The following is a 141,912-nucleotide window of genomic DNA, read 5'->3' as shown; positions in this document are numbered from 1 at the left end:
GGCTTAGGAGTAAGACAAAGTCGCCCTTTGCTCAACAAGGACATGGGAGTGATGGAAGGCTATAATTAGGCATCTCAGAAACCAGCTAATTATATGTCAAAACTTGCTAAGTGCCCCTCACACCGAAATTCTCCCATTGCTGCTGAGCGAATCCAGCTTCCAGGGGGTTCTTCCCCTAATGTGTGGAGCAGCAGATGTTTGGGTGGTGACTCTGGGTAAAGGTCCAGGGGGGTCCTTTAGAGCTTCTCTCTATGTCTTCATCCCCATTAAGGTCCACATGGAAATCTTCCACCTTCATTAGCTAGAGGTGGCCTTTCCCTTTGCCTGGGGTCCTACAGAACTAGAAGCTCTGTCACTCAGAGTTTGTAACGGGAGCATTCATCTCTACCAAGGGGTCATGCACAGAGAAAACATCCCCACGGATAAAGATATCCCCATTTCAGTCTCCAGCCAGGGTTCTGGCCTAGTTGAGCTCCAACTCGGACTTAGAGTCCTGAATTACCAACTCTATTCAACAAGATTTTTATTAAAATTTTTTTTCTCAATTACATATAAAAGCAACTTTTGACCCTCATTTGTTTTTATAATTTCTGAGTTTCAAATTCCCTCTCTTCCTCCCCCCCGCCATTGAGAAGCCAAGCACTTTGATATAGGTTATATATGTCCAGTCATGCAAAATATATTTCTATATTAGTCATGTTGTGAGGGAAAACACAGACAAAAAAACACGCAAGAAGCTTTTTTAAAAAGCATGCCTTGATCTGCATTCAGATTCCGTCAGTTCTTTCTCTGGTGATGTATAGCATCCTTCCTCACGAGTCTTTCAGAACTGCCTTAGATCTTTGTATTGCTGAGAATAGCTAAATCATCGCTGATCGTGCACAATGTTGCTGTTACTGCGTACAACATCCTCCTAGCTCTTCTCACTTTATTTTGCATCAGTTCGTGTGAGTCTTTCCAGTAACAAATATTTTATAAGTGTGTATTTTGAGCACAGATTTAGGGTTAGGGAGAGACACAAAGTTTAGCTGGGATCCGATCACTACCTCCACTGAGTTAGTAATCACGTAGGGGCTGATGAAATACCAAATGTACAAGAGCGCAAAGATTCTGGGTTCAAATCTTGGCACCAACACTATGTCTGTGACATTAGATAAATTGTTTTTCCCTCCTAGACTTCGGATTCTTTATCTGGAAAATGGGAGGATAGGAATAAGTGGGCTTTTCTGCCCTAATCAAGTGCTCTCATGAACCTTTGCTTGGGGCCAGGTCACCTATCCCTACATATGCCCTTCTTTTCCTCCCCCTGCTCCATGGTAGCTTTCCCTCTACCCAGGGAAATGCTCAGAAATGGGAGGATTTCCCCTCTCTGGAAAACAAGAAAAGATGATTAGTAATTTCTTCTTTGTGGAAGTATTTGGGAAACACGGGCAACTAGGTGGCACAGTGGGAAGAGCTCCAGGCCTGGAGTCAGGAAGACTCAAGTTCAAATCTTGTCTGACACTAGCTGTGTGACCCTGGTCAAGTCACCTGGTCAAGTTGGCCTCAGTTTCCTCATCTGTTAGATGAGCTAGAGAAGACATAGCAAATCACTTCAATACCTTTGCCAAGAAAACCCCAAATGGGATCACGAAGACTCAGACCTGACTGAACTTGACTCAACAACATGGTATGGTAGAAAGAACGCTGGCCCAGGAGCAGAAGACTTGGTTCAAATCCCCCACTTATTAATTATTTTATTATTATGTTTGTTATTAATTATATATTATTATGTAATACATAAGTACACATATTAATACATAATTATGTATTATTATGTAACACATAAGCATATGTAGTATATACATGTGTTATTATTATGCTTATTATTCTATGACTTTGGAGTTATCAGTTCATATCAATTCACTTTCCCAGGCCTCAGTTTTCTCATATGTAAAATGGTTTCTGAGGCCCTAAAGCTATGATCCATTAGTTCCTCTCTCTTCCCATTTTATCCTGCTTCCACCAGGAGAGAGTGTAAATGAAGTTCTCCTGGCTTACGGGGCCACAACTAACAGATGAGGAATGTGCTTATTTCTGAGTGTCTAAGGGTTAATTGTCCTGATCCTGGTGCCTCCTCAGCCAGTTCCTTCTCAGGGAACACAATCACTAAAGAATTGAATGGGGCCAGCAGAAGGGAGAGAGAAGCAGAAACTCACCTGTTTTATTTGACCATTTCCTGAAAACATTTCAGTACACACCTACCACGCTCAGAGCTTTGCCCTGGGGAGATGCACAGCTTAGATAAAACAAGTTTAGTAGGAGGAAGATACATACATGCTGTTTTAACATGTAATCCCATGCTGTACTAATGACTCGCATTTATCTAGCACTTTAAGACCTACAAACCCTGTGAGGAGAGAAACAGACATAGATTAAGTTTCTTTCCTAGGGTCACATAGTTGGCCTGTAGCAGAACTCGGTCTGACTCTAAGGTATTTTGACTCCTGGGTTCCCTTCCATCCAGGTGGTTCTTGTTCATAAAAGTGTAAAGTGTTATGTGAAGTCTGAGGAGGAAAAAGTCATTACTGAGTAGGGAAATCTAGGAAAGTCTCCTGGAGAAGATGACATTTGAACCCCAAAGAATAGGTGAAAAGCACAGAATCCAGAAATTGAAAGGGACCCCAGTGATCATCTAGTCTAACCCATAAGTGACAAAGAATCCCCTCTACAACATACAAGTGGTCCTTGGGCTTCCTCATCAGGGCCTCCAATGAGAAGCAATTCATGGCTTCCCAAGGCATTCCATTCCTCTTTTGGACCATGCTAATTGATAGGAAGTTGGTTCTTATATCAAGCCTCCACAAATTCCATCCATTGCTTCTCATTCTAACCTTTGGTGGACAAGGCAGTGCCCATAACCAGGGACTTACTGCCATCGACCTCTCTCCTTAGCAGCCATGTTTCTTCCTGAGTTAGGCCTGCAGTTCTCTTCTCAGCACAAATCTGTCTTTCTTTCACAAGCCCTTCAAATACATGAAGACAGCTCTCCTCCTCTCCTCTGCACCCCTCACCCTCCACCCAAGTCTTCTCTAGGAGGAATATCCCCAGTTCTTTCAGCCAATCCTTGTATGGTATGTTCTCCAGTCCTTTTACCATCCTGGTTGTCTTCTTTTGCCATTTGCTTATCTTGATCCTTCCTAAAATGCAACATTCAGATCTGAACACAATATCCCAGGTGTGGTGGGACCAAGGCAGAATACAATGAAGCTATCTCCTCACTTTCTCTGGACCATATACATCTTTTTGATGCAGCCTGTGATAATGGGACTTTTTTTTCTTTTGACTGCTATATCACTTTTTAACTCATGCTCAGTTTGTGATGCACTGATACTTCTGCATCTTTTCCACAGGTACCATTACCTAGCCATACCTCCCCCATTGTGTATTTGTGAAATTGATTTTTTTAAGTGACATGTAGAATTTTATGTTTCTTCCCATTAAAATTCATCATTTTGGCCTTGTTGAGATCTTTCTGGATCCTAACTCAACCATGCAAAGTTTCAGCTAGCCTTCCCAGGTATGTATCACCTGAAAATTTAGCAGGTACATTCCCTAAGGCCCCATACAAATCAACAATAAAAATCTTGAACATCACACTACCAAAGACAGATCCCCAGGGATCTCCACTAGAGACTTTTTCCCAAGTTGATATTGACACATTAATGACTCCTCTTTGGATTCAGCCATTCAACCAATTCTGAACCTACCTAACTGTACCACCATGCAGCTCAGAACTCGATATATTGTCCAAAAGATAGCATGAGAGGCTTTGTCACATTTTTTTTGACTGACATTTAGGTAGCACACCGCCAGACAGACATACAGTCTGTTTGTTGCTGGGCCCCACCAACCACCTCCAGACTTTCCAGCTTGGTAGGACCTGCTCATGCTAACTGCTGACTTAGCCTTTGAGTGTTCAGGGTCAGCTCCATATCATACTGGGGCATCAGAGGAGTTCAGTGGAGGTGCTAGTAAGTGAAATGTGTTTCTAATCTCAGAAGTGCTAAGATCCACAATTGTCTAATCTCAAAAGTGTCAGGATCCAGCTTCAATCTATCCTGACACCTGAAATCAAGCATCTTATTTAAACTTACAAATGTTTGTTATTTACTATGGAATAGTCCACAGAATTCTCTTGAGTTTGAGATGTCATGACTGCACTACACAGACCTACTCCTTGTCTGCCATCTGTGAGCCTTAACTAAAGCTTGACCCCATCACATACACATTTTCTTTTAACCAACCCAAAACTCTCATTTTGCCAAATTAAATTCAGCACAAGGAAAGGTTTATGTAGGCCTTCCCGAGGAGAGGACACAGCTTGTTAAATTCACCTTTATTTTTACTTCTCTCTGGTTGAATGACCTTTGATAATTTCTATGCAAATAATTGCTCAGCTCTAATAGGATTTTTTCCCCATCGATTTCCAGCAAGTTATAAAAGGCCGGGGACTTACTGCTAGCTGGGTGTCTTTCCTTGACAGCCATAACTTACGTCCCTTAGCTGAGTTGGGCCTATGTTTTCTTCTCAGCCCAAGACAAAATAGCTCAAAAGCAGAGAGGGAGCAGACAAATTCCTGGGGGAAGACAAGTTGAGGTCTAGAAGCTGTCTGGAAGGGAGGTGTGCTGTTTGGGTTGAGAAGTTTCAAATGTTCAACCTCTGCGTCAAAGAGTACCCCATCAGGTAACATCCCAGAAGGACCTTTGTCCAAATAGTGATTATACATCTCTATGGAGGCACCAGTGACTTAGCTTATAGATTTCTGGCTATGGCCTCATTTCAACAGTTGTCCCAGACTTCTATGACTATGTATGAATGGAAATCTACTGATTTAAGAGAGAATCTCACTTTCCTCTACCCCCTCTACATTACTCCCCATCTTTCCCTGCCCTTCTCCCACCTCCATACCTTGATATTCCCTTCTCTCTACCCTGTTGAGATTATCCTCTTTCTTCAAGGCCCAGCCCAGGTTCCCTTCCTCCATGAAGCCTTCCCTGTTCTCTCCCACCCCAGCTGAAAATATTCTCTGTCCTCATATTTTCCTAGAACACTTTTTTCTGGAACTCTCCCTTGCTCCTCTCACATTCTAATTTTTATTATACTTACATGCTGAGATCAGGGACTAAGTAATTTGTCCTCTTTATATCCCCAGTGCCTAGCCCAGGGCCCTGCAGATAGTATATCCTTAATGTGTGTCAAGTGGAACGGAATGGAATAAATTAGAATAGAATTGGAAGTTTGAGGAAAATGTTTTGAGTAAGACCAAGGGTTAAAAGAAAGATATCCAAGCTTGGTTAGTGTTCCTGAAGGGGCTATTCCTAACCCCTTACCTGGCAGCACAGCCCTTGTCATGTAAGAGAAGTTCCAAATTTTTAATCTCTGACACCCTCTTCATAGGATTTCTGAGTTGGAAGGACCCTTATAGTGACATGAGATCCAACCTCTCCATTTCACAGATAGGCAAACTGAGGCCAGATAAAATCTGGGAACTTGTCCGGGGCCCCAGGTAAGATTGTGTTAATGTGGGGAATAGGATCCCGATCTTACTTTATCCACAAAGAAAACATAAGAGGCTCCATCAAATGCTTTGCTGAAATCTAGGAAAATAAGTAAGCATTTTCCTGACCTATCAGACAGATAATGGTCTTGCAGGCATAAGGGTTGCCCCTTTTAGACTTCATTGTAGTTGAATGTGTAAGGACCAAGGACAGAGACAATGAGATATAAAATATAATACTTTTCATTAAGATATAAGGCTCTGAGCAAATTATTTGCATATGAAAAATCCAGGAAAACAGATGAGTGGCCAGCAGAGACAATGAACTTGCTACCAGAGAATAGAAAGCCTTTGTGCCTTATACTCAGCTACTTATTTGCAGAGACCAACAGGCTGAGCAATTTGAGAAATTGAGAATCCCTGAATCCCAGAACTGTTTGATGATTACTGGGCAAATGACCACCGTTTGCTTAGTGCTGAGCCTGCAAAGATGAAGTATTGGGAAGTGTGCTGGATGGTCACCATAAGTTAGGAAAAGATCCCTCACCAAAGGAACTCATCCCTCAACCAAGAAGAGCTGTCAAAAAGAGAGGCCGTATATCTTTTACCCTACCTCTTGTCTGGGAGGTGACATACTTCAGAGTTGAGGCCCTGAAGGAGCAAAGCAAGAGAATTAGAGAGATTTGGGCCAATCCTAGGCTAAGGATATCCACATTTTCTGAATGAGAATAACAATACCACTACAGAGGCTTGTGTTTGAGCTTGAAGTTCAAAATAGTGGAGACTACAGCTGCCCATCAAGGAGCATGCTCTGGGCATCCAGTGGATTGACCCATACGCCCAATGAGGAGCAAGGTCAGCTGAGCCACCCATGTGGCAAGAATGAGGAGTCAGCCCATCCAAGAAACAGAGTAATCAGTCTTTCACCAATCCCATGGAGTTAACTCCATGATGACTGTTAGGAGATAGAAAGGACATGAAGGCCCTACAATTTGGGGTTATGAGTTACCTTGGTCATATATGTTCAAGTTTCTGTCCATTCTCTGCCCAGAGAATCTGTGTGATTTTTGGGAAAGTGTGCTCCAGTTTTTATGCCAACTGTTACTTGCTATGTCACATGAGCAAATGAGCTCCTGACTGATGGATAATGGGAAGTATACCAGTGACAGAGAAAGGATTTGAACCCAGGACTTCTGGGTCCTACCCCCACTCCTCTTTCCACTCTAAAAACAAACCTTCTACTAAGGCATGGAAAGCATCAGTGGAAGACAGACTCAAATTGTTGAAACATGGTTCTCATGAAGTGTTGAAATAATCTTCCTTACTCTGCCCACCTTTCCCTATTACCCTTTCCCTGGCTTCTCTTGTTTTTGCTGTTAAGAATGCTAAATGTCACCCATTTAAAGTTCTCCACACAGCACTTAGATTCTGGTCCCACCTTCCTCTCAAAGGACCCAGGGGATAAATAAATATCAGAAACCTCTTTAACTCCAGGTCGGAGTTTTGATGAGAACATTAAATGGCAAATGATCATTAGCAAGCAAATGAGAATGACTATATTCAGTGTTCATAGCCCTGGGAGAACAAATTGTGAAATGAGGAACAGGGTGGAGGGAGTAGAAGGGAAGTATGGGCTCTAGGCAGAAGAACAGTTTTTCTTCAGGGTCACCCGGATGGGGGAGCTGTGGGGATATCTGCCTGGAAGTTCCTTCCCCAGCTTTATTTCCTATGCAAAGAGTGGATCTGAGAGTGGGGCTGGGATTGGGACTGGCCAGAGAGCTGCAGCTCAATTGTACATTTATTTACTATTGAGCCTTCTGGGCCCATGACGCTCCTTTGGGGAGCCCCTTAAGTCTGCAGCACAGATTTTTTTTTACTTAATGTATTTTTTTTCCAACTACATGCAAAGATAATTTTCTACATTCATCTTCGTAAGATTCTGAGTTTCAAATTTTTCTCCCTACCCACTCGCCAAGACAGCAAGCAATCTGATATAGGTTATACATGTACAATCGTGTTAAACATATTTCCACATTGATCAAGTTGTGAAGGAAGACTCAGAAAAAAGGAGGAGAAACCATGAGAAAGAAAGAAAGTGAAAATAGTATACTCTGATCTGCGTTCAGACTCTTTCTCTAGATGTGGTCAGCATTTTCCATCACAAGTCCCTTGGAATTGTCTTGGATCATTGCGTTGCTGGGAAGAGCTAAATCTATTATAGTTGATCGTTGCACAATTTTTCTGTTACTGTGTACAGTGTTCTCCTGGTTCTGCTCACTCCACTCAGCATCAGTTCATGTAAGTCTTTCCAGGTTTTTCTGAAATCTGCCTACACATCGTTTCCTAGAAAACAGTAGTATTTCATTACATTCATATAACACAATTTGTTCAGCCATTCCCCAGTTGATGAGCATCCCCTCATTTTCCAATTCTTTGCTGCCACAGAAAGAGCTGCTAGAAATATTTTTGTACATGCGGGTCCTTTTCCCTTTTTATGATCTCTTTAGGATATAGATCTAGTAGTGATATTGCTGGATCAAAGGGTATGTGCAGTTTTATAGCCCTTTGGGCATAGTTCCAAATTGCAGCACAGATACTAAATTGGGGCTTTTGTAGCTGGCAGCTTGTGGCTCAATATGAGGGGGAGTTTGTGAGGAGACTGGGAACATGGTGCTGTAGCACTTGACAAAAGTTCAGGCATTGTGAGAAGAGAGCCCCCATTCAATTCAGTTCAACAAATCTTTATTAGCACTGTGTTTGGGACTGGGTGAGATCAAGAGTTTAGATAGACAGACCCTGTCTTGGTCAGATTTTTGGTTAAATATGGAGCAAATAATTCTAATTGACATATAATACTCTAATGCTTACAAAACATCTCCCTCACAATAGTCCTTTGAGTTAGGTAGTGCAAGTATTATGCTCACTTCCATTTTTAGATAAGGAGACTGGGGCTCAGAGAGATTAAGAGATTTGCCCAAGGTCACAGAGTTAGTAAGTGTCTGAAGTTGTAGTTTAACCCAGTTGTTTTAACTCCGACTTAACTCGAACCTCTGCATCATATGATACTTACCCCCTTAAGGGTATCACACCCACATAGGTGCACAAGCATGTGTGGTAACCCCTTTGGCGGCCTACTTTCTCCTAACTTGCACTCATAGGCTTCCCTAAAGGGGAGCTTCTACTTCCAGTTCCTATGGCGTAGTCTGTGTGTCAATACTCCAAAAACTACAGGTACTCACAAGTTCCTACCATAGTTTCTTCCTTATCATTCAGCCAGTAGACACAATTAGCTAAAAGCAAAGGCATTTATTGAGAAGGCATAGCAAGACCCAGAGCTGTAAAATATCATTGCAACCACCTGGAACACACCCACAAATCTATGCAACAGCCATGGCAAGAGTGGGCACAAATTAAGCCTATAATGATAATGAAGCACATATGTAGGGAACACATGAGACAAAGGCAACCCATCCAGGGTCCCAATGTCCTTTCCTCATGAAGCACTCACAAAGCTCCCCCTTGGGTATACTGTCTCTGCCAGGCAGGGTGCTTAAATGGGCTTAATAGGTTCTCTTCCTCTTCCCATATTCTCATTTAGCAGAGCTAGCGCTCCCTTGAATCCATGATCAGCTCTCTTCTCCACTGCCAGGATCAAGCTCCTTGAAGCTTCCTTGTTGCCTCTGTGTCTGTGTTCATTTGACTCTCTGCTTTAACTCATTGCCTCTATGTGTACATGTCTAACCGCAGAGTATGTTTTTCTTCTACCTGCTGTATGAGTTCTTTTTTTTTTTTTACATTTTGTGCAAGGCCCTGTAGCAATATTCCACCCCCCCCCCCCCCATTTACTACTACCAACTCTCAGAACTCTCACTGTTTCCAGGTTTGGGGATATTGGTTTGAGTCAACAGGTATTCACATTTCTGCTTGAGACCCCATCCAGTGTATTCCCTCATACACCAAGCCAGTAAGAGGCATTGAATAAAAACAGAGGACACTAAATTAAATGGCCCCACTTTCTCCCAAGTCCACAATTTTTGAGTCCCTACGTCTGTACTCTGGGCCTAGCAGACGGAGATCTAGTAGTGCCTGCCTGACCGATTTAAGTGCTAAATTCAAGGGTTAAGTAGAGCGCTCCACTTTGGAAGAAGCAAATACTTGTTCTTAAGCTGTTGGGGCTAGTCTTCTCAACAGACAGAAGTTGGAACTTTGGGCCCTTCTACACATGTCAGCTAGTTGGTTGAGGGACACACACATTCTCCTAACAGACATCAACACATAGGGGAAGTGAGTCAAAGCAAAGAGCCAAGACACATGCTCCTTAGAGAGATGTGGGGGCTTCTGCATTGGCTGTCTCCTATTCCGGCAATGAATTCCTTCTTTACCTCTGAGAGTCTCTACTTCTTTAAAATACATCTCAGGCATTACCTTCTGTATGAAGCGTTTCTTTCCAGATCCTCACCCCAATTGTCACCCACTGTCCCAAAATATTTAACTGTTTTGTGTATATGTTCATAGGTGTGTATACATGCGTGTATGTGTCTATACACATAAATGTATGTGTTTACTAACTCATGCTATATATTTGTATTAATTTGTTGTTTCGCCATTAAAATGTAAGCTCATTAAGATATATGTTTTGCATGACTTCACCTGTATAATAGGTATCACATTTTTGTTGCTGCTTGTCCTTCGTTCTCAGAGCAGATGATGACAGCAGGAAAGTGACGCCATGACTAGCAAGTGAATCAGATTTAAGTGAGGGTATCATATGTCTTGCCTTCTCCATGGCTAGAAGGAGGGGCTGGAGGGATGGAGAGAATTTGGCACTCAAAAAATTTTTTAAATGAATTTTAAAAATAGATGAGTTAATCAATTTTAAGAAAGAAAGAGTAGGATTTGTTTCATTCCTTGTATTTATATCCCCAGTATCTAGCATAGTACCTGTCACATAGTAGGTATTGAAGAAATACTTGTCAATTGATTGACCAGTGACTTGACCTATGGTACAGTGGTCCTCTTTAAAAAAAAAAAAAAGGTAAATAGGCCCAGAGAGGTAGAGGGACTCCCCCAAAACCAGACATTACTTAGTAACAGATCTAGGACCTGACACAAGGTCTCCTGACATTGGTGGTTTTTTCTACCCTGCCCCACCCCCACAGACACATTCTCCCTCCCTGCCCCCAGCTAATCAAGAAAAATCCTGTTGGGGTCTTGGTTCAATGTTCCTTTCCATCTTATTTGGCATAATTTTACCATATGAATTCATGAGCTCGTAACTCTGAGTACATAAAATTCATTCGTTTGCATGCTCTATTGCAACTGTATCCCAGTCAATGATGAAGACTTTATATACGTGAAATTCATAACTGATGTTCAAAGGCCACAGCCGTTGTAGATATCTGAACTGTGCAGAGTCAGAAAGGTAGGAATCTAGGACATAGGATCTGCCACTCATGCAGGGGCATTTGGAGGGCCCCGAAGCAATATAATGGGCCCGGTCCTGCATTCTGTACAGAAATTCTGTAGAGAAATTGGAAGAGGAGCCAACCAAAGGTCTTCACATTTAGCAGAGCATTTCTCTGTAGGCATGTAGTAAACAAAACCATACTGCCACCTACAGGAAGGTTTCTACATGCCACCCACCTTACCTTACCAGCTCCTAATCCATCAAGAAGGGAGGCATGGCATCCCTGCTCTCCTTTCCAGGAACCTCTACACCCCTGCCCTCACCACCCTCCTCCTCCTCCTTCCCCTTCTCCTCCTCCCCCTTCTCTTCTTCCTCCTCTTCTTCCCATCACCCACATCTAACACTTCCCTGTCACCTCCACCTCCACATTGGTTCTTCTCTCCTCTCTCTCTCTCCCTCTGTGTGTGTGTGTGTGTCTGTCGGTCTCTGTCTCTGTCTCTGTCTCTGTCTGTCTCTCCTCCTCCTCTTCCTCATCTTTCTCTTCCTCCTCCTCCTCCTCCTGCTCCTCCTCCTCTCCACCCTCACCATGACCTGTTACCTGACATTTGTGATAGCCTACAGGTAACTAATTTCTCATTCAGGAAAATCAGAGAATAGAAAAGAAATCTCATGTCCAACAAGCCAGGTGGAAGGAAGAATTATTCATTTAAAGATGCTCTTCAGTTTCGGTTTGTTCGATAAATAGAAGTACCCAGATTCTTTTAGTGCAATTAAATCTTTTGTAATAGTATTTAAAAAACATTGCCCTTTTGCTTTAACTTCTTGGCTCGCAGTTTGGTGTGGTTTGTTTAATCTGAATGATTGTTGTCCAGGATGATATATGGGGGGGTGGGGCAGGAGGTGGAGGGATTCTTTGAAGACTTTAAAATGACATTAGTCACAAGAAGCAGTTAGGCGGCACAGTGGTTAGATCTCAGTTCAAAACCTGTCTCAGATACTTACTAGCTATGTGACCCTGGATTCTTGTTTGTTTCTGTGTACCCTTCTGATCTTTTTCTTCCATTGTACATTCTCACATTTTGTTTCTTTGTGATGCTAGGAACATTTAATTTTATCGTTTAAAAAGAGATGTTTTCCCCAATTGATAAATGGTCAAAGATATGAACAGGCAGTTTTCAGACAAAGAAATCAAAGTTATCTACAGTCATGTGAAAAAATGCTCTAAATCACTATTGATTAAAGAAATACAAATTAAAACAACTCTGAGGTACCACCTCACACCTATCAGGTTGGCTAGTATGATAGAAAAAAATGATAAATGTTGGAGGAGATGTAGGAAAATTGGAACATTATATTAGGAAGGCAGAATTTATGATTTCAAAGAGAATCTCATATGCGCCTAAAAGGTCCGGAACCGCAGGATATAAGGAATTCTCTAGGCAGAAGGCAGGAGAACTAAAGCATGTATTTACACTCCACAGTAACAGGCCCACAAACCAGCGTTCCCATTTTGATATTTTGATCAAAAGCGTCCAGGCCCAATAAGTCCGCCTCACAAGAGTAACCAGGAGGCCACAGAGAAGTGAGATGGTATAAGGCAAAATTGTATACATGCTTCCCCTCTACGGTAAGATTACCCACTGGCCTCCAGTCCTTGCTCAGCACTCCTTGTTCCACGTGGGTCAGCTCTGCTACCGGCAGCTCAGCTTCGGCTATGGGCATCTCTGGCTCTGGCTCCAACTGGAAAAGGAAAAAAAGGATCTTCAAGCTGTCCTCTCCCCTCTTATAGAATTTCCGTTATCCTCAAATGCAGCCTGAATGACCAGGGCCATTGGTTCTTGAGTTGGCCCCTCCCCCTATCGTAGACCAGGTAAACACCCAATAGGGCGTGGCTCTGGAGTTAACACCTCCCCTCAGCCAGCCCCATGACTCATCACACAGGAAGTTCTCTGCTTCCCGAAGAGAAGCAGCAGCAACCAGCAAGGCTCAGTGAGGTAAGCTGAGTCACTCAAGGAAAACAAAGGCCACTCTGGCCACAGACATTAATGGATTGTTGGTGGAGTTGTAAACTTATTTTAATTGAGGTGAAAGGCTAATAGTCTTAAGTCTCTCTGTGTTCTCTGAACACATTTCTTTAACTGCTGCAATCAAACCCAATTTATGTAACTCTCCATTATAAATTTTCTTTTTTTGATTAAAAAATTGTTATATATTTATTTTTAACATTCTTTTCTTTTTAAATTTTGAGTTCCAAATCTTCTCCCTCCTTCCCACATCCTTTACCTCCCTCTGAGAAGGCAAATAATATGATATCAATTATGCATGTGAAATCATGCAAAACATATTTCCATATTTGCCATATTTCAAAATAGCAAGAAAAAGCAAGAATACTTCAATTTGCACTCAGAATTCATCGGTTCTGTCTCTGGAGGTGGATAGTATTTTTCATCATGAGTCCTTTGGAATTGTCTTAGATCATTATATTGACCAGAGTAGTCAAGTCTTTCACATTTGATCATCATTACAACACAATGTGTACAATGATCTCCTGGTTCTTCTCACTTCACTTTGCATCAGTTCGTATAGGTCTCGCCATGTTTTTCTGAAGCCACTCCCCCCTTATCATTTCCCACAGCACAATAGTCCTCCATCACAATCATATGCTGCAGCTTGTTCAGCCATTCCTCAATTAATGACTATTCCCTCGATTTCCAATTCTTTGCCACCACAAAAAGAGCTACTATAAATATTTTTGTAATATAGGTCCTTTTCCTTTTATCTCTTTGAGACACAGACCTAGTAGTGGTATTGCTGGGACAAAGAGTATGCACAATTGTATGGCCCTTTGAGCCTAGTTCTAAATCATTCTCCAGAATGGTTGGACCCCTTCATCCCTCTACCAGCAGATCATCAGTGTAACTGTTTTCCCTCATCTCTGTTGCAACAATCTTGCTAGCAGCTATTGTGACTGTGTAAAAGCAACAACAAAACAACAACCAGCACACAGAAGGCTGCTAACACAGGTTCTTTGATCTGCTTTACTAAGGAAAGTAACTTTAAGAGGTTAACAATCTTGCTTTAATCAAACATACAAATATCATTCACTTAGTTCAGGCAGAAAAGCCAGCAACCTGAGCTTCAGAGCAAATGCAAACAAATTACAAACATACACAATATAAATCACAATTCATAGTTACCAGGAAAGCATCAACATCTGGGTTTACAAGCCAGGGGCTGTTAAAATGACTGTCCAGAGTCCCAAGCCACTTTTCCAGTGACTGAGAGCCCCAAAAGTCAAAGGCCAACCTTGGATCTTATATACTCTTGTCAGGGCCCGAAGGATTCACACCTAATCAGCAAAAGGATGTGAGCCTGGCATTTAGCACCTAGTTAGCAAAAGGGTGTGGGCCTGGGGCTTTGCACCTAGTAAGGCTTAATCAAAGGCATTTGATTACTTTAGCATTTCTAAAAGGGAAAACAGTAAAAAAAGTCCCACCTTAATTGCCAATACAATCTCCTACAGCATTTGTCATTTCTGGTAGGTATGAAGTGGTACCTCAAAGTTGTTTTAATTTACATTTCTCATATCAAGAGTGGTTTAGAGCATTTTTTTCATATAACTATAGATAGCTTTGATTTCTTCTCCTGAAAATTGCCTGTTTCTATCCTTTGACCATTTATCAATTGGGGAATGGGGCTTATTTTTATAAATTTTACTCAGTTCTATCTTCAGTATATATTTGAGAAATAATATCAGAGAAACATGCTATAATTTTTTTGATATTATTTCATTGTCTATTGTAGCGTAATATCTCTTTTAATTAGGTCTATTTAGCTTTTGCTTTGTTTGAGATTATGACTGCTACTCCTACCTTTTTTCATTCAGCTGAAGCATATTAGATTCTGCTCAGCCCTTTATTGTAACTCTGTGTGTGTCTTTCTGTTTCAAGAGTATCTCTTGTAAACAACATATTGTTATATTCTGGTTTCCAATTCATTCTGCTCTCCATTTCTGTTTTATAGGTGAGCTCTTCCCATTCACATTCACAGTTATGATTACTAACTGTGTATTTCCCTACATCCCATTTTCTTCTGTTTATTCTGTTCTCTCTTTGCTCTCTGCGTCTGTCTCATCCCTCCTCAAAACTCCATTTTGCTTCTAACCACTGCCTCCCTTAATCTGTCTTCTCTTTTATCATCGCCCACCTTTCCCTTCTCCACTTCTGTTTCCCTATTGAGTAAGTTATGTTTCTATAGACAACTGAATATGTGTTTCTAAGTGTGTGTGGGTGTGGGTGTATGTGTATACATATATGCATACATACATATATACATACATATGTATATATTCTTCCTTCTTTGAGCCAATTCTGATAAGACTGATGTTCAAGCATTGCCCACCACCCCACCCCCATTTTCCCATTCATTGGTAAAGGCTCTTCCTTGCAGCCTCTTTTTTATGAGAAAATTTCCCCCATTCTACCTCTCTCTTCCCCATTCTCCCAGTATATCCCTCTTTCTCCCACTTTCATGTTTTTTGAGATCATTCCAACATGTTCAACTCACACCTCTATGTAACTATGTAAACTTTTGTAAGCTCTAGGTAAACTCAACTCTATGTAAACTTTTTAAAATCACCCCTAATAATGATAAAGTTCTTACAAGTTACATTTATCATCTTTCCCTATCAGGATGTGAAAGGTTTAACTTTATTGAGTCTCATGATTACTCTTTCATTTTTACCTTTCTATGCATCTCTTAAGTCTTGTGCCTGAATGTCAATTTTCTATTCAGCTCTGGTCTTTTCATCAGGAATGCTTGAAAGTCCTCTTTGTTCATTAAATATCCATTTTCTCCCTGAAGGATTGCAATCAGTTTTGCTGGGTAGGTTATTCTTGGTTATAATGATAGTTCCTTTGCCTTCTAGCATATCACATTACAAAACGTCCATTCCTATAATATGGAAGCCATGAATGATCCTGACTGTGTCTCCACAATATTTTATTTTTTTCTTTTTATTTTCTCTTTGATACAGGACTTTTGGAAATTGGCTATAATATTCCTGGGAGTTTTCATTTTGGAATCTCTTGGGAGGTTATCAGTGGATTCTTTCCATTTCTATTTTACCTTCTGGTTCTAGAATATCAGGGCAGTTTTCCTTGATAATTTCTTGAAAGGTGATGTCTAGGCTCTTTCTTTGATTATGGCTTTCAGGTAGTCCAATAACTCTTAAATTAGCCCTCCTCAATCTATTTTCCAGATCAGCTGTTTTTCCAATGAAATATTTCACATTTTCTTCTATTTTTTCATTCTTTTGATTTTGTTTTATTATTTCTCGATGTCTCATGGAGTTATTAGCTTCTGCTTGCCCAATTCTAATTTTTAAGGAATTATATTCTTCAGTGAGATTTTGTACCTCTTTTTCCATTTGACCAATTTTGCTTTTTTAGGAGTTCTTCTCTTCAGTGGATTTTTGTGCCTCTTTTACCATTTGATCAATTCTGTGTTGTTTTTTTTTAATATTTTATTTTTTCCCCAATTACATGTTAAAACAATTTTTTAAAATATTTTTTGTTTTGAGTTCCAAATTCTATTTTTCCCTCCCTCCCTTTCCCCTTCCCTGAGATGATATGTCAGATATAGGTTATACATGTACAGTCATGTAAAACATTTCCATATTAGTCATTTTGTGCAAGAAAACTCAAATAAAAGAAAAAGAATGAAAGAAAGTGAAAAATAGCATGCTTCAGTCTGTATTCAATCAATATCAGTTCTTTCTCAAGAGGTGGATTGTATGCTTCATCATCAGTCCTTTGGAATCGTCTTGGATCATTGTACTCATGATGAGAATTGCTATGTCATTCACAATTCTTCATGGTGTAATGTTGCTGTTGCTGTGTAGACATTCTCTTGGTTCTGTTCACTTCACTTTGCATGAGTTCATGTAAGTCTTTCAAGGTTTTTCTAAAACCATCCTGCTTGTCATTTCTTACAGCACAGTAATATTTCATTACACTCATATACCACAGCTTGTTTAGCCATTTCCCAACTGAAGGACATCCCTTCAATGTCCAATTCTTAGCCACCACAAAAAGAGCTAGGAAGGCACAAAGATCAAGGAAGACTGAGAAAGGCTTCTTTTTAAAAAAAATCATTATTTATTTAATATTTCTAGCCTTCAGCATTAATTTTCACAAAAGTCTGAACCACAAATTTTCTCCCCATTTCCACCCTCCCCCCACTCCAAGATGGCACATATTCTGATTGCCCTGTTCCCCAGTCAACCCTACCCTCCATCAAACCCTCTGTCACCCCACTCCCCCTATTCCCTCCCCCCCACTTTCTTGCAGGGCAAGACAGACCTTTATGCCCCATTGCCTGTACATCTCACCTCCTAGTTGCATGCAAAAACTTTTTCTTTTGAATGTCTGCTCTCAAAACTCTGACCTCCAAATTCTCTCCCCTCCTCCCTCCCCACCCACCCTCCCCAAGAAGCCAAGCAACCCAACATAGGCCACATGTGTATCACCATGCAAAACTCTTCCACAACACTCATGCCATGAAAGACTAACTATACCCTACTCCTTCCTATCCTATCCCACCCATCCAATTTTCTCCCTTGACCCTGTCCCCCTTCAAAAGTGTCTGCTTTTGATTACCTCTTCCCCCAATCCGCTCCCCCCATCATCCCCCACCTTTCATCTCCTTCCTCCTTCCCTGCTGCAGGGCAAGACGCCCAACTGAGTGTGCATGCCACTGCCTCCTCAGGTCAAATCTGACGAGAGCAAGATTCACCCATTCCCCCCGACCTGCCCCCCCCACTCCCAACAGAACTGCTCCCTCTTGCCACTTCCATGCAAGACAATCTACCCCATTCTATCTCTCCCCCTCTCCCTCTCTCAATACATTCCCCTCTCATCCCTTAATTTGATTCCATTTTTTTTAGATATCATCCCTTCATACTCAACTCACCCTGTGCCCATATATATATATATATATATAATATATTATATATATATTTTTTATATATATAATATATATTATATATATATTTTATATATATATATATTATATATATACATATAAATGTATGTATATTCCCTTCAGCTACCCTAATACTGAGGGTACTGAATTATGCACATCATCTTTTCATGTAGGAATGTAAACAAAACAGTTCACCTTTAGTAAGTCCCTTATGATTTCTCTTTCTTGTTTACCTTTTCATGCTTCTCTTGATTCTTGTGTTGGAAAGTCAAATTTTCTACTCAGCTCTGGCCTTTTCACTGAGAAAGCTTGAAAGTCCTCTATTTTATTGAAAATCCATATTTTGCCTTGGAGCATGATGCTCAGTTTTGCTGGGTAGATGATTCTTGGTTTTAATCCTAGCTCCATTGACCTCCAGAATACTGTATTCCAAGCCCTTCAATCCCTTAATGTAGAAGCTGCTAGATCTTGTGTCATTCTGATTGTGTTTCCACAATACTTAAATGATTTCTTTCTGGCTGCTTGCAGGATTTTCTCCTTGATCTGGGAGCTCTGGAATTTGGTGACAATATTCCTAGGAGTTTTCTTTTTGGGATCTTTTTGAAGGGGCAATCTGTGGATTCTTTCAATTTCTATTTTACCCTTGGGCTCTAGAATATCAGGACAGTTCTCCTTGATAATTTCTTGAAAGATGATATCTAGGCTCTTTTTTTGATCATGGCCTTCAGGTAGTCCAATAATCTTTAAATTCTCTCTCCTGGATCTATTTTCCTGGTCAGTGGTTTTCCCAAGGAGATATTTCACATTGTCTTCCACATTTTCATTCCTTTGATTCTGTTTTATAATATCTTGATTTCTCATAAAGTCACTAGCTTCCACTTGCTCCAATCTAATTTTTAAGGTAGTATTTTCTTCAGTGGTCTTTTGGACCTCCTTTTCCATTTGCCTAATTCTGCCTTTCAAGGAATTCTTCTCCTCATTGGCTTTTTGGAGCTCTTTTGCCATTTGAGTTAGTCTATTTTTAAGGTGTTGTTTTCTTCAGTATTTTTTGGGGTCTCCTTTAGCAAGTCATTGACTTGTTTTTCATGGTTTTCTTGCATCATTCTCATTTCTCTTCCCAATTTTTCCTCTACTTCTCTAACTTGATTTTCCAAATCCTTTTTGAGCTCTTCTATGGCCTGAGACCAGTTCATGTTTTTCTTGGAGGCGTTTGGTGTAGGCTCTTTGACTTTGTTGACTTCTTATGGCTGTATGTTTTGGTCTTCTTTGTCACCAAAGAAAGATTCCAAAGTCTGGGTCTGAATCTGAGACCGTTTTCGCTGCCTGGCCATGTTCCCAGCCAACTACTTGACCCTTGAGTTTTTCGTGGGGGTATGACTGCTTGTAGAGTATAGAGTACTTTGTCTCAAGTTTGAGGGGTTGCGCTGTTGCTTTCAGAGCTATTTCTACACAGCAAGCACTGCCATTTCAGTGCTCCTCCTCCCCTAAGAACTGCCAACCTGGACTGGACTCAGATCTAAGCAGGCTCTGCACTCCTGCTCTGATCCCCCAATTAATTCCTCCCACCAGGTGGGCCTGGGGCCAGAAGCAACTGCAGCTGTAGTTCTGTCCTCAGAGCTGCTCCACTGACCCCAGGGCAGTCGCCAAACTGTGAACTCCTTTCACTCTGTCCCCTGCAGCTTTTCCCACTAACCTTCTCTGTTGTCTTTGATGTTTATGGGTTGAGAAGTCTGGTAACTGCCACAGCTCACTGATTCAGGGTGCTAGGGCCTGTTCTGCCTGGCTCCAGGTCTGGTTGGGCCGGCGCAGCACACACTGGGCTCTACTCCACTCCACTCCCAGCTCCATGCGGGATAGACCTTACCCAGTGACAATCTAGGCTGTCCTGGGCTGGAGCCCTGCTTCCCTCTACTATTTTGTGGGTTCTGCAGCTCTAGAATTTGTTCAGAGCCATTTTTAATAGGTTTTTGGAGGGACCTGGGGGAGAGCCCTGGGCAAGTCCCTGCTTTCCAGCTTCCATCTTGGCTCCACCCCCAATTCTGTTTTTTAAGGTGTCATTTTCTTCAGTAATTTTTTGTACCTCTTTTACCAAGTTGTTAACTCTCTTTTCATAATTTTCTTGTACCACTCTCATTTCTTTCCCCAGTTTCCTCTACCACTCTTATTTCTTTCTTTTGCTCTTCTAGGAATTCTTGTTAGGTTTAGGTCCAATTAGCATTTTTCTTTGAGGTTTTAGTTGTAGCTCTTTTCACGTTGTTGTCTTCTCCTGGGTTTGTCTTGGTCTTCACTGCCACCACCATGATCATACTCTTTTACTGTTGTTTGCTCATTTTCCCAATCTACTTCTTGACTTTGAATTTTGTGTTCAAGGTGGGCTCTGCTCATCTGGGGGTGGGGAGGCATTGTCCTAAGCTTCAGACTTTTTTGTGCTATTATTTTCAGAGCTAGTTCTGGGGATATGCAAGGTTTTGGTGCTTCCAAAGTGGTGTGATCCTGGGAGCAGTATGGTCACTGCTGTCTTGTTCCATAGTCTGGTCTTTACTGAGGAAGGATCCCTGCTTCCCTGCAGCTGCAAGTGGTAGTGTTTTTCTATGCTTTGAAACTGTGACCAGGGCCCTTGCTCCCTTGTGACTGATTACAAATGTTCCTTTCTGTCCCAGAACTGTATATTGGCAACAGAGTTGCCAATCAGCATCAGCTTTAGCACCTAGTGCCAGCAAAGAGTGCCCTGTAATCTCTTTCTGACCAGTTGTCTCACCCATTTACTGTAGTCTCTGGGCTGAGAGCTTCTGAAGTTGCTGCTGCTGTTGAGACTGCTTTTGCTACCATGTGTAGGCTCTAGACAGGCCTCCTCCCTGGTGCCAGAGACTTTTTCTGCAGCAGAATGGCATGTTAGATGTGGAAACATAGATGGGTCACATTTTTACTACCTACCGCATATGTTTATTGTGAAGAAATCATTTTGCAAACCTTAAGGTGGCATAGTGGATAGAGCTCTGGACCTAGAGTCAGGAAGACCTAAGTTCAAATCTGCCCTCAGACACTTACTAGCGGAGTGACTCTGGGCAAGTTCCTTAACCTCTGTTTGCCTCAGTTTCTTCAACTGTAAGACTGTAAAATTTTCTCAACTCAAAATGTAAAATAAACCCCTACTTTGCAGTGTTGTTGTTGAGATAACATATGTAAAAAGTGTTTAGTATAGTGCCTAGAACACAGTAGGCAGTATATAAATGCTTAATCCCTTTCCTTTTCTTCTAATTAGAGAAAATTGGAATGGTATTATTAACCTATAGCTTCTCCTTGTGTTAAAAGAGCAATGGTTCTCTTGTACCATGCTGGGGAAAAAAAAATTGCAAATGCTGGAGGCCATTGCTAGGATTTCATTTGCTTTCTTCTGTATAGCCTAGAGTATTAGCTTTAAACTTTAGATGACATGATTTTTTGTTGGGAATTCAAAGCCAGAAAAACTAAGCAGCTACACAATCTTCTCCTTAAAAATTTCCCAAATTTTGGAAGCCATGGGAATTTGTCCTTCTCTAGCTAGGTCTTCCACATGATGCCCTGTAAACTTTGAAAAATTAGACTCTCCCCTGTAGTCTTTGACAAATCCAATCAAAAATATGTTCTCAAAAGTTTGTTGCTATCATGTGTGATAAAATTGTGACATTCCAGCGTGGTTTCATCAGGGAGGCAGAATTTATCTCTGCCACTTCGGGTTGACATCGGGAGATTGGGACAAGGCATCTCCTAATGAGGGCTGGTGACGGTCTTGATGAATGTTCTTTCTGAGACAGGCTTCTTCCCTCTGCTGCTGGCCTCATGCTGTTAGAAATTGAAGCAGCAGCTGTGACTTGAAACACAGCACTTAAAGAAGAATGAGAAGACACATGGTGGGTGTACAGAAGCTGTCATTTATGTGTGAGAAGTGGCTTTAAAAAAAAACCTAACATCAGAGAGTTAGAGCTGGAAGGAATCTTACGAGTTGTCTACTCTAAAACCCTTCATTTTACAGATGAGAGGTTAAGAGACTTGTCCAAGGTCTCATAGATAATAAGTGGCAGAACCAGGCTTTGAACCCAGGTTCCTCTGAATCAAAAGCCAGTACTCTTTTTATGTACCAGGTTGTCTTCCTATATCTTTGAGAATATGTTTGAATCGGTTCATTAATCAACTAGCATAGATAAAGCCCCTACTATATGCCATGCTATGTGCATGTCTGAGTAGGAATGGAGATGGTCATGTAGACAGAGTAAGGAAAACCAGGTGGATTGCCTGAATGCTGCACTGGTGTTAGTAAGCTAATAAAAGAACTAGGGGCTCTTGATCTACACAGTGTGCAGTAGGTAAACAAATTGTGGTCCACGAATTGTAACAAAATATTACCCCAGGTATACTATAGGGAAAGATAAATGAGAAGAATTCAGAGAATTCTTTAGAGAAGAATGGAAGACTTATATGAACTGATACAGAGAGTAAGCAGAACCAAATATGATATGCAACAACCGTAATCATGTAAATGAGAAAAGCACAAAGAAATTAAATTGAGCATTGTGTAATTATGATGACCAAGTATGGCCCTGGAGAAGAGTTGGAAAAATGAATTCCCTTCCCTTCTTTGCAGAGTTGAGGACCATGAGTGTGTAATACTACACATGTTGTCAAACATTTTTGATATGTTGGAAGGTTTTGCTGAAGTGCTTTTTTTCTTTAATTTTTTTTTTTTTTGGTTAACAAAGGATGACATGCTGGCTAGGAGAGGGGTAAGATATATTTAGAAATGAAGGCACTCAGGGGCCAGAGCCAAGATGGCGGCTGGAAAACAGGGACTTGCATGAGCTCCCTGCCAGGTCCCTCCAAAAACCTATAAAAATGGCTCTGAACAAATTCTAGAACTGCAGAACCCACAAAATAGCATAGGGAAGCAGGGATATAGCCCAGGACAGCTTGGATTGTTGCTGGGTAAGTTCTATGGAGCTGGGAGCGGAGTGGAGCAGAGCCCAGCATGAGCCGCACCTGGACCAACCAGACCGGGAGCTGGGCAGAACAGGCCCTAGCATCCTGAATCAGTGAGCTGTGGCAGTTACCAGACTTCTCAATCCACAAACACCAAAGACTACAGAGAAGGTTAGTGGGAAAAGCTGCAGGGGACAGAATGAAGGAGTTCACGGTTCTACTACTGCCCAGGGGGCAGCAGGGGAGGTGCAGCTACAGAACTACAGCTGCAGTTGCTTCTGGCCCCAGGCCCACCTGGTGGGAGGAATTAAGTGGGGAATCAGAGCAGTAGTGCAGAGCCTGTTTAAGATCTGAGTCCAGTCCGGCTTGGCAGTTCTTGGGGGAGGAGGAGTGATGGTGTGGCAGAGCTGGCTGTACAGTAATAGCTCTGAAAGCAACAGAGCTTGGAACAAAGTACTCTATACTCTACAAGCAGTCATACCCCCACGAAAAACTCAAGGGTCAAGTAGTTGGCTGGGAACATGGCCAGGCAGCGAAAACGGTCTCAGATTCAGACCCAGACTTTGGAATCTTTCTTTGGTGACAAAGAAGACCAAAACATACAGCCATAAGAAGTCAACAAAGTCAAAGAGCCTACACCAAACGCCTCCAAGAAAAACATGAACTGGTCTCAGGCCATAGAAGAGCTCAAAAAGGATTTGGAAAATCAAGTTAGAGAAGTAGAGGAAAAATTGGGAAGAGAAATGAGAATGATGCAAGAAAACCATGAAAAACAAGTCAATGACTTGCTAAAGGAGACCCCAAAAAATACTGAAGAAAACAACACCTTAAAAATAGACTAACTCAAATGGCAAAAGAGCTCCAAAAAGCCAATGAGGAGAAGAATTCCTTGAAAGGCAGAATTAGGCAAATGGAAAAGGAGGTCCAAAAGACCACTGAAGAAAATACTACCTTAAAAATTAGATTGGAGCAAGTGGAAGCTAGTGACTTTATGAGAAATCAAGATATTATAAAACAGAATCAAAGGAATGAAAATGTGGAAGACAATGTGAAATATCTCCTTGGGAAAACCACTGACCAGGAAAATAGATCCAGGAGAGAGAATTTAAAGATTATTGGACTACCTGAAGGCCATGATCAAAAAAAGAGCCTAGATATCATCTTTCAAGAAATTATCAAGGAGAACTGTCCTGATATTCTAGAGCCCAAGGGTAAAATAGAAATTGAAAGAATCCACAGATTGCCCCTTCAAAAAGATCCCAAAAAGAAAACTCCTAGGAATATTGTCACCAAATTCCAGAGCTCCCAGATCAAGGAGAAAATCCTGCAAGCAGCCAGAAAGAAATCATTTAAGTATTGTGGAAACACAATCAGAATGACACAAGATCTAGCAGCTTCTACATTAAGGGATTGAAGGGCTTGGAATACAGTATTCTGGAGGTCAATGGAGCTAGGATTAAAACTAAGAATCATCTACCCAGCAGAACTGAGCATCATGCTCCAAGGCAAAATATGGATTTTCAATAAAATAGAGGACTTTCAAGCTTTCTCAGTGAAAAGGCCAGAGCTGAGTAGAAAATTTGACTTTCCAACACAAGAATCAAGAGAAGCATGAAAAGGTAAACAAGAAAGAGAAATCATAAGGGACTTACTAAAGGTGAACTGTTTTGTTTACATTCCTACATGGAAAGATGATATGTATGATTCATGAGACATCAGTATTAGGGTAGCTGAAGGGAATATACATATATGTGTATGTATGTATGTGTGTATATATATATATATACATATATATACATATATAGACAGAGGGCACAGGATGAGTTGAATATGAGGGGATGATATCTAAAAAAATAAAATCAAATTAAGGAATGAGAGAGGAATATATTGAGAGAGGGAGAAAGGGAGAGATAGAATGGGGTAAATTATCTCGCATAAAAGTGGCAAGAAAAAGCAGTTCTGTAGGAAGGGAAGAGGGGGCAGGTGAGGGGGAGTTGAGTGAATCTTGCTCTCATCGGATTTGACCTGAGGAAGGAATACCATACACACTCAATTGTGTATCTTACCCCACAGGAAAGAAGGAGGAAGAAGATAAAAAAGGGGGGACGATAGAAGGGAGGGCAGACAGGGGGAGGAGGTAATCAAAAACAGACGCTTTCAAAAAGGGACAGCGTCAAGGGAGAATAAGTTAGGAAGGAGCAAAATATAGTTAGTCTTTCACAACATGAGTATCGTGGAAGGGTTTTAAATAATGATACATGTGTGATTTATGTTGAATTGCTTGCCTTCTTAGGGAGGGTGGGTGGGGAGGGAAGAGGGGAAAGAATTTGGAGCACAAAGTTTTAAAAACAGGTGGTCAAAAAAAAAGTTTTTGTGCGCAACTAGGAAATAAGATACACAGGAAATGGGGCATAGAAATTTATCTTGCCCTACAAGAAAGTAAGCGAAAAGGGGATGGGAAGGGAGTAGCGTGACAGAAGGGAGGACTGACTGGGGAATGGGGCAACCAGAATATATGCCATCTTGGAGTGGGCACGAGGGTAGAAATGGGGAGAAAAATTCATAATTCAAACTCTTGTGAAAATCAATGCTGAAAACTTAATATGTTAAATAAATTTTTAAAAAAAGTACAAAAGACAGAAGCAAAAGCAAATAACAAATGATGAATATAAAAGCATGGCACAGTTTAGCAAAAGTCAGGAGAGCTAAAGCTCATGATAAGCTAGTACGGAATGAGAAAGAGGAAGAGGAGAAAAAGGAGAAAGAGGAAAAGGAGAAGGAGGAGGAAGAGAAAAAGGAGAAGAAGAAATCTAATTGTTCATGATTAACTGAAGTCACCTAGCCTGGATGGACTACATCCTTGAGTATGAAAAGAATTTATAATATCTTAGAGACCTTAGACAACGGGAGAGTTTATCACAGGACTAGAGAAAATCAAATTTTCCACTTTTTTTTAATGAGGGCAGGGGAAAAGAACAGATTCTGCAAACCCTAGGCCTTCATTTCTCTGTGTTTATATTGTACCATATACTATAAAATATAAGCCTTGCAAAAAAAGAAAAAAGAAAGAAATGAAGGCACTCACTTTGTTTCCAGTTCTTTGATACTACATAGAACTGCTGTGAATATCTTAGTATGCAAAGTGTCCTCAAAATCACTTTTTAAAATTCTCTCTCTCTATCTCTCTCTCTCTCTCTCTCTCTCTCTCTCTCTCTCTGTCTGTCTCTCTCTCTCTCTCTGCCCCCCTCTCTCTCTCCTCTTTCTTTCTTTCTCCCTCCCTCCCTTTCTCTTTCTTTCTTTCTCTATTAAAACTCAAAACTTCATTAAGACTTTTGGGACATTCTGTTTCTTGTTCAGCTAATGCTCAGTATTAGGATCACTGTATCGAATGGCATGTATAATCACTTCTCTTACACAAATACAAATTGTTTTATAGAATGGTTAGAACATTTCAAAGACCCACCAATGGTGTATTATTGTGTCTATTTTCCTACACCCCTTTCAACATTAACTTCCTATTTCCTGACATCTCTATTGACTCTGAGGTTTAATTTCATTTGTATTTCTCTTTGATTTGGAGCATAATTTTAGGCAGTCATTTATATTTTGTAATTCTTTTGAAAACTGCTCATAATATCATACCTATCAGATTCGCTAAGATAATAGAAAGGGAAAATGACAGATGTTGGCAGGGATGTGGAAAAATTTATAGCAGCTCTCTTTGTGGTGGCAAAGATCTGGAAATTGAGGGGATATCCATCAATTGGGGAATGGCTAAAGAAGTTGTGGTATATAATTGTTATGGAATTGTTGCTGTTTGTCCTTTTCTCTTGAAGAGGACCATGACATCAGGAAGGTGATGCCATGACTCGTAAGTGAATTGGATTTAAGTGAGGGAAGGCTGTGCAAAGTCACCAGCCTCACTTTTTCCTCCAGAGCCATCTGGGTCCAGTGGCCAGATATAGATCAAGATGACTGGGTCCCCTATGATGGAATGCTACTGTGCTATAAGAAATGATGAGCTGATTGATTTTAGAAAAACATGGAAAGACTTACATGAGATAATGAAGAGTGAAATGAGCAGAACCAAGAGAACACTGTATACAGTAACAGCAACATTGTTTGAAGAATAAATGTCAATGACTAGGCTATTCTGAGTAATATGAATATTTAAATCACCTACAAAGGACTATGGAGGAAGGTGCAATTCATCTCCAAAGAAAGAACTGAAAAATAGAAGTATTCGTTGTATGGTTATACAAATGTGTGTGTGTGTGCGTGTGCATGTGTGTGTGTGTGTGTGTGTGTGTGTCTGTGTTTGTGTGTGTGTGTATGTGTATGTGAGTGCATATGTGAATGTGTTTGTGTCAAAGGGCAGCCTTTTCTAGAGTGGGTTGGGGAGTGAAACAGTTCAGAACTTACCATGTAACAAAAAATAAATAAATTCAATTTAAAAACTCAAAGCTCTCCCAGCAACTTAACAAAATAAAAAAAAAACTGTTTATATCCTTTTTCAACTCATTTATCAGGCAAAGGCTGACTAGCAGGCAGGTAACAAGCATTTATTAAGCATTTAGGTGTTAGGTACTCTTGGTCTTATATATTTGTATCAGTCCCAATATATTTTGTATGTTAGACTTTTATAAGTGACATTTGATACAAGTATTTTTTGCTCTTATCAATCTTTTCATATTAAATCTAAATTTCATTTGTGGAAAAGATTTTTAAAATTTAATGCAATGAAAATTATTTATTCTGCTTTTTATGATTGCCTCTATTCCTTGTTTGGTTAAGAATTCTCCCATTAGATTGTTGTGAAAAGTACATAACCTAATACTTGTCCATTTTTTTAAACATGATTTAAAAAAAATAAAATTGCTCTTTTTTGTTTTTACAGTACTTCATCCTTCTTGACCTCTCTGCAGTCTTTAACACTGTCAGTCACTTTCTTCTTGATACTCTCTTCTCTCTGAGTTCTTATGACAAGGTTTCTTTTTGTTCTCCTTTTACCATCTTTACGTATCTCCTTTGTTCGATCTTCGTATGGGTCCAATCTCTGCCATAGGCCCTCTTCCCTCTTTATACTGTCTTGCTTGGTGATCTCATCAGCTCCCATGGATTCAATTATTATTTTTGCTGATGACTCTCAGATCTACTTGTTCGGTTCAAACTTCTCTCCTAACCTCTAGTCTTGCATCTCCAACTGCCAACTAGGTATCTTGAACTAGATGTCAGTCAGTCAATTAGCTGTTATTAAGATGTAATTAAGATTTATTGAGACTTAAAATGTCCCACAGACATCTTAAATTCCACATATCCAAAACTAAACTCAATATCTTTCCCCCAAGACTCCCCCCTGCCATTTCTGTATTACTATTAAGAATACTATCATTCTCATCTAAGACAATTCCAAAAGACTCGAGATGGAAAATGCTAACCACATCCAGAGAAAGCACGTGGAGTTTGATTGTGGATCGAAGCATACTATTTTCACTCTTTCTTGGTTTTTTTCTTTTTTGTGCTTTCCCCCTTTTGTTCTGATCCTTCTTTCACAACGTGACTAATGTGGAAACATGTTTAACATAATTGTATGTGTATAACCTATATCAGACTGCTTTCTGTCTTGGGGAGTGGAAAGGGGAGAGGGGAGGGAGGGAGAAAATTTGGAACTCAAAATTTTACAAAAATGAAAGTTGAAAACTATATTTACATGTAATTGGAAAAAATAAAATACTATTAAGAGAGACAAAAAAAAAAAAAGAACACTATCATTCTCCCAGGCCCCCAGGCTCACAACCTAGGTGTTATCCTCAACACCTCACTTTCATCCTCCATATCCATTCTGTTGTTAAGTCCTATTATTTGTATCTCTGTAACATTTCTCATATGTTCCTTCCCCCCTTCCCCACCCCTAGCTTTTCTGCTCTGACATTATCTTATGTTTGATCAATTTCAACAGCTTGCTGGTTGGTCTTCCTGCCTCAAGTCTTTCCCTACTTCATCTACCTCTCAGCTGTCAAACTGATTTTCCTAAAGTACGGACCAGACAATCAGACAATCATCCTCTCATTCAGTGGGGCTCCTTGTTACCTTCAGGATAAAACAGAAAATCTTTTGGCATTCAAAATCCTTTATAACCTTTTCCCTTCCTATTTTTCCAATCTTCTTACACTTTACTCCCCTCCTTTATATAAAATTAGTTGGGGGGGTGGTGGTGAGGTGGGGAAGGGAGGGAAGAGCTTCAGTAAAGCTAACCAATATAACAAACAGTCTGGTATTATATGGAGTGTTCCGCATCCATCTCTACAAAGAAGCAGGAGAGAAGTGCCTTCTCATATTTTTTCCTTGGGTCTAAGACTATTCATTATAATTTCACAGCGGCCAGTTTCAACTTTTTTGTTGCTGTTATTTAAATTTATGTTGTGTAGTCATTGGGAACATTGTTTTCTGGTTCTGCTTATTTGTCATTGGATCAGGTCTTAAGGCCTTCAATGTTTCTCTGTATTCATCATTTTCTTCAGCTCAGTAATATTCCATTCCATTTCATTGGTTGTTTTTTTTAAGCTATTTCCCAGTTGATGGGAAGCTAGTTTGTTTCCACTTTATTCTTTGCAACCACAAAAATGATATAAATATTTTGATGCATATAAGGTCCTTCATCTTTTTTGTAGTATATACATGGCAATGGAATTTCTGGGTCAAAGGGTATTGGCCTTTTAACCACTTTCTTCATGTAATTCCAAATTGCTTTCCAGAATGGCTGGATCAATTTACAGCTCCACCAACAATACATTAGCATGCCTATATTTCTACAATGTCTCCAACATAAAGTATTCTCATCTTTTGCCATCTTTTCCAATTTGCTGGGTGTGAGGTTGAAATTGCAGAGTTATTTTGATCTGTATTTCTCTTATTTTTAGTAACTACAGTATTCTTTCACAAGATTGTTAATAGTTTGAAATTTTTCTTTTGTGAACTGTTTGTCTTATCCTTTGTCCCCTTAGGTATTAGGGAGAATAGCTTTTAGTCATATATTTCTCTTGTCTATATCAGGCTCTTATTAGAGATATTTATTTGATACAAAGTTTTTTTCCCCCAATTACTGCTTCCCTTCTTATTGTATTAATTTTGTTCATGAAAAAGCTTTTCAATTTCATGAACAAAGGTAATGCTATAAGAAAGGAAGCAGGAACTAGGATAAAAAATCTTTGTATCAAATAAATTACAAAAGATTAAAAATATAATTTCATTTAATCAAAATTACCTTAAAAATCTTTCATAATAATGTCTATCCCTTGTTTAGTTAAGAATTCACCTCTTAGGCATAGCTATAACGTGTATATGATCTGTTTTTCTTCTAATTTTTATGATATGATCTTTAATCAAATTTAAATTTATTTTGAAATATTATGTAATACCTTGGTATAATCTCTATCAACCTGCTTTTTAGTTTTTTTTTCCCAGCAGTTTTTGTCAAATAGAGACCATACCCACCCTCCCCCAAGAAATTTCCCTAAGAATATTTGGTTCATCAAATACTGGGCTACTCTTTTGGATTCCTTTTTGTTCTTACTTAGTAGGCTATTCGACTAATCTGTTTCGACAATGAGTGCTTTACGACATAGTCTGGGGTCTGATGCTGTTTCCAGGGCAAAATTATTTTTACCTTCCCTAAGTTAGCTGCTTTCCAGCCCTGGCTAGGAGTCTGTCATTTCTACATTTTAAATTAAGGTACAGAAATTCATGTTCTTTTCTCATATACCAAATTCTTCATCAGCAATTCACTTTTCCAAATTTACACTTTTTTCTTTTCCCAAAGCCCATAATTTCAGTCAGCAAGAATGATAAAGACTCTACCTATGCTTCTAAGATCTGGATAAGTGAAACAAAAATAATTCTTTCTTAATTACCTAGTTAGTTCAGGAAAATCTATTTTGCCCCACTTAATCTGAATAAATGAATTTTTAGTACATTGGTTGTGTGGCCAGAAGACATGGGCCTGGCACAAGTTCCCTATTGCCTCTTGAGTACCGTTTCATCTCCTTGGCCTAGTATTCAAAGCCCCCTGCAGTCATGTGGCACATTACCTGTCCATCCTTACTCTGTATCACTCTCCATCACTTACTCAGCTAAACAAATGGCTTTGCCCTTTGAACACACTCTCCCCTTCCCTTGCTCACACTGTTCCTGTCTGGAATCACTTTTTTTTTCACCCATCCTTTAAAGCTCAACTCAAACATCACCTCCTACAGAAAACCTGCCCCTTTGCTTCCCATCATTCGCAACTGGCTTTTCTCTTTTCTCTTAGTGATATTAGATACAGCAGCTATCGGTTGGCACCAATGGTAATAATAAATGATATTAAATAGCTATTTAACATTTGCAAAACTATATGTGTGTGCGTACAAACATGCACACACACACACACACACACACACACACAGATATCCTTCCAGCCCTCTCTCTCTTTCTCTCTGTATCTCTTTGTTTCTTTTTAAGTATATGTATCTGTGTCTTTATATGTATCTCTTTCTGTATCACTTTATTTCTCCTCCTGAGTTTGAGTCCCCAACTATTTGACACTATTTGTGTGATCACAGACTAGCCCCCCTCTCTAGATCTCAGTTTCCTCGTCGGTAAAGTGGGGATACAGAGGCAGCTTGGCACAGTAAATAGAAAGCTGGTCTTGGAATCGGGAAGACCTAGGTTCGAGTCCTGATTCTGTGACATCTCCTGGTTGGGTGACCCTGACAAGTCACAGAAAACTCTCAGTTTTCCCCAAGAAGCTCTTAAGGCTCTATGATAACTCTTCTCTTTGGGGAAAATCCCTAGAATAAGGTCCTGCTAAATGTAATTTTGTTCCCAGCGCTTAGCACAACGCTTGACACGTTGAATAAACGTTTGTTGGCTTGACTTGACTCCAGGGAACCCTACGGGGAAATAAGCAGAGGCGGTGTACTGCAGGGTTTGTAGTACTATTCCTTTAAGATCTTGGTGGGTTCTCCCGTCCAGTTTTTTTTTTTTTACTGTCCATACATTCTAGTGGTTCGTCTCGCGTCTCCTCCCACGCAACACGCAAAGAGCGTGCCTACGTCACTGCGCAGCTCTCTGGCCTCCTCCTTCCTGCCCTCTTCCATCCAGGACAGCTAGGTCCCCTCCTACACCTTGACTCCACCCCTTCTGCCCGTGCTCAGCCAATGGTTAGGCCTGAAGGGAACCATGACGTAAGGGTTGGCCGGGCTCTGGGTCGCGCCCTCTTGGAGGTGGGGCTGGCTGGAGAGATGAGACTTCCGGGGGGCGTGGCCAAGCAGGGGGCGCGGCGGCGGCGGCGGCAATAGCGGAGGCTGTAGTTCTGAGGCGGGTCTCGCGGCTCTTCTCGCGGCCGGTAGGTGCTGCCGTTGCTGGGGTGATGGGCCTGGGCTCACCCTGGGGAGGAGGGGCGGGGGCGCCACTGGCCTTGACCTTCGACGGGGGTAGAGTAGGTAGAGGGGTGGGGCGGGGAAGGAGGCGGGTGGCCCGAGGGTATCGAGCTCCTGCATCTCCGGGGGGCCGACTTTGCTCAGCCTCAGACTAGCTCTCTGACCTCGGCCCAGCCCCCTCCAGGCTCCTGGCCTTAGTTTCCTCCTCTGTACGATGGGGTAGGGCTGGACTCTAAGGGATCCATCAGCCCCGAAGCGTTTGAGACCCCAGCCTGGGGGTCTGCAGGAGACCTTGGAGAAATCCTCTTCTGGAGATCCAGGTGGCCCACCCTGGGGACCCCAGGGGAGCAACTCGCCACTTTTTGAGTATCTCTCCCGGGGAGCTCGTTATCACGGGACTCCTCTTTGCTCCAGCCTCAGGGGGCTCAGCCCAGGGACCCCCAGAATTCACTCTGTCCATAGAGCATTCTCTGTGGCGGCTGCCCTGAATAAGTATAATAAAAGGAAATAGAAGGAGGGAGAATGCTCTCTGTGTGCCTCCAGAGAACTTCTCTAGCTGCTTTTCTAATTAGGCTTCATGTAACGTTATGTGACCTCCTTTGGAGCAGAGACTGTTTGCTATTTATCTTTCTGTCTTTGTACACGGAAACACTGTTGAATAGGGAGCCAGGCCGACAGAGTTTGAATCTCATCACTGACAAATCACACACTCATAAAGTTTTAAAGCTGGAAAGGACTTTTAACCTTGTTTTTTTTTTTTTATCATTTTATTGGTCAGACTCTTCATCCTTGAAGTGGGCAACCTTGTCTGCTGGTCCTGAACCTCCTTGTGTCTGAGAATATTGCACATCAGTCTAGTGCCCAGCAACCATCTAGTCTAGACATTTAGAATGAACATCTACTATAACTTACTTGGGGAATGATCACATCCAGTCTCTGCTCGAAGCCCTTTAAAGAAAGGGAAACCATCCCCCTTTTATGACAGCTCAGTTCCATTTCTGGGCAGCTTTGATTGTTAGGAGGTTTATATACCAAAGGGTATATTTGCCTCTTTGCAACTTCTATCCATTTGTTGCTCTTGGTTCTTCCCTGTGGCCTAATTATTGTAGGCCTCTCTTTTTAAAGCTAAATATCCCTAACTCCAATCCTCATATGACATGGAACCAAATCCCCTCACCATCCTGTTTGCCCTCCTCTGGACACTTTCTAGCACCCTTCATGCCTTCTCTTTCCAACTCCAACTGTGGATGACTGTGTATACGTATCCTTATTCTTTGCTACACAAGTAGCCATTTCTTCTTCAAACTCTCCAGCTCCCTCTTGATTTAGAAAAGCTTCATGTTTTCTTTTTAGTTCTAATGGTCCCTCCCACCCCCCAATTTCTCCTTTGTGTGACATTCTTATATATTACAACCTTTTGAAATATATTGCACTCTTCTTTTAAGGTCCTGGGATTCCAAACTCTGGATAATATGGGTTACAAGAAGGAGGTAGGGGTAAGGATAGAGGTTAGACCTGTATTTTAATTGCTATAGAGAATTGCCAGTGAGGAAACTCCTTCTACCAATGAAAGCTAGGCACCTTCTCTGCAACTTAGAGCCTTATGTTTGTACACACTTGTTTGCTTGTTGTCTCCCCCATTGGATTGTGAGTTCCTTGAGGGCAGGGACTGTCTTTCCTCTCTTTTTCGTATCCCTAGTTCTTGGCATAGTGTCTGGCACATAGTAGATAGTTAAAAAATACTTATTGACTGACTGACTTCCTTGAGGGAAGGGACTGCCTTTTTGCAACTCTTGGATCCTAGTGTTTTGCTTAAAGGCACAGTGCTTGGCATAGTTGTTGTTCAGTCATTTCAGATGTATCCAACTCTTCGTGACCCCAGTTGGGGTTTTCTTGGCAAAGATACTGGAGTGGTTTTTGATTTCCTTCTCCCACTCATTTTATAGATGAAGAAACTGAGGCAAACAGGATGAAGTGATTTGCTCAGGGTCACACAGCTAGTAAATGTCTGAAGCCAAATTTGGACTCAAGAAAATAAGCCTTCTTGACTGCAAGCTCCGTACTCTATCAAGTTGCCCCCACCTGACATATAGGAGGAGCTTACTTAATACTAACTTAGAGGGTTGCCTAGAAATTAGATGACTTGCCTGGGATTACAAAGCCAACATATGTCAGAGCCAGTACATGTATATATACACGCATGCTTTTTACATATATACACATGTATATATGTATATACATATACACACAAATATAGCAGTGATCCTATTGCAAACATAGAATATAACTACCGAACTTAAGTAACTACCACATGTAATATTGTTTCTTTGTAAGCTTGTGTTTTGAGTTGCAAAAGGAGACTCTGAGAATATATCACCTTACTATAATGACAAGGGATTTCTTGTCTTGACAGCCTTTCTTATGTATGGGAGTGTTTTATCTCATCAAATCATAGATTGTCAGAGTCAGGAGGGACCAGATAATTTCATTTCCTTTCCAGTTGGTGATACTTGCACCTAGGGAAGGGAAAGGATTTGCCTAATTTCATTGAACCGTAGATTCAAAGAACTTTAGAGCTAGACATGACCTCAGAGATCATCTAGTCCAATCTCATTTTTCAGGTGAAAAAGTTGAGACTTTTAAGATACGGTATTTTGTTGATACTCAAAGCCATACTACATGACTAGTGAGGTGAAAAAAAATATTGTTTGATTGCTAAGAATGTGCCTAAGAATTTGAGTATTGACATGACTTTTTAATTAATTAATTTTTAGTTTACAACATTCAGTTCCATAAGCTTTTGAGTTTTAAATTTTCTCTCCCTATCTCTCTTCTCCCTCCCCAAGACGGCATGCAATCTGATATAGGCTCTACATATATATTCATATTAAACATATTTTCACAATGACTTTTTAATTTTTAGGATAAACTTAACAATTGCAACAAAACAAGCAAAATAAGGCATAAATGCACAGATATACAAATGCCAGATTATTTACAGTTTATATGTGTGTGTGTGTGTGTGTGTGTGTGTATGCACAAACATATATAAACTTTAACAAAGGATCTGGGCAAAGCTAGTGGAGCAGGGATTAATTTTTTTTTCTTCTTATGACCTAGGGCAGCCCCCATCTCCATTTCCTGATGTCAGGTGGCCTTCAATTTCTGGATGATCACAGCCAGATTTTCCTCGTGAGAGCTCCCGCCTTTCCTGTGCCCATCTTGTTCAAGGCTGTAGCAAAATAGATCATTGTTCAGACTCTTTAGGTGCCATCCCTGACGTGGGTAGCCTTGTCTGCTCTTCCTGAACCTCCTCATCTCTGAGAAGATTGCCCATCCATCCAGTTTCCAGCAGAACTGGCCAAAGCATCTTGGTGAGACCTATCTCTAATCTCGGTGACCTGCCCCTGATTGAGTAGTTTTGTTTCATATAAGACCTGTTTTCGTCACTGTGGAGTACTTTTCCTTATGCTCTGCCTCTGCTTGCCTCATCAACTGGATAATTCCTTAGCAGCTGAAAGCACTCATGCAACTATGGGTGCACCAATGATAGTTTATTTACAGTATCCCCTCCCTTCAAGAGCCTCCTGTTAATGTTTTAAGCAAGTCAAGATATGTATTGACACCACTCAGTTCCCCAGATACAAAAATCTGATAGTTCCATACGTTTATGATCATTTTATATTAGAGGTAATTACATTTAATCCACCAGATGCATTATAGGGCAAATGCTGCATTTGCCACGTATACATGGATCAAAGTTGTGAGAGCCTGAAAAACACAAACAACAAGATGATATTTCAATTGATTTGGAACACATTAATAATTCCATTTTGCATACTGCTTTATTTCATAGTACGAGTAAATGTCTAAAAGTTATCACGGGAAATCCATATATTCTGTTGTCAAGTACCCCACTTTACAACCAGCCTGATGTTTCATTTTCTGCATAACCTAAGGTAAAGCCAATTAATGATGCTCACAAGCAGAAGTGGTTGAACCTGAACTTTTCAGAACTTTGCGTTTTTTTCCCCCATTGTTTCTGATTTTGTAAACAGTGTATCTCTGTCTACCCATCCTATCCATGTCTCTTGGAAACCTCACTATATAGTAGGGCTTCGGTGGAGTTCAAACATTTTTTGATAAGGTCTGATATGTCATGACTGGCTGCAAGGAAAGACTGCACACAGGAGCCTGGGCAGCAGGGAACAAGTCAGATCTAATGTTTATTTTTTAGTTTTGATGCCCCTTGGGCACTTGAGTTAGTCATTTTGTAGCTCACCTACTTTCCGGGGATCACTGCACTTTGTGATCATGGGTTCTGTGATAATTTTCCAAACTTATGACAAAGCTGGACAGTTTTGATCCCTCCTTTTGCAAGGAGGTTAATAATGTCACATTTGAGTTGTGTGTACTCTCAGTGCCACAAAATTGGCTAAACAGAATTAGCCAATACTTAAGCACCTGTATCTTCAGAGTGTATGTAAGGCTGTTCTTAGCTACAGTCTCTCACTACTACTGTAGCACCTGTTCTAACCAGGTATCAAAAGACACCACGTGGCCATGTCCTTCTGAAAATAATCATGATTATCCAGCGGCCTCCTTAGCACGTTTGAAGGACAGCTTGAATTCCTGCCTCTCTGGCATTGGGACACTGTCCAGCATTTTCCACATATGATCTACTCTTCACTCTGCTTTCTCTATGAACGGCATTATGTTAGTCTACAAATCCTGCTTTGGAAATGTTTAATTGCTAATTCCCGAGGAGCCCCCTTTCCAGGTATCTCTTTGAGGATGTGGGAAGACTACATGATTTCAGGCAGTTTACATAAGACATCAGTGACATCATCTTCCTTTCTGAATACCTTAATCCTGTTGCTTCACAAGCCATGTAACTCCCAAGAATCTGTAGCATTGTTTGAAATCTTTTCAGTGGTACCCTCATAACAATTCTCAGGTACTTCCCAAAACAGCAGCCTTGGGTGAGAATCTATGTGCAAAATTGGATACCAGTTCTTTCAGTAAATCAAACTCAATATACAAATATAAATAGCTCCTTTGGTTCAAATCTGCTTTGTTGTAGGGAAAAAGTCATAAATATATGCCTCTAATACTGGCAGCTCAGGATTGTGCTTTCTGTCCCTCCACATCCCCAGTGACATATTGTGAGCTTCCATTGGAGCCTCCTAACCCCTTTTATTCTAGGCAGACTGGATTCTTCTTCTTTTTTGGCGGGGGGTGGGGGTGGGTGCTGACTCATAATTATAACTTGTATTGGCTCTTGTTCCCATTAAGAATCTCGTCTGGGAAAAATGATCACAATAACAATTCCCTTCATCTTGTTTGCTTCTAGTCTCTTTAGTGTGTGTCTGCTTTTCAGATTTTGTTGCTGTTACTTTTTATATAGGCATTATATTTGTTCTGAATGCTTTCTTCACTCTGTATCACTTCAGATGTCTTTCCATATTCATTTATAGTCTTCATATTTGTCCTTTCATGGTGCAATAATAATCCATTGCATTGATATGCCACAGTTCATTTAATCATTTCCCAGTCATTAGCCATATAAGCTGTTTCCATTTTTTTTTTTGGTTAACATGACTTTCTTTGCTCTAACCCAACAGCTCAAAGTCATTGTTAAATTCAGTGTTACTAGTTCATAATAGAACTGGCACAAGGCAGAAACTAGAAGGCAATGGAATATCACTATTTATCAGAAATGGTCTGCCATCTGCTAAGGGGTATCTGGAGAGATGTACAGTGTTGTATATTCCTTTCTAAAATTGCTTCTCCAGATGTATGTGGACCATCTTGTACTATGCCTTGGGGGATATATGATATCACTAGCAGCTAATAAAAACCTGTTTGTTAGGGGTTTTTTATTATTTTTTTCCTTTATAGGTTTTTCCAGTACGTACTTGTTTTCAGAACAGATAAAATGGGTGTTCTGAGAACAGGATAATAGTTAAGTACTTTGTACCTTCAGAATTCTTTGCAAGCATTAATCTTTATAGCACCCTCGGGATTTGGGTACAGCTTTGTTTCACAGTTGGAGGGATTTAAGAGTCACATATAGAACTGGGCAAATAGCTTAAATCAGAGGCAGTCTCCATGTCACAATTGAAAGCTAGCTCTTCCTGTTCTTGGGCTTCCATCAGTTGTTGTGAAAAGGATAGATGCTTCAGGTGAGTCTCTAACCACTAAAAACCTTGGACTTTTATACTTTCCCACAGAACGGACTCCAGAAGAATTTTAAGTGATTTTTAAGAGAACCATGTCACGATTTAGTGTCTCTCTGTTGCAGCTTTCAAGATATGGATCAAAAGCTTTCTCAGTTGGTAGAGGACCTCACCACTTCAGGAGAACCACAACTGGATCCTGAAAAAATGAAGGAAGTGAAGAAAATCTGCAAGTATGTCCTGTGGTTAGGGAGTCATGGGATGGATTGGATGGCCAGGCACTGTGCTAAGCACTAAGGAGACAGAGAGATAAAAGACAGTCCCTGCTCTCAAGGAACTCACAGTCTAATGGGGAGACAACATGAAAATAGCTATGTACATATAAGACGTAGACAGTGTCGATTGGGAACAATCAACAACATTAAGGGAGATCAAGAAAGACTTCTTATAGGAGGTTGTATTTTAGCTGAAATGTGAATGAAGTTAGGGAATCCAGGAGGTAGAGATAAGGAAGGAGAGTGTTCTAGGCATGGGAGACAGTCATTGAAAATGCCTGGAGTAGGGAGTAGAGTCTTTTGTGCAAGGAACAGCAAGGAGGCCAATGCTGCTGGATCTCACAGTATGTGGGAAGATTGGAAAGGCAGAAGGGGGCCAGGTCACGAAGATGTTTGAATACCAAACAGAGTTTTTTAGATTTTGTCCTGGAGGTAGTGGGGAACCCCTGGAGCGGGGGCATGAAAGAGAGACATTACAAAGGTAAAATCAACAGGCTTGGTAACACACTGATATGGGGGTGGTGGTGGTGAGAGACTGGGATAATGGTGGTGCCCTCAATAGTAATAGACAAGTTTGGGAGAAGGGGGGCTTGGGAGCAAAGATAATGACATGTCGAGTCCGAGATCTCTACAGAACATCTAGATCAGCATAGGTGGCAGGCAATTGGAGATATTAGTCTGAGGATTAGGAAAAAGGTTAGGGTTAAATAGGTCTGAGAATCATTAGCATAGAGATGATCATTGAATCCATGGGAATCAATGAGATGAAAAAACCAAGATAATATAGAAGAAGAAGAGAAGAGGGCCTAGCACAGAATCCTGGAGACTCCCCACCATTAGCGGGCGTGCCCTGGAGAAAGATCCAGCCAGAAGACTGAAGGGTGGTCAGACAGGTAGGAGGAGAACCAGGAGAGGGCAGTATGCCAAGAACCTAGGGACAAGAGAATGATCAACAGTGTCAGAGGCTGCAGAGAGGTCAGGAAGAATGGGGACTGAGAAAAGCCCATTGGATTCGACAAGAAGAGAGCACTAGTAACTTTAGAAAGTGAAGTTTCAGCGGAATGACGAGGTGGGAAGCCAGACTGCAAAGAGTTAAGAAGGTGAGAGGAAAAGAAGTGGAAGCCTTTGCAAGGAGTTTAGCCTCAAAGAGGAGGAGAGATGTGAGATGATAGTTAGCAGGGAGGGATGGATCAAATGAGGGATTTTTGAGGATGGGGGAGACATGGGCATGTTTGTAGTCAGTAGTAAATAAAACAATAGACAGGGAGAGACTGAAGATAAGTGAAAGAGTAGGGATGATAGAGGGGCAATCTGCTGGAGAAGACAGGAAGGAATGGGATCATTTGTGCAGCAAAGGGAAAATCTGTCATCCTGTGGCTGCCCCCTTAGACAGCCATCTCCCATTCCATTTATGCCCTACTTCCAAGCACACTTATCTCCACCTGTCTTCTCTTCTTTTTTCCACATAGCGCCTTCCGGTCTTCATCTCACTGCTGGGCCAAAAATTAGGAAGAAAGAAAGAAGGTGGGGGTGGGAAGTGAAACCAAATTCTTTTTGCAAGGTATCAGTGTTCTAATGTTGTTAATAAATGCTGGGTTTCTTCTGGACTTTTCTTTTTATAGGAAACTTCTTTACTTAGTTTTCCTTCCACAGATCACAGATTTTCCAATCCTTTGCATATTGGGTGATTCTCAACCATGTATTTCTGTAAATCTTTCACAGAAGAATCACCCAGGATGCTGACAGCATTCCTCTGGTTCTTTTATCATGTGGAGGGTACCCAGTGTCCCCTGTCTATCTGTTGCTTCTTATTCATAATGCACGATTAATTCCTTTCCCCCCGACATACATGTCCTTGTTTTCTTTGACTTCATTTCTCACATGCATGTTCTTGGTAATATGCCGTGGCCTACTTATACCCTCTGTTCATATTTCCATTAGTGTTTGGGATACTTGAAATTTTGTTTCTTCTGAGATTTTTTTCTTTATGATCTTTATTTCCAGATGAATTTAAGTACCTGTTGGATGACTCTTTAAAAGGATTGGTTACCCTACTTTCTCTGGCATTGTGGTTAAGATTTCTAGTATGTAACTGTAGAGTCCCTGCTCCATACCTGAGGTTTCAAAGAATGATAATTTTCTCATAATTTAAAGAAAATTACTTTCTTTAGAAATATTAGGAATGTGTGAAGAAAACACAGCTTTCAGCCTAGGAATCCAGTTAAAAACATCTAAGAGCTAAAAGCTTATTGCTTGATGTGGGGATTTATCTTGAGTTTATTTAGCTTGAAGTTATATACTATTTATATATAAAGAGGGCTTACTTAAAATTAGGAGAAAATGCTAAACCAATTTGTATTTCAGGCCTTGTGTTGTTGGCTAAGGATTGTTCATATTTCAACAGATCTTCAGAGGAGCATATCAGTCATGCTTACCATTTACTCATGACTCAGTTGAATCAAGAACATGCTGAGATACGTTTCTCAGCTTTTCAGATTGTGGATGAGCTCTTTACCAGGTCACATCACTTTCGGACACTAATTATTTCCAACTTCCAAGAATTCCTGGAACTCACAGTGGAAACAGACTATGAACAGCCTCTTCCACCCCCAAAAGAAGTAGCCCAGAAACTGAAGAAAGCTGCTCTCAAATCTGTTACAGAATGGAATGAGAAATATGGAGATGCCTACAAAAAGCTTTCTCTTGGATATCATTTCTTAAAACATAACAAAAAGGTATTTTGCATCATCTTTATTGTCATATCATTTTGTGTTTCTTTAATGTTTTATGATTTACAAAGTACTTTGCCTCACAACTCTGTGAGCTAGAACTCCTTCAAGCTTTTCCCTTTATTTGTGATGGGAATTTTCAATAATGGATTCATTATTTGCAGGTATTCATTGCACTTTCTCATGCCTGAGGAGATCATTCTCTAGTCTATGGAATTACTGTTTATTTTCAACACATGCTTTTTGCCATCCTTTGTAAACATCAGTGTATCCCAAAGAGGTTTCTGCACAGGAGCAGTCAGTTCCTGAATTCTGCAGGGTTTACTTTAGTGCTGGGGCAGTGGTACCCCACTTCTGGACCTATTTCTTAGTTGGAAAGGCTGTGGAGTGCAGGAGAAAGTAGCAGTCATGTATGTTTTATTAACTTTTTGGTTAGCTTATTTTAAACCCATGTGTAGATCATTATAATATCAGTAGGCTGAAAATGTGATCTACTATTTATCATTTATAGCTCATAATTATTAGACTATAAATCTAAAGTAATTTTCAAAAAAATCTTAGAGATAACATTGTCAATTGTGTATTCTGTTGCTGTAATGATTCCTACCATGGAGATATGCAAAACATAGGGGAGGTTCATGACTTCTCTTAAATTTCCTCAGTTCTAAAATAGGAACAATATTTTCTGCTTTTTCTTCACTGAGGTGTTATCAGAATTAATCATGTATCGCAGCCAAAAAAACTGTTCAAATATCAGTGAGACAGAGAAGGAGATGTGCCTCCTTCCTTCTCCCCTCCAGGTTTGATTCTGCAGCTTCTGGAAGCCACACAGCAGCCTCCAGGGCAGGTCTCTGGTGAGATGGCAGGGCTTGCTTGCAGATATATCCACTGTAGAAATGTTTTATACATGATGGAGCTGCCTGCGAATATAGTAGAAAAATAGAGTCAACTAGTCTTTCCACATGATCGTGGGATTTTTAAATTTTGGGTAGGAACTCTGGCTATTTGATTTACTTTGAAGGATTCAGAGCCAATATGGTCTTCCGCCACAGTTGAACCTCCTCTAACTGACTGTCAGGCAGTGACTCAGGGAGGTAGCTGGAGAGAGGCAGAGGGAACAGAAAAGCTCCAAGCTTGGGAGCCCTGTGGTCCCCTTGGCCTTCAACTCCTCCCCAGTCTCATGCTTCCCTTTTGTTGCTTTGCCCCTTCAAGGCTACCTGGGCTGTTACTCTGAACATTATTTCACATGTATAAAACACAGGGGTTTGGGATGGAACACATAGTACGATTTTTCTTGCCTGGAAACTCTAGGGATGGTCCTTAGCCTGTGTCCACAAGGGAGAGATCTGTTGATAGCAAACTATGCGGTAGGTGATTATCTGAGGTTGTACTTAGGGATATGTCTAATGGAGTAAGATGATTACCTCGGTGCTTCCTGTTTATCATTTCCCCTCTTCAAGTTGATTACTTTAGAATGTTTTTCAGGTTGTGCATCTTACAGTAAAAGATGGTCATTTAACTTTTATCCACCTGGCATTCTCTCTTCCAATCAGGCATAAAAGTCCTAAAGAGGGAAGAGAAAGATGAGTAAAGTGGGTTTATTTTGTCCTTCATTTCCTAGGGAGTATTTTTTATCTAAAGGACAAAATAGAGTGGAAAGTTACTTCAATTCAACAAATACTTAAGAGTCTTCTGTGTACTTTGTGCAAAGCATGGCACTTGGTTTGGGGATGCCAAGATGAAAAATGACATAGTGCCTGCCCTCCTAGAGCTTACAGTCTAATAGAGGAATTACAATATGGCCACAAAGTTGGTGCAAAGTAGAGATGTATACAAGGCTGTAAGAAAATTTAAAGAAAATTGGCTGAGGGGAGAGAAGGTGGCACCTAAAATTAAATGGAGAGATGGATTTAAGTAGATGGTGACCAAATACGTTCAAGAACTATGAGAGTAAATAGAGGCAGAAAAGTGTAACCTCCTCCATTAAGGAGTTTGGCTGGAACTGTAGAACAGCTAGACATTTGAAAGTCTGGAAGATTTTGTTTATGTCAATGAGTCAAAATATATATGGTATTGTAATCCATACAAACAGTACTCAGAATTTAAATAATAAGCAAACCAGTGATTTGCTCTCATCACATTGTCTCTAACAAGATCCTGTATCTAGCTTGAGATCAGAGTATCAGAGCAGAGGTGGAAATGAAATAGAATGAAATAGAAAATTACAAAGACCACAGGGGAAATGAGGGTGCATATAGCGCTTGTGGCTATTCAATATTTCCAGTACTTATGATTTCATCACTGTTGATGCCCTTTCTCAATCATAGCCCCTTCATGCCTTAGGGTGGGTGTTTAATCATTTCCTGGACCCTCAGAATCTATCCCTTTGTGGCCAGCTGTCCAATGAAGAGCCTTTCTACACTTAGCAAGGCTAGCCCTTGCAGGAGATTCTATGTTTCCAGGTCCGCTTGGGAGCCATGCTCCATTGATACAGTCTTCTCTAATCCCAGATTACTTTCATGCAACGATGAGGCATCGGAGAAGGATGTTAGTGGATACTTCTTTTTTTGTGCTGGGAAATATGATTTGTAATCAAGAAATAAGAAGCCAAGCACTCAAAAAACATTCATAAGCATCACTCCTGTAAAATATATTCTTTTCTTTCTTTCTTTTTTAGGTTATACATGTGCAGTCATGCAAAACATATTTCCTTATTAGTCATGTTGTGAAAGAAAACACAGACCAAAACAAAAACCCCAAGAAAAATAAAGAAAGTAAAAAAAAAGTATGCTTCGATCTGCATTCAGACTCCATCAATCCTTTCTCTGGAGGTGGATAGCATTTTTCATCATAAGTCCTTTGGAATTGTCTTAGATCATTGTGTTGCTGAGAATAGCTAAGTCATTCACAGTTCATCATCGTACAATATTGCTGTTACAGTGTACAGTGTTCTCCTGGTTCTGCTCACTTCACTTTGCATCAGTTCATGTAAGTCTTTCCAGGTTTTTCTGAAAGCATCTTGCTTGTCATTTCTTATAGCACAATAGTATTCCATCACAATCATGTACCACAACTTGTTTAGCCATTCCCCAGTTGGTGGACATCTCTTCAATGTCCAATTCTTTGCCATTCAGTGGATTTTTATACTGTTACTTATTGCCATGCTAGAGTGTGGCATAATAGAATATTTTTTTTAAACCATGGAATTTATTCCCTTGATATGGTTTATAGCAAAGATAGTTACTCGGTATACTTTTTTGGAACCTCCCAGAATTTCAGGTAGGAGAATTATGCTTATGAAATTGTTTTCATGCTGGAAAAAGCACTGAATTTGGAGGCCTAAGACATGAACTCTTGCCCTAGCTCAGAACCTTTGTGACTGTGTATCTCTGGACCTGTTTACTCATCTGTAAAATGGAGAGATTGGATTAGATGATCTCTGGGTTCTCTTCCAAGTCTAAATCCCAGGATCTGGTAGCTTCATATGATTCTCCATTAGACTAGGCATGAGCAAGGATAACAAGAAATGAAATGATTATCATGGCAACAGTATGGGATAGCTTGAATAAATGAATCTTTTTACTTGTCCCTTATGGCACCTGGGGGCCATATGTACCTTATAAATATTTTATAATGAACCTAAGGTCACACATCCTAATGAGCACTTCTCTTCCTACTGTCTTTTGAGTGAACATTTAAAAGATCTCCATTTAATTTTCTTTGTTGTTATTTAACTTCAGACTTCTCATCAGTCTCTTTTAAAGCCTGTAGTGAAGCACTTAAACGATGACAGAGTCCGCTGTCTAGATGATAAATGAAACAGTTTTCAGTTTGGCGTTTGTAAGAATTTGGAATAAAATTTTTACCCAAACACACCTTGAGTGAGTCTCGAAGAGACACCTTCTACTGGCTTAAATGACGCATATGTTATTAAGCAAAGAAGTGTGATTTTGAAATTGAGGACTTGGCCTTTCCCATTTGATTTTCTTCCGATAAAGCAGCAAGTATTTTTATCACCTGATGATTTAAGAGAGGTGACATTTTTTCAGTTCTGTACTACCTTTCACCAGGAGAATCTCATACTTCATCATCACATACTTTACAAGGCTCAATTACTCAAGTTTTACTATACTTCCAGATGGTAGGGAAACATTATTAGCCCATTTTACAGGTGAATAGAGATGAATAATCTGAACTGAAAACATTATAAGAGGCACTTGTTCAATAGTATGCAATAACACCTTGTGCCTGTGCTCTTGGAATTATTTGAACCTTGGAACCTTCATGGCTGGGTCAGTACTTGACTTGTGGCTGGATTCTTCTATGTACTACCAGGGCAGTTATTCATTCGCAAGTGTTATGAAGGAGAAAATGTTACTCTTTGATTTACTAAGAGAACTTGGAATGTAGGCAAGAGTGGGGGAGGTGGAGGCATTTGACTTGCTTCCAGATAAACTAAATTGAATCAATGCTGTTTTCTCCTAGCACATGCTACCTTGAATTTTGTAGACTGCTTATTGGCTGGAAATATCTTTGTTTGATGTAATTTAACAAATACTTGTTAATGGGCAAAGCCCTGGAGAGACAAAGATGGAAAATTAAATATTCCCTACCCTTATGCATCATGAAACCTGGTTGGCACATGTACATAAAAACTGGGCTTAATAATAGTAATATTTGACATTTACGTAGTGCTTTATAATAGCTCAGTGACCCTCACTTCTGTCCTGTGAGATAGGATAAAGAAGAAGGCCAGACATAATAATCTTAGGAGAATTTCAGGAGGAAACAATCACTTTCAGGTCTCCTAGAGGCAGGGAGACCAATTAGGGGTTCCAGTCAGATGAAGTGGTCTATCCCTTGGTCACCTGGGCTGTTAGGTGACAGAGTCAAGATTGGGACCCAGGTCTCCTGACTGCCAAGTTCTTTCTACTGGAGCAAGCTGCTTGTCATAGGCATAGAATCTTAGAGTTGGAAAGGACCCCAGAAGGCAATCAAATATAGGCTGTAATTAAATGGGAATCGCCTTACAAAACCCCTGGAGAGTGGTTGTCCATCTTGCTCTTGAACACCTTGAGTGACAGGAAACTCATTACCTATTGAGGCAGTCCATACCCCTTTGGGCAACTCTAATCCATAGGAATTTTTCTTTATAGCTAGCCTGTCAAGATCTTTTTGGATCCTGATTCTGCTATCTGATGGGTTTGCTATCCCACCCAGCTTTGTGGCATGCGCAGATTTGATGTACGTGTGACACCTATCCTTTCATCCAAGTTATTGTGAAAAACGTAATGGAATCATTAAACATTTATCAGCTTTTAAGTCAGTCATCCTCAGCCTTCAGAAGTAGTTAAAGACCTCACTCTTCTATGTTAGATCCCATTAAGGTAAGGGAAAAGAGGATAATAGGTTAGGTGGATTTGTTGAATTTATAACACCAAAAGACCAGGAACATTCCATGTTAGGGAGGAGTGGAAGATTCTTATTGTAGCTTAAGCAATGTAATTATAATGTTCAAAGCATTGGAGCTTAACAAAAACCCTAGTTGTCCTAAAATACCATTTTTCTTCTAGCATGCTACTTGACAGCATCTCAGAAACAAAGCTCAAATTTCACCTAAACTGAGACTGGACCCAGGAAATCCTGAGTTCAAATCCAGCTTTAGATACTTAGTAGCTGTGTGACCCTGGGCAAGTCACTTAACTTTTTTATTTTGGCCTCAGTTTTCTCATCTGTAAAATGGTGATAATAATATCACACATATCTCAGGGTTGTTGTGAGGATCATATGGAATAATATTTGTGCATGACATATAATCGGCACTGTATAAATGCTAATTATTATTATTATTAATCTGGATTCATGAAAAATAATCATGCTTTCCTTACTCCAAGTCTTCCATTTGGTCCACTGTACCATGAAGTCACCATGATGTTAGTAGATATTTTCACTGTTTGATCGACTGTTCTTGGCACTTACTGCTGAGGGATTGTGCTTTGGATCATGTGCTCTCTTTGCCATTCTCACTGTGACTTTGGCCTCTTTAAGGTTAAGGGTTTAACTAGCTTATTGTGTAAGCTGAAATCACTTGTGTGGCCTGAGGGAACCACAAGCTTATTGGGGGGAGACTTGTCTGAGAGGGGACCTCAGAAAACAGTTTATGGCATCCTAGATCAGGGGCAGCTCCCTACCACCCACCTGGAACTTCCTGTGTTTGTTAGTCAAATTAAGTTAAATGGCTCCTTCTGGTCAAAACTTGGATTTAAAAAAAGCCTTAATCATTGACTGAATGAAAAAGCATTTGTTAAGTGGTAACTATGTATAAAACATTGGGCTAAGCTTTGGGTTAAAACTAGAAACTCAAGACAGGCCCTGACCTCAGGGAGCTCCCATTCTGGTAGTGGGAGACACTGGGGGAGAGGAGGTTTCAGCTGCAGGGGAGCTGGAAAGGCCCATGGTTTTTAGGGTGCAGCAGATAGCTAACTCTTTGGGATCTGTGAGAAGACATGGGGAGCCCCTAGGCTTGCATACTGTGTGAAGATAATTCTAAGACAAAATAATGAGAAGGCTGACATTCTGTAGAAGTCTCTTCCTTAGTCTCAGTCACAAATGCTTTGATCTATTTTAAATCATGCTATGGCATGTATTACTACCATGTGAGGGAGGAAAAAGTAGATTTGTGTGAGTAGGAAGACAGCAGGTGCTGCCAGTAACCCCAGAGAGGGTACCAGCTGTTCTCTCACCTCTGTCCACCATATAAGAGCATGGAGAGCCTGTACCTCTGGCCTGGTGTTCCTGAAGCTGGTCCTGACATTGTGGCTATAGAAGTGACTGTGCTGGAAGGAGGGTAGGTAGGTGAGCCACGTAAAGCCTCAGCTGGGCTAAGCCATGAAGCTTAGGGAAGGGACTTTCCCCCCAAACTAGGTGCCTTTTTTGTCTGCTTCTCTTAGTTTTGTGTGTCTGTGGGGAAAATCTCATGTTTCAGGCCTTGGTGTTTGAAGTCTCAACCACAGAGCTGAGTGATGTGACTCAGGCATAAACTTGAACTGGGGTCTCCTGAGTCCAGATCTGGTGCTCTTCCCATCATAAGGTGCTTGCCTCCTTTAAGAGCGGTATCTTTGATTCTTCTTGGTGTGGGGTGGAGGGGGTGAGGGAAGGTGAGGGGGGTTGTTGGCGGGGTGGGGAAGGTTAGAGCCTCTGACCTGAGCCATGTCAGCCTACATTCTTCAGTCCTGTCCGTCTTCCTAGACAGGCAACTGACCAACCTCTGATTTCCTAAATCATTGTCAAGGATACGATCCCTATCCCAGTGCTGTTAGCTCTCATGTTTTGGTGCTTGAAGCCTTTTAATTTCTTCTTTTTTAAAGTAGCTACATACTTTGTTATCAGTAGTAAAACCCCATAATTAATGTATATTTCTAATAGATTTATAATGTATTGACCTTAAATTTGAAGCTACAAATATTCCAGACAGTTTGGGAAAGGGGAAAGAATTCTGAGTTTAATGGCTATCTCTGCTACTTATTGGGCAAGTCTGAGCTTCAATTTTTCCATCTGTGTAATGGGTTGGGTAGTACTGTTCATTGGCTCCACCTCCCAGGGCTGTTCTAATGATTGGAAGGTAAAGTGAGTGTGGAAGTGCTACTAGCCAGCTAGCATAAAGGGCCATATCTAAATGCACATTCTTGTTTTTGATATCCAAACTTCATTTTAGCAGATAACCTGTTTTTTTTTTTTCCTACGTTTGAAACTTCGATGTTTCTCACAGACAGGCCTAATACTTATTTTTAATTTCTCAGGTGGATTTTCAAGATGTTAGCGCCAGGACTTTGGCTGAAAGAAAAAGGGATGAGGAGAAGCAAAAACGGTTAGACAACATCTATAAAGAAAGGGCGAAAAGAATGGAAAAAGAAATGCAAGGCAAGTTGCTGAAAGTCATGTTCATTAGGAGAATAGTGTCAAAAAAGTGTCTGTTTCTAAAATGCTCATGATATTATAGCATGGAATGAAGTCCCTCACTGGCTGTGTGACCTTGGGCTTGTCTCTGGTCATCTCTGACCCTCTGCTTCCTTGCCTGTAGAATGAAGGGAGCAGTTCTGAAGCTCTGCTTCTCTTGTGAGGTTGTTGAGTAAAGCATTGAATGTGCCTTAGCTGGGTGAGCTAGTAGCTGGCTTCTTCAAGTGTAAGTGAAGTTACTGATGATATTACAATAATCAGCACAGAGTGTGGTCTTACCCCCCATGCCCGCTCTTTACCCTGGTGGAGCTTGGCTTTTTTTCTCTGAGGACTCCAGGCTGGTTCCTGACATAAGAAGCACTAATTTCAACCAAAGGCAGGATGTAGGACCTGGCCTAGGACAGGTGAGGCAAAGTGTGGCTCTGGGGGTTCTGAGAGGGAGGGGTTGCTCCTGATAGAGGCAGCTAGGTGGCTCAGTTGACGGAGTGCTGATCCTGGGGGCAGGAAGACCTGAGTTCAAGTTTGGCCTCAGATACTTACTAGCTGTGTGAACTCGGGCAAGTCACTTAATGCTGTTTGCCTCAGTTTCCTCAACTGTAAAAGGGGAATAATAACAGGCACTTCCTCTCAGGCTTGTTATGAGGATCAAATGAAATAATATTTGTAAAGGGCTTAGCACAGTGCCTGGCACGTAGTAGATGCTAGAGTAATGCTTATTCCCTTCCCTTCTGATCATCACATCTGCATTGCTTTTTAGAACAAATCTTTGAAAGATGCCTATGTAAATTATTTAATGATAATAAATACATTATTGTGTATATATTTACTATTCTGTAATGAAGTCTGAAAGAAAGCCAGATTGTATGCTGATGGTTCAGCAAATCTGTAAAGCCATGCTAACAGGATATTTTAATACCTCTCCTCTGCCATCTAGTGGCCTTGCTCAAACTTGGCCAGATTAGCATGTCCTTGTCCTTTCCTTGCTGTTAAGGAAAGATGTCCTAGGATAGGGGTTCTTGACCACTTTGTGTGTCATGGACACTTCTGGTAGACTAGTGAAGCCTATGGACCCCTTCTCAGAAGAATTTTTTAAACAATAATTGAAATAGGTGCTAAATTTCAGTTAGAGGTTAGTGAAAATAAAGATATAATTTTTCCCCAATCAAGTTCTTAGACCTCTTGAAATCTATCCATGGACCCTGGGGTGGGGTGGGGGTGGATGGGGCTGTGGTCCCAAGGTTAAGAAGCCCTGCTCTAGGAGGTAGTTAGACCCTTTTAAGCTCCTTGGCTTGTGATCTTTGGAGCACCAATGGCCAGAATTTCTGAGCTATCTATCCCATCTACTCTTATTTGCCAAAGAATTTCTTCTAGGTCAATATCCTTTGGTTTGCTTTATTTTTGGCCAGTAAAGAGTTTATATTTCATGCGAAACTGTCAGGAAGGTATCTAGAGAGGTTGGAGAATGGAGTCTGGAGGAGAAGAGGCAGAGGGAACAAGACTGAGATTATCACAGTTGTCTCCTTTAAGAAGGTTTTCTGTAATGCTGTAATGCGTAGAATCGGGTTTAGGGATTGTAGCCCTGTTGTTCCTTTATCTTGATCAGACCACACCTGGACTCTTGTGTTTGGAGGAAGATGACCAAGATAGCGAAGGGACTGGAGATCATGGGGTGAGGGGAAAAGTTGGAAGAATTGGGGATGAAGGAACTGGGGAAGAGAAAACTTGAATGTAGGAAGTTAACTGTTAACTCTTATTAGGTACTTGAATGAGGACTAGACTTGGTATGCTTTATTTCAAAAGACAGAGTGGCAGATTTAGGCTCAGTCTAACGAACTTTCTAATAATTAGAAGTGATCTGCCTTAGGAGATTGTGAATTCTGTGTCATTAGGGGCCTCCAAGTGAAGGCTGAGTGATGACTCATTTCTAGAGGGGATACCTACGCGGGTAGAGTTTGGACTTAGATGCCCCCTAAAGACCTTTGTAATTCTGAGGTTCTGTGAGACCTCCCTTTTTATACTGTCCCCTTCCTTTTTTGACTTGGGTTCAGAATTAAGACCTGGAGATAGCATTTTATTTGAGTTGTCCATGGCCTTGGTTGGTGAGTTTCCTAAATAAAGCTATTTGCTCTGTACCCTTTGAGATCCTCACCTAGATCATTGTATGATCTGCCTTTGCATTTTGATTGTCTGAAAATTACCAGAGACCCCACTTTGAGAAGCAGTGACCAAGGGATCATTTAGCCAATTAGAAATCAGTATAGTAGATAAGAGTTCTAATAACCCCAAAGCATTAGAGAGCATCCCTCCCTCCCAGGGAGCAATTTCTTCACTTGGAGTAACTGGCCAATTACAGAAAGAAAAGTGGCAGGAAGGAGAACTAGTAACAAAGCAGATGAGTGTGTTGAATAATTCATGGGACCTTTATTCTTTTCTCAGGTAAGTAAAAAGTTGGCTTGGGATTGGGAATTCAGTGTCCCTTAATAATTCTAAGCCGACAGCAAACTTTACCAAAGCTATTTCTGCAGTAACATCTCACTTGGTATTCATAGATCGACCAATGGCCTGCCAGAACAACATACGTTTTAGGAACTGCAGCATCATTACCCAGTGTCATCTCTGAGAATAACCTTGCAGATCCATCTGTTGTTCTTTATGGTTTATTAAGCAATTAAAAAGCCATCATTGATAAACACACAGAGGGTTTGAGTAGAATACACTGTGGGAGAGGAGGGGTGGGTGTGTGTGTGTGTGTGTGTGTGTAAGGGAGAGGGAGAGAGACAGAGACAGAGAGAAGGGAATATGTGAATATGATTGTGAACATAGAACACTTTTACAACCCATCACAGCCCATCTTATTTGATGCTGAAAAGTAAACCTCTCCTCTGGCAGATATAGGATAGTTTGCTGTCTCCCCCTTATGGGAGGAGGCTGAGGCTGTATGTATGGATTTGCTTTTGAGATTTTGGTGTTTATCCATCCAGCAGCACTAAAATATCTCCCCTTTCTTTTGGCAGAAATGTCTGAAGAAATTGAAATGTGCCTAACAGAGATGGAGAATTGCTTCAGACTGTTAATGCCCTTTGATTTTACCATGAGAGACGTGGAGGTAGGAGCGGCGGCAGCTGGAGCTCCTCAGGCAGACAGAGAAACCTCGGTAGCAGTTTTAAACGGCGCAATCATGTGCCCAGCATCTGGTTTGAGGCCTGATGACCAGGAGCAGCCTTGTTGCAGCAAAGACTTACTTCCTCCATCTCTCTGCCTGAAAGAGGGTGGAAACAGAGATTGGCCAATGAGGTCGAGACCTCCAGAGCCAAAGGAGGTGGATCACAGGGAATGTGCAGAAGAAGATGATTCTGATGATGATGATGAGGAGGAGGAGGATGATGACGATGACTACAATGATGATGACGATGACGATGATGACTACGACGACGACGATGATGATGATGATGGGGTTGGGGATGGGGAAGACTTTATAAGAAGCCATGGTCTTGGCTCACATAAGTACTCCCTGAACTTGGAAGTCCCTACAGGTAAAAATAACCCTCATTTCTGTACCTTTATGGCGTATAGTGCGCGTTCCTCACCACAGTCTTGCAAAGTAGCTAGTGTGAATATTCATTATTCATTCTGTGATACTTGACATCCCAGCCAAACTGGACTGTTGTTAGCTTTTCCACAGATTTGGCATTGCATCCCTGCCTCTCTGTATTTGTACAAGCCGTCCCCCATGCTGAAGTGCCCCTCCTCATCTCTGCCTCTCACAATCCTTACCTACCTGCAAAGTGAAACTCAGCTACCATCTTGTCCATGAATCCTCCTCAAGCCCCTCCTTCCCCCCACTTGTTAGTGTTCTCCTCCCCCTCGGATCACTTTGTGTTTCCTTCTCTGTGTCTATGTTTTATTGTCTTAGAAGAAATTAAGAGCCAGAAGGCTGCAGCTGTTGATTTTTACTTTGTCTCTTCAAGTTCTAGCATAACGCCTTGCACATAGTAGGCACTTGATAAATGTTAGTTGATAATTTTATTGAAATAAGGCTCAGGGAGGCTAAATGATTTGCCTGTGATCCTGTGGCTAGGTTAGTGTTGGAGGGAGAAACAGGGTTTCCTGATTTCAAATTTAGTCTTCTTTCCACCATTCCACTAGGCATTTATTATACTTTGAAGTCTACCTCTTTATTGGAGAGACCACTTGAGAATTTTTTAATTAAACAAAACTTTTTTGGTCTAGAATAGTATGATCTTTATTGAAAATGGATATTCCTATCTCACAGTGGCTATAAGCTTGCTAGCCCAGGCTTCTCCTTGAATTCCTGTCCTCTGGTTTCCTATTATCTCCTTTACATTTTTTGCTAACCATGAATCAAAGTCAGGCTTCAAGGCCTTCGCTATTGAAGGCCTACCTCCCTTTAATATTTATGTTGTGGGTAAGATTTGTAGGATGTAATCAAGTTTTCCTTTAAACTTTTTATTTGTCCTCTGGACTGCTTGTCAGCCATGTCAGTTGTTCTCTTGTCATGCACCTACCGTACTACAGAGGGTGTAAGGACTCACTCTACCTAATATTTCATCATGCTCTCTGGAGTCTTAGTAACATGTCAGCACTACTGAAAGCAGAGCCACCTTGCATAGCTTCTGCCAGTGTTGTGTGGCATGAGGGACAATGGCAAACATAGATAAACAGGAAACCCTCCTAGCCATCCCTGTACCCCACAATCACAGTGACGTCCCACAGAGTGAGAGAAAGGGCCCTGGCCTAGAAGCCAAGGTATCTGGGTTCAACGCAGGCAGGGCCTTTTAATGACCTGTATCACCTTGAACAAGTCACTCCATCAGTTAAGTCCTTCCCATCTACCAAGTTGATATACTTCCTGATCTCATACTCGTCTCACAATAAGACTGCATAGTCATCCAGAAAACATTTACAAAGCCTTTGACGTCCTGGAACAGCAAGGCCAAAGAGAGAGTTCAAGGTTTATCTGTTCTGATAAGCCCCAAAGAGAGGAGAACTTTTATGGATGCATGGAAGGTGGAAAGCATCTTTGCTTTAAATTTCCCCCCAGCTCAGGTGGCACAATGCCCAGAAATCTGTCATTAAAGATCCTCCCTGGAAGACGTGTTCTTATTTCACTCTGCATCGGTTTATGCAAGCCTTCCCATGTTTCTCTGAATTCCTGAGAGTTTTTGTTTCTTACTGCAAAATCATCCATTATAGTCATATGCTACAGTTTCCTAGGATCCTAGATCTGGAACTGGAAGGGACCTCAGGCCATTAAGTCCAACCCATGTATTTCACAAAAGAGGAAACTGAGGCCCAGGGTCACACAGATAGTAAATTTCAGAAGTGGGATTTGAACCAAGATCTCACTTGTTCTGGGCACCCATTTTGTTTCCAGTTCTTTTGAGCCTCTAATTTTCAGAGGAGGGAACTGAGGCCCCAGGAAAGCAAATGATTCCTCCAGTGTCACACAGTTGGTGAATAGCAGAGTGCAGTTATCAAAGGATTGGAATACCCTGAAATTCACTTTGCCCTAAGATTGTACTGAATGTAACTTTCTTTCTTTGACCAGGATCTTGTAGTACCTAGCAATCATCATCGTGGGTATCAATTAGTAAGCATTGTTTAGCCTCAAAGAAAAGTTTCCATTTATGGAGCCTCTTTCTGCTTGTTGGGATTCTAGATAAACTGGAGTTTGTCTTGGTCAATGTTATTCATTTCTGTAAATTAAACCACAACAGTCATGAGCAAAACAAGTGTTTAAATGAATGGTGTGTGAGGGGCAGCTAGGTGGCACAGTAAGTAGAGCACCGGCCTTGGAGTTAGGAGGACCTGAGTTTAAATCCAGCCTCAAACACTTGACACACTTACTAGCTGTGTGACCTTGGGCAAGTCACTTAACCCCAATTGCCCTACCTTCCCCCCTGAGAAAACAGACAAACAAACAAACAAATGAATAGTGTGTGGAGAGGATTTTTCAAAGGTCAACACAGCTTTTTGCTGTTCCTAGGGAGTTATGACTAAAATGACCAGGAGTTTTATTTTGGGAACTGACCTTTGTGCACATCCATTGTTGTGCTTTAACTTACGTGGAGAAATGCCTGGAACCATGGAGTTCCAGTGCATTTTGTTTATCAAAGGACTTTAGGAGAGTTCCAGCTTAATTCTGAGTTCCCTAGTACCTCTCAGGTGAGCCAGCCTTACTCTGAGTAAAACTGACTCCCATAACTATCTCTAGTGCAAATAATCATGCATCCAGCCATCTTTCATTTCAGTATTTTAAAGAGCCAGCCAGGTGCTCTTGCTTACTGCTCTGGCTGTGTTTTGTTTTTGGCAGATTTGCAAGTACACGAGAACGAAGATAACAGGGCTGTGGTCAACAGTGCCATGGATGGCCTTAAGCTCATTAAAAACAAGTTCCTGCCCTCTGTTCAGTCATGGATTCAGGTAGGGATAATGCTTAGCACAGTGCCTGGCACAGAGTAAGGCTCTTAAATGTTTACTGACTGGCTATAAGGGCTAGCTGACACCACATCCTGGTACGTTACCCTTGCACCTTGTATTTTAAATTACTTTGAGCCTTGGTTGCCATAAAATCTTAAAACCTTCATCAAACAGCACTATGGATTGTCAGTTGCTACATAGCCACGGCCTTAGGGCAAGTCTGAACACTGGCAGTGACAAAGGTTTTTTGAGCTTCAGATGAAGCTATAAAATTACTGAATGGAAAATATGATGAAACTTGAAGGATGATATGGAAATTTGGAATGAGTGTTATAAGAAAATATGGCTCCATGATCAGAGCACTGGCCTTGAAGTCGAAAGACCTGAATTTGAATTCTGCCTCACTCTGTGACTGTGGGCAAGTCACCAGACCTTTCAGAGCCTCAATTTCCAGTGTCTGTAAAATGGGGTTATTAAAACTTGTTCTGCTTACTTTACAGGGTCATTGGAGAAAGGGCTTGGTAAACCTTAATTCACTACATAAATGTAAATATTATTCCTTCTTCCTTATCCTTGAACACCTACTGGGACAGAAAAAAACTGATGGAAGCTTGCGCAGTCCTAAAGCTGCCATCTATAACAGTTTCTATCAGGACTTTTCTTTGTGGCAAACCAAATGAAACAAAAATGTAGAATAGAAAAGAAAAATATACAATAAGGAAGAAGCTACAAAAAGAAGCGCAAGTGCATTTTGAAATGATTTATCCGAGTGCCGATTTAAAACCACAGTAATTGTCATTTCTTGACTTGCAGCTGTTTACTCGAGCAGGGATTCATGATGAACGTTTGAAACATGCTGTTGATCTTAAGAAGAAATTAGAAATTGCTGTTGGAAAATATAAGGAAATGAACATTGAACCTGAAGGAAGAAAAAGGAAAATGGTGAGTATTAGAGGTCTTAGTAGATAAAGTGGGAAGTGTTTTGAGACCTGCGCAGAATATCTGTTTTATTAATTCGAGGTACGATTGTTTTAGAATTACAGTCCTGGAAGAGGTCTGGAAAAACCTTCCGCGTCCTTCTCCCATGTTTCACCAGGATTTCACATCTTTTCTTGCTTTTTGGATAACACAAGGAGACATTTAGACCGACAAATAAATAATGTTCTGCTGAATCAAGGCACTTCCCTTTCTTCTTTACCTGATGCCTTTAGAATGATGACTTTACGTGTAACCCATTTGGCCAGTCCAAGGGCAAAGAGGCGCTTGTTGCTTTAGTGTTGAGCCCAGGCCTGCTTGGGGTCTTGTCAAATGAAAGGCTACATTTAGAGAAGGCTGTACGGTTGGAGGCACCATGGGGTAGCCAAAGGAGTTCTGCTTCCTGTACTCACTGGAGGACCCTGGGCGGTCCTTTCCTTTCCTCTCCCTGCTTTCCTTACTGAGCAGGTTGGTCTAGATGGTCTTTAAAGTTCTTTCTATCTCCGGCATCCTTTCATTCTATGACTCTCAGATTGCTTCACTGAGGTGTCCTTTCATCATACTGTCTTTATCATGGGATCATAGGTGGAGAACTTGAAGATGACTTAACAGGCATGGATCCCAGCCCCCTTGTTTGACAAATGAGGAAACTGAAGTGATCCCCACAAGGTCACCCAGGACTTGCACTCCAAATCCTCTTTCCCTTGTTTCCATTGGGGGTGGAGTCACCCGATTTCAGAAGCTCCAAGATCTTTTGTGCTTGGATGGGAGGAGCCGGTGAATAAGGGTTCAGTTTAGTTTAAGGAACGTTTACGAAAGACCTACTACGTTCATTGTACCAAGTGTGTATTTGTTGTTTATATTGCTCAGATCCATTTATATAATATCAGGTATGATCGATATTTTTATCTGTTTGTGTATTCCTCTCGTAGGCTGGCATCATGTTTTATGTAAACTTGGTAACCCACCAGGCACAGGCCCCCACTCTCAGTGGGCACTCTGGATATATTTACTGAATTGAAAGGAAAGACTCTTCCATGAGACCTGTGAGCAGGGTGACAATCATTAGAGTGTTGGGGCTTTAATTTAGTCTCAAGCACAGGCCAAGCATTTTTAAGGCACCTTTCAAAATTGTTTCTGGCCTCTCTCCATTGAATTCCTTCTCCAGTGCCTTCTTGTGGCATAGAGAGCACCCTGGACTTTTGAGAACAGTGCTTAGGAAATACAAACCCTGGTACCTCCTGCCAAGCCCCTGTAGCTTTGAGGATGGGTCCATTGATCTCTTGGCCAACAGTCCTTCTAGCTTGCTGAGAGTGCATAGATAGATATAGAAGATCTGCTCTTAGAAACTTTTGTCAGGCAATAATAGGAACTTAGGAAATTTCATTTCACTGCTCAAGGCTGAGTCTAAACAGTGATCCAATTTTAAGGGCTGGGGGATGGCTCATACAGAATCTAAGGATGGTGGGAAATGTGAATGCTAGGGAGCATGTTATCTGTTCTAGTCACATATATCTGACTACCAGGTGGTTGTGGATTATGCTCTGCCCTATCATTACCTGTGTATTCATTTAGCAGTCACAGGATATACAAGAGATTTTTTTTGTATTGACACTTGTGACAAATACATGAGATCTGACTTCATCTAATGAGGGAACATGCTGCCCTGCTGATGTCTGGATTCCCTACTTCTGCTCTGGGCTTTAGTTTAAGTTTGACACATATACGTGAATTCTTTTTGTGTGTGCTCATTCATCACATTCCTAGAGAACCGTCGCACTGAAAGGGACCTGAATTGATCATCTGATCTTGCCTCTTCATTTTCTAGAAGGAGAATCTGAAGCCCAGACTGGGGAAGGGATGTCTCCAACAAAGGGGATCCTTGCAGACTGTAGGCCAGTGAGCTCAACTTGTATTCCTGGCAGATAGAGTGCAATACCAAAGGGTTGGGTGGTGAATATCTAGAAAAGGAGTCAGTGACCACAAAGAACCAGCATAGCTTTGTCAATAAGTCCTGGCAGACTAATTTCATTTAATTTGTTGACAGAGTTACTAGGCTTCAGGAGATCAGGGAAATGTTGTGACTATTTTAATTAGGTTCCTTAAGCAGTTGTTGGGTACAAACTGGGAGATATGGGCCAGATGGTCATCCACCTGCATAGGTTTGGAACTGGTTGAGAGACTGGACCAAAGAGCAGTGCTGACCTGGACGAGAGTCTCTAGCTGTGTGCCCTAGGAATCTGTGGATGGCCCTGTGCTATTTGACGTTTTTAACAATAATTGTGGTAAAGGCCTGGATGGCATGCTTATCAGATTTCAAGATGACACAAAGCTGGGAGGGCTAGCCACCATACTGAATAACAGTAGTGATTAAAAAAGATCTGGACAGGACAGAACATTGAGCCCAAACTGCTAAGACGCAATTGAAGAGGCAGAGAAGTATAAAAATAATAAAAGCTAACACTTTTAGAGTGCTTTAAGGTTCTCAGAGCACTTTATATGTGTTATCTGGTTTGATCCACGCAACAGCCTTATGATGTTGATGCTGTTAACATCCCTATTTTACAGATGAGGAAACTGAGGCTGAGTGAGGCTAAGTAATTCGTGCAGGGTCACACAACTAAATTAATGTCTGAGACAGGATTTCAACTCAGGTCTTCCTCATTCCAGGTCCAGCATTCTATCTACCATGCTATCTAGCCTCAAAAAAATTAATTTTACTTGCATAAGATGGGGGAGGCATAGCTAGACATCAGTTCATCGAAAAGGTTCTCAGTGTGTCAGTGGACTACAAGATCAACATGAGTCATCAGTGTGATAGGGCAGCCAGGAAGGCTAATGCTATAATGGGCTGTGTTAGAGAGGCAGTGTCTAAGACTAAGGAATTGGTCATCCTGCCATTTATGAAGTATTGTGATCAGATCTTCCTCCCCTATGCCCCTTCCTCTATTTTGGGAAAGATAATGATAAGTTGGAAAGTATTCAGAGCAGGGGTAACGCTGATGATGAAGGCTCTTAAATCTATGCCATGTAAGGACTGGTTGGTGTAACTGAGGATAGTTAGCCCAGAAAAGAGAAGGGTGAACATGAGAACTGTCTTCACATATTTGGAAGACTGTCATGAAGAAGAGGGAATGCGTTTGTCCTGCTTGGCTCAGGACAGCAAAACCAGAAACAGGGAGTAGAAGGTGCATAGATACAAATTCAGGTTTGATGTCAGAAAAAAATCTTCCTGACACTTAGAGCCATGAGTATGGTGGATGTCTCAGAAGGTCTCAGGTTCCTTCCACTGGAGGTCTTCAGACAAAGGCATGTAAGGGATGTTGTAGAGGGGCTTGTGGGGAATTGCAAGTGGGATCTGGATCACTATGGGTGCAGAGGTAAGGAAGTCTGAGACAGAGGAGATTATATAAGAGGGGAGTAGTGGGAGATAAGGCTAAAAGGATAGTTAGATTGTGAGCTCCTTGAGGGCAGGGACTGTCTTTTGCCTCCTTTTGAATCCCCAGCTTGTTCAGGCAAAGATGGGACAAGATGGCCTCTGAAATTCTGTGATTGCCGTTGTTTAGGTCTTTTCAGCATACAAGGCCCTGTTCCAGGTTCAAAGATGAATAAAACACAGTCCCTGCCTTCAGATGTAAATATTCGTGTATTCAAAGCTAACAGCATGGTGTAGTGGTGTGATTTTGATGGTTGTGTCAAATCTCTTCAATAAAGTACTTCTCAGATGTTGGTTCATGCCATGGGGATAAGCATGGGCCCTCTATGCCAGGAAGAGTGCAGGTCATATCAGGCTCCCTCCCCACCAAGATGGAAGGGCTTTGACCAGGCAAGTGTGCAGAGGCTCATCCCCAGAGGGTTGGCTCAGCCATAGCAACTCATAACAACCAGCTGCTCCAGTGTGGTATAAGACTCGTGTTAATGAAGTCATGGATTCTTGAAGTGCATCGAATACTCACTCGGCTTTAGTAGATGCAGGAAATCTTAATTATTCGTTCTACCCTTGCTGGGCCTTGCTGGCAAAATGTGCATACTTGTTAAAAAACCCATTGTGGGGGTAAAGTCAACCCCAACTGTAAATAGCACTGTACTTGGAGCCAAATAACCTGGGCGTGCATCATAGCTGCCAATAATTGGCTGTATGAACTTGGGAAAGTTACTTTCTATCTCTTAGCCTTGGGATTTCAGTAGACTAGAGGTGCTGGGGAGTTGCAAGTGGGATCTGGCATCACCATAGGTGCACAGGCAAGAAAGTCTGAGACAGAGTAGATTATATAAGAAGGGAGTAGTGTGAGGGAAGACTAGAAGGATAGTTGGATTGTGAGCTCCTTGAAGGCAGGTACTGTCTTTTGCCTCCTTTTGTATCTCTGGCACTTTGTACAATGTCTGGCACATAGTAGGTGCTTAATAAATGCTGAATGATTGATTGAAAGTGTTGCTTAATTATAGACGGCCTTCAATGTTAATCTATGATATTTGGCCCTTTTTGGTGGGCAGGGAGAGTTTTTTGAAGAGTTTGGACAGGGTAGCGTTGTGATCTGAGAAATGTGTTAGATTAATTTGGTAGCATATGGAGGAGGAATTTGAGAAGAGAAAGTCTAGAGGCAGGCAGACCAGTTAGAGGCTGTTAAAGTAAGAGATGTTGAGTGGCTGAATTAGGGTAGTGGAGGTGTGAGTAGAGAGGAGGAAGGGAAAATGGATATAATAACGTTGTGGAGGGTAGAATCAATAGGACCTGATGACTGATTGTTCATACAGGCATGGGAGAAGTCAAAGAGATCTCTGAGGTCACAGGTAGGTTGGTTGGTGGGAAGGTAATGCCTGTCATTAAGAGAAGTAGAGAAGGTGAGAGGAGAGGCACATTTCTGAGGAAAGCTGATGAGTTCAGCTCTGGTTCACCATATTATTTTTAAAAAATTGTCTTGTTAGGATGTTAGACATAATCATTTCTCTGTCATTTCTTAGTTTAGTCTGCAGCTCTGTTGGTACCACATTCCATCTTTTGTCTTCCCAAGTGGCATACTGGGTTACACGATCTGGTTTTCTGTTTCTTTTCTAATCACTTGGTCCTTGACACATCCCCCATCTTCCCCTTGGAAGAAAAGTTCCACTGTGCTCTCTATCTTCTACTTAATTTTCAGAAATGTGAAGTAAGACTGATATTAACACTGATCCTGTTTGGGAAAGGGAACCCCACAGTTTAGTTTTCCACCCATTTATCCCCATAGTTTGTTTCTTGTCTCTAAGCTAGTTCTTTAACCAGTATGGACTCATTTCCCAGGATCCTGGAGGCTCACTTTTTAAGTCAGAATGTTATTGTAGGTTTGATTCCTAAATGGGATGTTTAGCTTCACATAGAGAAAGGCTATTCCTTAGACACTGCAGCTGATCTAGCCAGCTTTCCTGAGCATGCTAGCCAGCAGTCAGAAGGAGGGATAGGAGCGAAGGTGGGGAGCATCCATTGAAAGGGGAAAGACTTAGTCCAAGTCATTGAGCAGCATTGAGCCTACAGGCTTCACGGGGAACACTCTCAGCACATAACATTTCATCTCAATGCAGTGGAAAGAGCATTTTGGAGTGAGAAGACTGGCTTCAAGTCTCAGCTCTTCCACTTAACTAACCTCGTAGTAATTATTTACCCATTCTGGGCCCAAGTTTCCACAGTGGTCAAGTGAAAGGGTTCGACTACTTAGGGACCTCTAATGCCCTCCCAACTCTGAATGCTGATTCTGTGAAATGTGTGTGTGTGTGTGTGTGTGTGTGTGTGTGTGTGTGTATCATCCAAATTCAGAGCCAGTATGAAATGCTCCTAAATCTGGACTAGAAAATGACCACACTTGAGATGACATTAATGCACACACTGACTTTGAACATTAGATTTTGGGGTTTCTATGGCCATAGGCATACCAATAACTCTAAGGCTAGATTTCTCAGTGTTTAATATCAGCAAGTCCACTGCACTTGTCTCAGAATGACCCTGATACGTACGAAGGACAAAGATTATTCACATTTTATAAATGAGAAAACTGAGGTTCTGAGAAGTCATGTGACCAGGATCACACTGTTGGGTCTCAAGGCTCATAGACCTCAAGCCAGAAGGGATGCTCAGAGGCTGCGTAGACCATCCACCCCATCCACCCCCCCCCCTTTTTTACAGATGAGGAAATTGAGGTCCTAAGGGAAGTGTGACTTGCCCAAGATTACACACATAATAAGCATCAGAGATAGGATTTGAACCCAGGACCTCTGTCTACAGAGCCAGTACTCTTCCCACTGTACTATGTTGCGTCCTTTTGATCCAGGCTTTTGGAGAAGACTTAGTGTGTAAGGGCCTCAGCCTGCTTACTGCATTCCTCTACACTCAGCTCATTCTGAACAATCTGCCCTTGTTTTCCTGCCTCTTTAAAGGTAACAGGAAGATGATGAAATAAAGGAAGGAAGGATCCCATCAAAGCCAAGGCATTTAACCTTCTAAGCTTCTTAGGTAGGAAGTCTGAGGGAAACTTCCAAATGTTGTACTCACCACAAGCTTGATTTTGCTGTTTTTCAGTCCTAGACTTAGACAAAAAGGTCATCTGTCAATGAGGAAAATAATTTCTAAAATACAGGTTTGTTATTTCTGAGGATCAGAATGCTGCTGTCTGAAAAATGACAGCTCACGTTGCTATAACACTTCTGAAGTTGTTGCTGTAAGTTATTATTATCCCAATGTTTACAGATGAGGAAACTGAGGCTTGGAGAGGCTAAGTAATTTGGCCAGGGTCATGGGGTTAGTAAGTGCCAGAGCTGGGATTCAAACCCCACACCCCTGACTGCAGGCAGCACACTTACTAGTATGCCATACTGCTTTTCAAGATAAGCAAAGCAATCAACCCAATACTCTAGCCCATGGATTCCAGCCCAGAGGCCTGGAGGCCCTGGGGATTTTCTCAGGAATAGGAGAATTAATTGGGCTCCCTTTATTTAAGACAGCCAAAACAGCTTTAGCAGCAACAGCAGAAATAGGCATCGAGTGTTTTGAGATCAAACTAATACCTAAGTCATAGGAGAGAGAAGCAGCTGTGGGTGCTGTTTGTTATCAGCTCTTAATGCCAAACAACTTCTTCCTTTTTGTTCTTGAGCATAGTGGTCCCAGGGGAAACAGAGAATCTTGAACCCAGCTCTCCTTATTAAAAGTTTGTGCTGCTGAAATGTTCGATTCAACCTCTCATTGTAACTTGAGCTTTTTTATGCTTGATAAGGGGAAAAAATGTACACATACACATGTATTGATAGGATAAAAACAATGAAGTCAAGATTTCCCATTTGATTCTGGAAAGTCATTCATTCAGATCTGGGACAGTATTTCTCCACTTTTTCCAAATGTCCTTGATAGACAAAAGTTCCGTTGTGACGCATATGTTCAAAGTCAGATAAATTTTTCATTTGTTTTCCTCGTAACCTGTTCCATCATTTTCCCTTGTGTGTGTAAAATGACCGAACAGGGCCAGCAGAGGGAGTACTTACTGCATTCTCCCTTTTCTCCATGGCTTTCTCCAAATGTTGGGAATCTACACCTTTTGTGAGTGTTTCCATGGAAATTTATAGCCTAATGTTGAGAATCAACTGCTATAATAAAAATTAGTCTGGTTAAAGACTCTGTTTAATGATTATGATTTTAAAATATTACAAGCATATTTCTGTTAGAGTTTATTAAAATTTCATAAGACTTCATTTCCTAGGGGAATGCGAGTTCAGCATTTTCAATGAAGAAATTTTTTTGTGATGTTTGACAGAGATGCATTTTCACACCTAAAGATTGGGAGGTTAAATGTTATTCTAGACACATGTGGAATATTTTTCTTTTACCTATCTCAGACATTAGCCATGTGACCCTGTGCAAGTCACTTAGACTGAGTTCCTTCAGCTATAAAATAGGGGTCATAGTAGCACCTGCCTCTCATGGTTGTTGTGAGGATTAAATGAGATAATATTTGTAAAGTATTTAGCACAGTGCCTAGCACATAGTAGTGCTACGCTTATTACCTTCTTTGCTTTCGTTTTTTGCTCTTTTGTAATAGAGGCTGTACATTTATTTTTACAACTTAGTAAATTTCATAAAAAATATAAACTAACATAGATGCTTAGATAGCCTAGAAGAAAGCTTTGAAATAAAAAAAAAAATTAAAAAAAAAACAACAAATTTTGCACATTCTTCTAAGAATTTGAAACAAGTTAAAACACTTCCAAGTCAAGTCAAGTTAAGAAGCATTTGTTAAGTGATCACTGTGCTAAGTGCAGACAATACAAATACAGGGAAGAAGGAAGATAGTGCCTGCCCTCCAGGAGCTTATGTTCTAATGGGGGAAGATAACACCAAAAAGGGAGGTGAAAGGTGGAGGGGAGAAGGAGAATTTACTCACAGTGGACCCTGGTAGTGAACTCCAGAGAGTCTGAAGCAAAAAGGAGTGAAAGATGGCTAGCTTGGGCCCTTCTTTGAAATAGAGGTTCTGAGAGAAGGGAACTTCGGGGTTAGAAAGACCTTCCAGGCTGAGAAGGCAGTTCCATCCAAAGGGCCCTTGATTTTGGAGGCAGCCACATGTCCCTACTGATTCCTACTGTGAACCCCATTATACCCTTGGTGCTGAGCTGGGAAAGACCTTAGAGATCATCCAGTCCTGCCTTTTCGTTTTGTTCGATAACTCAGGAGAGTGAGGCCCGGAGAGGCTGCGGTTGCCAATTACACGTCGCGAGCTCACAGAGGTAGGAAGTAGCAGAAATTCCATTCAGAGGAAGGTTCTTTGACTCTGAATCCAGTATTCTTTCTACTAGATAGCTCAGTGGCATAGTGGATGGAGTGCTGGCCTTGTGACAGGAAGGCCTGGGTTCAGATTCTGCCTCAGACACTAGCAGTGTAACCTTCAGCAAGACACTTACTTCTTTCAGTTTGTTTCCTCATCTGTAAGAAGGGGACAGTAATCAAACTTAGCTCACAGGCTTGTTGAGAGGATCAAATGAGCCAACCCGTGTTATGTGCTTTGCAACCCTTCAAAACACAGTATAAATGCTAGTTATTATAGTGTACATTTCAGTGTTGGAAAGGGTATGCTTCTAGGTCCATTTAAAAATTGAAAGTGTTCCCCTACAAACTCATTAATGGCACTATGAAGAAACCATAGAAAGGAATTCAGGAGACCTGAATTCTAGCCTCAGCTCTGCTGCTAATGAACTTTGTAACCGTGATCAAATCACTTACCTCCTCTTTGCCTCAGTTTCTCTATATGTGAAATATATAATGAGGCTAGGCAAAGTTAACTCTAAGGTTACTTCCAGCTTTACCATGTTATGAATGGTTCTGTCATTCTAATGAGGCAGAGAAGTAATGATAAGTAGTGATAATAATTAGTAATTCGAATAAGAATAATAAACTCAGATTTTTATCTGGTTTTTAGAAGCGAGGCTATATTGGAAGCCATTTCATGATGCTGCAGACAACCCCAGAGGACCAGCTTCATCAGTCCTCTGAGAAAGTTAAGATTGAGGCTAGTCTGAAAGAAGCTTCTGCCACCAACAATGATAAATTCCCGGTTGATATGCCTTTAGAGGTCACTCAAATAGAAAATATTTTGTTCCTGCCTCTGGAAAGTTTTCAAAATGGCACAAGTTTTGGGGGAATAAATGTACATCTCTGATAAGAATGGACCTCTTCTCTGGAAGGTCCTAGCAGTCAGCAGAGCAATCATTTTGATTTCTCAGCTAGGGTACTTTATTGGTGATGACTTGCTTTCTCTGGCAGAGCTGGAGAAATGTGGATGAAGCTCATGTCAGTCAGAAGATGCTTTGAGCTGAGATACTTCACAGTGCAATCCTCTAGGAAGACCAGCCTGGCATTTAGCACCAGCTGTGTGTAAGGCCCTGTGCTAAGCACAATGAAGGATACCAAAATGATGAAGCCTTCGAGAAGCTCTTGGGGGATAAAATATAAACTGCTCCCCCCCCATTTGACATTTAAAGTCCTTTATAGTCTCACTCTAGCTTAATACACACTATTCCTTTTCACACCTTCTATGCTCCACTCAAATTGACCTACTTGTGTTCCCCATTACTGTAAGACATCTCATCACGCATCACTATGATGCCTTCTGTGCAGGCCGTCCTGTCTGCCCATACCTGGAATGTACTTCTTCTTCACCATGGTCTTCTAGAAAAATAACCAGCTTGCTACCAGGCTTAGCTCCAGGCTGGTATCATGCATGAGGCCTCTCCTGATCCCCCACATGCGAGTACCCTGCCTTTTCCAAATCATTTGGTATTTTCTTCGTATAGTGTATGGTTTGTATTTATTTATCTGTGTTGTGTTTCTTACCAATCAAATGTAAGTAACTGTGTCTGTGTTCCCAGACCTAGCACAGGTCCTGGCACATAGTAAATGCTTCATAAATGCTTGAATGAATGAATGTGCCCCAAGCTTGGACTCAGAGGACCTGACTTAGAACCCTAGCTGTGCCATTATGGTTAAATGGATTAACTTCTCTGAACTTCATTTAAATCATTTTTTGAAGGTTTTAATTACATTTATTTATTCTGAATAAATGGGTACATCCCCTGAATGGAGTACAGAAGAGTACAAGGACTCAGACAAATGCCAGTCCTTTTATTGACTCCCAGTTCGAATCTCCCCAGCTATGACACAGGGCTGTTCTGAGGACCAAATGAATTAATGGATTGTAAGTTACTTTATCTACTGGAAAGTGCTATACGAAGAGCAGCTGTTACTACTAAGCTGATTTCAGCTCAGTATAAGGAAAAGCACAGTTGTCCGAAGAAGGATGCTCTGCCTCCTGAGGTGGTGAACGCCCCATTATTGGAGATCCCATGTGGTGAAGCGGGTATTCACCCTTAGCACTTTCCCCACTGCCCAACAATGGGATGCCACTTTTATTGACCCTGAGCCTCAACTCTGGCAGCATTGCATCTGCTGCTCTCTTCTTTCAGGGATGGCATGCCCGCTCATCAAAGGGCAGCTGTGTAGGCATCCCATCAGCCCTTCTACAGATACAGCCTACCTACCTACGAGTTCACCTCTATCCATGGAGGCAGCTGATGGTGCTGTGGAAGACTCGGGTTCAAATCCAACCTCAGACACTTCCTAGCTGAATGATACTGGGCAAGTCACTTAACTGCTGTTTGCCTCAGTTTCCTCAACTGTAAGATGGGAATAATAGTAGCACCTGCCTCTCAAGGTTATTGTGAAGATCAATTGAGATAATGTTTGTAAAGTGCTTGGTGCCTGGCACATAGTAGGTACTTAATAAATGCTTGTTCCCTTCCCATCCTCTGTTTCCCCCTTTTATAATTAAATTTTATAATATATTAATGACAAAAAATTTCCATTGTCATTTGACTTAAAGTCTTATAACGTCTCTCCTAACTTGCTTATAACATATAGGTTTAGCTGCTTTTTTGAATTGATTTTAACACATATCTGTGTCATCATTTATCTTAAACTGTATCTGCCTGGGCCTGCCAGATCAACGCCAAAGCCAAAACTCTAACTTGACCTTGGTGGCACAGCCAAAGGTCATTTGGACACAGATCTCCACTTGTGCTGACATCTTCCAGTTGTCACTCTTTGGAGGCTGGCAAAAATTGCAGCTTGGAGCAGAACCTTCCCATCTCTGATGCTGACCAGACTGATCAGAGCAGATTATACTTTGCATGTAAATAGCTGCGCAGTAGGTGTTTCTTTCATTGCTGCTAATGCTTCTAAATGCCTTGTGAGCAGTGTAGTGCAGGCAGCCCTCCCAGACTGACTGTCTTCCACAAATTCACTGGACTTAGTTGAGAGGTGAAAACCCTTCTTTCCATGGGAAGTGTTAAAAATGCCCCAAACTAAATGCGATATGGCGGAAGAGGTGCCGGATTGATTAGGAGGCCTGGATTCAAATCCTCAGTTTTCCATATAGTAGCTCTGTGAGTAGGAGAGGGCCACTTAACCTTTCTGATCCCCATTTCCTGTTCTTATACTTCTTGCTTCACAGTGTTATTGGGAGCAAAGCACTTTGCAGACTTTAATGTGGCACACATGTGACTATTAGTATTCTTCAGTACTGTAGTGGGTCCATGCTCTCCCCAGGGTGAGTTATTTCTTCTGCCAGTGCAAATCACCAATCTTCTGTTCCTTTTTAAACTTGGTAATTTTTATCTATGTCTTTGCAGAAATCCTTCACAAATTCTCCTGAAAATCAAACTAGAAGGTCAATCAGCAAGCATTTATTAAGAACCTACTATGTGCCAGACAGTGAGCTAAGCACTGGGGATACAAAGAAAGGCAAAAGACAGTCCCTGACCTCAAGGAGCTCACAGTCTAGGGAAGATAAGATGCAAACAACTGTACAAGTAGAAATGAGAGATGACCCACAAAAGGAAGGCAAGAAAGAACCTAGATCTACCCAGTTCAGTGGAGGCTTTCCCATTGTTCTTGTTTGTTTGTTTGTTTTTGGAGGGGGGAAGGCAAGGCAATTGGGGTTAAGTGACTTGCCCAAGGTTACACAGCTAGTAAGTGTCAAGTGTCTGAGTTCACATTTGAACTCAGGTCCTCCTGACTCCAAGCCCGGTGCTCTACTCACTGCGCCACCTAGCTGCCACCTTTCCCACTGTTCTTGAAAATAATTGTGTATACAAATTCAAGGCTTGGTCTCTCCACCTGTTATCCTTCAGTTCCTCTAGAGGATTTGCCCCACTCCTTTTCTGGTCATAAACATCCCAGGTGATTTCATTTCTGCTTTTCCTTAAGCTCTTAATATGCTTCAGCCTACTTATATCTCCACCATACTTCCTTCTGTTGACCTTTGAGTCATTTGCAAACTGTATGTTTGCAATGGATAAATACAATATTTGAAGTACTAATAATTAAACAAAACAAGGAAACAATAGAAATGAATAAGAAAGTATTTATATTGAATGATAGAATTTGAGGATTAGCAGGTTTAATTAGAGAAAGAGGAGGGAGAAGGAGATTTCTATAGGATTCCTAATTCTGGGGCACTTTCAAGGGCCTTAGAGATCGATGGAACTTAGTTTTAGATTTTGTTTTATTTACCTTTAAAACTTAGTGGTGTCTTTTTCCTTGTGTCACTAGCATTATTCTTATGCATATCAGCAATAATTAAGTTGGTGTTTTGGTTCACAAATGGAATACAGAAAGAGATTTTCCTGAAGGCAGGATATCAGTGTGGGGTTGTGGGAAAGAAAAGGGAGTTCACCAAGGGGTGTGTATTCTGAAGGAAAAAAGTTGCACAAGGGATAATTTAATTCTGCTCTGAGCAGTAAAAGATAGCCACCAAGAGAGAAGAAAGGTGGTGGTAGGGAAGAAATATTAGTTATACAGTTTCATACGTCATTTACCAAGTGCCAGAATGGCTTAGTTATTTTTCAGGATGCATAGGAGAAGGGAGAGGCAACATATGATCAGTTGGGTCCTGTATACAGCATTACCAGGTCAGATGTGCACAGCTCAGAGAATGCCTGTATATGTTTTCCAGGTTAGGAATATTCTGATGTGACTTTAAAGTTCATGAATTATGTTAGATTATTACTAGCAATCCCTCAGATTTTCTTTAGAAAATGCCTTCTTTGATTATCCTAATGAAATATACAGGATAGTAGTCTTTGCAGGAATGGCCTATTAGACTGTGGAGGCTACAGCTTCTCTCCTCAATTAATTTTCACTTCCAAAAAGAGGCTTTCCCCTGTTCTTTTAGTTATGCCACATCCTGCGACCTCTGGGAAACCAATAGCTTTAGAACAAGCCAACGAAGACAAGACTGGGCTGTCAATAAATTATTTATAAATTTAGGTTTAAACACATGTCAGTTACCTTATTCCCTTTTTTGAAGCAATATAATCCATTTCTTTCTGGCTTAGGCCCTTAATACATTAAAATTATATATAATCATACATAATTCAGTTATAAATTAATTGGTAATGGACATGAATAAAATCTTGGTCAATGTGCAGGTAAAGAATAATCTGAAATTCTAATATTTTTTCCTAGTCTATATCTAAATCATTTTTGTCTTTTTAATACTACCTACACTGTTAGTAAAAGACAAACCCCCACCTCTTGTGAGGAGTGATGGGGGGGAAGTTGGATTCATATTCAGGGAGGGATTAGATTAGTGGGCTTTGGAAGTCTCTTTCAGTTTTGAGAGTAAACTTTTGCATTTTCTCACAAACACAAAATCTGCCCAAACTCTAACAAAAGGTAAAAGAAAGAACACATTATTTCTTTCCCACCTGCTTGCCTGCTGCCTCATATCTCTGGATGGATTGGCCATTGGATATCACATGACTCATCTTTATTTTAAGCCAATCCTTGGGGCATGCTAACTTGCCTCTCTGGTTAAAAGAATTGCATTAGCACAGTTTTCTGAGTGGAGCGCACTGAGATTGAGGATACTTATGCAAGATGGAATTGGTGTGACTGCAAGGTGTGATCCACAGCTTATCGAGATGTCTCTTTGAGTGAGGAGAAGGGCGCCTTTAGTACTCCTGTGACCCTGTAGATGGCTCGTGGTAAATTGGAACAGCCCAATCTGCTAGTTCAGTGAACAGTTAGATCTGGTGTGCGTAGTTCCCTCTTCCCCTTTAAACCCAGTGACTTGCATAGATTAACACAGCGAGTGAGGCCACTTATCTTGAGTTATTAGGTTTAAAATTTGTCAAGAGAGACTGAAATGATGTGTTATAGGATTTACTTAAAAAATGGTTTTATAGTCTTTGAGTGCTCCTTGGTCAAAGTTGTCTGTTGGGTTGGACTTATTCTGGTTTGGTTGGTAGTAGAACTAATGGTTAGTGGAAAAAACTCCCCTCCTTTGTCACGTGAGTGACTCTTTTCCAGATGCTTTCTGACAAACTGCTAGAAATAGGAACTGGATCTGAAATCCAAGCAATTTTGCTCAGGTTAGCCCTTGTAGTCCTGAGAGATCAAAGGAGAGCAAACATGTAGTTGAGGGAACTCACATACTTGGTTGGGAATTCCAACTGTTAGGTCAGTGTGCCCCATTTTATCATGGGACTGGAGTATAGCTTATATTGTGACAGAGTGGTGGTAAATGATGGTGTCCTGCCTTGCAGCCTACAGGGGAGCCATTTAAGTAGAAAAAGATCTGGACCAGATAATACTCAAGCATCTGTAATGGTGTGTACAGAGGGCAGATGTGGGCTAATGTTAATGAATGTTGATGTTAATTATAGCTGTTTTAATTAAAAATTATGAATGAGTTCTTGACTAATTTTCAGATAAAATTTACAGACTGGTTTAAGTCATTTGCTCAAGTGTTTCCTCATTTAACATGAGATCAGCATCGTTAACTCTGTCTGTAGAACAGACTTAGCTTTAAACACTAATTTAATAATGTGTAATTTAAATGTTTTAAAACTTTTTGACAAATATATAAAAAACCACAACAACTTCTATATTCTGGGTACCAAAACACAGTTCAACACTGAGGAGGAAAAAAAATCTCTTTATACATTTTTGTTCATTATATTATGTTAGAGCACATGCACATTTGTGAACCCCATCCTTTTATCTCGAGGATGATATAGATGGGAACAAATGAGATTTTACTCTCTGTCTAAATTTCTTCTTTTCCATTGGCATTAGTTCTTAGGTAATAGCCTTTCTTTTTTCTTGTGATTGGACTTGTTAGAGAGATATATAATTCAGTTTACGTATTTTTTTTACTATGTGTTCTTTAGTAATCATGTTAAGGCATAGAATCGTAGCATGTTGGAGCTGGAAGGGACCTTAGAAATCATCTGATCCAACTCCCTTACCTTACAGATGGGGGAAATGAGCCCAGAGAGAGCAAGTCCTTTTGATAGGAGGCAGGGTATGTGGCGTAAATAAACAAATACAGATTCTAACTTAGTCTTGGCCAAATATTTTGCCATCTTCAACTTTTAAATAGGTGTGATATATGCCTGTTCTCTCAGTTAAAATGATAATATTCCTTTGAAAACTTAAAAACCGCCTCTTGCTTAATTATGCAGTTATGGTCACCAATTAATTTATGTTGTGCAATTAGTAATAGTTGAATATCTGTACAGTCAATAAGTTAGGAAAATTCATTTTAAGCATCAGTCCATTTTTATAATAGCAGTAATAGTTTTTTTGAACTTTAAAATGATTTTGTTTAATTGAAAAGGACTGCCAAATGTGGGGTTGATGAAGCAGCAACAAATTCAGCAGTGGAAATATATTAACTCATTCATAGAAGTAGAAACTAATCCATTTGAAATCAATATGTATTTTTGCTTTTTTATTGGCCCTTTGTCCTCTCTCTAGACAAGTGATGGTAAGAAAATGAAATATGGGGTGAAGGAAGAAGAAAACATGTGTTTAATGTTTTCCTTGCTAAATGTATTCCACCACATGTGGTGTGGGCTAGTTAGTAGATGGGTCAGGTTGGCAACCTGCTCCCTGGGATGATCATACAGGAAGACTTGGATGAGTGAGATCACAGTTTTACCACTCTTGAAATTTAGTTAGAATGACAACAAAGAACATTTATTAAGTACCCACTATGTGCAAAGTTGGAGCAGCTAGGTGGTAGAGTGGATAGAGTGCCAGGCCTAGGGTCAGGAAGACTCATCTTTATGAGTGCAAATCTGGCCTTAGTAGCTGTGTGACCCTGGGCAAGTCACTTAACCCTGTTTGCCTTATCTGTAAAATGAGCTGGAGGAGGAAATGGCAAACCACTCCAGTATCTCTGCCAGAAAAACCCCAAGTGAGGTCATGAAGAATTGGGCACCATTGAAATGACTAAACAACAAACAACAACATGTGCAAGGTACTGAGTTAGAGTCTAGGGAAAAAAGGTTCTTTTGAAGGCATGGTTGTATTCTACTTGGCTTTCTTGTAGCTAAAAAGTCCAGGACAAGGAAACATTAGGAGAAGGTGGAATATAACACATTTAAGCTTATCTCTCTTCTTTTTTTTGCTTATGTCATACATTTCTTTGTATTGCTTTTTAACTTTTCATATATATTTTTGTATGCCCTACAAAATTGTAGGCTGTTGGGCCCCTACTTCATATTCCCTTTAGCACCTAGCATGGTACCTGGGATAGTACCTTGTACAAAGGAAGCAGCCCAGTGTATTGGAAAGAAATTTGAGTCAGGAGTGGTCAGATGGATTCAAATCTTGGCTCCAACCCTCTCCTACCATGTAGCCACAAGCAAGTTGCCTTCTCTGGCCCTTGGTTTCCTTATTGTAAAACTAAGATGACAATTTTCCTATTATCAAACTTCCAGGGTTGCTATAAGTAAAGTGATTTGCATATCTCAAAGCCGTATGTAAATCCAAGGCACTAGAGTTATTATTGAGAGATAGCAGATAAATGGAAGACTGAACAAAGGAAGGTTAAGGACCAGAGGAAATAACCATAAAAAATCACAAAGTTAAAAATAAATCCATCGAGTTGTACGCCCACTAGCTCCTGAGTGTTAGCACTGATTATCTTTAGTAAGTGCTGTTTTATTTGAAGAACATCCTTATCATCATCAAAATCAAAAAGCCTGCATTAAGCACTTGCAATGACACGCTTGGCAGTGGTTTTATTCATGTGAGCAGGTGTGTTTGATACGACACAGTGATGCAAGACAGCCTGCCCCTTCCCACAATACATGTGTGCAAACATCTTCAATGTAAAATTTTCATTTAAAATAATTTAGCAGTGTGAACCCAAGTCCCTAGACGTTGGTTTTTTTTTTTCCTCTACATTGAACAACATAACCCAAAGTTAGCTGACTGTGGGGAGCTGTAACACTTGGAGGGAGGGGAATAAGAGTTATTAGATTTTGAGATCTTAGGTTGCTCTAACTAAGAAACTATTACACACTCCATTGAATATGATGTTAGTTTTATGTAAAGTTCAACTAACCCAAGTGATAACTTGGCCTATTTTTCTAATGTACCATTGTTTTTAGACCATTCAGTGTTCAGCAGTAACTAGTTCTGTAGCCACTACACAAGACACACTTTGTAAGCAAATTACATAGCAAAATAAACTGTATTTCCTACATAGAACCTTACAAGATTCTGCTAATTTGTGTTTATAAAACTAGATAACAGATCAACCGAATTGTAATAGCCCATATTTATGTAGTATTTTCATATCCATTATCTCATTTAGTTCCCCCCATAATCTTGTGAGGTAAATAGAGCAAGTATTCTTCTCCCCATTTTACAGATGAGGAAACTGTTCTTATAGCAAGGATTTGGCTGGAGTGGCCCTCACACCCAGGCATTCCAACTCCGAGGCCAGTGGACTTTATCCTTTGCCATATTACTTCACCATGTGTAAGGTTGTGTCTCTATAGACCTACCAGAATGACTCTTGTAACTGGACTGAAGTCCTCTTTGGATACCTTAGTGTAGGTGGAAGGTGATCTTGGGTCCTCAGAGGCTGTGCCAAAGGTGTACAGACTCTGTAACATACTGTATGTCTCTGATCTGAAGATCAGTGTAGCTAAGGATGATGTGAATCATCCCCTGGTGCTTGGCCACCAGGGGATGAATTTTTTTTTTTTAGCCACAACACTCATAGGCTGCTCAACCTGTAGCATAATCTTTATATTTACCTGAAAACAGAAAGGGTTAAGGTGTGTAGCTACTAAATGTACCTTTTTGGGGTATTAGCAACATTGAGGTATTGTAATCAGTGGTGTCAAACTCAAATAGAAATGGATCCTTAGAAAACAACAAATTAACGTTATTTGTGCTGTTACAATTTTTTATTTATTTTGTTAAACATTTCCCAGTTACATTTTAATTCGATCTGGGCCAAACGAGAGTTTTGTGGGTAGCTTGCAGTTCTTCAACTGTTGGTGAGTTTGACACCTCTGTATATCATTGTATATATCATTGTATATATCACTGTATATCATTGCCCAATATTATTGTACTTCGCTTTAGTTCTAGACCAGAGGATTAATAATGGTGAGCAAAGATTTAGAGCTAGAAGAAATACACCATCTAGTTCAGGGGTTCTTAACCCTTTTCTGTGTTGTGGACCTATTTAGAAGTCTAGTGAAACCTGTAGACTCCTCAGAATGTTTTGTTTTGTTTTTGGAGCCTGGATCTCCCTTTCTTGCCCAAGCTGGAAGTGCAGGGGCTACTCATAGTCTCACTCCCATTCTGATAGGCGTGAGAGCTACGACCTCATTTTCTGATCTGGACCAGTCTGCCTTTCTTTAGGCAACCTGATCACGTCCTGTTCCTGAAGGCTGACTATAGTAATACCAAACCTCGGGTAAACACCTGATAGACTTAGCCCACTGTAGTTCAAAACTCCCAAACCCTGACTGTTAGCTTGGATTATAGTCTGGCCCTAGAATAATGTATTTTTTAAAAAAATTGTAATTGATAGAAATGCTAAATTTCAGTTAAAGGTTAGTGAAAACGAAGATGTAATTTTTTTTCCCATCCAAGTTCATAGACTCTCTGAAATCTATCCACAGGACCCCTTGGTGGTCCATGGGCCCCAGGTTAAGAACCCCTACTCTAATTCAAGACTCTTGTTTTTCAGATGAAGAAGTTAAGGCCCAGATAGATGAAAGGACTGAACCCAAGCTTGCACAGCTACCAAATATCGAAACAGAGATTTGAACCCAGACCTTCTGACTCTGGATCCAAAGCCTTTTCTACTGTAGTTCCTTTTAATTCTATTCAATTTAACAAGCTTTGACTGTGAAGGTACTAACTATAAGTCCCCTGCTAGGCGACTGCCTATCAGCTTGCCTTTGGAAATAGCCTCCTAACACCTGAGCAATAGGAAGTTGTACAAAAGGGGAACTCTAGAGTGTTGCTATGGTGTCTTCGTGTTTTTTGTTGAAATAATGCAAATAAGAAAGGTTTTTTTCCTAGACAGGTAAAAAGGACCCTTTTGCCCAATCATCTAGATTCCATATTCTTGCAACATCCAGGCTTGCTTTTTGTTTAAAATCTTGTTTCTAGGTTAGCTTGGGATAGCATCATCATCCAGAAGGAGGGGGAAGCTGTAATTTTGAAATTTTTCAATATTAAGATAGATATCTTTTTTTCACTCTGCTTAGAGTATGTAAACAGAGGAGGTATTTTTCTGTAAAATGCATTTCTTCCTAGGTTTTTGTTTTAAAAGATTTGTACTCAGGTAATGGAAATATATGATTGGATTCATGAAGCTCAAGCTATGCTCATTTAAAAAGACCTAACTGCAGTTCTGTGCATATTTTTATTGTAATCAAAATATCTCCACCCAACAGCTAGCTGCCTCTTTAAATGGGTTCCACTGTGCTAAGTATTATAGTCCCTTGGCCAAAATCTTCTGTCCTCTAGAAAAAAAAAATGTTTAGTTGGCTCTGAATAGATGCACATGAGATATTGGCATGGTGGAATAATTTGCAAGATCTTCCAGGGAGGGTATTAGCATATAAATAGCAGATGCAATGGCGACCATCACAGCTGAGTACATTTAATTTTTAGTTTATAAGATAGAATGGGTTTTTAAATGCATAGCCATCAAGCCGGCTGAAAGACAAATGAAGTTTAGAGTTCACTTGTCTGAGGATGCCTTACATCATTTTTTTTTAAAAAAGGGAAACAGACACACATAAAACTGAACAAAAGTGATTTCTTGGGTGAAAAGTAATTGAGATTGCGAAGCAAGTTAATTAGACCGTACAAAATTTATTTAATGGTCCCAGCTGTAGTTTCCAGCCAGCGGGAGGCTCCAGTCAGTAGATATGGCTTCTTTCTGTACTGCCCCTGCTCCTTCTCTCTCTTTCCCTCTCAAATAATTAGCGTTCTCACTGCATCGAGTTCTGTAAACTGATTGCATTGTATATTTTCACAGCTTTATTGCTTGTTTAATTATGATTGCAGAGGCTCATTTTTCTAAATCCTTTTAACTGTGGGTAAGAATCAATTTGTATAAAACCAGGGCAAGAAGCAAGGACACTTCTTCATCTCTCCCTTGTGAGTTAGGTCTGTGTGCGGCCTTGTTTGTGCTTGTGTCTGTGTCGCTTTAATTTTGTGTGAGTGAGAGCCATCACCATTAATTGTGTGTTTGATTTTAATGAGAGACAGTCAATCCTGGCTCTATTCAAACACTTAAAATTTAGAAAAAGAAAAAAAGAAAAAGGGGGAGGAGGAAATCCCCTCACAATTGTGTGCTCTGTCATGTGTGGTTCCTGTTTTACTAGCAGATATCAGGAGGGGAAGCATTTGATTGGCCAGCAAAGGCTTCTGTCAGCACTTCTTGGGTGTTCCCTCACAGATCCCAGACACACCAACCTGTTCCTAAGTCTTCCTCTCCCTTCCTCATGCTTTCCCAGAAATGACAGTGCAGAGTGAAACATGAATGATTTCATTTTCTTCAAACACACATTTTTAGAGGAGCCCTGGGGTGGAGGGAGGATAGAGTGAGGGAAGGATGGTTGCTGTTTTGTTTTTTAAGAGTTTTATTTATTTATCTTTTGGAATCACGATTTGAGAACTCAGCTCTCAGATGAGTTGAAAGCAGCCTGCTCTCAGGGAAACTGCTCTTCAGAAGGCTTAACTCTTAGAACGTTTTTCTGAAGGTCATTTGCATCAGACACAGGGTTTCTCTTTTGGCCTATCTAGCCAAGGCCTGCCTCTAGAAGTGTGCCCTGTGTATCAGTTCTGGGTATTTTTAAATGAGGTTTCTGCTTGGGTTATAGCACTCCTCACCAGTGTCCTCAACTGGATTTGAGCCTCAAATGGAAGGCTTCCTGTTATATAACAACTTCTTGAGGTAAGGTGAAAAGACCACTAGACTTGGAGTTGGGACACCTGGCTTCAAATGCTAGCCCTGCGATTTACTAGCTGAGTGACTCTGGAAACCTCCTTTCACTTGTCTGGGCCTCAGTTTCCCTATCTGTGAAATGAAGAATTTGGACTGAGATCTCTATAAACCCTTCTAAATGCTATAAATCAACAGTTCTCAAACTTTTTGGTTTTAGGACTCCTTTAAACTCTTAAAAATTGAGGACCCCAAAGAGTTTTGTTTATGTGGGTTTCATTCTATCAATATAAATCATATTGGAAATTAAAACTAATATTTAAAAATATGTATTAATTCATTTAAAATAACAGTAATAAACTAATTACATGGTAACGTAAAAAACATTTTTTGTGAAAAGTAACTATTTTCCAAGAACAAAAAATTTAGTGAGAAGAGTGACACTGCTTTACGTATTTATGCAAAACTCTTTAGTGTCTGGCTATGGCTAGATTCTCACATCTACTTCTGAATTCTTTCTGTTGTGATATGTTGTTTTGGTTGATGTATGTGAAGAAAATTTGACCTTACACAGAGTTGCAGTTGGATAAGGGAGGAATAGTTTAATAGGTAAATAATGTCTTAGTACTTTTATGAAAATAGTTTTGACCTTGAGGACTCCATGACAGAGTCTCAAGGACTTTCAGGAGTCCTCAAGACCATACTTTGAGAACCATTGCTTCAAATCATGTGATCCTCTTGAGCCATTTATTTGTTGCCTTAAGAATGAAATGTTTAAAAATAGTCAAGTGGGGATTTTTTTTACTCATTCCTTTCCATTCCCTCTATTCAAAGTGTCTCCATCCACATTGCTTCTCTGGGTTGCAAAGTTTATATGATATTTTTAGTTTGCACATCAAAGAGAGGCCAAGACTCACCATTGAGTTCTCATTCCCTACTGTCATTAGCAAAGATAATGGCCACCTTTCCTTGAGTTAAAATATAATTGTATTTTATATGAAAGCATAATTTATGTATTACAGTTGTATGGTGTGGTTAGATATTTAACCTGGGAAAGATAAGCTTTATAATTTGAGTCTTTTAAACAGAAGTAGTGAACACTCTTAATTCCAAATTAATTTAGAAGGAATACATTACCTTACTTTTAACTTGTTAAAAAAATGGAGGGAAAAAAATGTGTGTTTAGCTCTTGAGGAAGAGCATAAGAGGACAACTGAGTCCCCAAACAAATACTCTTTTAAGAGAAGGGGAATTGGTTTGCTATAGAGAAGATAATCAGCTGTGCCTCTGTATTTTTTTTTAATGACTTAATGAACATAACTATTTATAGACATTTGGGTTTGGGAGCCCAGCCTCATTACTTTTTATTTCAGAACAAAAAGGAGTCCCACATTTCTGATTTAGCCCCCAAAATAAACATTTTCAGTGAGGAAAAGAAGGCTTAATTCCTATTAGTTAGCTAAGCAGTTAAATATTTTCCAGAAAATAGAAATTTAATCAAAGTCCCCAGTGAAATTCAAGGGTGCAAACAATAAGCATAATATTTTATGAAAATGACCCCCATATTTAAAATCTGGCATTATATGTTATGCATTGTAGCACCAAGTCCACATCTACCTTTTAGAAAATTAAAACACATAAATTCTGTTTAGTGTTTGATATGCACTGCACTAGCTGGGAGCCATAATGCCCCTAAAACCTTGGGTTGCTTTTCACCTTTCATAAATTCCTGGGTAGATTCTATACAAAAAATAATTTTCAGCTCCGTGGCTCATTGTTATTCAGACTTGATTGATCGTCGTCATTTACTCAGTGAGGAAGTTAAGTGCTCCTGTCATTTCCGAAGAGTATAATTGGGACGTTTCACAGGTCAGCGGTAGTGACAGGTTTCCCTTTTGATTAGTGTTAGACTGATAACAAAAATTACAGTTTCCAATGATTAATGTTTCCTATAGCCCCTAAATGCACAGCTCACAGATCGGACCTAAACAAAGTGAATTTGCATCTGATTAGGCCTTTCCTCAGGAGAGATTTTCATAGGCTCAGGAGTGTCTTAGACAGGTATACCCTGGGCATTCAGTATCCCTGCCAGGCTGCGTGTTGGGGCTAACATACCAGTCTGGGGATGCTCTCATCATGTGAAATTAGCATGCTAATAATGTGTCTAAGTCCAGTCCTAGATGTGAGGCTAGACTGAGAACTAAGGAAGGACAGGCTAAAGTTGCAGATACCATTGAACTTAGGTTAGTTTGTCTGGTTATTGGAGCACTTGTGGCTCAAGGTTCATTGATCTGTACTCTTCCAGTGGAAAATCAGAGCTCAAATCTCTGAGCCTCCTGAGATGCCAGTCATTATCATCTTGCAGAGAAGCTTAAGTATAGCTTTTATTTGGGCAACACAACCAAGTTTTTTAAAGCTAGGACCTTTAGTGTATAACTTTGATAGTTTCCCTTTTAAAAGCATAGGAATACATTAACACTGGAAATGTTTCTCTGTTTTTTTTGTTTGGGTTTTTTTTTGTTTGTTTCTTGTAAATACAAAAAAGATGCTGCTATATAGATGGGGAAATTAGTGTTTTTTTTCCCCCAACTACATTTTAAAAACTCTCTATGGATGTTTATGCTTGGGCCAGAAATGCCTGACAAAACGAAGGTGGAAATTACCTAAGCTTCATGATAATGAGGCACAGCCATTGCCTTAACTCGTGCTTCTATCTCTTGTTCCAAAGACTTGATTCACTGAGTTAAATGATGGAATTCTTTGCAGCCCCATCTGGCTTGGAGCAAAAGCCCCAACTACGGTACTTTGCTTTCCTGGAGTGCACTGGGAGCTGTTCTGTATCTGAATTTTGAAAATGGACACTTGTGCTTGGCCAATAGTTTAGCAGGTTTTCGATAGTGGTGCACTACCTGACATCCCTATTGCCCAAGTGTGGCACCTTGGATAGGTTTTTGTCCCATCGACTTCAGGCAGAATTGAAGGGCTAGTTTCCTTTCTGTGGCTAGGGAGAGATGCTTGTAGTCAGAAGCAAAATATGTAGCTCTCCAATACTTCCCAGAGCCTGATGACCCTTTCTTTCTCTCTGTGTGAGGAAGAGGGAAGCAATGCTTCGGCTGGGGGATTTCAATTTTGAGGCCTGTTTATCGTAAACAGCAGGGGTGGTTTCAGTCATGGTTGTTGAAGGAATTTACAGTGAAAGGGAAATAGGAGGGGGAATATTTCAAAACCTGTTTGATACGGACACCCTCCCAAACCCTCTGTCTTCTGGGATATTCATTAAAGAGCTCTTTTCTTTCTTTTTTTTTTCTTTAAGCAAGTATCCTTCTGGGAGGGGATTCTGTAGAAGGGAATGGTGAAGTAAGTTTCCACAATTATTATGTGCCTCTGTTGATCTATTTAAAAGCAGTAGTAGGTCACTATAGCAATTCTGAAAACTTCCATCTGCATAACTGGAGGGATTTTGACTCTTGCCCATAAGAATTGCTGGTCAAGAAGTGATGCAGTGTTGGTGTAGCTTACTGGGTTAGGGGTTGTTGGGTTTTTTTTCCCCCTCTAGGTTTCTGTCCTTTTTTTTTCTTTTAAGCTGCAGTATCTCAGCCTATGCTGCTGTGACACATGATTAGACTAGTGAATTAAATTGGTATGATATTGCTGCCGGGGGAAATCATATTCCTCTCTTTCTCCCCTCTTCTTCATATACCCAGTGGTTTATATAGATATCCATGTTAAAGACCTACTTAGAAAGGAACAGGGACTCTGGAAGTCATCATGCTCACCTGGCTTTCGCTTTTGTTCCCTGTGAAGAATGCCCCTCAGATTGTCTCTCAGTCTGTAGCTTGGTTTTGATTTCCAGAAAAAGGGCAGACAATATAAATACATGCTGATTTCTGTTGCTTTTAAATACAGTGGGGTAAGCAGAATTCTTTCGTTCTGCAGAGAAGGGGGAAAGCAAATTAAATGTGAACCCATCTCCATTCTGAGACATCTGGGGTCTGGTGGACTTGTAGGTTTTCATGCATTTAGGTAGAACTTAGCCTTGACAGGCAGCCAGCTTGCTACTAGCTAGCGTTCACTGGGATTACAGTTTCATTTTATAGGTTGGCATGGTGTCTTAGATCAGTTATTTTTATTTAAAGCTATTCAAAAGAAAAAAAAATTTAACCAGCAGCAAAGTAGCATTAAAATGTATCTAGCAAGGTAAGTGTTGCCTTGGTTTTTAAGACATGTTCTCTGTTCTTGAATAATATATCTGGTATTCATTGTGTATGTGTGTGTTACCACATACTGTATATACTGTACCTGAAAGAAATTAAAAATGTTAGATTTGGCATGTTTAAATTTTTTTTTTGAAATAACAGGTTTTATAAATTTTATCAAACCTGAAGAACATGGACTTCTGAGAATTTTCAGCTTCTCTTAAGTTTCCTGCTTTTAAGAAAAGAGAGAAGAATTGATAGAGTAAAAATTCATTGAAACCAGACTGAATTTCCTTGCTTTTATCAGCATTAAATCCCCTATTCTTCTGCACTCTTTCTTTCTGCCCATCAGTTTGTCCTGTGAAACAGTGATTATTTTATACAATCCTTGCAGCAAAGGCATCAACAAAGAAAGCTTGGAGGCCGGCTCTTGGAGGTGACTGCTATTTTGATATACCTGCTTTCCATTTCCTTTTCAACTGGCCCTGAATTGGCAAATGACATCTTTAAGGGAGAATCCTTAAAGCTGACATTTTAGGGAAAGATTTTAAGGATCCAGGATGGTTTGGGAGATAATATTTTGAAATCTAGTCCAGCCATGGATAATGGCTTGGCCTCCAGTCACAGGGAGAAAACGAGTTATAAATGAACTTACTGGGGTGGGGTGGGGTGTTTCATAGAAACCCTCCCTCCCCGCTTATGGTAGACAAATATTTTCATTTGATATGCCCCGAATGAGTTTTTGTCTGTGCTTAGGGCGCGTTTCTTTCCCTAGAGGCAAGCCTTAGATGCCGACTCCGATGAAGATGAAGATGAAGCGGATTTTGTGGAGGTGCCCGAGAAGGAAGGTTATGAGCCCCACATTCCAGACCACCTGCGGAAGGAGTATGGTGAGTTTGGCCAGCTGTGAAAGGCTTTATCCCTCCGTGTTACTGCCGCAGTAAAGTAAATAAACAGCCATTATGAAGTAATAAAGCGATCAGTGGTGTGGGTAATCTCTCTGGCTGCTGGGAGGAAGTCATTACACACATAGGGGAGCTGTGATTGGGTCTAGATAAACAAATACTTTCCAGGAGAAGCAGCCACAGAGAGCCCGGCACTTATTTCATTCAGCCAGGCTCTGCCGTGGCTTGCCGAGGAAAGCTGCTGGGTGCCTGGGAAGCAGAGATATTTATTTGCTCAAAGGGAGAAAAAAGTTTAAGTGTATAAATAGCCAGTGGATAGAAATATGGATGATGAGGTCTTGGTGGAACTCGGTAGTATTTTGCCCTGCTTGCTGCAGTTCCAATATCAGCAGCTCGGTCTGACAGGCAGCCGGGCTTCGCCCACCTACAGGGTGATGGGGAGTGGTCGCTGGGGCACAGACCGAGTGTTCTCAGGACTGGTTGCCCATCAGTGACCAGATGGGATTTCGTTCTTACAGCCTTCCCGAGCACTAAGGAACGGTTTGGGGGATTAAACACATTATTGGGCGCTAATAAAGCTGACAGGTGAATTAGTGGACCATAAAGAGCTGAAATGATAGTTCCATCAAGTACAACTCCCCCTCTGCCACCCACAGCCTTCCAGAGTGCAGCTGATGGATTTATGTAATGAGCGCCCCTTGCTGGGCTAGAGAGGATGCCGTCCGAGGACGCTGCCTACGGGAGCTTGGGGTGCTCTGAGTTTCAGGCCCAAACAAAGCCCTGCCTAATGTAAACACCTCTGCCCAGATTCTACTTTCTTTCCGTAGTTATAATGATGATGACAAATTTGTAGCTGATAGAGTTTTCTCCTTTGATCCCCTTAATACTTCTGCAAGGTAAATAAATAGCTAAGGTTTGCAGAGCTCGTTCCATATAGGAGCTCATTTTATTCTCATACAACCCTGGGAGGAAGGTGCTTTTATTATCCTTATTTTACAGAAGAGGAAACTGAGGCAGATAGGCTTTCCCAGGATCACCCAGCTGGTGAGTACCTGAGGCAAGGAGTTGGACTCTGGTTTTCCTGACTCCAGGTCCAACACTGCTTAAATAGTGCAAATATTGTTAGCCCCATTTTAAAGGTAAGGAAATGGAAGATCAGAGAGGGGAAGTGCGTTGTGGTCTGGGCCCTGGATCTCCTCCCCAGCACTTTCTGACTCTGCATTGCTTTCCCCACTGAACCACAAAGTGTGGCTTCCTTAATTGTTTTGTGGTTCACATTTAGTGTTCTCTGCTCTCTTCTCCTTATTCGGAGAATGTAGATTTACCATCAGCTGGGGAATTGGCAGAAACCATGGGCCTGGCAGAACATGGGGTACCCAGGCCTTTGATGCAAGTACATCAGTAAGAGGGGCCTTAGCTCCGCTGAGCTGGGGCTGGCTCATTGTTGGGAGAGGGACACGTGCCTAGGAGGAAGAACTGTGTTGCCTGTTCTTCAAAAAAGACATTTCTGGAACATCAGGTTTGTGGTAATGAGGGCTAGAAAACCGTGAGGCTTTGGGAAAGAAAGTCCCTTTCACTCTCTGAGCCGCAGTTCCTTCCTTTCTAACATGAGGCTGGACTAGTTGGTCTCTACTGTTCTTTCCAGTCTGATATTTTATGGTTTTGAGAATCTACTAATCAAGTTTCGTTTTAAACGTTTTCAGTCAGGTGAGAAGAATTTTAACAAACAACTAACCCTTCCTCCCCTGCTTCACAGTCTGTCTAGTAGGATATCACAAAAAAGATTACCATGATGCCCTACTCAGTGTATTATTATCATTAGTGCTCCAGTTCCTTGATGTTCAGGGAAAGTAATTCAGCTTCTGCACTAACCAAAAGAACAACTCTCTCAGCTAAAGGGATAAAAATAAGGTGCTCTATATGTGAAAGTTAATCAGGTCTGGCCCCTCTGAAGGCTGTGGCCTCACAGGCCCAAACCTTTTTAGTTTCAAAGCTTATTTTATTATCCAAAATTATTTAGATTCCCTGTGTTCTACATTGAAGTTACATGTTCATCCGGGGTAGAGTGTTCATCATGTTTTGTATTTGGTTTTTCATGTAGTCCTTTGTTTCTAGGGGATTATGCCCCAGGTGATGAGCCTTTATCATAGATATGAATGGAGAGTGGCTTGTTCAGTTCTCACCCTGATTGTTGAACTTTGAGAGGCAGTGTTAATGGAAGGTCACAGGACTTGGGGCTCTACCCTCAGCTCTTCCACTCAGTGCAAAGCAAATCATTTCACGCCTTGGAGCCTCTGTAAAATGGGGATTAAGATGCTTTCACTATCTGTCTCACAGGGTTGTTGGATCAAATTAGTGTATCTAAAACAGTTTACAATGGCAAAGTGCTTTATGAGTGTAAACTGAGATGATCATAATTACATGGGCCCTCAATTAGTTTCTGCTTTTCAGAAACTTAAGAGCATAAAGTGGTGCGATTAAATCAATGTTTGCTTCTCATTATGGCACCTGTATAGTATTTGGTAGTTTCCAAAGCACTTTCCTCCCAGCAACCCTGTGAAATACATCATCATGAGGAAATGACCAGTCCAAGGTCATAGGTTCAGGGTTGTCCACCTCAGACCTTCTGACCCCAAGGTCAGTGGGTCGTCCACTGTGGTATGCTTCCTCTGCCTCTACTCCTAGCTCTCTTACGTCCAAGTTTCCAGGTGGGTGACTATACTGACTGATTTTACCAAAATGATTTGAAAAATCATTCCTTCGCTGAGTGTTGAAATAGATATCTTCACTGATTTAATATGCAGCCCTTCCTCTTCTCTGTCTCTTCCTTCCTAGTTTCTTTCCCCCTGCTCATTCTTATCAGAAGCATTTTATGGGGATTTCTCAAGTACCTTAAGGAGACTGAGAAAGAAAAGAAAAGTGCCAGTCTGTTTAACAAAACACACTATATGTTTGCTGCTACTGCTTTTTGTTCGAGCATAGGTCCAAGTGTATGCCCTCCTTCAGGGCAGGTTGGACATCAGCATGGAGCTGCAGTGCTGACTTTATTGCCTCCCCTTTACTGCCCTTTTAAAAAAGTACAATGTGCTACTACTCTAGCACATTATAATAATTAACCACTAAGTTTCACTGGCTTGAGACTTAAACTTTCAAAATTAGCATTTAGAAATAGGCATTTTCAGAAAAGTAGTAAGAAATTTTAACATGACTAGCCTTGTTTTTATGCCATGGGAAATCTCCAGTACCGTTTCACATTTTTTGTATTTTATCCTCTGTCTCAATAAATGTAGGCTTAAAACCCCCCCTCCCACCACAATTGAGCAAGTAATCAAATTTCTGTTTGTGTTATATGATACAGCAACCCATAATACATACTTCTTGAAATTTCCCAAGGTTCAGGCTCCACAGTTTAATTTGAACACTTCATTTGTTCCTTATTCTAGAGAAACATGTTCTGGGTTTTTATTTTCCAAAAAGAAAAAATCCTTACCTTTGAATTCAGGTTCATATCACTCTCCTGCTCAGTGGCTCCCTAATGCCTCTGTTAAGAAATACAAATTATTTCGCCAGGCATTCATGGCCTTCCACAATCTGGCTGCAGCCTACCTTTCCTGTATTCTTTCGTATCATACCCTTCATATACTCAGATATTCTAGGTACAGTAGGCTACGAGGTATATAAATGAATGAATGAAAAACATTTAATAAATATTTAATATGTGCTAAATGCTGAAGATCCAAAGACCAAATCAGGACAGTCACTGTCTCTCAAGGAGCTTATGGTCTAACAGGGGAGACAACACGCATAGGAGAGTGGTGGCCAGGGGAAGGAGTCATAGTCTGGTGAGCGAAACAGTAGGACCGTCTAGGCAATATTGTATCTTGACCTCAGTTATGAGAGCAAGAGGTGGAAAAATGGGGGTTTGTGGGGGGCAGGGAATAGGTGCAGGGTGACATTATGAAAGCAGCCAGGTTGGGCAGGTGGGGATAGCATCTGCATCAGGCTGCAGCATCCCAGGCATTCAGATTGGCCTCCTGGCTTCTTTCTGCTTTTTGCTTGTTAAGAGGCAGCTAGGTGGTGAGATGGATAGATTGACGGAGTCAGGAAGACACTTGCTGCATGACTCTGGATAAGTCATGTCACCTCTGTCTGCCTTGGTTTCCTCATCTGTAAAATGGTGATCGTAATAGCACTTACCTTCCAAGGTTGTCGTGAGGATAAAAGGAGAAAAGGTTTATTAAGCACTTTGTAAACCTTAAAGTGCCATGTAAATGCTAGCTATTATTACTATTACTATTGTTGTTGATTTCTCCAGGTCTGATTCTTTGACTCCAAGATTAGGCCATCCTCCCCCCTCCTCTCCCCTCCCGGGCCTCTCCTCATTTCTAACCTTTCAGAATTCTTCTCTTTCTTATCTGTGTTCAGCCCAGTTACAGTCTGTTTGTGTAGCCTCCACAGATCTCCTGTCTGAGAGTCTAGATCTCTCCTTTCCTCCTATTACATTCTCACATGTATATATGCTGTGCCCTAGAGTATGGAATGGAGACTCTTGAGGATAGACTGTCACATTTTATCTTCCTCTTTCTCAGGACTGAGCACAATGCCTTGCACATAGTGGGGCTTGATAAACATTTGTTGGATTGCATTGACCATGTGGATTTTTGATATCCCAGGGTTTTCGATCTCTTTTTGGAAGAAAAATTTATACCTAGGCATATTTCCAGACCCCTAAAATCAAACTTAAATGATGGGTAGGTTAGCAAATAAAAACAATACCCAAAGCTTTGTTGGTGATATAGGACAAGTCAATTTGAATCTGGACCTCTAAAATGAATTGTAAATTTGTTAAAAGAATTTAGATGATTAGGTAACTCAAGTGTGAAGATATAACCCATTAGGGGTGTCATGCCAAATTAACATTACCAGCCCTTTAATGACCTCTCATTTGTATAATCCCTATTTACCCTTATGCACACCTGAGGTCTGCTAGGACAGCAGGCTAGGTCTTTTGCAGGCTCTCGTAGCCCTTCCTGGAAGAAGATAAAATGTAAACTTGGCGTTTTATCTCAGACACACAGAGCCACCATTTTAATGGAGGATGTGTCAGCAAGTTTAAAAGGTAATTAACTAGTAGATGGGGTAACTAGGATAACCACATCAACCCTGGAAAGAAGGAGGTGGTTTATTCATGATTCCAGAAGGCTGATATAACTTCTGGTATTTCTTGAACCATTGCTTTGCTAGAGAGGCTATACAAGAGGGGAGAAAAGGTCAGTAGACCAGCATGGCATAGTGAAAGAAAGCATCCATGGGTCTGAGGGCCTGGGTCAGGTCCTGGTGACGTGACTGAATAGCTCTGTGACCTTGGGATGGGTGACTTGACCTCCCTGTGTCTTACTTTCTTCATTTGTAAAATGAGGGGGTTGGGCAAGGTGGCATCAGAATCCCCTTCCAGCTCTAAATCCTTGGCTCTGATGAATTCACATTATTAGCTTGGTGACACGGGGCAAGCTCCTCAGAGAGGCTGCTTAGAGCACTGGAGAGGGCTTGATGATTTTTGAGCAGAGGAGTGACTATGCAAAGGAAAGATTTTTTTATGGCAGTGGAAGGAATGGATTGATTTTTAGAAACAGGGTCTCTGGAATGCTGCATTGAAGAGGAAGATAGTATGGGATGGTGGAACGAAGAAGCAGAGAGGACAGCCATTGGAAGGGCACCATGGTGGGAGGTGGAGTGTCATTAGAGGAACGCCAAGAAGGCCAGTTTCACTGTCTCATTGTAGGGTGCATAGAGAGGAGTAAAATGTAAGAAGACTAGCAAGGTAGGAAGGAGGGAGTCGTTGTGAAGGACTTTAAAAGCTGGAAGTTTTTCTATTTGATGTTGGAAGTATTAGGGAGCCAGTAGAGTAGATTGAGTATGGGAGTGACAGGATCAGATATTCACTTTTAGGAAGGTCACTCTGGAAGCTGAACAGAGGATGGATGGGAGTGAGGGAAGACTTGAGGCATGGAGACCACTACCACTCTATTTCAGTAGTCTAGGTGTGAAGTGATGAAGCCTTGAACCACACTGGTGGCTATGTCGGGAGAGTCACGGGGATACGTATAAGAGATGCTGTGAAGGTAGAAATGATAGGACTTGGCAAGATTGTGAGCCTGGATGACTGGGGGCAGTAAAAGATAAGTTCAGAAGCAAGGTTTTGGGGAAAAGGTAATGGGTTCATTATTGGACCTGTGGAGTTTAAGATGTCTATGAGATAGCCAGTTTGAGGTGTCCAATAGGCAGTTGAAGATACAAAACTGGAAATCATGGTAGGACTGGATAAATAAGTCTGTGAATCATCTGCACAGGGATTATAATTGAATTCATGGGGGTGGATAGGATCACCAAGTGAAATGGTATAGAGGGAGAAGAGCTTTTCCCTCTATACCATTTCACTTCGTAATCCTGTATTACAGAAAAGAAAACTGAGGATTGGAGAGGAATGGGAGGGGAAGTTAACCACAAGAACTGCAGAATTTAAAGGATTAGCTTTTAGTTAATTTGGAACATTCCCTTAAAATTCTGTACATCTTATTTGATAATGAAGTCTATTAACTAAACAGTAAGTGTGCTCAAAGCATTTGATATTTGACAGGGATGCTCAGGCTATTTTTGTAGACAATATGGAAGGCTGTGGGCTTGATGACATTCTATTTAGGATGACTAGCTGGATCCCAGCAGTAGTAACTGGAAAATTTCAGGTTGAAGCTCCATCCTATTCTGTGTGAGGTTGGAGACAAGCGAAACAGACCTCATCAGCATTGCTGAATGAAGGCTGCTGACAAGTCTTCAAGGACAAGCTGGGAAGAAGGATGTGGGTTTGCAGCAAACTCTCATTGGTTCTTGTCACTGAGGTTGCTAGGACAGAAACTGATGGCTCTGTCTGTTTTCTCCCCCATTGTGCTCTGAAAGCAGTCTAGTAGAAGGGGTCTCTATGTCATTCTCCCAGAGCCCTGTACTCTTGCTAATTGGCCCAGTACCTCTTCACTACCAGCCTACAGTGTCCCGGATCTTTGGGTACCAACTGTAATGCTTCACAGACTTTCACAGAATTGCAGAGATGGACGGGGTCCCAGAGACTCTCTCATCTAACCCATCCATGAATAGTCAGCCCCTTGTATCCCACCATAGCTGACAAGTGGCCATCCAGCTTTTCCTTGGGGGACCACTGATTCCTGATAAGCCCAGTCCTGTTGAGGTTAGCTCTGTTTGTTTGGAATTGTTTCCTCACATCTAGCCTAAATCTACCTCTGCTTGAATCTTGTGTCCACTGTTCTTAGTTCTGTTTCCCAGGGCCAAGGGGAACAAATCTTATCCCTCGACCACATGACACTCTTTCAGATGCTTCAGACTGATGATCATGCTCCCCCAAGTGTCCTCATCTTTAGGTTAGTCATCCTCAGTTCTTTCAACAACTCACATATGCACCATCTCAAGGCCCTTCACTGTCCTGTTCAGTCTTCGGAACATACTCTAGCTTATCATTGTCCTTCGAGAAATGTCACCCAGAACCGACCACAGTAGTTTGGTCTGATCAATACAGAGCATCACAGGACCATGACTGCCCTAGTCCCTTGCCCTCTGCCTCTCTCAATGCAGCCTAAGATGGAATTATTAGTTTAGGCTACCATATCATGCTTTTGACATATATTGAAACTGCAGTCTTAAAAAAAAATCACCCTTACAAGTGCAAGATGGGGAAAACACAGCTAAATCATAGTTCATGTGGAAAAAATAACCCCTGAGGGTTTTTTAGTGAATTCTAAATTCAATATCAACCAAAAGTGTGATAGAATAATCAAAAAAGCCAATGTGATCTTGGAATGCTTTTAGGGAAGTGTAGTGTCCAGAACTTGGGGTATGACAGTTCTCTGTAGTCTGACCTGGTCAGACTGCCTCTGGAAGATTCGATTTGGCTCGGGACACCCTATTTTAGAGAGGGCATTGAGAAGCTGGAAAGTGTTCAGAGGAGGGCATCCAGGAGGGTGAAGGCCCTTTTAGTGCATTCTCTCTCCTTTACCCCCCAGTCAATTGGTTATCAAGGTTTGTTGATTCTCACTCTACCCCCACCTTGCATCCATTCCCTTCACTTTGTTCACTCTATCGCCATCTTGGTTCAGGTCTTCATCACTTCTTACCTAGACTATTGTAACATCCTCTTTCCTGCCTCTGCTCGTACTCTTCTGCACCCATCCCCTGCACGGCTATCAAGGTGACTTTCCTAAAGCACAAGCCTATGTCACTCCTCTGCTCAGCAAATTCCAGTGGCCCCCTGGTGCTCCAAGATAAAATGCATACCCTTCTATTTGGCATTCACAGTCTCTTATAGTTTCAGCCTGTCTTTGCAGACTTATTTCACATGACTTGCATTTACATAGGCCACATTCCACACAAACCGGCCTACCTGCTATTCTACATAAATTAAACTCTTATTATCTCGTATCTTCATACTTTTGCATAGGCTTTGTCCCATTCCTGGAAGGCTTCCCCTCCTCACCTTCACCTCTTGGAATCCCTGGTCCCTTGGGACCTCAAGTGTCCCTTTCTATCCCATGACTTTCCTGATCCTCCCAATTATTGGCATTTCCCCTCTCAAGATTATATTTGCTTTGTTTACATTTTAAATTTACTTATCTTTATACAGTTATGCCTTCCACATTGTGGGGATCTGGGGTGCAGCACCCCCATGATCTGGAAAATTTGTGTAAAATTTTTTGGCCCTCCCTTCATACCAGAGAAGAAGTCTGAATTTTTCTTTTTATTTTATGGGGTGTTTACAGTACCTTACTGTAAAATTTGGGTTAAGTATTTGGTCATAGGCTCTGTATTGTCTGCTGGCCTTCATGTGTCGTTTGTGGCTTCCATAAAACTAAATTTTCCATAAATTCCCCAAATTCCCATTTAATTTCTTATGCCAGCCTGCAATATATTGAAACTACAATGGGGAAAGTCGCAATGATGACTGTAGTTGTTGTTTTCCCCTTGTAGAATTAAATCATTTTAAGGGCAGGGACGGTTTTTATTTTTTTTCTTTATGTCTATCCTTTGTGCTTCACCCAAAGCCTGGTACACAGCAGGTTTGGTATGTATCTACTTAATAAATGCTCATTTAATTGAATTTAGTCAGTAATTAATTGCATTATCTTGGATTTGGCCCAAAGTTCTAATCAACTGAGACCTTATTGGAGCCTGACTTATTCATTGTGTTAGGTCATTAAGCATTCCATCTATGCCTTTATCCAAGTTATTAACAAAATTGTTAAAGGGCATAGAACCAAGCAGAGACCCTTGAGTTCCTCCACTAGAGATCCTTCCATGTTAACATAGAATCATTAATAACTACTCTTGGGATCCAGCTGGTCACCCTGCTCTCAATCTATCCAACTTTGGACCATCAAGCCTCCATCCTCTATCTTGTCTACAGGAATAGTACAATTGCTCGGGAGAAGGCTGAGCCATATGCTTTGGTGAAATCCAGGTAAACAACATCTACAACTTCCCCCTTGAGCTTTCCATGTAGTAATGGTGTCAAGAAAAAAAAAGAAATGACATTAGTCTAACTAGCACAACCTGCTATTGATGGAGTTCTGCGACCTTCACTTCCTCTTTCACTGCGGTCACTGACAATTCCCTCAAATAACACGTTCTAGAATTTTCACAGGAAGAAGTAGAAATCAGGTCCTCTAGCCTGTAATTTGCGCACTCCCTCCGTGTCACTTTTCCCAAAATCGGGGCATCTTCCTCAGGGGCAGCAAGGTGCTCCCCTCCTGCTTGTCTTGGGTACCTATCTCCTGCTAATCATGTTTGTTCCATCCTTTCTACACTAAAGAGCATTGTCCCTGGCAGAGAAATGGAAGCAAAGTAAAGGTCAAGCAGCTCAAATTTTGCTGACTGCCTCTTGTCCTGGGTGCCCGACTAGGTGCTGAGTGCTGTGGGGGAGACAGGGGAAACACAACTTTGTCCTAGCATTTAAGGAACTTATCATTGTAGGGTGACTGGTGGGGTAAGAGCTAGAAGAAACAGACTGTGTCCAATTCAGACAGGACAGGCAAGCTTGAGGAGCAGGGTGCCTATTATGTGGCTTTTGGGTCCCCCATGGCTGATCGACTTGGCCATTCTGTAGAATATGTTAAGCCATTAGTAATCATGGCTCACATCTCTCTAGAGCTTAGGGGAAGTAGATTACTGGGCCTGGAGTCAGGAAGCCCTGAATTCAAATCCAGCCTCATCCACTTCCTAGCTGTGTGCCCCTGGACAAGTCACTTCACGGCTGCTTGTCTTAGTTTCCTTATCTGTAAAATGGTATAATAATAGCACCTACCTCCAAGGGTTGTCGTGAAGATGAGATGAGATCATCATTATAAAGAGCTTAGCCCGGGGCCTGGCCCATAGTAGATGCGTGCTTGTTTCGTGCCCTGTGAGGTGGTTAGTAAATGAGGATGTTAATACCGTGTATGATTCTGACAGCGTCCTCTTTTTATAGCTTTCTGTGTGAAGTAGCAGCACGAGCATTGTCACTCCCGTTTTGTGGCTGAAGAACCTGAGACAGATTAAGTGCTGCCCAGGGCCACAAAGCTTGTGGTAGCCAAGCTGGGCTAGACCCCACTGCCTCCTGTTTGAATTGACCTGAAGTGAGCTGACTATTTATAAAGCACTTTCAAAACCAGTAAAGCCTTTATTGAGGGTAATTGTGTTTTGGGGGTGCCCAGCCCTATTATCTAATTGCTATGGGCAGTTCTCTGTATGGAAACTGATTTCCCTGCTGCGGCTCGGTGGCTTGTCTCTAACTTGGAGTCACGGTCCCTTGGCCTCTGGGAGCCCAGGCTGCCCCTGACTCAGGCTGGCCTTCTTTCCATTGCTTCATGCTGCCTTCCAGTGCTGATAGTGCGAGCAATATTATGTACAAAGTACTTCATATACGTGATCTCCTCTTATGTGTGAGGGAATTACTGCAAGTAAAGTGAGGCCCAGAGAGACTGATGCGACTTACCCAAAGTCTTGTAGCTGGTGGGTGTCAGAACAAATTTATCAGTCATATTCAGTCAACAAGAATTCTTCGAGCCCTTTCCCCAGGCCAGGTGCTAAAAACATAAAAACAGAAATGAAAGGCCCCAACCTCAGTGAGCTTCAATTCTATTGGGTAGGGAGACAACATCCATATATTTGGAGAGGGAGAGGAAAAAATGTATATATTTCACATACATTCCAAGTGTATGTGAAATAAAGGCAAGAGAATTTGAGGGGGAGGGCACTGGCAGCTGGGATCAGAAAGACTTCAGGTGGAAGGGAGCATTTGAATTGAGTTTTTAAGAAAACAGTGGATTTTGAGAGGCAGAGATGAGGAGGATGGGCATTCCAGGCATGGGCATAACCAGTGCAAAGACTTAGAGGTGGGACATGGATGGTTGTGTGCGAGGAGCAACAAGAAGACCGGTGTGTCTGGACCATAGAGTGTGGGCGTCATGTGTAACAATGTCTGGTCAAGAGAAGAAACCAGGTTCTCATCCATTTCACTGTTCTCTCCAATGATCTAGGCAGCTTTTGGCTGAAATAAACCACTGAATATTCACTAGCCCTAATTTGTGATGTTACTGTGGAAAAATCAGTGCAATGAATTTTAATCCCCTTTTGTTAAAGGTGCCCCAAGCCCAATGCAGGACTTCATGAGGGGGAAATTGAGTCTTGAAATCAAATCATCATTGGAGCACAACAACGTCAAAAAGCATTGAGTCTTGGAACAATTGCTTTGATTTGTTTTTTCTGTGCCTCTTCTTTGATGACCATTGTTGGACTTGGGAACACTTCAGGATGCTGAAAACCATTTCTGGGGAGATGGCCTCTTTCATCGCTTTGATGAGTCATAAGTGCCCTTCCTTCTAAGGCTGGCACTGTTGGCTGTGTTGTCATTCTCTTCTGAGATCACTACCAGATCTCACAGGATCCTGACTGGCTTAGGAGTCAGAGGCCAAGTCCCTTCCCCTCTCAGGCTCTCAGTTTCAACCACTGTAAAATGAGGGAGTTAAACTAGTCTCCACTGACCTTTCTGACTTATCAGTGAGCACATAGGAAAGACCTGCTTATGGCCAGTGCTGAGGTCAGTGCCTTCCGGGGAGAGTTAAAAAGCCCCATCCTCTGCCTGGCCCTGCCCTGGCTCCCAGAGGCCCCCCCAGCCCCACCTCAGTGATGGGATTTTGCAGAAAGGCACCAGAGCACCTGCATGACTTTAAAAATATTTTTCAAAATACAGTTGGTTATCTTTCCCCAGCACGGATAGATCGCTTTACATTGGAGTTCATAAAAGGTGCCACCCAAACTCCATGGTAAATATGGCCCTTGGGGTGAGTTGCAGTTCATAACATTAGTTGATATTCTGTCACCGTTTTTTCAATTAAACTTAGGTGAATCTGAAGTCGTTAAATCCACACAGCTGAAGAAACCTGGGCTCTTTTTCTTTCTCATTTCTTTCTCTGAATTTTCACTGAGGGGCTTTTATCTTCCCCTTAATCCCACCATTTCTGTCAGGACATAATCTCTTTCTCAAATTTACATTTTAATTACAAGGCCAGCTGAACTAGGTGAAATCAATAGTGTCAGCATTCAGCAGCCTAACTTTCAGCTGAAACCCCAGCCTCTCTATTTCCTCCTATCGATTTATCTCTCGAACACTGTCTGCTTTATTGCTTCAGGCAAATAGGTGCCATTTGGTCAATTTAAACAAAAAGGGGATTTGGACATTTTTATGATTCTTTCTAAAAGCAACTCCAAGAGTACATTGGAGCCGAGACGCCCTACTCGTATTTGCCGGGAGGCAAGAAGCAGTTGGAATTCCTTGATTCGGGTGTTTGTAACCATCCCATTTTGTTTCTTGTTTTACCAAGAGCCCATTATTCTTTCTGAAAACGAATGTTCTTGGTGTCTGAGGAATGCTGTCTGCTTTAGGGACTTTTACTTTAAAACTATGTCACTGAGATTGATTTTCTACAACAATGTGAAAATGGGAGGGTTTTTTTTAAATGCCGTTAGTATTTACCCTTCTTTAACACGCTTACCCATCTTTTTAATGGCTTGAAACAACAAATCAATGAAAAATATATTTCATTCTTGTAACTATTAGGAATTCTTGTATTGATCTTTTAGTTGTGATTGTATCTATCTAAATGTCACATTGTTCACTTATCAGTCTTGCCCTTCCTTCCTTAGTGGGGGAGGGTGAGTATGTGTGTGTATGTGTATGTAAGTGTATGCGTGCATGTGCACATACTTCTCTCTTGTACATGTATGTCATTGTCAGTGAGTGGGTTTGCCTCTGAATTTGTGCAAGAAATTAGAAATTTGAGCTTTTTTTGGATGATGCTTTTGGACGGAGAGTCTCCCTGTCAATCTTTTGAATATATACCAAAAATATCTATTTTAGAAACATCATTTTTTACGTTCCTTTTGATGTGGTAGAGTGTAGTGCTTAGGGGCTCCTGAGCTCCAATGATGCTTGTAAGTGTATGCCTCCTCCCCTTGTACCCTATTCTCTTTGAACTGGCCAGAATCAGAATAATTATCAGGACTCCTCACTTGAGGAAAAAGACATGTTACAGAGGATTTCATAGGAACAGATTTCATTCTAAAGGATTTTTATAACAGAATTGAGATTTACTAAAAAGATTTCTGAATCATATTGTTTTAATTTCGCTTGCTTTTGATGACTCAGTCTTAGAGGAGGAAAACCTTTGCTAACATAGCTGAACAACATAAATAACTGTTACCAAAGGAGAAGTAGGAAACATTTTGGAAGTAACCCTCTGGCTGAACACAGGCATGTCTGCTCTGAGGTGTCTGCTCCTTTGATCAGGAGCCTGATTGCTCTGACATCCTTGGACTCATTAAGCTTGCTATTTTCCCACTTTCATACTTTTTGTGTTGGTAAGGTATCTATCTCTGGAAGGATTTAGTTGGGGTAAAATGATCATAAAAATGAGTCTTGTTTTCTCACTCAGGGCTTTAAGAAAAGTCCTTCCATTGCAAGATAATGATAGGATCTGGGACATGAAGAGACCTTAAGAGATCCTCTGGTCTGACTTCCTTGTTTTATGGGGCTACAAATTAGACCAGGAAGTTAGATGACTTGCTTAACATCCCACTTCTTATAGACAGTAAGAAGAAAGTGGAGGAAGTATTGGAATCCAGGCACTCTTAATCCAAACCCAATGCTATTTCCTGGGATGATGCTAATTGTGTTTGTTGGGAAGCTCTTTTTTTTTTTTTCAAAGTCTACTCTCTGAATGTTCCCAAAGACTCATTGGCACTGCTGAAGCAGAACTCAACTGTCAGTTATCTAGGGGTCCAGGGTTTAAGCGTTGTGAAATTTCCAGACTTATTGCATCTCCCACTTTTTTTGGGGGAGGGTGTACTTTTTATTATTCCTCTGGCCATAAGAGCATCTATAACATGAGACAGGAGACTCGTGTGTCACAACTGAGCTGAGGACAGTGTATATAGGGTAAAGAAGGGGTGGCTTGGAGCCAGCAGACCTACCCATGTGATCTTGGCGGTCCCTTCACCTTCTGGGCTTGTGAGGATGGGATGGATGAGATGATCCCTAGATTATCAATGTACATTATGGAAGGTTGGAAAACTGGATTTGGAAGCAGGAGACCTGGGTTTAAGTCCTGTCTCTGACGCTTAACTGTATGCCCTGGGCTGAGCCTACATTTCCTCACCTGTAAAATGGGGGTGATAGTGCTCAAATTGCCTCCCCCAAGGGCTGTTGTGTGAAATACATGGAGTAATGTGTGTAATGTATTTTTGAAACCTTAAAGTTCTGTATGTAAATGCGGTGTTATTTTCCTTAAACTGTTAGCTTAACTGGTGGCTTTTGGGATTGAGTGGATTAATTTATCTGCAATCTCTGCTCCCCAAAGTGAGTATCCTTCAGAACTATCAATGTATATATTCCTCTCTTCTCACCTCTTGGCGGTTATTTAGCATCTGTACTCCAGAGGTCAGGGTGTGTGGGAGTAGCTGTAAACTGAAAGGTGCAGAGAAAGATAGATTTGGGGTTGTGAGGCTTACCAAGTTACTGCCAGCTGTGCTGATGTTTCTTTGTGTGGGCCTTGAGAGGGACAGTCTCAGCCTCTTACTATTTCTATTAAAACTTGTGAGATGGAGGTGTTTGGGGAAGGTAAGTCTGCTTTATTCCTTCTTTATTGTAGTTTAAATCAAGGCATTGCTGATTTACTTTTGTAGACAAGTTAATTTCATTTGGATTTTATCTTATCAGTTTTCCACTGTCTACATATTTAAATTCTTGTCTCAACTAAAATCATTGTTACCATTTCTTTTGCTGGATTGGTCTAATTTAACAACTAGGGATATTGCTTCAATGAGTAATCTAAGAGTTGGTCTTGGGGCGGTGGGTCACTTTGGTGGTTCTCTTTTGTCTTAGCTTGGCTGTTCATTTGGAAACAATCAATTTTCCCTTTCAGAATTAAGTGTTTGGGAGCTGTGTATTTAGTTAGAGAGCCCCAAGGCCCTCGAGAGGGTGGCTCAAAAAACCGAGTGGATTTAGAATGCTAATCATTTTGCTCTTTTCTTTTTCTGGAAGAGTAGCGAAAAGGGGGAACTTGTGTTATTCTAAAGGTTATTTAAACTGAGGAACAATGTGATTGAGCAGATGGAGAGTGAGCCTCACAGATTTGGAGGATGGCTCTTACTAGCTGCCTTACTTTTTCACTGTGAGGCTTTGGCCAGGACTTAACCCCACTATCCTTTTGTTCCTCTGTCCCTACAGTGGGATCATGGCAGTCCTTTTCAGTTGCTGACCAAATAGAGAATCCAGAGGACTTCAGTGACAAACTGTGAAACACCTTGACCTGTACAAATGCTACTAACAGATACCTCTTTGTTCCAGGGCTGGAGCCCCTGTCACATCCATCAGCCCCGAGGAAAGGAGGAGGAATGAAGTCAGGAGGTTTCAGCTCAGCTGCTAAGCCAAGACCCAATGAAGAAGAATTGGACCCAACCTGTGCTGCAGCTACCCTGAGGGTGCTCCGAGACCGGCTCCCCAAGTTTTCTCCTCTGTCCAGCAGGTCTCTTTCCAGACTTTAAATTCCTCCAGAAATGTTGTGCTCATGGGCCTTGCTGCACAGACTGATCCATAAGGCTACCAAATTATTGATGTGCCTTTCTGGCACTGTGTTGTTTGGAACTCTAGGTTTAACTGACCAGTCTGGCTCGTTCTTTAGTTAAACCTTCATGAATGGTTTCCGTTTTACAGAAAGAGAAGATTGGGTGGGTGGGCTGGTGGGGATCACCCCTCTGTTCAGTTATCTGAAGGGCTTTCCTGTGGAAGAGAATAGATTTGTTCTGGAGGGCGCAGGACTGGGGACAGTGGGAGGACATTACAGGGATGCAGGAGATGCAGCTTTTAGCTCAATATAAATAATTATTCTAATAAGCAGAGATATCTAACACTAGGATAGGATTTAGTCCCATTACAGAGGAATAGAGCACCCATACTCTGTAGAGTGGAGTGCCTCAAGAGGTAGTGAGTTCCCCATTGCTGGAGGTCTTCAAACAGAGGCTGAATGACTAATTATTGGAGATGTTGTAGAAGAGATTCATCAGTTGGACATGAGATTGAATTAAGTAATGTCTAAGGGCCATTCCAACCTTGAAAGTCTATGAATATATTATCCATATCTTTATAGGGTCTCAGAATGATTTTGTAATTGTAAAAATGGCCTCTGGGCCATGGTGGGAGGGGTGGAAGATGAGGGAGAGGAAGGATGTGAAAGCCATAGCAGCCCATTTTGGAAGAACAATATTATTTTCTATGGTAAAGATTTTCCAGGACTGCTCTGACTATAGTTCAGTTTTAAAAGAATAAACATGAGCATTTTGTTTTCAAGAGCATTTTGCTATGTTTATTGATAAAAAGTAGTAATGGATTTTCACAACTGGCCAAATATTTTCAAAAGGTATAGAGAGAACACCTGCAAAATAGTCTTTTAAAAATTATGGATTTAAGGAATAATTACTTTTGGAAGTAGATAAACCAATTCTTCTTTTTCCAAGTTTCTTTTTTGAAAGAGTCCCACTGGATTCAGAGCTGGACTTATGGGACCTTTGGCAAGTCCCTTCTTTTTCTCGGCCTCAATTTTCTCACCTGTAAAATGTGGGGTTGGCAGGAGTGAGGTCTCCTCAAGGGCCAGTGGAAGAAAAAAATTCAGAGCTGAGTGTTCTCCATGGTTACCGTTCTGCCTGGGGCTGCTCCAGATTGAGGGGCGAGGCTCGTGCCCTCGTTGAGCCCCACTTGAATGGAGGTGCCCACCCCCTGGTGGGCTTGTACTGGATGCTCTATGTCCAATTCAGGAGCTTCTCATCTGAAGTTAGGAAGAGTTCTGTGTCTGTACACCTAAGCATCCAAAGACAGGGGAAATGCCTATAAGTAAGATCTCACATTCCTGACTTTCCCTGTAACCGATAGCAGAGGAATTATCACCCCCATTGCACAGTGGAAAAGACTGTAGTTCAGAAAGGGAAGTAACTTCCTCATGGCTACAAAGCTAGGAAGTGTCAGCTAGGAAGTGGGACCTTCAGACTCCACCCAAGTCCGTCACTCTTCCCAGGAACCTCCATGGCCTCTCGCAGGAGGCCAGAGTCATGGTGACATGGTTACCATCTTTCATCGTTGGCTTTTTCTGTGATTTCTAGTGTATCAGGAAGTGCCCCAGAAGCTTCTATGGGAGAGGCTGATGACAGCAAGGCAAGGAAGTTGGCAGAAGAGCGGGCAAGAGCACCTGTGATGCCATTTGGGATGGACCTTTACTACTGGGGGGAGGAGCAGCCGACAGCTGGGAAGATCCTTAAGTGAGTACATGTGTCTGCATGGGCCACGGAAGAGGAAAAGTGATCTCTTCCCAACTGCTAGGGATTTTTCTATACCGTCTACCTATGGGCCCACTTTCTCCCTTTTACTTTTCGTTGTTTGTTTCTATAACAGAGCTTATGGTTTTTTAAAAGAAATTTTTACTGATATATTTTGTTTTGACATCACCAAATATATCCATCCTCTTTTTTCCTTCTCAGAGAGCTATCCTTTGTAATAAAGAATAGGGGAAAAGCAGTTTAGCAAAACTAACCCATGCATTAAAAAAGTCTGACATCTGTTGTGTTTCATACCTACGGTCCTCTACCTTTGCAAAGAAGGGAAGGAGGTGCCTTCTCTTATCTCTTCTTTGAGGTCAAGCTTGGTCATAAGAACTTCATAATATTCAGGTTTGGTTATTTTGTTATTATTCATCTTTCTATGAGGACTGTAACTGTTTTTGTGTCTGTGGGGCTTCTTTCCTTTGGCTTTGACTTTACTCCTTGGGGTCTGTGCCTAGTAGTGTTTCTGCTAGCTCAAAGGCATGGATAGCATAGTGACTTTTTCTTTGTTTCATTCCAAATGATTTTCCAGGTCAACCGGACCAATGTGCAGTAGCTCCACCTTCAGGGTGTCAGTGTGCTTGTCTTCCCACAGCTCTTCCAACACTGATCATTTTAGCCTTTTGTCATCTATACAATATAATGTGTGATGGGAAACTGTTGAGGTTTTTTAATTTTGATTTATCTTTAGTCTTCATTTATTTTTACTGTTAGCAACTTGGAGCTTTTTTTCATATTGTAATAGCTTGAATTTCTTCTTTTGAGAACTGCCTTTCCATGTCTTTTGACCAATTTTCTATCCAGGAATAGTTCTGTTTCTTACATATCTGTAACAATTCCTTACATATCAGGGACAGCAGATCTTTGCCAAAAGTACTTGCTATGAGATTTTTTCTTAGTTAACTGCTTTTTTTTTAGTCTAGCTGCATCGATTTTATTCATATATACACTTTTCAATGTTCTGTATTCAAAATTGTCCATTTTGTCTTCTCTGATCACCTCTGTTCCTTATTTAATTAAGAATTCTTCCTCTGTCCATAGGTGTACAGGGTATCTCCTTCTATTCTCTTCTTTTTTTTTATGATGTAGCCTTTTATATTTAGGCCACGTGTCCATTTGAACCTTATTGTTCAATGTATTGTACATGATGTTTGTCTAAACCTAATTTCTGCCAAACTGCTTTCCAGCCTTTGAAATTGTTTTTGTCAGATATGAAGTCATTGCCTCAGTAGTCTTCTATGAAGTTTTCCCTGATTTCCAAACCTTCTCCATACCACCAGCCTCCTTCCATTGGTACTGACCTTGTCCTTCAGACCTTGTATGGAACTTTATTTTATATTTCTCTAATGCATACACACACACATACACACACAGACACACCCACATACATGTATGCATGTGTATATATACATATATGTATAGCATCATAGCTCAGGAGCTGGAAGGGATCTTAGAGGCCATCCAATCCAGTCCTTTCATTTTACAGACAAGGAAACTGAGGCTCAGGGAGACTTTAAGTGACTTGTCCAAAGTCACAAAGGTAATGTCAGAGATGGGGTTTGAATGCAAGTCCTTTGACTCCGGAACTAGAGCTCTATAGATATCTACGTTTGTACATTTGTGCCTTAGGATAGGGACTGGACCTGTGAGTTTTTTTTAGTATAGAGAACTACCAGATAAGGAAACATATCCTACTAATTCAGAGCAGCACCTTCTCTGCAACTTAGAGTACTGGGTTGCCTAGAGCAATGAAAAGTTGAGTGACTTGCCCAGGTTCACTGTAGCAACAATCTGCTAGCACCTGCTGTAGGGGTGTAAGACCCACCAACAACCAGCACACAGAAAGCGCTAACACAGGTTCTTTGTTCTGCTTTACTAAGGAAAATAACTTTAAGGGGTTAACAATCTCACTTTCATCGCACATACAAATAGAACTCACGTAGTTCAGGAGGAAAAACCAGCACCCTGAACTTCAGAACAAATACAAATAGAAATGACAAACATCCACAGACAGACCTTGTCTGATTCAAATAACAATTCATAGTTACCAGGAAGGCATCAACATCTGGGTTTACAAGCCGGTGGGTTCTTAACAATGGCCGCCTAGAGTCTCCACATCAACACTCCTCCATGAGTGAGAGCCCCAGACAAAATGCTAACCTCTGAGTTTTTATAGCCTGTTCAGGGCCCAAAGGATTCACACCATCAGCAAAAGGGTGTGAGCCTGGGGCTTAGTACCTAGTTAGCAAATGGGTGTGGGCCTGGGGCTTGGCACCTAGTAAGACTTAATCAAAGGCATTTGATTACTTTAGCATTTCTAAAAGAGAAAACAGTAAAAATGTCCCACCTTAATTACCAATACAGTCATACATCCAGTATATGTCACAAGTGGGACTTGAACCCATGTCTCCTAAGCTTCAAGGCTGTCTCTCTATACACTAAACCATGCACCGTCTGGTTGATGTCTTTTTCTCCTGCTAATCTCTGAGATCCATGAGGGCAGGAGTTGCATTTTCTCTAAACTTTGTATGCCATTCAGGGCTTGGCATGTTTGTTGAATGAATTCCTAGATGTTGTTCTGCCTTTAATACCATTATCTTTCTAACTGCCCTCCAGGCATGACTCAGCCTGGTCTCTGATGGCTGTCATCATTCCTCCTCCCTTTGATCTGAGTATCTCTTCTTTCCTCTGCCCTGTCTTATCCTCAGTCTTCTTCTGCATTTGGAATACGGTTATGGGACAGTGGTGGTAGAAGTGATGGGAAGGAATAAAGGAGAGAAAAAATTAACAAGTGAAAAAGTCAGAGATAAAATAGTAATGTATTTTTACCTTGTCCATCTACACACATGAAAATTTATTCTCTATTTCATGTCATTGGATTTGGCTCTCAAGAAAAATCTAATGGAGATGTATCACAAGTAGTAGGGTATGTAATGGCCTTCTTGAGCATCACAAGACCTGGGTTCTGCAGTCAGTTCTGTGGCTCCTCCAGGATTGAGATGAGTCACTTCCCCTGCTCTGGGCCACCATTTCCCTATATATGAAATGGGGGAGTTAGGGTCTGGAAGAGACAATTTCTTAGGGCCCTTTCAGCTCTGAAGCACTGACATCCTGTGCTCTGTGATTCCTTTGCACCTGGAAAATTACCTCTTAGTCTATTTTTCAGAAGTTTATGGATATTTAGACATTGGAGCAACATATTTCTGTTGTTATCGAGGCTTAAGAAATCATAATATTGGCTCCCAGAAGCCATTTGTGCTGGCCTTCTGTCCAAACTCAGTTTTGCTCTCCTAGTTTATTCTGACAACCAAAGAGTGATTGTTTCCAGCTAGAAAACCTGAACCTGAGATAAATCTCTTCCCATTGTGGTGGTTGTTTAAGTGGAGTTGTGTTTCTACACAGTTCCCAGTGGGCAAAATCATTATACAACCAATTAACACATGCATTCTTCTGTATTGTTACCTGACAGGTATTAAGAACTTTTTTCCTTTAAAGAGTCAGTTCCCCTTTGACTGGGGTCAGGATGGTTATGAAGCAGGAGGCAACAATTTGAAAAAATGAAATATATGATTGGAAATGGTAATGTTGATAAACATGGTATTTACGTGGCAAAAGGTACAGGATTTGGAATCAGCCTCCTTGGGCTCCCTGGACTCATTGCTTTGCCACTTACTGGCTATGACCTTGGACAAGTCATTGATCCTCAGATCCCTCATCTTTAGAAGCCAGAGGTTGGACCATGATGCCATAGATCATTTCTGGCTCTGATGTTCTCTGATCCTATGATTTATATGGCTTTCTAAGTGCCCTGTAATGATGACCGTAGTTGGGTAGGGGCCCCAGGAACTACTTGGTGATCCCTTCTGCCATCTCCTTTTCCATCTCCTTTCTATTCAGTTCTCTTTGGGGAACAGCAGTAGCTACAGTACCACCAGTCCTTCCCGTTCCTATTACTAGTGCCCAATGAGCCTGATGATACCCTTAAGAGAGCTTAAGAAACAGTAATCAGATAATTAACTAGGAACATTGTTCAGAGTTAACCATGAAATTAGTTTTAAAACCTTTTTTTCCTTTGTTTTCTTCCTTGAAGTCTTTATCATATAGGAGAAAGAACACTGGCCTAGGGCTCTTGAGTTCTAACCCGAGTTTTGCCACTAATTGGTTGTGTGACCTTGGGTAAATTATTTATTCCCTTGGCCTCAATCTCCTTATCTAAAACCAACAGCCTAGGTGATCTCTGAGCTCCTGGCCTGCCCTAATGCTCCTTGGATAGTCTTATTCTGCCTCCTCTACCTCCTTCCACCATTGCTTTTGCTGCCTCTTTTCTTTGAGGAAATTGTAGGATAAATGTTTTCATGTCTCTTGCAGGAGTTATGGAGTGAGCAAAAAGCAGACTGATTTCTAAATGCCTCCCATTTTAGTCAGAGACCTGTAGCTGAATCACTTTAAGTGTCATTTGAAATCTTAGAACTAGAAGACGGTGAGAGGTCACCTGCGACATCCCCTGGCCTTCAGGGTAGACCATGCTTTTTCGTCGTCTCAGCCGAGAATTGACCCTCTTAACAATCTCCTAAAAGGGACTGATGCTGCAGATTCCCTCAGTAACTAACTGGTCCTTTGAGTTGGCAGTCTTCACCGAAATGTGACAATACCAGTGTTCCCCAGGCTCCCTTTGAAAGGCCTCTCTGTGCTGGACTGCTTGTCCCAGCTGCCATGTGTGCAGCTTCTCTAGTTCACATCCCATTGAGCAGACACCTCACTTGGTCTCCACCCTGGTGAGGAGGGGGCAGTCAGCTCCCTCCATCCCTCACCTTCCCGTCCAGCTCCTCTCATGTCTGTCTTCTTCTCCCACACAACCACCAGCTCAGTCACTTCAAGTCTGGACCATTGAAACAGCCTGCCTCAGGCCCCCAGTCCAGTCTGTACTCCATGGCTTCCTGAAGTGTAGGTCTGACCATGACCATCCCCTGCTCGGTAAACTTTGTTGGCTTCCTGTTACCCTGGGATCAAAGACAAGCTGCTCTGTTTGCCATTTCAAATTCTTCACAACTTGTCCATGGCCTGTCTTGATAGCATTTTAACCCATTACTGACCTTCCCAGGCTCCATGAATCCAACTCCACTGGCTCATACACAGCGCTCATCTCCCATCTCCAGGCCTTTGCACTGGCTGTGCTGCATGTTGGGAATGGTCACCACATCTATCTGTTTCTTCTTAACCTCTGCGTCATAGAATCCTGGCTTCTTTAATATTCAGCCCTAGGGCTCCCTCCTGCACAAGACCTGTCCTGGTCTCTACACGTATTGGGGCCTTCCATTTCTTCTTGATTTTATGTGCACTGATGTATGTATATGTTCTCTTCCGTGTTAGAATGCAGACTCTTTGAAGGCAGGGACTGTTTTGGCTTTTTCTTGTACCCTCGGCGCTTAGGTAATACCTAATACCAATACCTGGTAAATGCTTAATAAGTACTTGTCGATTGATAGTTTGCAGATGAAGATACTAAGATTCAGAGAGGTCACATGTGCCCTCATGTTACACAGCAAGTTAGTTGCAGATCAGGACTTGAACCCACTTCTTCTGACTTAAAGTCTAGTCATCTTTCCGCTGTGGCCCATTGTCCTGTTGTGTCAACAAATTGCCAAATAATTGTGGAAATTTTGAGCCACGCACGTAACCTCACTTCTGTTCAGTTCTATTTTCATTTTTCTAATGACCAGAGTGATTTCCAAAGTGTTTGTGAGATACAAGTTCCAAACCAATGCAATATCATCTGATTTTATACTAAGTTATTTAATTTGCTCCATAAATCATATATAGAGCAAATATACTTCCATAGTGATTAAAGCTAAGGGTTTTCCTAAGGGAAGATGATCTGATAGAGTGAGATTTTTAAAAAGTGTGTGTGTGCGCACATGCATGTGTGTATGCATGCGTGTGCGTTTATGCATGTGCGTGTGCCCAACATTTTCTGATCCAACTGTACCACACATATTACATGTTCCTTCCTGTGAAATTTCTGCCCTGTGTACATTTCACCAAAGGTTCTTCAGAGGCACCTCTTATTACAAGATAATGAAGCTAATAATTACTATACTGTAGCGTACACTCTGCTAATGTTAAATGACTGGAACAGAAGCAGCCATTTCAAAGGAGCATCAATATACAGAGTGGTACTAAACATTTTTAGTGTTGTTTTAGCGTTTGTTTATGGAAAACTACGTGGAAGCTTATCTAGGTCACTAGTAAAAGAGCACAGCACCCGACCTACCAGGTAGAGATATACGCTCTGTCCCACCATTGTGAGTGCACACAGTTCAGTAAATGTTTGTTAAGTGCCTACTGTGTGCTAAGCACTGGGAATCAACAAGTGGTAAAAGACAGTCCCTGACCTCAAGGAACTTACAATCTGGTGTGTACACCCGCCACACATATGCCCCTGCATACACACCCCTTGATGGTACAAATAGTGTTCTTTGTGGTTTACATTTGTGTAATATGAGAGCGTATGTGTGTGTGTGTGACCTTCCTGCCTGGCCATATCCCACACTACTTTCTTTGAAGTACTCTTTGTTCTAACCAAATCAGATTGCCCTCCATCTCATGTTTCCATCTACCCTTTCCTCACTCATTCTTGGAATGGGCTCCCCACTTCCCTATCTCTGTCTCTCAGCACCCTCCCCCTCCCCCAGTGTCCTATCTCTAGGTAAGCTCCTCTGTTCCTCCAAGTTCCCCCTCAGACACCATCTCCTAGATGCCCTTCTCTCACTCCTGGGGAGAGTCACCATGCTCTGGTTCCTTGGATCCCTTTGCTTGGAAACCTGATTTTGGAACTGATTTTGCTCACTTGTCATAGTCACTTGTATTCATGCATTCACCTTAGACTGCAGGGAGAGCCTGTGTTATATTCATTTCATTTCTACGTGCTTATTGCAAGGCACAGAACGTCATATGCAACAGGCATTTATAAGTGCTTTTTGGATGAATGATATTTGTATTTTTATGAATATAAATCTGCAGTCAGGATTTTTTTTTAGTCAGCACATATGTATATTTCAATACATGTGAATTTATTTTAAGTCAGCTCTATACACAGTTACAGGTCGATTATTGCTCTTATCCGTCCCCCTCCCCCTCAACTGAACATGAGGCAGCGTCTGCCCGTATAATAGACAGCTGTAAGGGACAAGGTCTGATGGGAATACATGTGTGTGAGTTGTCTTTAGGAACAAAACTACTGCAGGGCTGAAAAGGTCACTGCCTATCTTCTGACTGTAAATAACCACGTGCGCGCGCGCGCGCGCACACACACACACACACACACACACACAGCACTGCATCATGTCTCCGCCCTTCTAGGCATGTGAGTTACTGTGTTTGGGTGCAGACCCAAGGTATAACAGCGAGGTAAGCCCAAGCTCACACACGGATGGCACCAAGGCTGATTGTAAGTCCATTGTTTTTTCCCCCCTACCAAATTGCCTCCATGTGATTTCATGCAGCACTTCTTAAACTGTGGGTCTTGAGTAGAAAAAGTTAAGCCCTGATTTAGTGCACAGGGTACTGATCTTTGAGGCCAGAAGACCTGGGCTCATATTCTACCTTGGACATTTAATAGCTGTATGACCCTAGACAAGCCCCTTAACCTCCAAGGCTTCAGTTTTATGATCTGTAAAATGGGGAGCCTTGGATTCAGTGACCTCTAAGGTCATTTTCCAGCTCTAAATTTGTGATCCTGTGATCTGGATATGAACATGTAAATGGAACAAATACTCTAGATTCTTATTTTTAGCTAATTAGTGGTAATAGTATAACATGGTACAGTGGATAGAGCGCTGGGCCTTGAGTCAGAAAGACTCATCTTTCTGAGTTCAAATCCAGCCTTAGACACTAGCTATGTGACCCTTGGCAAGTCACTTAACCCTGTTTGCCTCGATTTTCTCATCTGTAAAATGAGCTGGAGAAGGAAATGACAAACCACTTCAATATCTTTGCTAAGAAAACCCCAAATGGGGTCACAAAGAGTCAGACATGACTGAAGATGATTGAACAGCAAAAAACAACATAATGAGTTCTAAAAGACCTATGTAGAAAATGTAGAATATTAATATAAAAATGTTAATGGCCCTAGGGAGGAAAGAAGAGTTTATACATTAAAAAGAATAAATAAAAGGAGAAAAAGAGTCTTGGACTATGTGGCTTATTGTCTCTGGGAAAGGGCAGTGGTGCCTGGGCTCACATGCGCTTACTTGCCTCCCTGGTGTTATACTAGGACAATGGCTTCACTTTTATTAGGGTGGTTCTTTGAGCAGACTGGACACCTTTTGCCTTTCTGCTTCAAGACTAAATGCCTAGAGATGAGAATAAGCCCAAACAGAAAGCTTTGGGGGCCATTATTTTTGTGGCTGAGAACTTGTTCAGTATTTCAGCTTTTCTTTTTTTTTGAGGAGGGAAGGCAGGGAAATTGGGGTTAAATGACTTGCTCATTGTTCAGTATTTCAAACAGTTGAGGAGAAGTTTGTGAAAACTTTGCTTTTAAAATAGTCAGTAAAATGTTTAAGATCTTGCTGCCTGACCTTTACTCCCCCAAATGATTTCTTAGAGCTGCATAGTGGAAATGTGTATATACCAAATCCCTTATGGCAACCACTGCACCCAAATCAGACAGTGAGTGTCCTGTTCTCAGACAGCACCTACCACATGACTCAGCTAAAATCAAGGGTTTCTTTTTTGAGACTCTCCATGACTCTGTTCTTACAAATATTGGTGAAAGGAGAGTAGAAAGCTTCAGATGCCTTTGTGGTCAGCAGCAGCACATGAGGGGCATCGATCTTTCTTTGGGAATACTCTCACCAAATCACCAGTACCACCATGTGTACATAGCATGTTATATAGATGCATGAGTCTAAGACTGGCCTTGTGAGGTATGTAGCGTGTGATCACATCTTACATTTCTAGAGTGTTTTGTACTTTTCAGATCAAATATGTGATCTCATGTGTTCTCATGACAGTCATGTGAGGGGAGCACAAGGGGGAAAATCAGGAATTACCATCCCTGGGTGACAGATGAGGGAAATGACTTAGGATCAAAGCTGGAAGACATCTTAGAAATCATCCCATCCAAACCCCTTCATTCTGCATGTGAGAAAACTGGGCCCCAGAGAATGGAAAGGACCCACTGAGCTCACATCGTAAAGGAGTAGGTGCACAGTACTACCACCAAACACAGCATCAGTCATGCATCTGCCCTGGGATAGTGCCCAGACTTCCTTGAGCTCTCTGGGGCCACGTGCAGGGCTCCTTCCCCAGGCTTGGCTTTTCTGGTACACTGTGGTGCACCTAAGAAAGGAACTAACACTTCAGAGGGTAGAGAAGCTTGTCTTGGGCCTGGAAAACCATTCTGTTCCATGAGGCTGAGAAGGTGATAAAAAATAAAATCATTGTCCTTAATATGACCAGTGCCCCTCACTGAGCCATGGGGGAGGCAGACCAAGGTGTTAGAAGCCCAGCTCTGGACAGAGCCTGCCCCCTCCACTCACTACATATACCCTCCCACATGTACTTCCTCATAAACATACACACACATACTCTCACCCCATTCCCATCTCCTGCATTCACTCACTGAAAAGAAGCTCATGAGAGGAGGTCCTTTGGAGTAGAAATTAGATGTTATGTGTATAAAGTTTGGGGGCTTTTTTAGTTGTTTCCTTAGTTTCCATTCTGGAAGTTTCATTCCTGTCTTTCTATATCTTCTCACAATGTAGAAGACCCCGAGTCAGAAAGCACAGTAATTTCTGCGGTTTTGTTATCTACAGCTATAGGCTGATGTTTAAATGAAAACAACTGACAAAATTTGGGAGTAGCCTCATTCCTGGAAGTTCACCAGTTCCCAGCTCTATTTGTATCAAAAATTCCAAACATTTAAAAGGGTGTTCATATAGAAAATATGTAGTTATTGTCTATGTAAATGATATTTTTTGTATATGTGGCATAACAAGCATGGTACTTAAAAAGTTTTTATTGATACCTTTTGTTTTTATATTACCTTCATTTTCCAATATATCCTTTCCCCTGCCCCTTCCAGAGAGCCTTCTCACATAACAGTGAATAAAAGGGGGAGGGGTGGAGACAGTTTAGCAAAACTAACTAAAACAGCAACCAAGCCTGGTATTACATGCAGCGTATCTAGAGAACTGATGGATCTCTATTTCTGTAAAGAAGGGAAGGAAGTGGTGCCTTCTCCTGTCTCACTCTTTGAGGCCAAGCTCAGTCATTATAATTCCACAGTATCTGATTTTGGTTTTGTTGCCGTTCTTTCCATTTACATTTTTAAAAAATACATCAATATCTTGTTTATACCTTACCTACATTTCCCATTGTATACTTCTCTCCCTCTTCCATTGCCAATCTTTATAACAAAGAGAAAGATTCTTTATAAACAAGAGAAGGTGGGGGAAAAGTCCAGCAAAACCCACAAGATATTTAGCATTGACACTATATGCAGTGTTCCACACCCATAGCCAAAGAAGTAGGGGGTGGCGCCTCCTTGCATCTCTTCTTTGGGGCCAAGCTTAGTTACTACAATTTTTTTGAATTTGGTTTTGATTGTTTTGTTGCTGTTGTTTCCATTTACGTTATTGTAGTCTTTGTGTGTGTTATTTTCTGGATTCTGCTTACTTCGCTTTTCATCAGTTCATGTAAGTCTTCCCATGCTTCTCTGTCTACTGTTTCCTCATATGCTAAATGAGGCTAATAGTGGCACCTGCCTCAGCAGGTTTGTTATGAAGGTCAAATGAAATAACATATAAAGCACTTTGCAAACCTTAAAGAGCTATTAGTATTATTTTGTCTATTTATAATTTCTTACAAAGCAGTAATATTCTGTTACTTCATGTACCACTTTTTGTTTAGGCATTCCCTAGTTGATAGATCCATGATTTGTTTCCAGTCTTTGCTACTATTAAAAAATGTTGCTATAAATATTTTGGTGTATATGAGACCTTTTTATTTACCATTGAACTCCTTGAGATACATGCCTAACAGTGAACTCTCCGAGCCACAGGGTATAGACATTTTAGTTATTTCTCTGCGTATTTCCAAATTGCTTTCCAGAATGGTTGGACCAATCCATAGCGCCACCAAGAATGATTTCATGTGCTCATTTCCCTACATTGACTGTTTCATCTTTTGTCATTTTTGCCAATTTGAGGGGCATGAGGCAAAACTCTAGAGTTCAAACATGATATTTTATAAATTTTATAACATTTTTATCCTTAAAATTAGCTAGCTTTGTAAAGAGTGATAAAAGATAAGTATTATATAACATACTTAGAATAATAGACTAAATGTTATCTATAATTCTTTAGTTTGATATATTTCTGATTTACCCCAAATCACCATTTTCCCCTGGCACTTCAACATGTCTTACACTGTTACATTTCTGACAATAGCCCCTTTGGTATGTGTCATACCCCTTTTAGAGATTGTAAAGCTCCATAAGAACCAAGACTGTCTTATCTAAGCTTGATTTTTACGGCAGAAACTATTTTTACAGGTAGTAACCTGGTTTAGTAGAAAGACTCCTGACCTTTGATTGGATTCAGGAAACCTGGGTGTGAATCCTAACTCTGACATGGATTGGTTGTTAATCTTGGGCAAGTCAGGGCTCTTTTTTGGAGTCTCAGTTTCCTCATCTATAGAATGGGCATCATCCCACATGGTCTGTCTCACAGGGTGATCATGAGGAAAATGTCTTGTAAACCTTGAATTACTTTGAGAACGTAAGTTGGTGGCACTGGTCAGGCCCAGCAGTATTACAGTAGCACGTAACAGTAGGGACATGAATGTGGGGTGCATTGTATTGATCACAGTGACTGTGCCCCAGGAGCCATTCATCGCTCCTGTATCTTTGTACACTCAGTGTCTCTTGATCACAGGTGAGAGGATCATGTGTCTATGTAATAATAACTCAAAATTACATGGCATTCTGTGGCCCTGCTACCGTATTACTCTTAAAACACTGTGCTCTGTGCTACGTAGGAGACCATGTCCATACACCTGACATCATAAAGTGAAGAGCACCCAGAATTTAAGCCTGGAGGATCCAGGTTTGAAGGCCAGCTCTGCTGCTTAGCTACGGTGAGGTCCTGGGCAAGTAAGTTTACCTCGAGGAGCCTCGCTTTGGCCATCTGTAAAATGAGGGCATTGGACATGGTGGTCTCGAATTCTTCTGGTCCTATCAAAGTCAAGCTCATGAGGTGCTGGACTAAGAGGTTGGATTCTGCCTCTGACATTTATACTATAAAGCCTGTTACCTTATACTGGATTTTCATTATGGAGAAAGGGATAGGACCTGTGATTTCACTAGTATAGGGAACTCCCAAGTCAGAAAACTCCCTCTAACAGTGTAGGTTGGCGTCATCTCTACAATATATAGTTGTTATTGCCTAGAGCACTGAAAGGTTAAATAACTTACCCAAGATCACATAGCCCTTATGTGTCAGAGGCAGGATTCAAACCTAGGTCTTTGTGGCTCAGAGGCCAACTCTCTGGCTGCTATACCAGGGCTTTTTACTATGCCACAATATATTTCTCCTTTTTTGTGTTTTCATGACCACCATCATAAAGCATTGTTCATTACGTTTCATATTTTCTTGTGGGGAGATGATTAGACACAGAAGCAACGTTCCACTGTGGAGGCTGTTCCTCTCTTGGTCTCTAAACTAAGCCAGCTTTTTAAAGCCTTTAGGATGGTTAAATTTTCACAAAGGTCTTGAGGAACATTTGCCCATGAGATTAGCCAAACTGTCATGAAGCTTTAATTTCCATTGCAAATTAATTTTTCAAATCCTAAGTGAAATCAGATGCATCTACCACTGGTTTGATGGATTGATGGATTTTTATTCTCCCCAGTAAAACTGAACTTCTCAGCCTGTAGATATGCCAGGCCAACCAAGGATAATTTCAGTAATGGCATGCCTGGGATTACAGAGTGTTGGCCAAGTCTTTGACTTAGCCTAGAATAGAAACATGTTGTAGCCCCATAGCAAGCACTGGAGACTGAAGGAAGCCTTCTTAGGATTCACTCATATCTGGATCTTGGTTTGTAATACTCTGAAAGTTAACGGTTTCTTGATTTCTGTCCACTGTCAAAAGAATCGGAGGAGAGATAGAAGGCATAGCGGAAAGTCAGAAAACTGAAATTTGTATCTTGGCTGTTAGTTGCTGTGTGAACTTGGGCAACTCAGTTTACCACTTTAGTCCCAAGTTCATCCATCCATAAAATGAAGGGATTAGACTAGAGCCCAAAGCTGCGACATTCTGTGGTTTGGATATAGTGGTATAGTTGACTTTCAGTGTGTAGGGTAGTGCATCTAGTACAGAGTGTAGTGGTCATTCCATTTCTAGCTTTGGATTATCTAGGATTTGGTTAATCAGCACCATTCCAGAAAACCCACTGTGTTCTTTTCCAGGTTCCAAGTGCCAGGATGATGAAATCAGTATATGTTAGCTTAGCCATGTTACTGGGATGGAGTGTAAAACAGCTTGGATTATGTTTAAATGTACCTGGAGCCTTGTGCTGATGAACAATAGAACTTTGGTTTCCCTTTGATTAAAGTTGAGCCTGAATCCTCATTTAGGAACTGTGGAGCAAAAAAACATAGGAACTGAGAGGGGCCTTAGAACACAGATCATTAGAAGTGGGTATGGGACCTTAGAACATGAAACATCCAAGCTAGACTATAACTTAGAGCTCATCTACTCTGAATCTCTCATTGGCAATAGGAGGAATCTGGGATTTCCCTGAAAGAGAACAGGATGTGTTGAAGGTCACACACAGTGAATTAGTGGTAGAGCCAAGACTACAGCCCCATCCTTACAGCTCCCAGACCAGGGCTTGTTCTGTCATGCTCTCCTGCCTTGGGGACCTGTGTCCTTACTGTTCTCCTTTGGTCTTAGAAGAAACAAAGCCTGTTTGAGTGAGGACAGTGTTGGATCTCCCTTGTTCCCTTACACCACTTCATAGGAGTTTTCCTCCAGTATTAACTCAAAAAATGCCTGGTGTATAGTCCATATGTAGGCTCCAGTACAGGAAGAGAATTGGGGCAATCAGAGTTTTCCTGGAGAAGACTGTGTGTGAGTTCCTGTCTGTGACATTCTGATTCCCAGGACATTTCTTAAGTCATAATAGTAATAGCAGTAACAGTAATGACAGCTCATGTTTCTAGAGAACTTTGAGGTTTGCAAAGTTCATCAGTAAGGAATCCAATATTCTAATCTTTGTTCTCCTCTAATTCATTGTCTGACCTGGGACAAGTCACTTTTCTTCTCTGAGCCTCAGTTCCCTCCATGGAGCATTCAATTTCAGTTGTTTTTTTGTTGTTCTTTCCATTTACATTATTTTGTCATTATGCATATTGTTTTCCTGGTTCTGTTTATTTCGCTTTTCTGTATTCCTCATATTCATCATTTCTTACAGCACAGTAATATTCCATTACGTTCATGCACCACAGCTTGTTTAGCTGTTCTCTAATCAATGACATCTACTCTGTTTCCAATTCTTTGCCTCTACAAAAAATAAATGCTGCTACACATGTTTTGGTGCATATTTGGGAGACTTTTCTCTTTATTGTTGACCACCTTAGGGCACATGCCTATCAATGAAATCTCTGGATCAAAGTGTGTGGATGTTTTAGGCACTTTCTTTCTATAAATTCCAAAAAGCTTTCCAGAATGGTTGGACCAGTTCCTAGCTTCACCAACAGTAGAGTATGTTTGTCTTGCCACAACATTGACTATTCCCATCTTTTATCAACTTTGTTAATTTTCTGGGTGTGAGATGAAATCTCAGTGTTGCTTTGATTTGCATTTCTCTTATTAGCGATTTGGAGCACCTTTCATATAGTCGTTTATAGTTTGTCATTCTTTTGAGAACTATGTCTTCATATCTTTAAGGCATTTATCTATTGGAGAATAGCTTTTGGTCTTACACATTTCTGTTAGTTGCCTATATATCTTTGATATTAGACTCTTATCAAAGATTTTTGGTGCAGAGATTTTTTTTCGCAGTTGGTCATTTAGCTTATATCTTAATTGTATTAATTTTGTTTGTGCAAAAGCTTTTCAATTTCATGTAATCAAACTTACCTGTTTTATCTTTAGTAATTACATCTATCTCTTATTTGGTCAATGTATCTATGAAAGGTACCTATTTGGTCCTCTCCTAAGAAAAACTCCCAACAGTATATAATCTCTTTTCTTACTCTTTCCCACCCAGTTGAAAGTGATTTCTCCCTCAAATTTTCCCAGAGTACTTTGTCTGGATTTCTGCTTTGCTTAACATATTCTATCCCATATCATATTTATTTGTATAGGTTTCATATTCCCCTTAGTAGACTATAAGCTTCTTGAGAGGAGTAACTGTCATTTTTCAGCTTTGTATTTTTAGTCCCTAGCACAGTGTTTGTACATAGCTGGAGCCTGATAAATTCTCTGTGGATTTATGATTAGTTTTCATTAGTAGAAGACTCACAAATGTAAGAGATGTACCCACAGAGAGTTTGGGACGCTGGAGTGATTTGAAAAAAGTATGTTTTTATGTATAACACTGTCTCCCTTGTTGATTTCACAGATTTGGTTCCCAGCATCGGTTCTGGAAACCAAATGAGACAGAAGAGGAAGTGGAAAGTACAGAAATTGCTGAGATGCTGAAGAGCCGCTACATCACCTTTGCTGGCAAGTTTGAGCCTGTGAAGCACAAGTGTGGGGCCCTGATGCCCAATGGGAGCCTCTGTGAGAGGCAGGATCGGCTGAAGGTGCGCCTGGGGCTGGGAGGGCTTGGCTTTTTAGCTTTTCCCAGGGGCAAGGGGGGGGCATAGGAAGGAGGATAAGAGAGAATTGGGATATGGTAGGATAAAAAGGGAAAGAAGGAAAGAAAAGAAAGAGAGTTACTGAAGCACTTTTTTTTTTAATGGAAAGAACAGAAGGAAGGCCAGACCAGCAGGACAGCTTTGAAAACTATAAGTAGATTGTAGTATATACTTAAAAAGAAAAGCAGGTTGGTCATAATAGAGACCTTTAGTTCTCATGTACAGTCTTTTTTTCTTGTTCTTTGCATATGCTATTGTGTTTAGTAAGTTCGGAATAAAAATATTAAAGCTATGCAGAGATAGCATCATCACTAGAAAACAGAAAATGAATCAATTATCCCAAGCTTGCTTTGCCGGTAGAGGTTCAGGGTTGATTTTATACAAAGATACAAAACTCCAGTTCTTGGTTACCTACCCTCATCACTATGGGGTCTTCATCACTCAGGTCTCTCCCTTCTCTTCATTTCCCTGACCTGCCCTCCAGGCTCTCCTTCATGATAAATTAATTTCGTGTAGATATGAATGGAGGGGAAGGGGAAGAACTTAGGGACTGCTTTTTTGGGATAGAAACAATATGGCTAATGTTGCAGAAAATAAAAGAGAGCTCATGGAGCAATGGAAGTCTGTCCAGCATAAAAAAGATTCTGCCCAGAGCATCCTCCATGCAGTGCCTGGGAGTCAGGCCTGCATAGCTCACGTTATTGAATGATGCTTTGTCACTTGTTCTGAGAAGTAGAATGTGTTAAATATTTTAAATGATGGGGAAGAGGGCTGCTCTTAATTGGCTTAAAAGAAACTTTGTGTGTGATAGGTGAGAACAGAATTATGGAAATGTGCTGTAGAGGAAAGAGGGCTGGGTTTGGAGTCTGAGGATGTGGACTCTAATTCTTCCTCTTCTCCTTAGTAATTATGTGCCCTTAGGCAAGTCCCTTACCCTCTTTGGGAGGAGAATGACAGGGAAAAGGAAGCTTAGATGATCTCTATGGCCCCTTCCAGCTATAAATGCTGTGATCCTGTAATCTGGTCATATTCTTCCAAATAAATTCTAGTCTTCACTTTCCTTTCAGAATCCCAAAGAGGAGGATTTTGATGCAGGAAAAGTCTCTTTTGAAACTCTTGACTCCTATCTTCTCATATAACTGGGCACTTATAAAGGCATTAACAATGCTTCTTTCTCTTTCTTCCTTTCTTTCTCTTTCTCTCTTTCTTTCTCTCTCTCTCTCCCTCCCTCTCTCTTTTTCTTTCTTTATTTCTTCCTTCCTTCCTTCCTTCCTTCCTTCCTTCCTTCCTTCCTTCCTTCCTTCCTTCCTTCCTTCCTTCCTTCCTTTCTTTCTTCCTTCCTTCCTTCCTTCTTAGGGAAAGTATGAAGAAGTTTTGGTAGCACATGAATTTTTAGCCTTATAATCTCAAACCAATTCTGCGATTTGAATTTCCTATGCCAAATGAATCATTTCTTTCCAGAGGTTCTAGATCAGAAATAATTCTGTAACATGGTGTGAGGGAAAGAGCACTGAGCTTGCAGCCAGAAGATCTGGGTCTTCTGCCTGAGGTTTATCATCCCTTTTCTAACTTGTCTGACACTTGAGGCCACATGGAAGAGTGGAAAGAAGGCTGGACTGGGAATCAGAGGAGCAGAGTTTAATTGTGACTCTGTAGCCTGTGGTCTCTCAGGCAAGTCACATAATTTCTCTGGCTCTTAGTTTCTTAGGGAAATCTATGATTCTTTGACCTTGGGTCTCTCTGGGCCTTAGTTTACTGAGCTGTAAAATGAGAGGGTTGGACTAGCAGATCTCTTGGCTCCCTTGAAACACTTCACAGCCTGCGATGTCTTTGTAGACTCTGATCTTCTTGATTACAGGAGCGGGAATTTCTCGCCTATTCCCATGGAAGCAGTGAGTCACAAATCACGTTTCTATAGCACTTTTAAGGTTTACAAAGCATTTTCCTCACAACATACCAGGAGATAGGTAGTGCAAGTGAAATTATTACCTTAGTTTTTTAATCTATCATTTTATTTTGTTTTTAATTAACAAGTCATCATCATCATCCATAAGCATATATTAAGTTGCCACTGTGTGCTAGGCCCTGTGCCTTAAGCCCTGGGAATACAAAGAAAGGCACAGACTTGGTCTCTGCCCTCAAAGAGCTCACATTCTAATCAGTGAACCAACGGGCCAGTAGTTATACGGTGCAAATGGGAGGTGATCTCAGAAGGAAGCACTACCATTGTAAGAGGGGAAGGCTGAAGATGAGATTTGAGCTGAGTCCTGAGGGAAGCCAGGGGCCAGAATTGGGAAGGGAAAACATTGTAGGTATGGGGGACAGCCAATGAAAAGGCATTTATCTTCTCTGCCTCCCAGCCTCTCTCCCCAGCTTAAAAGAACAACGCTGTAACGTATTCCAAGTGAAGTAAACCAAATCCCCACATCATTTGTGTCCAGAAATGTATGTCTTATTCTGCATCATGAATCTCTCCCCTCTCTGTTAGGAGATGAGTAGCATAGATCATCATCAGTCCTCTGGAATTATGGATGGTCATTGCACATTTGTCAGAATTCTTCAGCCTTAGGGCAGCTAGGTGGTGCAGTGAATAGAGCACTGGCCCTGGAGTCAGGAGGACCTGAGTTCAAATCTGGCCTCAGACGCTTGACACACTTACTAGTTGTATGATCTTGGGTAAGTCACTTAACACCAATTACCCTGCCTCCTCCCCTCCCAAAAAAAAAGAATTCTTCAGTCTGTCAGAGGTGTTTGTTTACCCCCATTTTACAGATGAGAAAACTGAGGCCCAGAATAAGTAAGGGCCTTGCCCAAGTGATCACCCAGCTAATAAGTGTCTGAGCCAGAATTCACACCCAGGACTCCTAACTTGAGGTCTGACTCACCTTCCATTATACCGTACTTCCTCTCCCTAAGTGTTCCTGACTTTCCAGTGTGGACAGGAAGCTGCTGCAGCCATGTCCTTTTTCCTCCTTGATCCAAGCCCTTCTTATTTTTTCTTACTAGTGCCCATTCCATGGGAAAATCATTCCCCGGGATGAGTGTGGAAATCCTATCAACCCAGAAGACAAAGCCAGAGAGGAAAAGAAGAAATTTGAGAAGCAAGCACAGCACCCAGGTGGGTATCAGGTAGAAGAAAGTGAAATGGTCCTCAAGAAGAGAGAAGGACTGGACACAGTGCACACATCTCCATTGAAACCTTAGAAAGAGGGAACGACTGACTTTAAGTACAGATGGCAAACCCTGCCCTCCTCTTGGTCATCACCATCCTAGCAGTGGCCCTTCCTCCCTTCCCTCTTCCTCCTCTGGCTCCTGGTGCTTGCCATCAGTCTTGTGGTTTCAGAAGCAGGGAAAGGGGCAAAATTGGGAAAAGCAGAAACAACTTAGAAGAACTGGTACTGAGAAAATTCCCAGGCAGGCTTGGTCTATCCATTGCTCCCAGATAAGTGCTGTTTGAAATCCCACTAATCAGAAACTTATTTGAGTTAACCACATATCCTCATTTAAAAATTCAGGTGCCTATGGAAATGTTAAGTGACCATCAATCATTCATACCTGGCATAAATTAGCTCAATAAACTTTCCTTTTTTCCTAAGCACCTGATAGTTCTATTGAGGTTTGATTGTGTTTGGAAAGGAGGGGGATCTGAGAGGTAACAGCTGGTATATGTGGAATTAGCATATGGGAGGATTCCAAAGATAAGCTTTGTCTATTTCATAATTTTGCCTAGAGCTCTATGCTCCCCTCTCTCCTCTGTCCTCCCTCCTCCCTCCTCCAAGGACCTTGCCTTTTGCCCTGCTGCCGCCACATAATCCAACCTAATCTTGTAGTTCTATATTAGTGCTGGTTAGCTACTTCAGTGATTCTGTAGGTGTGGCTCCTCCCTCAATTGTCTCTGATTCCAACCCTGCTAGGCTTTAGCAGATGGTTTTCCTGAGTTGCTGTGGACCAAAAACATCACTTGGTGGGCAGCTCTCTAAGGATGAACTTCTCCCTGTGTAACTGGGCTCCTCCTGGATAATGGATGCATGGTCCATTATCAGCTTATACTCGGAGGTTTCCCAGCTTGGGTAGCACTTGACAAAGCTTGTGTTTTTCTGGCCCAGGCTTTGAGAGCCCATAGTAATTTCCATGCCACAATAGGGGCAGAGGGGGGAATTTGTAGAGAGGCAGATTTTGGCCTAATGCAAGGAAAAACTTCCTAGCACTTTGGTTGTCCCAAAGGGAAGTATATAGCCCTGGGAAGCAATGGGTGCCCCTTCATTGGGGGAGGGGGTTCAGATAGAGATTGGATGACACTTGTCAATCATCTTGTAGAAGGGATTGTTGTTTAGGCATGGTTTGTACTTGATGCCTCAGAGAGCCCTTTTGCCCCTTTGATTCTGTGGTTCTCTTGTTATAAACACTTCATCAGATATGGGTTGGACTAGGTAGCCTCTTAGGTTCTGTGATTCTGTACTCCTTTCTAGCATTGGAAAAATGGGTCCTAAGTTCTGAACCACTGACTTAGAAATAAGTTTTTGGATCTCAGGTACTCCATTAGTTTGAGATATACTGGTACATGCTTTCATGGAAAGTATTGGGATTGATTACATGGTACTTCTATGTAAAGGAAGAAACATATTGTGGGAGGTCCTCTGCTTCTTAGATTGGTTTAATTGTTAAACATGTGAACCTTTCCACTGAGGTTCCATTTTCATGGTGCAATTGAACATAAAACATGAGCATATCCTTCATTTCCTGGAAACAGTCTCATTTTTACTTGAAGACTGGGTTACTTTCATTTGCCTGTGCTTATCCATGGTCTATACTCCCTCTCCCTCTCTGTCTCTGTGTCTCCCTCTCCCTCTCTGTCTCTCCCTCTTCCTTTTTCTCTCCCTCTGTTTCTCTCTCCCTTTCTTCCTCGCTCCTGTTCTCCTCCAGAACCCCTCCTCTGACACCTAATTGTGTTATGGGCATTCTCAAAGGCTATTCCAGTACAGTCAGCTTCTAATACCTCCTGTCAAGTAAGACAGGCTTTAAGCACAGCCCCAGTGATGGACTGTTGTCCAAGGACCAGCTGAGCTAAGTGTAGGGAGTCTTACTTGTCACCAGATGGTTGGTCACAGGGTGATCCATTTTTCAGCCACTTCATGAATTCATGAAGACTATCCCCTTCCAAGAGAAGTTAGGATCTGTGTTGGTGGAGAGAAGCCCACCAGTGGGGATTCACAGATCCTTAAAGGATTAAAATTTTGTTTTTTTCCGATGAAGCAGTTGAGGCAAGAGAAGTTAATTGACTTAGCCATGGTACTTACTTAGAAACTAACCTCATTTCTTCCCAGTAAGACACATTATCTCTTAGCCGCCTGTGTCAAATAGAGTTCCACCCATTCTGAAGTGATTTTTAAAACGGTGATTGGTTCAGCCATTAACCATCCTGGAGACAGGTTTTCAGAGGATGAACAATAACAATAATGAGCCATTGTGAAATGTTGACTAATTCCCAGCAAATGAAGTTCTAAATCCTTCGTCCGGCTCAAAGGGGAGATGGCCCCATGGCTGCTTGCCGAGACTATTCAGGTAAGAATGTGCAGTTAGGGGAGAGGCTTCTTGCATTTGGTTCTTAGCAAGTGTTCAGAGGTAATAAAATTATAGTTTTCAGGAACCTAGTGTATATATTTCAACTTCGAATCACAAAGCATAGAGCTGGGAGGGTGGTTAGGACAAAAAACCGAGCATTAGAGCTGGAAGGGATCCAGGATCACTTCAGTCCAAACGTGGGAGTCATTTTATAGATGAGGAGCCTGGACTTCCCGAATAGGGTCAGCAAAGGCGAGTCAGCCTTTAACTCTCACCCTCTCAAGGCTTTTTTTCAGCCAATAAATATTGAGCTTAAATCACATTAAATTGGTGAGTGTTAACTCAGTTTCTTTTGAAAATATAGCTAAATATATGTTACAGGGATTTTTTTTATTTCTTTTTTTTTCCATGAAGGGTAGAGGAGGTAGAAGGAAGTGAAAATAGATTTTTGTTAGTTGAAAAAATTAAATTAAGTTTTTTAAAAAAGAGAAAATGCAGCTAAGTTGATTTGCTATTGGGTATGATAAAATGCACTTATATTTGTTAGGTACTTGGAAACCAGAGCCCTGGGCTTCTGCCCTGTTTTAAATGCACAGACTTCAGTGCGTGAGTCACTTTTGTAGTACATCCTTATCATGTGACATCATCTTGCTGTTGGATACTTGTGAAATATCATCCTTCCCCCTCATCAGCATCAGAAATCATTAAAGGGAAACAGTGTGTTGCGGTTGAGTCATTTCAGTTGGAGCCCACTCTTTGTGACTTCATTTGGGGTTTTTTTGGTGAAGATACTGGTGCAGTTTGCCATTTCCTTCTCCAGCTCATTTTACAGTTGAGGAAACTGAGGCAGACAAGGTGACGTGACTTGCCTGGAGTCACATAGCTAGTTGAAGTGTCAGAGGTCACATTTGAACTCAGATCTTCCTGACTTCCCTAGCTGCCTGGTGCAAAAAGCACTAGATTGAGAGTCAGAGGGCCTAGGTTTGAGGCCCAGCTTTGCTGTTTCTAGCCAGTGGGACCTTGGGTAAGATCCTTCCCTTTACTGGACCTCAATTTCCTCATCTGGAAAACGAAGGGTTTGTGCTAGACAAATTCTAAGGACGCTGTCATCATTAAATCACAAGAGCCTGCTTATTAAGCGTTCTGTGGGAGTCCAGTTACTCAGTCTTATGCTCTAGGTCATACTGACTAATGTCACAGACTAATGGGATTCAGAGACAGAAGGGACCTTTGAGATCATCTAGCTCGACTCTTGCGTTTTGTAGCAGAGCAGAGTGAAACACAAGCAGGCCCTGGACCTGCCTGAGGTCACACGGGGCCAGAATTTGAAACCCAGGCTAAGGACTCCAAATCTGCTCTTTTTCTTCCGTCACCTTGTGTAATTATGGAGGTCAAGTCACCATTCACTGGTCTTTAACCTCTGTGTGCCTCAGTTTCCTCAGCTGTAAAATGGGGATATTCACTTGCCTTGCAGGGATATCATGAGGATAAAATGAGACAATATTTACAGAAAGAGCTTAGAACAGTGCCTGGTGCCTAGTCAGTGGTAAGGAAATACTTATTCCCTTCCCTTGCCTTCTTCAGTTCAGTGTTGATGCTCTAAGTTCATAATATATCATTTCCCCTATTAGTCTATCCTGGTGTGTAATAAAAGTTTAATCTTTATTTTATTGGAAGAATTTTTCCGAAGGAAAAATTAGACATTTGGAGCATGATCTCAGCACTGCTTCCTTTGCTCTGGGCTCCTTTGGAAGAGAAATTCCATTCTCAGCCTCAGGTGATATAACTGAGAGGAAATGCAATAATGAATACACTGAAAAAGTGATAGAGGTCATAGGAGGCCCCGGCCAGGTTTTTCGAGCAGCAGCGCCACGCTCTGCTCTTGATTTGTCATAATTAGTGACCGCTCTGTGTGGATGGGAATTCTTAGTCTAAAATACGAGATTTTAACTAAGTGCCCGGACAATGGTCTGTGAAACCCTGGGCCTGAAACAATGTCCTGTGAGGGATTACGGTGACCCTGCTAATCTGCAGCGTTCATCCTTCCCCAAGAGTGCGCACGGGGCAGCAAATTAAGTGCCTATTTTTTGTGTCAACCCTGAAGAGTATCTGGTTTTTCAGCCCTTAGTGACTTGTTAACAAACAGGTATCAGGACAAGCGAGGAAGGCAGGCCTCTGGCCAGTCAGATGTGAAATAGCATCTCTTTACTAACTACAGTATTGATTCCCGCCTACCCTTGCAAACTGTGTAATTTTCTTTTCCCGGCTGCTAAACTCAGTAACAATGTATGAAGAGCTTTAGGGGCCCATCAATGCTCAAAAAGGCTGCTCTTCCCTGCCAGTCTATTGATTTTTTTCAAAGGCTTTTAAATTGCTCCTTCATTTTACTCCAATGCTCATTTCGTCTCTACTGGATGCGGGCATTTTTTCGTTGTGTTTAAACAATTGCTCCATTCACTGGGTTCTTAAACTGTGACGCCTTCTTATTACTGGGAGATAAACTGTTTAGACAGTTTTCCTTAATCTTGGATTAATCGTTCCTGTATCTGAATTGTGCTCCCTGGTATTCCTTCACTTCAGAAAAATAAACTTGGTGAAGTCTTCTTATCTGTCAAATGTATGTGTTGTATTCCCCGGGGTGTTTCTTTTCCTTAACTTTTGCTTCACAGCTTCATTTTCTTTCTCTTTCTGTCTCTGTGTTTAAATCTGACTCTTAATTTTACACATTTAGCCACGTGCACTTATGGTTTTAATGCTGGTCCAATGACAGTGCCTGGAGAAAGGCCAGAGCTGTTCTCAGCATGCATTAATTTTACTTCCATTCAATTTAACAAACATTTATTAAGCACCTACCCACAGTCAGAGGACTTGGAAGTTATTGAAAGCTAATGTTTTACATCAGGAGCTAATAAGTTGATAATATTTATCTCCTGGTCCATTTCAAACTGTGCCCAGACTTATGGGGGTTTTCTTGGAGTTGGTTAGCACTGGGCAGGATGAATGTGGCGTGATTTGAGATTTGTTTTGCTCACATAGATTGTATGGGACAACGGGGAGAGATTTCTTCTCTTGCCTCTGGTAGTCGTAATCTCTTCTTCTTTCCTCTGTGGCATATGGATCTCAGGGGACCATATGTTTGTAGTGTAGAACAAATGTATATTTAAATTGATTGGGTAGGTAGGATGTTGTTTAAGGAATTGAAAACCCTGCTTTTCAAATATGTATTGATTGTGTCCACCATGCCTCCTCTTTCTCTTCAGAGCCTTGGCTGGTAGGAGTTAGCTATCTTCAGGCTAAAGGCAGGGGAAAGGTTATCTTTACTGTTAATGTAAGTCCTGAGACTTCCTTCAGCCACCTCTTTTGTCCTGGTTCTGCTTAGCCTGGTGATAGGCACCAGGACATTTCACCATTCTGAAGCTCAGTGTCTAGGAGCGACCATATCAGTTGACTGTTTTTACTGCAATGACCAATCTCTTCAGTCAAATAAATTGGCAACTCAGCTTCCACTCCCTCAGTAAAGCCTTCCCTTAGCTGTGCCTCATTCTCATCTGTGTCACAATTAATTATTCCCCTACTAGATTCTAAACTATTTGAGGCAAGGACTGAATCATTTTTCATCTTTGCATTCCCAGCCCAAAACAACTGCAAAAATATTTAAATACTTAAAAGATTCTGGGATTTCATTGGTATGGATCCATGTGACTTCACCAGTATAGTATATAATCTCTCTTTGTATGCCCTCTTATCCTGTCTGATTCTTGTCTGTGATTTTGCATAAGTTTGCCTAATCCAGATACCTTCCCCTGGTTCTTTTACTATCTTAGGGCTACAGATGTGGCACTCTATTAGTTACCTCTCACTATCAATTCACCTTCGTAGTAAGCATTTATTATCTGCTTATTGAATATGACTTGGTTAAAGGCAGAAATGGCATATTTAACAAATTATTCGTGAATGAAACAAAGCTGAGAAGGAGAGTTTATAAGTTGAATGACAGAGTAGGGATTAAAAAAATTTTTCAGCAGGCTAGAATATAGGGTCAAATCTCATACAATGAAATTTAATAGGAATAATATAAGGTCTTAAATTCAGCTTGCAGAATCAATGAGTCCAAAATGGTTTGGCTAAACAATAGTTCATCTGTAAAATGATACAGAAATTTTAATGGACTCAAAGCTTGATATGAGTTGACAGTATGATACGGCAATCAAAACCCAATTAACACTGTCTTAGGCTGCATTAAGAGGGACACAGTGTCCAGCACTAGGAAAGTGATAATCCCACTGTCCTTTACCCTGGGCAGACCACAGCCAGAGTATTATGGAGGGATATCTATAAGCTGGAAGGCATCCATTAGAGGGTGTCCAAGAATGATAGTATAGCCTTGAAGATTGGTTAAAGGAATTAGAGAATATTTGTCAGGGCAGAAGAGGATAGTGATATTTGAGGGGTTACCATGTTGAAAAGGAATCAGACATGCTCTGCTTCCAGAAAGCAAAACCTGGATCTCTGGGTGGAAGCTGCAGAAAGGCAGATTCCAATTTAAGATAAGGAAAAACATCTGAATAATTAGAGCAAACCCAAAGTAGGCTGGGCTGCCAGAAGATGTGATGCATTTCTTCTTCACTGGAGTTTTTCACTTGTTGAGGTTATTGAGGAAGGGATTATTGTTCAGGAATTTGTTGAGCTAGGTCACCTCTGAGATCCTTCCAACTTTGTGATTCTGTGAATAATTAAATCTTTCTTTGCCTCAGTTTTCTTATCTGAAGCCCAAGGGACCATGACAACTTGTCATTGACCTTCCTCACTGGGTGTCCTGAACTTATTATTACATGCACTTAATTGTATCCATGATGTCATCCACATGGGTACTCCTCTCCCACAGAATGGACTACAGTCCATTAATAGCTTCTCATTCTGTGTGATTCATGTCTCCATGTTCTCTCATTAATTTTCCATTTTGCCCTTTTGGAGATTGTAGTCTTTCATGACTCCTACAGCATGGGAAGAGTCCTGGTGTTCAGGGAGCAGCAGCTCTGGACTGTTGAAAGCACTATGTGACTTCCCAAATGAAATGTAGTCCATTCCATTTTCCCTATTTGGTTCATTCTAGGTCTAGCTAATTTAGCTATCTTCCGTACCTTTCCAGAACATAGGTACTGACAGACTAACTCAAAACCACTTGTCTGGACATAGGCATTCTACATTCATTCTCTCTGCCCCCCCATGTGACATTAGTTAAACTTCTATAGGAAATGGTGATAGTCTCTGTCAGCATATTATTTTATCCATTTCCTGTTTTTTCTTTTCTTTTTTTAATCATTATTTATTTAATATTTTTAGTTTTCAGCATTAATTTTCACAAGAGTTTGAATTACAAATTTTCTCCCCATTTCTACCCTCCTCCCCACTCCAAGAAGGCATATATTCTGATTGCCCTGCTCCTCAGTCAGCCCTCCCTTCTGTCACCCCACTCCCCCCATCCCCTTTTCCCTCACTTTCTTGTAGGGCAGGATTGATGTTTATGCCCCATTGCCTGTGTATCTTATTTCCTAGTTGCATGCAAAAACTTTTTTTTTTAACATCTTCTTTCAAAACTTTGAGTTCCAAATTCTCTCCCCTCTTCCCTCCCCACCCACCCTCCCTAAGAAGGCAAGCAATTCAACATAGGCCACATGTGTATCATTATGCAAAACCCTTCCACAATATTCATGTTGTGAAAGACTAACTATATTTTGCTCCTTCCTATCCTATCCCCCTTTATCTAATTTTCTCCCTTAACCCTGTCCCTTTTCAAAAGTGTTTGCTTTTGATTATCTCTTCCCCCTATCTTCCCTCCCTTTTATCATCCCCCCTTTTTTATCTCCTTCCTCCTCCTTTCCTGTGGGGTAAGATACCCAATTGAGTGTGTATGTTATTTCCTCCTCAGGTCAAATCTGATGAGAGCAAGATTCACTCATTCCCCCTCACCTGCCCCCTCTTCCCTCCCAACAGAACTGATTTTTCTTGCCATTTTTATGTAAGATAATTTACCCCATTCTATCTCTCCTTTTCTCCCTCTCTCACTATATTCCTCTCTCATCCCTTAATTTGATTTTTTTTTAGATATCATGCCTTCATATTCAACTCACCCTGTGCCCTCTGTCTGTACATATGTGTGTGTGTGTGTGTGTGTGTGTGTGTGTGTGTGTGTGTATATGTATATGTATATGTATGTGTGTATATTCCCTTCAGCTGCCCTAATACGGAGGTCTCATGAATCATACACATCATGTTTCCTTGTAGGAATGTAAACAAAACAGTTCAACTTGAGTAAGTCCCTTGTGATTTCTCTTTCTTGTTTACGTTTTTATGCTTCTCTCGATTCTTGTGTTTGAACGTCAAATTTTCTATTCAGCTCTGGCCTTTTCACTGAGAAAGCTTGAAAGTCCTCTATTTTATTGAAAGTTCATATTTTGCCTTGGAGCATGATACTCAGTTTTGCTGGGTAGGTGATTCTTGGTTTTAATCCTAGCTTCATTGAGCTCCGGAATATCATATTCCAAGCCCTTCGATCCCTTAATGTAGAAGCTGCTAGATCTTGTGTCATTCTGATTGTGTTTCTACAATACTCAAATTGTTTCTTTCTGGCTGCTTGCACTATTTTCTCTTTGATCTAAGAGCTCTGGAATTTGGCGACAATATTCCTAGGAGTTTTCTTTTTGGGATCTTTTTGAGGAGGCATTCGGTGGATTCTTTCAATTTCTGTTTTACTCTCTGGCTCTAGAATATCAGGGCAGTTCTCCTTGATAATTTCTTGAAAGATGATATCTAGGCTCTTTTTTTGTTCATGGCTTTCAGGTAGTCCAATAATTTTTAAATTATCTGTCCTGGATCTATTTTCCAGGTCAGTGGTTTTTCCACATTGTCTTCCACTTTTTCATTCCTTTGGTTCTGTTTTATAATATCTTGATTTCTCATCAAGTCACTAGCTTCCACTTGCTCCAATCTAATTTTTAAGGTAGTATTTTCTTCAGTGGTCTTTTGGACCTCCTTTTGCATTTGGCTAATTCTGCCTTTCAAGGCATTCTTCTCCTCATTGGCTTTTTGGAGCTCTTTTGCCATTTGAGTTAGTCTATTTTTTAAAGTGTTATTTTCTTCAGTATTTTTTTGGGTCTCCTTTAGCAAGTCATTGACTTGTTTTTCATGGTTTTCTTGCATCATTCTCATTTCTCTTCCCAATTTTTCCTCTACTTCTCTAACTTGCTTTTCCAAATCCTTTTTGAGCCCTTCTATGGCCTGAGACCAGTTCATGTTTCTCTTGAAGGCTTTTGATGTAGGCTCTTTGACTTTGTTGACTTCTTCTGGCTATATGTTTTGGTCTTCTTTGTCACCAAAGAAAGATTCCAAAGTCTGAGACTGAATCTGAGTCCGTTTTAGCTGCCTGGCCATGTTCCCAGCCAACTACTTGACCCTTGAGCTTTTTGTAAAGGTATGACTGCTTGTAGAGTATAGAGTACTTTGTTCCAAGCTTGAGGGGATGTGCTGTTGTTTTCTATACAGCAAGCTCTGCCACACCAGTGCTCTTCCTCCCCCAAGAACTGCCAACCCGGACCACAGCTCAGATCTTAAGCAGGCTCTGCACTCCTGGTCTGATCTGCCACTTAATTCCTCCCACCAGGTGGGCCTGGGGCCAGAAGCAACTGCAGCTGTAGTTCTGTAGCTGCACCCTGCCCCCCCCCACTCCCCCTGAGGCAGTGTCCGAACCGGAAACTCCTTTCACTCTGTCCCCTGCAGCTTTTCCCACTAACCTTGTCTGTTGTCTTTGGTGTTTGTGGGTTGAGAAGTCTGGTAACTGCCACAGCTCACTGATTCAGGGTGCTAGGGCCTGTTCTGCCTGGCTCCCGGTCTGGTTGGTCCAGGTGCAGCCCATGGTGGGCTCTGCTTCCCTCCGCTCCCAGATCCGTGCACAATAGACCTTACCCAGTGACTATCCAGGCTGTCCTGGACTGGAGCCCTGCTTCCCTCTGCTATTTCATGGGTTCTGCAGTTCTAGAATTTGTTCAGAGCCATTTTTTATCAGTGTTTGGAGGGTCCTGGGGGAGAGCCCTGGGCAAGTCCCTGCTTTCCAGCCGCCATCTTGACTCCGCCCCTCAGGCTCCCATTTCCTGTTTTTTCAAAGTCAACAGCTTATAGAATATGGCAGAGTGTAGCTGTTGTAGTTGTCCATTGTATGTGCTTATCTTTATTTTTCTTCTAATTTGAAGTGTTATAAAACTGTTTCAGACTACACATAGTCCATTGTTTATAAGTGATTCTTCCAATACTAACAGGTCATTTTCTGTCTGTTAAGATATAGTTAATTTCATTCTGTTTTCGTGATGTCCACTACGTTTCAACTCTTATTATGGAAAGTATTCATGATATGTAAGCATTAGGCTTCTGAGTAGTTTATAAGCCTCTTAATCTCTTTTGTTTCTTAATCCTGAATCATATTTTCCAGCAATTTTTCTTCCCTCCTCCCCTGTTCCTTACATTGAAGTCAACATTTGCATTGAGGTCAACAGATGTGTGTGTGTGTGTGTGTTTTTACTTATTTGTTTGGAAGATCTTGTTGAGTTCTTTGTAGAATTTCTTTCCTTCTTCGTCCTTTGCAACAGATGTTAGTATAACAGTTGTAATTATCCTCTTTCAAGATGAGATGATCCTGTGTCATGAAGTGACATTTCTTGTTGCCCTTGGGTATATGATGGAACCAATCCTGTCAGCCCTTTTGTTAACTCTTCAAGCTGTCCTTCTAGTTAGCTATTGTGTCTTCTGATTTCATACATGGCAAGAATGGAATCATTGACATTGTTCAGTTTTTACAGTGTGATTATAGACTCAGTGGTCATTGGACAAGGATCAGTCAACAAACAAACCTACTATTGAGCACCTACTATGTGCTAGGTAGTAGGTCTCACATTTAGAGTACCAGTGATTCAATGACTGTTTATAGATGGTCTAAAACTTGTGTGATTCTTGGTACTCTCTGACCACTTTTCTTTGCCTTTGTCCCTGTAGGGATGGAGGAGGCTACACCTAACATATTTTGTAATTTTTTCTCTTTCCTGGGTTGCTAAATGCTGAATAATTCATCACGTAATAATGGCCATCCTCCTGGTGATCACTCACACAGCAGGTGCAGTCCTGTATTTGACCAAACTAGGTCCATACTTGAAGGCCCTTCAGCTTGGTAGAGCCTGTCAGAAATTGTGCCCTGCTGAATGGCCTCAGTGAAGCCAGAATCACCTTGCCACAATGAGGCTTTTTAGAGGCCTTTGGAATGTAGAAGAAAAGTGAATACAAAGTATTTTTTCTAAAACACTCATTTCCTTTTAACAGAGTGGCAAGATGTGGAGTTTATGAAGGAAGTTGAAGCAGCTACAGGAGTGGACCTTGGCTCTGCCAGGTATAGTAAAAAAGGAACAGAGGGGAAAAGCAAAGGAAAGAAAAAGAAGTACCCAAATCTGACTGACCTGAAGCAGCAAGTCAATACGTCCCGGGCGAGGATTGGAAAAAAGGTGTTTGACAAGTAAGTGACATCCCCCACCCAAAGCATGCTCCTCCTGCTGGCCTTGCTTCTCTCTCCACTGATGTTTCAGTCTTATTTTTCAAGGTAGCCTGGGCCTAGGCTTGGAATCAGAAGAGCCTGTTTCAGTATCAGCTCTGCCATTCCATGGCTATGTGACCTGGGGAGAATTCCTGCCTCTTTGGGTTTAGTTTCCTGTTCTATAGAATGAAGACAGTAACCTCGGCCCTGCAGGTTGGGGGCTGTCTTCAGAATAGGATTTTGAGGGATGGAGAAACCCCAGGCAGACGTGACCCAAGAAGCCTTCGAAGATCTGAAAAACCTCTGCGTGGAAGAGAGATGAAGCTTGTTCAGCTTGGAAGGCCTCACAGGATCCATAGGAGGAACTCCTGGGGAGGCAGATGTCGACACAAGGAAGAACTTCCTAAAACTGAGCCGGTAGAAAGTGAACTGGGCCACCTCCCTCTAGCTCTGAGGTTTGGGGACCCTGTGTCTGAAGCTGCTTGTTGTGAATACCTCTGGGGATCATCTGTGATCCACTTAAGAAAAGGGAAGAAAGTGGGGTAGAGAGGGGTGGGCCTGTGAGTTCTTTGGTCTAGGGAACTTGCCAGTGAAGAATTTCCTTTGCAAACGGAAAGCCCTTTCTCTGCAGCCTAGAGCCTTAGAGAGAGTTGTCTGGACCATTGAGAAGTTAAGTGACTTGCCTTATGTTTTATTCTTTTTTAATTTTAAAAATGCTCTAGCCACCCAGTCTGTTTTTAAAATTTCTGGCCTTTGGTCATGAAATCTCTTTGCTCTTATATGAAGAAATTAGTAGCCAGAAAGTTTGAGTAACCATAGTGATCTGCTACCTGTTCTCTTCCCTGTCTCACATTGAGAGGAAGTTTTTAGCTACATTATAGTCTTCCTTGCCATATCTTTGAGCATGCGTGTGGCCATGGTCTGATGGAAGTAAATAGGATTGATGGAGAAAGGAGCAGTAAAGGAGGTGAGGGCCCTGCCACTTGGGGAATCAGCCTGGTGTGCCCCTGCCCACAGAAGGGAAGGATGTTGTGTCCTGGCTGTCAGAGCTGGCTCAGCTCTGCATGGGTGCCTGGCCCTGAGTGGAGCCCCCCGTCTGCTGGAGCACCAACTTCCCTAGCAGCTCTAAGGATTATCTTTTCTCCTCCCTGACCAGATTTAGAGTGCCACATTGCAGATGAGCTGTAGCTGCAGGGATCCAGAAGTCAACTGAAAATACTCCATTTTCAAAGAGTTTATTTCAGAATACTTATTGATTTACTGATGAAGAGCCTGCATAGTGGAAAGAGCCTTAGACTTGGAGGCAAAGGGCCCAAGTTCAGATGGTGACAAGAGTACTTTGTTCCTCCAGGGGACTTACAGTGTCATTGGTGTGGTTATTTGTTGCCCTGGCACACATCATAACCATTCACCCACCCTTTTTTATAGATGGAGAGGCCGATAAAGCAGTTATTGAGCATTTATAGTGTCAGGTGATATGCTGAGCACTCGGGATTCAAATGAGACCAACAAGACAGTCTCTGTCCTCAAGAAACTCACATTCTAATGGAGGAGGACAGCAAGGGAGCTGCAAGGTGAAGCTGTTGGGTGGGAGTTGGCAGAGCAGAGTTTGAAAGCCTTTCCAGGGGATCAAGACAGATGAGAGAATGGGAGTGAGGTGAACAGTGGTCTCATGGAGGGAGTTATCTGTCAGGAGAGCAGGGCATTAGGGTGGAGGCTTCTCCAGGAAGCAAGGTGGCAGGCAAAAGAGGAGGAAGAGCAGGAGCAAGAGGAATAAGAGAGGGAGGAGGAAAAGAATAGAGGAGCAAGAAGAGAGGGAGAAGGAAGAAGAAATGGAGGAGGAAGAGGAGATGGAGGAGGAAAATTGTGCCTGGGCTATGTGGCTCTTGTCTATGTCCTCCACAGAGAATCTGCCATCCTCTGGTTCTGGACCGTTTCCTCAGTATCCAGGCAGTACTTGAGCAGTGTACCTATTACTGTTGCTCTTGCTTCCTGACCCAAACTTCCTATTCCAGATAGACCACAGATACCTGCCCTGTCCACCTCAGGGCTGTTGGGAGGGTCCAATAAGGTAATGAGTGTGCAGGAGCTTCTCTACCTGTTGGGCTGGTACCCGCCTAGGTGAGGTGGAGCTGTGCACCAAGAACAGCATGATGCTGGAGTAGAATAAATAAAATGTGAACTTGCTTATTCCTGTTCATAAAACGTAGCTAAATGAAAACTATTTGCATGTCACAAGAGCTAATTTTGTTAACCTGACAAATTGGTTCTGCTTATGAGTGCAACGTTAGACCTGATGAGTAATGACCTGTCCCAGCCTCATCCTGCAAACCTTCCTAAGTCTTCTTTCATGACTCAGGCATCATAGTTTGGTAAAGAGAGCTGCAGACTAGGAGTCAGGATGCCTGGGTCCAAGCGAAGGCTCTGACACTGATGCCCTGTAAAACCCAAACCTCAGAATGCACGGCCTCTCAGGGAAGGCCCATCCAGCACTTACATTCTGGGGCTCTGGTACTCTCTGCTCAGACTATGAAGGCGTTGCTGTCAAGTCATGAAACAAACCTCCTAACAAGCAGACCAGCATGAAGGCTGCCCTCTCCAGAGCAGACCCTTGTTTAGGCTGGGAACTTCTTCCTGTGGGCTTGCCTGTGCCAGGCACAAGGTTCTCAGATGTTCCCATGGCCATGGTCTCAGAGCCCTGACTCTGGTCATTGCCCTCCTTACTTGAGAGGCTTACTGGGTTTTGGACCCAAAGCAGCTTCACAAAGTGTAATCACCTTTACCAGGCTGGGCTCTGGGTGAGTCATGATCCTTTTCAGAAATTAAAGTGACCCTCAGAGGAGGAAGTTTTGTCCCCTGCCTCCTCATCCTCACAGTAAGGAGACGCCTGTACTGCTGAGTCTGAAGGTCATTCTGCTAGGGTAGTTCAGACACTGGGGCAGTGGTGGCAGCCTTGTGGGGAAAATGTCTGACCTTCCATAGACACCTCTTAGCGAGGGGGAGATGGCCCTTTGTAATATTAATTAAGGTGGGACTTCTTTTTACTGTTTTCTCTTTTAGAAATGGTAAAGTAATCAAATGCCTTTGATTAAGACTTGCTAGGTGCTAGGTTGTTGTTGATTTTACACAGCCAAAGTAGCTGCCAGCCACATTATTGCTACACCCTTATGTGGGTATTTGAGAGGCAGTGGGATGAAAAAAATAGGGTGCTGGCTTTGGTCTCAGGAAACTCTGGGTTCAAATCTTGCCTCAGACACTAGTCATTTGACTGGGCCAGTCATTTAACCTCTCTGTGTCTCAGTTTCTACATTTATAAAACGAGGGAATTGGACTGGATGGCCTCTTGGGGCCCTCCCAACTCTCAGTCTATGATTTTATGATTCTTACCCCTCCATCTGTCTCCCCCTACACCTGCTCAGTGTGTTCTATGACTGACTCTTCTGGGTGATTTTGCAGAGGAGCAGTGAAAAGGGTGATAAAGGCTATGAATCGTATGGACCAGAAGAAGCATGAGAAGTTTGCCAACCAGTTTAACTATGCATTAAATTAAGTTGTTTCCATACTTATCCCTGGGGAGAGGACACAACACTCATGGGACTGGAACTAAGTGTCTCACACCACATGGGCTCTGCCCTGTCTTTCCCAACCAGCGTATCAGCTTGTTCCATCTGTTAACTCTTTGACATCGGATGATGAACATTGCCAGACACAACCGTGTGTATTTAACATCAGCTGGCAACTACTTGGACTTGACACTAAACAGAATGAGCTTAATGGAATGTCCTGTACATATTCTAATTAAAATTCTTGGGGCTTCTCCTCACTCAGGGGCTGATGCCGTTGACTCTGCCAGTCTTTGGGGCCTGGGCTAGGCAGTTAAGCTCCATCAAGTGTGTGGATGTCCATCGATGTCAGCCCCCAGCTGAAGTTCTTTAAACCCTGCCCATCACAGTGGGTACAGTCCCTGGTGCTACCCTGTGCTTGGGCTATGCCAAGCATGGCATGGAGAGGGACTGCCAGCTTTTAAAGGGGTGCACTGGAAATAATTTAGACTGGCTACATCAGTTTTGAGTTAGTATTGGGGCTGGGCTGAAATTAATTTGTATTATATTACACAGGACCACATTTGTCACTGTGATGCTCTTTGTAACTTTCCTGAGCCTTACATGAATTTTAAATTATTGTTTGTAATAATAATTATTAGTATCAACTGTTATAATTAAAAAAACCTATGGTTAACATGACTTTCTCATTGTACATAATGCATAGAAAGTGCTCTTAGGCAGCATCATGTTATAGCATGAGTCATGGAAGGCAGGAGATTTGGGTTCCAAACCAGCTCTACAACTAACTTACTATGTGATCTTGGATAAATTGCTTCCCTTCTGTGGGCCTCAGTTTCCCCATCTGTAAAATGAAGGGACTTGATGGTCTCTTAAAGTCACTTCCACTTCTGTCATCCTGTGTGGGAAAAGTACTCTGTGAACCTTAAAGCACCAGAGAAATACATATTGTTATTTTTTTGTGGTGTCATTCTATCTTTTGTCTCTTTTAAAGTGTGCTTCTGGAACCCTTAGAGATGTGGAAAAAGAGCTTTCTGTTGCCCCTTACACTGATTTAGAAGGACTCTGCTGTCCCCAAACTAACTAACATGGTGTCCAGGGAGAGCGCTGAACTTGGAAACGAGAGACTTGACCCCGATGCATCTTAGCTAAGAGACTGCAGGCTCTGCGCCTTAGTGGTTCCCTCATCTTTAAAATGTGGATAATAGTTGTACACAGATGGTAAACCACAAAATGCCAAGGAGATGAAAGCTATGACCATTTTTATTACACGTGATATTGGGTGCCAGAGAACCCGTGCTCGAGTAGAGAGAGCATTGGATTTGGAGAGACGCTAGTTCAAATCCTGGGTATGTACAACCTTTGGCCCCTCAATCTGTTTCCTAATCTGTAGAATGAGGTGGTTGGACTAGGTGACCTCTAGGGTCCCTTCCAACTCTAAATCTATCGTTTTGTGACATGGAATAATCTATGAAGCTCTCCCTGAAAGAGAGGCCTCTTGGGAAATTTTGGCTACATATGGAGAGCCATCATAGATAATAAGCTGGGGGATCCTGAGTTCCCTCAGTTACCTTTACCAGTTACTGGCTGGTTATAAGTCAGGAAACCACTAGGGGGCATTGTAGTGAGCAGCCAGGTGTTGGCTTCTCTTCATGGAAAGTGTAAATAGGACTTTCATCAAATGGATCAGAGTTTAAATGCCCTACAAAGAGTAAGTGCCTCTAAACACTTGCCAAATATGAATGATTGCATCAGGAGAGTCAGCTAGTTATACTAACCCTAGGGCACATCCTTTCATAAAATGAAGTCCTGTTTCCCTGATTGCAACAGAATGTAGGGAAAGGAGCTTGAACTTCAACACTGGACATAGGTTTGAATTTCAGCTCTTCTGCTGGGTAAATCGCTTCATCTGGCTTCTGTTTCCTCATCTGTAGTCTCAGCCTCAGTTTCTTTATCTATAAAGTGGGGGTGATAATGGCACCTACCTCCTAGAGTTGCTGCGAGAATCCAATGAGATAACATGTAAAGCACTTTGCAAACCTTAAGTTCTATATAAATGAGTTATGATTATTATTAAAAGGAGGAAACAGATTTGACCTCCTTGGTCCTTTCTATGTCTAAATACCTGACTCCAAATCTCAAGCCTTCCTTGAGCTCTCATTTCCTCAACTATAAAAGAAAAAGGGCTGGACTAGATCAGGGGTTCTCAATCTGGGATCTCTAAACTTTTCTAAAAAATATTTTGAAAACTGTCAGTGTCATTGGTATTCCTTTGTAATCTTATGGATTCTATTTTATACATTTAAAAACCTTATTTTGAGAGGGGTCCCTAGATTTTGCCAGATTGCCAAAGGGGTCCAGGACACAAAAAAGGGTAAGAGTCCCTGAACTAGATGGTGTCTAGGGTCCCTTCCTCTTCTAGATCTTTTGATCCTAACTGATCCATTTTTATGACTCTAGGTTTTAATATTGGGTTTGCTTGAAATAAGTCACTTCTCTTCTTCAAGGACTGGGTGTCTGTGCTGCTAATTACACACCTCACCAGTATAAAAAATGAATTTATTTTATTTCCTTCATCTGTAGAGAGACCCTCAGAGTGAGATCCATGATACCCTGATTATTTTGATCATGGGAACCCTGATGCTTTTCTCCAGGGACTTCCTAACTTTTGCTCACCATCCCAAAAGAGCTTTTATGATCTTCTAACCAGGCTTACTGGATTTAATGTCCTTGTAATATGGTCAGTCTTGCATATCTATGGCAGGAGAAAGAGGTAGAGGAGGGGAAGAGAGGGGAGGAAGGTCTGTCTTGAGGCAAGACTGCAGCTGTGTTTTGGGCAGAGAATCACCGAATCACACAGCTGCCTTTCACAGACTGAGCAGTATACTACATGCAGCTTGATTAATGATTTTGAAGGAAGAGAAGGAATCAAATGCCAAACATTCACAAAAATGACCACCCTGGGACTTGAAGATAATAATAGCTAGCATAGAGAGATAGAGATAGATCTCTCTCTTTCTCTGTGTCATAAAACAATAGATTTAGAGCTAGAAGGGAACCTAGAGGTCACCTAGTCCAACTGCCTCATTCTACAGGTTAGGAAACTTGAGGTTGAGTTTCTGAAGGTCATACAAATAGAAAGTGGCGGAGCCAGGGTTTGAAACCAGCGTTCCTCGAGATCCAGTCTGCAAAGTGCTTATTTCAATCAGTCTTTATAACATCCCTTTGAAGTCAGTGTAATTATCACCCCCCATTTTACAGATGAGGAAACTGAGGCCAATAAAAGTTAGGTGACTTGCCCAGGATAACACATCTAGGAAACATTTGAACCCAAGTCTTCCTGATTCCAAGTCCAATGCTCTATTCAGAGTGCCACCTAGCTCTCTGAATATGTGGTCCTCTTTTCCTTCTATTCTATCTCCTTTCCTGGGTCATAACTTGCTGTATATTTTGGGGTTCCTTCCTGGCAATGGGAAGAAAATGAGCATGTGTTCCAAAGTCTGTCGGTGTTTTTTCCATAGAACACCAGAGCTGAACGAAAGGGCCCTCAGAGGCCATCCAGTTCAACTCCTCTCTAAGCATGATTCCCTTATTACAGCATTCTGAAAAGTATTCGGGCTCTGCTTCAAAACCTATAGTAATGAGCTTTCCTGGTCTCCTACCCCACTTCCTCAAGCTATGCCATACAAAGCTTGTTCGAAGGTACTGGGGGTTCATAGAATCTAAGAGCTAGAAGATATTTCAGAAGCCTTCTAGTCCAACCGATAGTTAAGCAAGAATTCCCTGAGCCTCTCTAACCAGTGATCATCTAGGCATCATTTAAAGATACCTAGTGGTGGGCTTCTCATGAAGAGCCTATTCCACATTGGAGAATCTCTAATCTTTAGGGACATTTTCCTCACATATAGCCAAAATTTGCTTCCCCATCACTGCTGTCTTTAGGTTTTCCCTCCATGTCCAAGCAGAACTTAATTCCTCTTCCATCTGCTAGCTCTGTAGATATTTGTAGATATGTTATCCTAAATCTTCTCTAGGCTAAACATTCCCAGGTCCTCCAACCAATGCCAATAAGTCTTATTCTTCACTATACTGGTCTCCCTTCTTTGAGCTCTCCCAGTTAATGTTCTTCCTAAAATGTGCCCAAAATGGAATACAATGTTTAGACTTAGAATGCTAAGAAGGGAATGGGGATGTGATCACTGTCTCCAGTATTTGGAGCACCGCCATTGAGGAAGAAAGGACTGAGTTTGTTCTGGTTGGTCCCAGAAGGCAGAACTGGGAGCAGTGGGAAGCAAATGGAGAGTATAGCAGAGATATCCTAAAGAGGAATAGATTGCCCCAATTCAGAAGGTAGCAAACTCTCCACTCGAGATTTTCAGATGATGGCTGGATGGTTGCTTGTCAGGGATATCGTAGAAGGATTCTCACTCAGCCAAGGGTTGGACTAGATAAAGTCCCTTCCAGCTCTGAGATTCTGTGAGTCTATTAAATCTTCTTCACTGAGTGAATTCTTAGCTTCTCTTGGCCAGTGACATGCCAGGGTTGCTCTCCTGGCCTTCACCCTTGGAGAGGGAGCAGTCTGACTCCTGATACCAAGGGTTAAGGGAAAGGCTTCTTACCCAAGTGTTTCAAGGTGGTGCTAATTAGCTTGGCCCCAATGAGCACTGAGTAGGGACTGCCTGCAGTTACCTCCAAGAGACTGTGGAGGATCTGATTCAGTTGGCACTCTAATTTGCATAATGACAAGGTGGTGGCATTCCATCCCCCATTAATTTGCTGTATTTATAAGACTATAATGAACTCTGCCTATTCTGGGGTCACCTAAAAGCTTGATAGAAGGCACAAGAAGCCAATTTGCATGGATTTCAAATAGAACATAGACTGTCAGAGCAAGGAAAGGACCTTAGAACTAAGAATGTCAGGGATTGGAGGGACTTCAGAGCACAACATAGAATGTCAAGAAAGTACCCAGCAGCATGATAAAGAAATCTCAAAGACTATGGCCAGATGAGAAATGAAGGGATGGCTGGTCTGGGGGCCTTCCATAAATGGAAGCTGTGGTAGGAGTTCCTTGCTTTGCCCTCCAATCAGAGGACTCCCAAGCTGTAGGGAACTCATGAGAGATGAATACTAAAATGGATCTGATTGAGGTTCCTGGGGGTACAATGGAGAAATACAAAGGAGTATAGCCAGGTATATTCCTTTGAACATGCATAGAATTTTGTACCCTTCGGTTATTTGTGAATAACCAGGGAAGATGGAAACTCTCTGAAGGAAGGAATTGGGTTCTTCTTAACATCACCCCTGAGGGCCTTGCATACTGTCCTTGGTCAATAAATGCTTGCTGAATTGAAAGTTTCCTGTAGGTCTGGTCAATAAAGGATCCAAGAGCTCAGGAGGGTCAGAGGAACAACTAAAATCACCATTTATTGAATCGAGAACTTTGGTGTTCTGGGCCAAATGGAACTCTGTGAGATAATTTCCATAATGGTTATATTTTCCCCTCTAAAATATTAAATATGACAGGCATATAAGAATACTTATGATATTTTCGTATGAAATTAGACTTCATTCCTTGTCTCCTCCACCAAAATCTAACTCTGACCTCTAGCATGGGGATGTATCCCTGAGCTCTCC

At 41.4% G+C, this 141,912-nt stretch overlaps 1 protein-coding gene across 1 annotated transcript; it reads left to right on the top strand.

Moving 5' to 3' along the window:
• The first annotated feature begins 32,175 nt into the window (after positions 1–32,175).
• UVSSA (UV stimulated scaffold protein A) lies at positions 32,176–137,214 on the top strand. Its single transcript, XM_036765394.1, has 15 exons — positions 32,176–32,268; positions 35,423–35,676; positions 38,607–38,714; positions 41,161–41,491; positions 49,285–49,405; positions 52,456–52,974; positions 55,776–55,885; positions 56,696–56,824; positions 83,617–83,731; positions 99,690–99,867; positions 101,495–101,650; positions 117,342–117,525; positions 120,586–120,697; positions 132,505–132,694; positions 136,169–137,214. Exons 3-15 carry the CDS (start codon positions 38,617–38,619, stop codon positions 136,260–136,262), a joined length of 2,337 nt encoding a protein of 778 aa, XP_036621289.1. The 5' UTR covers positions 32,176–32,268; positions 35,423–35,676; positions 38,607–38,616; the 3' UTR covers positions 136,263–137,214.
• Positions 137,215–141,912: the final 4,698 nt, after the last annotated feature.

This window comes from Trichosurus vulpecula, chromosome 6 (genome assembly GCF_011100635.1).
Source record: "Trichosurus vulpecula isolate mTriVul1 chromosome 6, mTriVul1.pri, whole genome shotgun sequence".
In the NCBI taxonomy this organism is placed as follows: Eukaryota; Metazoa; Chordata; class Mammalia; order Diprotodontia; family Phalangeridae; genus Trichosurus; species Trichosurus vulpecula.
The sequence above is the reverse complement of the archived record's forward strand: the minus strand, read 5'-3'. Positions and strand labels throughout refer to the sequence as shown.

Excerpts from the sequence above, each read along its gene's own strand:
- UVSSA (XM_036765394.1), top strand. The coding sequence starts at position 38,617 with ATGGATCAAAAGCTTTCTCAGTTGGTAGAGGACCTCACCACTTCAGGA. Across the intron at positions 41,492-49,284 it reads TCTTAAAACATAACAAAAAG|GTGGATTTTCAAGATGTTAG; the intron begins GTATTTTGCATC and ends TTAATTTCTCAG. Across the intron at positions 101,651-117,341 it reads ACAGCTGGGAAGATCCTTAA|ATTTGGTTCCCAGCATCGGT; the intron begins GTGAGTACATGT and ends TTGATTTCACAG.